The 102,905-nt window shown below is 31.5% G+C and overlaps 9 protein-coding genes, 1 long non-coding RNA gene and 1 pseudogene across 15 annotated transcripts; 3 read left to right on the top strand and 8 right to left on the bottom strand.

Annotated features, from left to right (window-relative positions):
* Positions 1-6,671: 6,671 nt before the first annotated feature.
* LOC111299238 (uncharacterized) lies at positions 6,672-15,316 on the bottom strand. Of its 3 annotated transcripts, none has more exons than XM_089747253.1 (6): positions 12,606-15,316; positions 12,426-12,458; positions 11,425-11,653; positions 10,607-10,739; positions 7,699-8,046; positions 6,672-7,581 (listed from the first exon to the last, which is right to left on the bottom strand). In XM_089747253.1, exons 1-6 carry the CDS (start codon positions 12,703-12,705, stop codon positions 6,859-6,861), a joined length of 1,566 nt encoding a protein of 521 aa, XP_089603379.1. In that variant the 5' UTR covers positions 12,706-15,316; the 3' UTR covers positions 6,672-6,858. The 3 variants fall into 3 exon arrangements, with proteins under 3 accessions (XP_089603379.1, XP_089603380.1, XP_089603381.1); XM_089747254.1 differs by having other exon boundaries at positions 11,425-11,619; positions 12,606-12,846; XM_089747255.1 differs by lacking the exon at positions 7,699-8,046.
* LOC111299236 (uncharacterized) lies at positions 13,363-15,247 on the bottom strand. Its single transcript, XM_022894318.2, has one exon. It carries the CDS (start codon positions 15,245-15,247, stop codon positions 13,529-13,531), a length of 1,719 nt encoding a protein of 572 aa, XP_022750053.2. The 3' UTR covers positions 13,363-13,528.
* Positions 15,317-16,351: 1,035 nt separating the features above from the next.
* LOC111299237 (omega-amidase, chloroplastic-like) lies at positions 16,352-21,028 on the top strand. Of its 3 annotated transcripts, none has more exons than XR_016329733.1 (10): positions 16,352-16,640; positions 16,730-16,846; positions 17,318-17,542; positions 18,023-18,116; positions 18,453-18,527; positions 18,958-19,036; positions 19,742-19,757; positions 20,223-20,379; positions 20,455-20,537; positions 20,648-21,028. XR_016329733.1 is itself a non-coding variant. In XM_022894321.2 (10 exons), the coding sequence occupies exons 1-10, from the start codon at positions 16,380-16,382 to the stop codon at positions 20,724-20,726; spliced, it is 1,110 nt and encodes a 369-aa protein (XP_022750056.2). In that variant the 5' UTR covers positions 16,352-16,379; the 3' UTR covers positions 20,727-21,028. The 3 variants fall into 3 exon arrangements, 2 of the variants coding, with proteins under 2 accessions (XP_022750056.2, XP_022750057.2); XM_022894321.2 differs by having other exon boundaries at positions 20,223-20,303; XM_022894322.2 differs by lacking the exons at positions 20,223-20,379; positions 20,455-20,537; positions 20,648-21,028 and adding an exon at positions 20,076-20,138.
* Positions 21,029-23,856: 2,828 nt separating this feature from the next.
* LOC111300408 (protein BIG GRAIN 1-like D) lies at positions 23,857-26,032 on the top strand. The gene has a single exon (XM_022896045.2). It carries the CDS (start codon positions 24,469-24,471, stop codon positions 25,864-25,866), a length of 1,398 nt encoding a protein of 465 aa, XP_022751780.1. The 5' UTR covers positions 23,857-24,468; the 3' UTR covers positions 25,867-26,032.
* Positions 26,033-29,747: 3,715 nt separating this feature from the next.
* LOC111300407 (thermospermine synthase ACL5-like) lies at positions 29,748-32,721 on the bottom strand. The gene is made up of 10 exons (XM_022896044.2): positions 32,205-32,721; positions 31,900-31,966; positions 31,653-31,747; positions 31,114-31,216; positions 30,938-31,026; positions 30,683-30,839; positions 30,509-30,584; positions 30,360-30,418; positions 30,134-30,270; positions 29,748-30,034 (listed from the first exon to the last, which is right to left on the bottom strand). Exons 1-10 carry the CDS (start codon positions 32,489-32,491, stop codon positions 29,956-29,958), a joined length of 1,149 nt encoding a protein of 382 aa, XP_022751779.2. The 5' UTR covers positions 32,492-32,721; the 3' UTR covers positions 29,748-29,955.
* A 3,503-nt stretch (positions 32,722-36,224) lies between these two features.
* Positions 36,225-39,199, bottom strand: LOC111299235 (small ribosomal subunit protein uS3x-like). Its single transcript, XM_022894317.2, has 6 exons — positions 39,042-39,199; positions 38,577-38,724; positions 38,296-38,467; positions 37,059-37,113; positions 36,836-36,967; positions 36,225-36,644 (listed from the first exon to the last, which is right to left on the bottom strand). The coding sequence occupies exons 1-6, from the start codon at positions 39,069-39,071 to the stop codon at positions 36,471-36,473; spliced, it is 711 nt and encodes a 236-aa protein (XP_022750052.1). The 5' UTR covers positions 39,072-39,199; the 3' UTR covers positions 36,225-36,470.
* Positions 39,200-52,650: 13,451 nt separating this feature from the next.
* Positions 52,651-54,031, bottom strand: LOC111299233 (transcription factor MYB123-like). Its single transcript, XM_022894316.2, has 3 exons — positions 53,809-54,031; positions 53,485-53,614; positions 52,651-53,396 (listed from the first exon to the last, which is right to left on the bottom strand). Exons 1-3 carry the CDS (start codon positions 53,939-53,941, stop codon positions 52,766-52,768), a joined length of 894 nt encoding a protein of 297 aa, XP_022750051.2. The 5' UTR covers positions 53,942-54,031; the 3' UTR covers positions 52,651-52,765.
* Positions 54,032-59,487: 5,456 nt separating this feature from the next.
* Positions 59,488-61,335, top strand: LOC111299232 (transcription factor MYB1-like). Its single transcript, XM_022894315.2, has 3 exons — positions 59,488-59,641; positions 59,833-59,962; positions 60,080-61,335. The coding sequence occupies exons 1-3, from the start codon at positions 59,512-59,514 to the stop codon at positions 60,747-60,749; spliced, it is 930 nt and encodes a 309-aa protein (XP_022750050.1). The 5' UTR covers positions 59,488-59,511; the 3' UTR covers positions 60,750-61,335.
* Positions 61,336-63,090: 1,755 nt separating this feature from the next.
* On the bottom strand, positions 63,091-79,056 carry LOC149513677 (uncharacterized). The gene is made up of 2 exons (XR_016329732.1): positions 78,647-79,056; positions 63,091-63,349 (listed from the first exon to the last, which is right to left on the bottom strand). It is a non-coding gene; the product is annotated as an uncharacterized LOC149513677 (long non-coding RNA).
* Position 79,057: 1 nt separating this feature from the next.
* LOC111300406 (uncharacterized) lies at positions 79,058-86,388 on the bottom strand (annotated as a pseudogene). The gene is made up of 4 exons (XR_016330130.1): positions 86,364-86,388; positions 86,062-86,252; positions 80,009-80,490; positions 79,058-79,887 (listed from the first exon to the last, which is right to left on the bottom strand). The product of XR_016330130.1 is annotated as an uncharacterized LOC111300406 (transcript).
* Positions 86,389-91,172: 4,784 nt separating this feature from the next.
* LOC111300405 (transcription factor MYB114-like) lies at positions 91,173-92,832 on the bottom strand. Its single transcript, XM_022896043.2, has 3 exons — positions 92,447-92,832; positions 92,227-92,356; positions 91,173-92,120 (listed from the first exon to the last, which is right to left on the bottom strand). The coding sequence occupies exons 1-3, from the start codon at positions 92,586-92,588 to the stop codon at positions 91,793-91,795; spliced, it is 600 nt and encodes a 199-aa protein (XP_022751778.1). The 5' UTR covers positions 92,589-92,832; the 3' UTR covers positions 91,173-91,792.
* Between the last annotated feature and the right edge of the window lie 10,073 nt (positions 92,833-102,905).

Raw genomic sequence — 102,905 nt, 5'->3', positions numbered from 1 at the left:
ATCTTATACATGTATATATTTAGTAAATAAATTTTTATTAAATAATATAAATTATTATTTTAAATTAATTAAATTTTATAAATTTTATTAAAAATATATATTAATATATATTTATAAAAAAATTACTTAAATATACAAGATAAAAATTAAAAAAATAAATTTTGGTTTTTATTTTGTTAAAAGATTATAAGAATGAGAATTATTTATTTTCATTTTATATCTATAGAAATGAAGATGAGATAAATTTTAAATATTTATTAGATATAAATATGTAAATAAATATAATATAAAAATTCGAAAACGATGATAGAAAATGATTACTTTTTTCATGTCCTACCTATTGAGGACGGAAGTGTTTTATTGCTTTACAAATCATATTAAATATTATTGTTTTCAATATGATATGATCTCATTGTGGCGTTTAAGGGATTATTAGTTCATGTAAAACGTTCCTGTCTCTGTCTTCTTGCCTGTTAGCCTTGTTGTTCTATTTCCATTTGCCAAAGTAAACATAGCTGGGCTGCATCTAATGCTTGCACCATTTGGTTTTGGCCCCTCGTAAACTTGAAAAGACAGAAAAATTTTGGATAGAAAAGGTTATTTATTACTTACAGCTTCCCATTTTCTTTGGGAAAAAAAAAGATCATATTCGACTAAAAAAAAAAAGAATATCAGTGTCATAGATATGAATAATGGATAAAACAAACTCTCCCCAACACTTTTCTACTCCATGTTTCATTGTATCTCATGTAGCTGAACTTTTTCCCTCTACATTTTAAACCATTTTCTCATTTATCCAGCCAAACTGTCTTACCTCTTTCATGAATTATGACCGGTTAGTTTAGTCTTTTTTTTTTTTTTTTTTGTAAGAAACCGAAACTAGATAAAGATCATAAAATAATATGGCACAAAATTTTTCTTGCTCCATCATCGACAAGCAAATTCAAAATAAAATTAGAAAGATCTTAAAATAATATAAAAGAATTCTCACAACATTCATACATGGCAAAGTGATCACTATCAAAATGAGTCAAAGCATCAGCACAAATGTTTCCCTTCTTGAAGGTATGCATGACTTTGCAGTAACTTTCTGCAGTCATCAATTAAAAGTTGCAAACATAGGTTAGGAGTGAATTAATTTTTAATCAAAAAAATGACAGCAATAGCATCAATTTTCACATCGAAATTAGAGATATTAAGCTGTTTAGCTAGCATTAACCCATCCTTAAGAGCCCATAATTCAATTAATATATTTGTTCCATATCCTATACAGCTCGTAGAGCCAACCAACCATTTCCTTGTATGGTCTTTAATGATGGTGCCAGCCCCTGCTCTTCCTAGATTTCCTATAGTTTAGTCTTACTATAAGATAGTATAACACAGTATATGAATTAGTTGGAAAAAGTTTTACCTCCTTCGCTTATCCTAAGAATGCATTAAAAGTAATTACAATTGTCGATCTATCATGTCTAAAAGGTTTTTAATGAAATTGTGTTAACTTTAACAATAATGTGATAAAATACAGGTACTAATATCACAAGTTTCGATCTTAAACCTGAATCGACAATAAATAAGGTTCTATTTGTTGAGAGCAAAACAAAAGCAAAAATCATGAAAGGAAAAAAAGAAAAGGATAAAAGTAAGAAGTAGCTTTTATATTTGTATTCTAATACTTAAATTAGAGATCAATATAATAGATGTCAAAATAAGATAAAAATAAAAATGAAATAATAGTAATTAGATTTCTTTATTTATAAACATAAAATAAAAAATTTTATAAAATAAAATAATGATATAATTGAATTAACATGATATTATATATATTAAATTTAAAATTTAAAATATTTTTAATTATTTATTATAATTTCTAATAAATAAAATGATCAAAAAATCTTTTAATTTTAAAAATATCCCTCACACAATTTTTGGATGACATCATTAAAGTCAGAGGAGGGGTAGATACAGGGGAACATTGCAAAAGTTCAATTCCACCCTAAGAAACCTTAAAGAGACATAAAGATTGAGTTCGACACTAACCTTTCTCCTTTTTTCTTTTATTATAGGGCTCCATCCCTTTGAAATAAAAAAAAAAAAAAATTTCCGCCTCAATTCTCAGGCACAACATTTATTTTTAAAGCATAGACATAGTACATCACTATTCACCTACATGGGGAAAAAATCTACAGCTCAACCCAAAAATTCCCATCTGCATCGATAGATGTGAAAAAAACTGAAGAAGCAGTAGTTGGCGGCAACAGAAAGAAAATTGATTAGCACGAGGCAGGCACCTTTGGTTAAGGGAGATGTATCTCCTTTTTTTTTTTTTTTTCTTAATTTGGGAGTCAGAGTCGAGGAATTGAGGGATGGAAAACCATGGGCTGTAATGAAAACCCATATGCCAATTGGATTTACTATGGATCATCCAACATTTGCCATTATTTAGAATCTGTATGGAGCAGGCAATCAGAAACAACGGGCCATCAGTATACTTTCGGGTCTGATTTTTATCAACAACAGGCACACTTGTTCGACAGACCAAATAATACGGCTGAGATTTGAATCCAATTTGAGGACCACTTCTTCTAAGTTGGTGTTCGTAAAAGAGTAAAAACTCAACAAAATGCCAAAGGAATTGGCAAATTGGGGTGTTTATGGGCAGCAGTTTAGTGTCATTTTGGCTAATAACTCATTCTATAGTTTTAGTTATTCCATTTGAGAGCTACAGGTTTCAGAAACTGGATGATGGCATGCAAATGAAACTAAGTTTCAGCCGTTACATCCTCAAAAAACCTGTCATTGGATTCACTTTTTTCATGCTTTTTTTATTTCGGAGTTGCAGTTACAATTCACAAACTAATAGTACTTCTTTTCTTTTGTATTTTTCTTTTTGAGAGACAAAGGAGTTACGATGTCCAATATTGACAAGCAAAAGCCTCAGACATGCAAGTCATGTGCCTTTGATGGTGGATAAGTCTTCTGTATAAATTCTTGCATTCTCCTTGGTATGGTGATTACACTTAGAAAATAACGTGGCTCTAAGGGTTGTGTCATGTCATGTCAACACCATTAGGCCGCAGATCCATCGCTTTGCAGGCCGTGCCAGGCAAATATTATTTTACTTACCTTCTTAAGCCCCTCCTATTTTTTCTTCTTTCATCTTTTTCTTTGTAGAAGTACGACAAAGCATTACCTTCTTGAGCTTAGAACACAAAAGAAAACGAAAAGCTTATTTATCAAGACAAGTTTCAAACATAAAACAAGTCCTCCTTCCAATGGCAGGGAGAAAATTATTCTTAACCTGATTATAAATATCCTATCTTATAATTAAATTAAACAGGAATTTGGCAATCTACGCATAAAAGACAGACACGACAGATTCCTAGATTAGAAGACACATTGACTAAGAACAAATTTGAGTACATGACCTAATAGAGAGTTAGCAGTCCATGATGCCAGAATTTATACAAGAGCCACTGACCAACCATCATCATCAAGGCCGTGCTCTCGTTGCTGCAAGATGGGCATTTGTACTACTTAATATGCTCTGCCCTTGCTGGTGTAATTTAACGCACTTTCCATGGAACCATTTCTTACATATCTCACAGCAAATCCAGAATTCATCAGCTGCATTATTCTTTCCACAAGCCCCAAACAATGTCTCTCCATGTTCCTCATCGTCTTCCTCTTCCATACCATCATCATCCTCATCCTTTGATGGCATTGCCTTTGAATATTTGGGCTGAGATTCAGAACCTCGCTACATTTTTTTCAAAGGGAAAAGAAAATCTAATTTATAAGATGCCCTTGAATATGTAAGGTTATTTCCCTCTTTTGGTTCTGCTATCAGCACAAGGAAAATGAACTTTGCCGATATATGAATGTAACAAGCCACAACGCTAACAAAAACTTATGTATAATAAATTTATAATATATATTTGATATTTTTAAATTAATAAATAATTAAAAAATTTTAAATTATTTAATATCAAGTAATATTTTTGTTAACAAGTTAAAATTTAATAAAGCTATTTTTATATCAAATAATTAAAATTTGAGAAATATTTTTATGCATATATGTTAATGCTATTTAACATTTAAAATCTAAAAGTTTTATTTAATAAATAGCGAATTTTTTTTAGAATAAATTAGTTTATTAAAGCTAAGAAATATTGAAATTATTATTGAAATTTGCTCTAAATTTATGTATTTATAATAATTTACTTTCATACACTTTCACTATCATATTTATTGTAATTATTTTATTTCTCAAATGTATTACCACAACTAACAAATTTAATTACATTAACATAATTATTTATTAAAATTTGAAATAAATACTAAAATGAAGAAAAAAAATTTAGACATCATCATTTAGAAATTTCAATTTATAAAACAATAGACTTACAATATAATGATTACTCATTTTAAATTTATAAAAGACTTAAATATATAAAAAATTATAAAAAATCTATTTCCTTTTTTCATGTATAAGTGAAAATTTATCTTGAATATTTATGTAATCATGATAAGTCACAAAAAACAAGAAAGATTACTATGAAAGTACAATCATTAAAATATTTTTAAAATTTTACTTGAATAATTTTTTTAACACAATAAAACAAATTAACTTTATAAAACATACAAAGTTTTATTAAAATTATATAATAAATTAAGATGTATAGGAAGACGAATCCATTAGACTAGCCGTTATTGTTTCTCTTCACATTGTAATTTCATGACCACTTTCTCTACAAATAACAAAACTTGATTTATCTTGATCAAAATTGCTTGTAGAAGTTGACATGTTAAACATATTTTTTGAATTCTTTAAAATCTTCATCACTTGATCCGGTACGTGTTTGGATGTAATTATGTAAAACCATTATTGCATTTATGATTAGACTCAAATGAATAACTTGAAATATCTCACAAAATTAGCCATTTTTTCTTCCATACGTGAAATGTTCGCTTAATCATGGAACGGAATGAAAAATGTGCATGATTAAAGATTTTTTTTTTTTTTTATATATGATGATTATTTCAACGAAAATCAGGCAAATGATAACATTTTCCTTTGTATGGTATTGAAAAACCAACTATTTGTGAATATCTTGAATCCATAAAATAATATTTACCTATAAAAAATGTTAATTACAAAAATTATTTATATTTTCAACAAAAATAAATTTGAACGTAAAATTATTTACAAAAATAATATAAATTTATTTTAAGTAATTAGTAAATAGTATAAAACATTTAACCTGAAGGAAGATGTGAAAAATTTAAGTTTTACCTTCTAAAAGCTTGAAAAAAAATTTAACTATCATGTGTTGTGCTTTCTCGATCAGAATATAAAAAAACGAAGCACATATTAAAATCACAAGCTCCCATAATATTTTTTGTCGATTTACCTTTCCTACCAATATAAGATAATTGTTGGGATGGAGAAATACAAGCTTTCATGAGTTTCGACTATAGCTTTAATACAATTTTACAATCAAATAAAAATAATGAGATTAAAATCATTAACAATTTTTATTTCAAATTTATTTCAAATCTCTAAATTTTACTTTAAAATGAGACCAATATTTTGTATCATGTCAAATGTGAGATGATACTTCACAGGGAAGACAAAAATATCCGAAATTGACAAGTTTCGACCCGACTCGACCCCTTATGGTCGATTTTTTTTTTTTTTTTAAATCGGATATTGGATTGAGTAAGATTGGGTGGCATAAAAAAATTTTGGGTTCAAGTCGGGGTCGGGTTTTAGGCAAACCCGATCCGAAATATATAAAAAATTATTTTTTATTAATTATTTAATTTTATATATTTATATATATATAATTTTATATTTATATTTAAAATAATATTTTATTAATTTCATGTCAAATCGAATCGGATTTGATTTTATACAATATCGGATCGAGATCGGGTGTTAAAAATAAAAAAATTTATCGGGTCGAATACATGTACAAATTTTATATATTTAAAATCAGATCGAATTCGAGACGAGCAAAAGCTTACTCCAATCTGACCCGTTATCATCACTAATACTTCAACAAATTAAACTTCAATTTATTTAATCATGTCTATTCCCATTCGCGCTTATATATTCAACATATCACAAAAAATTTGACTAATAATTTCATCAAATCATTGAAATTGCCTTCTCGCGTTAAAATTTGATTACCTATGTCCAAGAATGCACAATGATAATGCTAACTTATCTTGTACAAATACATTCCAACGTTTCAAATCATAACTTATTTGCTAGTCATGCAATAAACGATAAAATATATTCTTTGGCATCTTAAAACTATATAGACAGTGACTATCAGGACGTTTAATATCCCTCACACCCATTTTTCGAGTAAAATTTGAATTCATACATGATTATTTTGTACAATAAATTTCATGATACACCATTATGCTACTAATTGCATTATCTTTCACATCATAATAATTATTTTACTTAACTTGTGTAACAATTATAACTATTCTTTGTTGATCATCTTCATTTAATTCAATATTATCACGATTCATCACAAAATTCTAATACAAATTATTAAAGTCATCCATAACCTGAAAAAAAAAAAAAAAACATATTTACATTTTATGACATTGCATTGTAAATAACCCATAACATTACATATATAATATAGGATACCTTAACAAAAGCATATTGCAATGTTTCATTTGGGTTCAAGTTAAAGTGATCATACATCAAAAGAAACATTCAACATACTTATACATGCATATATTCACAACAACTCAAAATATTATAACACCATAAATATCATCATATCATATTTTGACAGTTCCTAAACCAAAAAAATATAATCACTTGCTTTAATTTCACTTCAATGACCCATGAGGATCGGATGAAGGTGGTGGTGGTGATGGTGGCGGAGGTGTTTGTTGGAATGGTTGAAAGCCAAAGGATGGTGTTGCTACCAAGGGAGAAAAACGTGCAGTGTCATTTTGTTCATCATACTCACACTGGAGCCACCAAGCCCTAAGATCCAGATCTAAATTCAAGAACACCTCCCGCTTTACCGGAACTTGGAATATTTTGGTGGCAAAAAAATATAGAGAACTCTTTCTTGGAATTTCATTTTCCATAGCCCGTAATGCATCCATTGCATCTGAAACAGAATATGAGGAACGAGAAAAGACAATTCCATTTACTGATTTCATTTGGTTACTCATACCATCACACAAATTTTCAATTTCAGTAGTCAATGTCTTTCCAACAGATCTTTTCATTGGAGCTGATTTTTTGCCTTTATTTTGTACTATTCCATGAACTTGTTTGCCTCGATTAGAAGTTTCAAGAGAGGCATTTTCATCTATGTCATCATCGGGTGCAACCTCATTCTCAATATCATGTTCATCTGAATCCCCAGACCCCTCAATTGGCGTAGCATCCTCCCCAAAAGCTCCACCTGGAAGAACACTTGACGAAGGTGCCCGTGCATGCTCTCCAGTGGCCACAACGTCACCAAACATTTGCCACATCAACTCATTCAACCGTGGCTCAATTCCTCTCATCTTAAATACTTTATAATCGTTATTTTCCTATATAATTTTCAAATGACTGAATGTTATCTTCAAAATTCCAAAGATGACTATCAATATGAATTTTAACTAACTTAACACATTACACATTATAATACTAATATAAGTAGCACTAACCTGTATTTTTTCAGCCCACCATTCCTCAGTTGCATCAATTGTCTTCTTATAAGGACACCACTCTAAACCTGTAGAATTCCTAAGTAACTCATTCCACAATCTCCACTCTTTTTTTAATGTGTCCCACTTATTTTTCAATTGAGATTTTTCATAACTTTTTTGTGTCCTAGATCTAAAAAGGGTAATAACATTTTCCCACCCATTTGAATTTAAATGAGTTGTCGGTCTATTACCGGCATTTACTTCATTCACACAAAGTTCACAAAATATCATTGTGAGCTCGTTATCCCAAGTAGCTTTAGTTGCTAAGATAGTATCATCATCGATAGTATTTCTTGTCTTCACCATCTATTATTATTTCAAATTTAATAAATTATTCATCAAATTAGTTCAAACATAACATATTAGTAGGAAATAAACTAATATCAAGTTCAACAAAGAAAGACAGAACCAACATATAGGGAAAGTAGTTTATATTCATCAAGTAAAGAGAACACTCTTTTTAATGCATTCATAGAAACAAAGGCAACACAAGGAGAACCTTGAACTGTGAAACATGATAGAGAAAATAAGGTGGCCTATCTTTATGTTAGATTTGCTTCAATGATGGAACATGGTTAGTGTTTCCAAATTTCTAGTCTCCCTATAAGCACTAGAGAAACAGTATCCTAAAATGACAAGGAGAAACAGTATCCGGATGTGGGATATTGCTTTATCATAAACTACCCAAAGTTGTAATTTCAAAAGCTGTGCTCAGAGCCCTTAAACTAACGTTTAACTCTTGCAGGAGCAAATTCTACTAGAACAGCTTAAAACATCCAGACTACAGGTAAGTTGTAATTTCTTTTAGCAGTTTGGGACTTTTGACATAAAGGCTAATGACTACAAAAAAAGCAATTAAAACTTTAAAAGCTTGCTCTTATATAAGGGTCATATTTTTGGCAATTAAATAATTGTAACTAACACTATCTTCTCTGGTTTAATATTTTATTTTCAAGAGCAGGAGGCTATTCTAAAGAATGAGACTCTACCACTCTAGTGATACTAATCTAGGTTTAACCATCAGCATAAAGAAGAAAGTTATTGGAAATTGAAATAGAATAGAAAAGAACATCATAACTGTAGCTTTTGCTCTATTTGATATCTAATGGTTCTTTCTCTATAGATTTTTTTTTTTTTTTAATAATTAAGTATTATTCTTCTGAGCAGCTCAATAAATCAGAGGCAAGTAGGTTCACCTTATCCAATCAATAAAACAATTCCAAAATCGAAAGAATACATTATTGTAATGAGAATAATTAACAACACAAAATTAGCATAGCAAATGTTCAATTTTCTGATTATCAATAAGGTAGATGTATATTCTCAATGTGTTCAATTTATTTTGAAACCGCAACTAAGATTCAAGAGACCATTTCAGATATTCAGAGGCAGAGAACTCATTAGGTCTAAGATGGTAGGCTTTTCCCATTTCCTTTTCTTTTCTTCTCTATCTTTTTCTTGTATGAAGAAGTAAATACTTCTAAAGGGATCCAATCATATACAACCAAATTTATTGCATCAAAACTATAGAACAAATACATGAGACAGGAATCTCTAGCTAGGGATCAATGAACTAAAGCCTCATTAGACTAAATATTCCTATTTCTTAAAGAGTATAAAACTCTTTTGCACTAACAAACAACAACAAACTAAGCTGCCATACAGAGCATATTATTCTACTATCACCCTTTTTAAGACCAAATAAACAGGTAGGCATTAGAATCAACAATAGTAAAAAGGCAATTTTGTATTAAGGATTTCAAATATGTAATATTATATTTTCCCTAATTTTTTATTTGCTCCTCTAAGGTTGAGGAACTGTGACAAAAAAACAAGCTCAAATTTGCTTGAATTCAACCCACTGCAAATAAGATTTTCCCCCAATAATTCAAAGACTGATTATAGCTGTGATTCAGAGGATGAGGATGATGACAGCAGGGGCAATGATCACTCAGACACTTCATCACACTTAAGGTTAAACACCCAAATGGAAAAAATTGAAACAAAGTTTCGGGTTGAGTCATAGTTCTCTCTTGCTCGCTTAAGACAATTTGTTGGCTAAAAGATTGAAGAGGTATCAAGTTGCTGCTAGTATTTTGCATTTAAAATTTAACTTTTGAACAAATCAAATAAGAATAAAACAGAAAAATCCAAAGCAATCTTGATTTTGGGTAAAAAAATAAAAGAATAATACCTTTCAATGCTTACAACCCCATTCATCAAACAGCTTCAAACCAGTGACAGCTTCGATGGAAGTTGAAAGAGGCAAGGAAATGGAACAGGTGACAAGAGGAAGGGGTGGCAACATGGAGGAGGAGGCAATTTAGGGCTAGGAATTTGGGATGGTGATAGAAAACAGGAAGAGAGAAAAATAAGTGAAAAAAAAAATCAGATTTTAAGTTTTTTTGTAAACAAAAGCTCATTTAAGGGCATTATAGGAATGCAAAAAAAAAAAAAAAAACAATGTGGATAAAAAAAACTTGTTGGGATACCAGTTATCCACTGAACCCCAAAAGGTCCAGTCTTCAACTAGTGTATCAGTGCGATTCAAGCGGGCAAACTCACCATCACTGATGTTATCCAAATATGAATCATGGTGAGATTGGAGGGGAAAAGTGAAGAAAACGCAACACACTGGAGGTTCAGTTAAAACCAAATGAGGCCTTAATGCGGGCAGCTTTATGTCTAAGTGAATTATACTTCCACAAGTTCCACTATGGGAGTTTTTACTATGTCATAAAGCCTTGTCAAATTGTGAGAATAATGCAATATTACGTTTTAGCTCCAACCTCAACCCACCTTAACCCTAAAAAATTCACACAGATTAACATTTAATGAAATAGCTGTGCAAGAAAAAATTTCCTACCTTAGAGTTTGATTTAGATTTGTTGTTGCTATGATTTGAAACTGATGATTTCTCCTTTGTTTGTTTCTTAGCTGCTCCTGTCACAACTTCAAATATTGTTGGAAGATCATTTGTCATATTGAAAAGATGTTTCCTGCATCACATTGACCAGCATGGTACTATTGAGGAAAATATGTCTCTCAAATTATAGCAGCTGTTACAGCCACATGTAAATCCAGCACACAGCATCCCAATTTAAGCAAGCACACATATGCTATGCCTAGTATTACTGTTTAGCCATTCGCTGTAGGCCCATCATGCTGAAGCCTAAATTTATGGAGCAGACCAATCATACTTTGGATGACAACTAGAAGGTCTTAAGAACTACTTTAACACCTGGCTTTAGCATTTTTTTTTTTTGGAAAAATTAAACTAGTCAATGAATAAATTTTCAACGCAAACCTTACAAATAGGTATTTAAATCAAATTATTCAATGGGACTTCCCAAACCAAGTAGCAAATTCCAGCCAAATTAAACAAGTTATGATAATGTACTAAATTTTACCATAAAAAAGAGGATCCATTTACAAAAAACGTTTGTCAACTGAGTCAAAAAGATACCGTAAAAATTTTTATGATAGTCACATAGTGAGTAGTATGAAATAATAATAATAATAATAATAATAAAACATTAAAACGGAAAGAGACACAAATCAATTATTTGGATGAACTGAGGCTGGGTTGGTGCACATGGCTACCTAGTAATGATGCTTATTTGCACCTAGAACATGTATATAAAGCCAAATCAGGAGATGAAACTTTGGCAAGGAGAAAAATACCTATCAGCTTTATCAAATCCAAACCTAGCACCAAAATAGAAAGCCACAGAAAGTAACCACACATCACTGTGTACAGCAACCAAAGATAACCAGTCCATTTCGTGCATCGCATCTCTGGCAAGGTTAATACCAAGTGTGGGCTCCGGAAGATCTGGAGGCACCTCTCCAGCAGGTAAAATCAGCTCCCATTGTTCGCTGGGAAATCCATAAAGGCAAAGATTCTTCTTTTCTGCAATCAAAATTTTAGAATTTTAATTAACTCATTCCATTTCAATTTTCATGCATCTAGAACCTAACAAGGTAGAATGAGTAAAAGCATGACAAGGCAACCGCAATGAGTTTATTGCATTTCAATTCATGGATTTGCATCAAAGTTAAATGAATATGTTTTTTGTCCAAATCGCAGCCATGTAACAAACAAACCAATAAGCATCAAATAATGAGCACGCTCTTAAACTTGCCGGTCAATCAAAAAATTGCCAAATAAAGAAAGAGTTTTTTTGCACCAACTTTTAAAATGCATAGTTGCTTAAATAAAGAAAAAGAGTCTACATTTGAAATAGAACACCCAAGTAACAATAACAATAATGTTGAAATTATTAAATCTACCTTACCTGAACAAACAAAACTCTTACTCAGCTCAAACCATTGATTTTTATTTTAAAAGGGAAAGTTCCATTTAAGCAGAAAATGGCAGCCCAATAATTGAATAGTTTTTCTTCAGGGCATCATAAAGTTAAACAACAATAGAGTTATAACCACAAATACCATTGCATGCATTAAAATTCACTTCATTTATACTAAACTTTAAACTACTTCAATTACTGGGTTTGAATAGCCTGGTTACTTTAAGCAAAAAAAAAAAGGCCTCGAAAATTAAAAAAATAAATTGTAACTTCAATTCTCCAGCTAAACCATATCCCCTATGAAACAAAGATGGGTATAAAAATCCAACAATTAATTCTTCAAAAATAAAAAAGAAAAAGACAAAATCCCAGTACCTGGATCGCATTGCTGGTAAAACTCTTGCACATCTGCAACCACCACCACCACACCAGAAAATTAAATTAAATTAAATTTAAATAACTTCAAAAGGATAAGAAAAAAGGTGGTTAAGAAGATGACAACCAAATAAGAGAAAAGAGTGGTGATTTAAAAACAAAAAATGTGAAAACTTTTACCAGTAGTAAGGGCTTTAATCATGCCAGCTTGACGACCCTTGAAATCTCGAAACACTTCTTCGACTGTACGTGGGTTGTACGGAGCTCCGCCATCCATCATCTAAACTGATTCTTTTCTTCCTTTCTCCTCCTTCTCGTTCAAAGAGAGTTCTTTTGTTTTTGAGAGTGAGAGACAGAGGAAAAGGAGAGAAATGACAGATTTGCAAAAACAAGAAAGAAGACTTCGTAAAGAAGGAAAGACAAGGAGATGGGGAGATTGAATTTTTTTTTAATAATGCGGATTTGATAAGAGATGGATGAGTCCGTGACTCGGGATTTTGGCCCATAAGTAGAAAAAGAAAATTAGGAAAAAAAAGTAACAAAAACCCTGAATAGAAAAGCCCCTTTCAATAAAATGAAATCAAACCCACAATGCTACAATAAGGGACGGTTCCTGTTAACCCATTTAGATTTTAACACGTTATCAAAGATGGCCCCAAGTTTAAACCAGGTTGATGGTCTCGGTGGGCCAATAAGATGGTGTTTTCGTCTGGTAACTGGTTGTGGACTGCATGGCCCAATGGAGCTTCAGCTGCCTGATAAATAAAAAGGGCTGAAGTTGCTTTTGGACTGCGCATAAACTTTTGAAACCGAAAGGAACAAGAAAAGGATGAATTTTAGATGAATTCGACACAACGCCAAACCACCAATTGGAATGGCAAATACAAGTTAAAGGGCTGGAGACGGTTCTCCATCTCGGCTAGGGTGGACAAGCAAATTAAGCAAAACTGCTGCTTAAGCTATCTCTTTCATTGCTGCAAGAATTTAGCGATTGTAAAAATAACTCTCTTCAAATTCAGCTAACAGGGTGCTGAGTGGGTTCCAACAGAAACCAGAGTTGCATTCCAATTCTGAACAAAACAAACCGCTGGTGTTTTCCACCCTCAAGAACTCTCTCCTCCTCCATGTTCCTTGCTTGAGCCTTGGGTAATTTCCAGATGCTCATCTAAGACTCTTCTATAACTACCCCTTTCAACTACAGGGCATGTCCTACAAATGTCCTCAAAAAATTTTTCAGCCTTAACAGTCATCCCTCTTCCGCACAACATTTTGACAAAAATTGAGAAGCTCTCCAAACTGATGACATAACTGTTGCCAATCATTTCATTAAAAACTTGTACTGCCATTTCTTCATTTCCATCCCTACTATATCCCTCAAGTATGCAACCGTACATAGTGGCATCGATAAGAATACCATTTCGAAGCATGTTGTTGACAAGGTATTCAACCCCTCGCATCCGACCTTCAGCCCTACAAAGACTGCATATCACGGTTCTATATGACAAGAAATTTGGTGAGGAACCAATTTGTGGCATCTGTTTTAGAAGCAAAACAGCTCTATCAAGCTCTCTTAACTCCACGAGAACCCTAAACACTGAATTGAAACTAGAAACATTCGGATTAATGCCTCTTCCACGCATTCCCTTCAGAAGCAAAATTGCTTCATCAAGTTTCCTCAATTTGCAATATTCATTCACAACAACTATATATGCTTTAACATCCAAATCCATAATACAACTGACCATCCATCTAAAATATTCAATGGCTTCTTTAGACCTCCCCGCAACAGAAAGCCCTTTCAGTATACTCAAATGAGTTGCAGTATTATCTTTCACTCCATTCAATCTCATCTTGGACATCATCTTCTTTGCCTCATCAACTTCCCCTCTAAGACACAAAGAATATATAATAGCATTATAAGTCAACACACTGGGAAAGCAACCCCCTTTCACCATCTTGTCCATATACTTCATCGCCTCTTCAAATTTTCCTTTTTTGCAATACCCATCAATCAAAGTAGTGTAAGTTACTGTATCTGGCAAGCAATCCATCTCAGCCATCATCTTATAGAAAAGCAAAGTTGCACTCTCCAGATCACCCTTCTTACAAAACCCATTAATCATAGTATTAAAAGTAAGCAAATTTGGCTTGCAACTCATTTCATCAAACACCTTTTTTGCACTTTCAACCATACCCACTTTACACAAACCCCTAATCAATGTAGTATAGGAAGACACATCAGGTTGAACAAAACCTTTCTTCACAACATTATCAAACAAGGTCTTAACTAAATTTATCTTATTATCCTTAACTAAAACACCCAGAACTGCATTAAATGAAAACAGGCAGTTATTTTTCCCAAAGGTTTTTGCCTGGTTAAACCAAAAGATAGCAGCTTTGATATTACCTTTTTCCCCATAGGCCTTGATGATTTTGCCAATGAAGAAATCAGAGAGCTTTTGAGATTCTTTAAGGAGTTGGATGGCAGGGGAGAATAGGGAATGGTAGAGAAGGAGATTTGTGATGGCTTCATAACATTTGTTATTGTGGGTATAGTTTTTGGGATTTGGGTTTGGTTTTGATGCCCAGTTGAAGAAGAAGAGAGCATGGTAAGGGTTAGTTTGTTTGTTGATTACTTGGGTGACGAATTTTGGGTCTAGGAAAGGTGAGAAGCGGTTTAGAGGTGCCGAACTGAGGTTTTTGGCGTTGGGGGTTTGTGGGTTTAGAGTTTGGAGAAGGGAAGTTACGGAGTTGACAAGAGGGGTGATGTCGGCCAGGGCTTGTGAGGAGATGGAAATGGTTCTGGATGACGGCAGTGCCATTGGTGATGAATTGTTAACCGGTTTTACTGATCTTCCGCCCAGTGAAATTGCGGTAAATTCCTTCGAATCAGTATTATAGCGTATACTAATACTATTTATAGTCCTTGGAGATCCTAAAAAAATAGTGCCTTCGGCCTTCGGCCTTTGCCCTTTGGTGGGGGGCCCTCAAAATTATTCATTTTGACTCAACTACGAGCAGAAACAGAAAGGAAAGGAATTTCCTTTGATTTTAATTAAAAAAAATCTGATGGTAGAGTTTTAAGAAACAAGGAAGGCTGTGGTATTGAAAACTTTTTGCAACTTAGGTTACAATTTACATGATTACCAGAGATCAATAAACATTCAAATTAACTTGACCATAGCAGCTGGGGCCAGAAAGAGTCTAGTCTGGTGGAATTATCATTGTTGATTTCATTAATAAGATAGGCACAGGCTAACGATTCTTGCCTTCATGGTAACGCCCGTTGACAGATACAGCGGGAAAAAGGAACACAAATTCATCATAGTACAAGAAACCTTACTTAAACACCAATACTATCAACAACTGATAACATCGATCACCGATGTAACCCCAGAGGTGGTGGAGAGTAGTAGTGAAAAACAGGGTACCCCTGGTGAGGTGGTGGTGGAGGTGACTGATACGTTATGTAGGGATCAGGACTCCATTTATGCTTGTGGTAATGACGGCGATGTTGGTCATGGTGATGTTTTTGTGGGGGAGGAGATACATAATTCTCCTTATATGGTGGTGCGGGCGGCGGAGATTTGTACTTATACACAGGATGAGGTGTTAGGCGGAGGCGGTGACATATATTTATAAAGAGGAGGTGCTTGTGGTGGGGGTGGTGAGTGGAGGAGACTTGTACTTGTTTGGAGGCAACGCGAAGAGAGGCTGGTAGTCGGCACAAGGCAATTTCTTGACACGTTGTTAGCAAGCCTTGGGCAAGTGATCTCATCCTTACCATAAGGAGCCTAAACCACTAAAATCAACCAATCAAGAACCAATCATAACTAACCAATAACATGACATCGCTTGCGAACAAATTGACGAAAAACTCCTTGTACGAACAAAAGAACAGAAACTCCATGACGAAAATCTAAATTGAGTCCCAGAAACAGTAAGTGAAATGAAATGAAGTCAGCGGTGTCATCACTGGTTAGCTCCAAGTATCCCGCAATCTCACGGTCTCTCCTGCAACACGCATCAAAACCCATTTCTCAAAGAACCTTCTTCATTCCAACTATTCCCAGAAACACCCAAAATCTATACAATCAACGTTACCAAAAGCTCCAAATCAGGCCCAACTCAACATCCATAATGGCATCATCTTTCAAGCCGGAACAAGCGAGGGCACCAACCGCCTTCCCTCTTCCCACCCCTCCTATCACCAAGGCAATCTCTTTTTCTTTATTTACTGTCTCTTTTTCCGTTGTTTTAATTATGTGTTTGTTAAAGTGATCTGTTTTGGGTTGTTGTTATAGTTCAAGATTGGGCTTTGCCAGTTGTCGGTGACACCTGATAAAGAGAGGAACATAGGGCATGCTCAGAAGGCCATTGAGGAGGCTGCTCAAAAGGGTGCCCAGCTTGTTCTCTTGCCTGTGAGTTTTTATCTTGTCTGTGCCTCAAGGTTCCACCTGTTCAAATGAGGGGAAATTAAGCTTGGTTTTATCGAATTGGTGGATTGAAAAAGAGAAATTGTGTTGCTTGTGGTCTTAAAAATTCGTGGACACCAAAAAAAGTCAAAATCTTAGACTTCTAAATTTTTGTACATAGTGACATGGATGCTTTATGCATCAACGTTGCTACTCATACAGAGCAAACCATGAATGATGATCACGAGTTTTACCCAAAGCCTAATTTTTCATTGTTTTTGATGAGGAGTTTCACTTTTCAGTTTGACGAGCCAAATGTATGGTGGAATATAAACCACGTTGGTGTTCCATGAAATGGTGGTTTTGGTGTTCACAAATTACATGTAATAGATCTTGCAAGCAAAATTTTTTAACCATAAATGTGATATCATAGCATCAACTTAAGGCTCACCCTTCCTGTCTGTTATTTTGTGTCAGGAAATATGGAACAGCCCATATTCGAATGACAGCTTCCCAGTTTATGCTGAAGATATTGATGCAGGTCATGATGCGTCTCCTTCAACAGCTATGCTGTCTGAAGTTTCTAGTCGCCTGAAGATCACGATAGTTGGTGGCTCTATACCTGAACGCTGTGGGGATAAGTTGTATAATACTTGTTGTGTCTTTGGTACTGATGGAAAGCTGAAAGCCAAGCACCGTAAGGTAGAGGCACTTCCTATCCCATATGGTAGTATACAGAAAATGCCAATTTTGCACATTATTTGTGTGTTGCTGGACTTGGCAAAGAACCGCATTCTGGAGCCACCTGTTATTTGATGTCCATTTGGTAGAATGATTTGACTATTGACAATATCTGCCATCACCTGTATATGAGCTCATACATAGAGACATATTACTATATGACTGAGGCATCTAATATATCTGTTCTTGTTATTATGATGACAAATTTTTGTTTGGTACCCTCAAAATCTAGATTCCTTTTGGAAGAAAATGATAATTTACATTAAGTTTTGTCTATCATCATTGGCCACTAACTTTTTAGTATGCGAACACTGAATTCCTGATCTCAAATACCAAGTTGGCAGCTTCCTTTAGACAATTCTATAGGTTTACTTATATCATTTTGAAGACTCCCTTTGAATCTGGTGTGCATTATATTGATGAATTCCTGTGGAACTACAGATTCACCTTTTTGATATTGATATTCCTGGGAAGATTGCCTTTATGGAATCCAAGACCCTTACTGCTGGGGAGACTCCTACCATTGTGGACACAGGTTTGATGTTTCCTTAGAGTTGCACACATGAACGTGTTACCATGTCCAAAATTTTTGTTAGAAGCATTTTCTAGACCATATATTGTAAATCATCTCTTCTTCTGTCATGGGACACTTCTATGTTTCCTATATCTGCACCATAGCAATAAAGTGCTATTTCATAAATTTTCTACGATCAGATTTCTCTAACAACTCATTCCTTTTAGCAATTATGTATGCTGACTGAGTAATTTTTCTACAGTCAGATTTCTCTAACAACTCATTCCTTTTGGCAATTATGTACACTGGTTGAGTAATTTTATAATTGGGGAAACTAATCATCAATAGTTCACACAGATGTTGGGCGTATTGGTATAGGCATCTGTTATGACATTCGCTTTCAGGAATTGGCAATGATATATGCTGCGAGAGGTTTGTTTACTTCTCCATTGAACCATGATACTTTTAATGTTGGATTTTGTTAGCTGATCAATGCAATTATTGTTTCCTAAATGATAAGTAATTTTGCAGTTGTGGAGAATTTTGTCATGGTCTACTTCTGTTCTTTTCTTTACTCCAAATCCTTATTTTTATATTTGCTATAGATTATTATATGATATTGTTTTTGTTCCTGAATTCTTTAAGCCACATTTCCTACATGTACTGATTCCTTTTATTCCCATAATTGACTAGTATTTATATATTTTATATTGTGGTTTGGATCTTTTCTATTGTTTTCCCTTATTGATATTTACAAGTTTCTGCTGATGTTGTTTATCTTTTCGTTTCTTTTTTTGAAGTTATTGTATTGCCTATCTTATTTAAGAATTTTTTGAACTATGTGTTGTGTTGTTGACATTAGGTGCTCACTTGCTATGCTATCCTGGAGCATTTAACATGACAACTGGACCTTTGCATTGGGAGTTGCTGCAGAGAGCAAGGTGCTAGTTGTTTCCCTGCTTTCGCTTTCCTTGTTAATTCTTTAAATTTCACTGGAAAGGTTGAGAGAAATAAGGTTGGCTAGGGGATGCAGTAACTACTGAGAGCTATATAAAAGTCAGTGTTACAGTTCTTTTGGCCTCGTATCCTTACAGGGATGGTTCCTTGTTTTAGATTTTGGCTGGACATTATAGTGCTGTTAAAATGATCAAAGTATGCAGAAATTTTGTTGCTTTGACAGTTTGGCTATAGCTGAATGCCGAATTACTGGTGTTGAGATGTTAGGTTTGATATTAAGCACATGTTATTTTGCAAAGAACTCTGTACATATCAGTTCTTTTGATATTGAGCCTTACATTACCAGTTGAATTTGCTTTACCAAGACACCAATAAATTTGTTTGATGAAGTTGACTTTATCATGTTTGATCATCTTCCAAAACCATCATTTCATTTAAAGGAAGAACATTATCTTACATATACAACAATGAATTAAAACTTAGATCAAGTCATGCTGGTTTGCCCTCCAGTTTTTACTCTTTTTTGCTTGAACATCCAACCATCCCTCAACGTGAAGTGGACTGCCTTATTGGATGATTTAGTGAGCTAAATGTTGTTTTGCAATGTAGAAGACTGTAATTTATGCTGTTTGTGTCTCTATATGATAGTTGTTCATCTACTAATGTGTTTCTTGTTGTTCCATATGCAGGGCTATGGATAGTCAGGTATACTGGCAAAATTTTCACTTTCTTTAATTGACCAGTGTAAAGGCTTTCATAGGTCTCATAATTAGCATACTGTAATGTTTGGTTTAATAAGAAATGGTGCTAGTACCATTGAAACAGATGGAAACAGATGAAAATTATGTAGATTCTGTCATTGTATGGTTGAAACTAGAATGTAGTCAGTATTTGGTTAGTTTAGCATGTTGCAGTCTGATGCTCTTCTAATTGAGTGGCAGAAATTGGGTGCTTTATTTCCTTCTGTTTTATTAAGCTTTGAAAAATACTTGTTTATGGTATCATGCTCTGATGTCGCCATAGATACTGGATGGTGAAAGTGGAGTGGATTCATCAGAATGGTGGACTTGAGATCATTAAGTGCTCTTTGCTGTCTAGCACATGAATATCTGATTTCTCATAAAATGTTTCTGTTTTGTGTTTCTTTTCTAACAAGATATTAAATGGCAGTTGTATGTCGCAACTTGTTCACCTGCTAGAGATGCTGCCGCCAGTTACGTGGCTTGGGGTCACTCCACCCTTGTAGGACCTGTAAGTAGATGCTTGTTTTTTTGGCTTTGTTGTGGATTAACAGAATACGGCTTTGCTCCTGTAATACATGTAGAAAGTGAGCCTTTCTGAATCTTTTGTGGTTTTAAGTCTTTTAACCGGACAAGTTATACATAAATTTTGCACGTGACAGTTTGGAGAAGTTTTGGCTACCACTGAACATGATGAGGAAATAATCATAGCGGAGATTGATTATTCAATAATTGAGCAACGAAGGTGACATGGCTTCCACCTCGTATTTGTTCTGTGGAATTTGCATGCTTATGGAATTGTTTGTTCAATCATTCTTTCTATTCATTCTAAGTGGGTGCTTGTACGAAATTTAGGGCAAGTCTCCCCTTCGCAAAGCAACGCCGAGGCGATCTTTATCAGTTGGTAGACATCCAGAGACTCAACTCTCATTGATTACAGAAGAGAACCTTGTGAGAGAGCTGTGATTCATGGTGCTTATTTTAATTGAGAAAGGTGGAACTCTATTAAAAATCATGGGACTGTCCTAGTTAACAACCTGATGTTAATCATTGGGATGATTGCTGGAAACTCATATTTACAATAATGGGATGTGTTACTGTTGTCATGTTTATAATTGCTAGTTCAGACGGGGGTCCTTGACAACTCTCTCTAACATGGATGGGATTGAGAGGAGATGACAATAAGCTTGGACAAGGATTGCTGAAGCTTTCTTTTTCCTGGATATCATTTTCATTTTTTTTTTGTTTTATCGTTTATGGTTGAATGGACAGATCAAATCAAATCCTGTGAATTGATACTAAAAAACAGTGGGTCTAACCTAGCAAGTATCATGGATACCCAGAAAATGTATTAACAGCTAGACCTACTAATGATAGGCCCGGAGACATGAAGATGATGTATCGGGTTAATTCACCCTCCCAGAAAATTATTACTAGTATATAGCTGTGATTATGGAAATTTGTTCTTAATGTTTATTCAGAAACTTGACCTAATGTTTATTCAGAATCGATAATAATGAATCTACATAATTTGTCCTCCTAAGCTGTGTATTTATCACCCATTCTGGAATCTGGATGACCATCGTCCATTCTCCTAAGGACACATACAAAGAAATTTTTTTGGCCAAAGCACAAACAAAGAAATTGAAGAGAACAAATAGCAAGCAATGACAGAGGCATGCATGAAGCGCATGTGATGATCGAGACCCCAAACAAAGCATAGAGCCCTCTGGGTGTTGATTGCTTCGTTGGAAAAATAGCACTGTTCCTTTTTCATCTCCAACAGGAAAAAGAAAAAGAAAAATCTCTCTCTCACAACGTACCTTATAATCCAATCCCCACCGTCCGATCTTTCCTTTGATTCTCACCATCATATGGGTGATCAATATTGGACCACATGCAGCAAGGGATTGCGAGATCTTGTCCACGTGAAAAAATCTTCCTGGCCAGGGTGTACCATGAACAGTGTTGTTTGTAGGATTGCAAAGTGAAGAGGTAAAATCAGGTGTGGCATGTCAGATCACGCGGTACTCTGCTGAGGAGGCAAGCTTCCGGTCCTACAAACTCCTTGTCCCCTGGTGATTAGACGCTACATTTCTCGTTTGGATGCACAAATTTCTATCTTCTGCTCAGGTAAGTTATTTAATTTATTGTTCCACTGTATCTCAAATTTTCTGCGCTTTTATTCTACACTTCACAATTAGCAGGAGAGGCTTAGATATTGGCTATGGCTGTCAGGCTAAGCCATTTTGCTTCATATAACTGATTTTGGAATCTAATCCATATTTTCTTATTTCCCTTGTTAATAATCATTTAAAATAGTTTGTTATTGGAAAGTTGACACCATGGTCACTTCAAGCCTTGGGTCATACTCCATTTTTTCTTCATTACCCTAGCAATTTGTGTTCATTACCCAATTAGATTATTGCCCATACTGACTGTAGAGTCAAGAATGAGTCATAAGATGAAATCAAGTTTCGAGAATTAAAAAAATATCAAGTATATATTTTTCTTATAAATATTATTTATTTTTTATATTATATTTAGTAAAATTTTATATAATATAAATAAATCAAATGATGATAATTTATTAATAAAATAAATTAAATGATAATATTTTATTAATAAATAAATTATTTTAATTTATATATATTTATTTTTAAAATTAATATTTATTTATTAATGAGTTGATTCACTCACCGTATATAAAACTTATGATATATAAACTTTTTTTTTCTCAAAGTGTCATAATTAAACTGAAAAGGGAATTAATAAAACGATCAGTTTAAGTAACCCACCCGTGGGAATTGGGATGGAACAACAGGCTCGTTCAAAAACTGAGCTTAGATTGAATATTACACGTGGCACCGTGCAATTGGTGGAACATCTACCAACTTGGGGAAACTAAGCTTTAATGGAAGCCCAGTTTAGTATCCTCAAAAGCGCACAAGTTAGAGGCACTCAGATCAGATGTCTTTGGATAAACAATGAAAACAGTTCATGTGCCTTGGAAATGGTCCCCAAATTCGATCTGAATCACCAAAAATAAAAAAAAGAGTGAAATTCGATCTCATTTTGGAAAGATACCAAAGTACTAAGATGGCTTAAAGACCATTTACACGTCACTTTAAAAAGTTGAGATTTAATGGATTTACAATTATGATGGCCATTGGCCAAAGATAGCAGGGAGGTTGGTTTAATAGTGGGATGGGACAAACGCCCTGAAGCCCTGAGTCTCTCTCCAGGAAATTAAACCTCACGATGGGGTTGTCCAAGATGCCATTCGTGAAGAAATTGGCCTGGGATAGCTTTTTCTTGGTAAGCAGCTGGTGCAATGCCGCACGTACGGGGCATGATCATGCAAAAATGGGCAATTCAAAACTTTGTTGCTACCAGGCCCTACCTTAGTGGTAATGTTTAAATCTTTCAACCGGATCTATTAGCATCAGATGTTGAAAGTACACAACGAGAATTGTTTATTTGCTGGTGGAAGCCACCTTTGCCGTGTACCTTATTATTTAACTCTAATTCAAAGTGACCGAGAGAACACTGCTGAAACCCATTGAAGAGACCAGATCGCTGACCTTTCTGCATCACTCCCATTTTTTCTACCCCAAAGGGCACAGATAGGGTTGTGGATGTTGCATCCATGATAGCTTATGTCCTGGAAATGGATGTCCATGAGCAAACCAGAAACAGGAAAACATGTGATCCTGAAATGGCATTTACCCAGGCAGACGCCCGTGTTCGATCACCCGGTAACCTTAAGCGATCCTTCTCAGCAATTCTATATTAATGTTTTCTCAAGGTTTTGGATCGAAGCAACTAGATCATGTCTACATCGGATTTGTGTCTAGGTTAATATAAAATATTTTTAGCGTATTATTAATTTTCTCATAAAATTTTGTTAATTTATCTATTTAAATTATTTTTAATAAAAAAATTTCACAAACTTTACTTGAATAAATTAGAATAAATTCTTTCCTGCCTTTCAAATCTCCTGCTTTTCTTTCCAAAGAATGTATGATGAATTATTTTCTTTTTTTTTTAGTAACAATCTAATGTATCCTAGACCACCATTACCATCTTTAAATACCCCGAAAAACCAACATCTGGACCCATCAGGACTGCCAAACCCTTCTCTTCCTACATTGACTAACGGCCATAAATTCAATTCTGAAAGCAGAAGAATTCAAAGGATTGGAATGGAAATGGAAGGTTGATTCATGAGAAAAAGAAGGGCTAATCTGGGGATTGAAAAAGACCCAGAAGAGCGACACGTAGACCTGACAATCTGGCATTGGTTCCATTGTAGGAAGATTTGAATACCTTTATATAGTGCCAAGCTTCTGTTCCCCTCCTCTTCATCTTCAAGGCGTGCAAAATTTGCTTTCATAACTTTCTTTCTTTCTCTGTATCTCTCTATCTCTTGAAACAAAGCATCACTTACTCTGTTCATGTTTCCTTTCTTTCATTTCCAACAAAAAGTGCTTGTTTCAAACAGTGACTTGTTTCTTGTTGGGAAAACCTACTGTTTCGTCTCTCTATTTTGCAGCTTTTGAACCCTTCTTCACTGACAAAAAGAACTGCCTGTTCGGTTCTTGATAGTCCCTTTGCTTATCATTTTGTTTGCCGATTTTATCTTTTGCCACACACATTTTCCTAAACGAGAAGCCATGTATAGATTGGAGAAAACACTGATGAGAGAAGAAAGATACAGGCACGAGAGAGATAACCCATCTTTTTCTTCTACTCTACTTGACAAAATCTACCGTTCCATCGATGATGATGGTGACATGAAGCATGAAGACTTGAAATTCTACAGGGAAACAATGGAAAAGAAACAAAGCAAAGGTAACATGAAAAGCAACAGAAGTAGAGGAGGACGAGGAGGAGAAGAAGAAGAGATGTCGAGATTCCAAGGAGATTGTTTGGTCGAGATATGGATGGAAAAGAAGGGTAGCGAAAAGGCAAATGGAGAAAAGAAACAGGTTTTCTCTGAGTTTGAAATAAAATCACCTCATGAACATGATCATGATCATGATGTTCTTTTCTTTAGCTCCACTTGCAGCTCATCTGATTCCAGTTCTGTTGGTTTGTCATCATCTGATACTGAATCTATGTATGGTACAAAAACAAAAGCTTCATGTTTTGTACCACCAAGGCCTAAACCTGTTAGGACCAGCGTGTTGGCTCGACCGGAGAAACCACAGAAAACAGAGAAAACAGGGAGATTAGATAAGACTCTGTTTCATGAACAGAGGGAGTTGCATATGTTTGATGATTATCACTATAATTCTGCCTCTGACCATTCACCAAAGCTTGATGAAAGTCTTTTGAAGTCGAAATCAAGAACCATGAAAATTTATGACAATTTAAAGAAGGTGAAACAACCCATTTCACCTGGTGGACGACTCGCGAGTTTCATCAATTCTCTGTTCACAACAGGTAATACAAAGAAAGCCAAGAGTTCATCTTCAATTGTAAGCGGTGATGATGAAAGAAAATTGAAGTCAGGGCAAGTCTCTACGTGTTCTTCAGCTTCCTCATTTTCGAGATCATGTCTAAGCAAGAACTCGTCTTCTACTCGAGAAAGGTTGCGTAATGGAGTCAAAAGAACAGTCAGATTTTGCCCAGTGAGCGTAATTGTTGATGAAGACAGTAGACCATGTGGGCAAAAATGCTTATATGAAGAAGAAGAAGACTCGAGTTTACTGTCGGTTTCAGTTCCAACTGCATGGAAAATTGGGAAATCGCCATCAAGAAAGTGCGAAGAAGAGCTAAAGTTTCAAAAAATGGAGAAGACAAGACGAGTGGAAGAAATGGCTAGAGAGTTTTTGAAAGAATACCATTTAAATCAGAAGGATTTTATTTCTAGGGAAACTCGCAGTAATTATATAGTGGAAGAGATGGATGAAGATGAAGACGATGCAGCTAGCTATTCAAGTTCGGATTTGTTCGAGTTGGATCACCTTGTTCTTATCGGTAATGATAGGTATCGAGAAGAGCTTCCAGTGTATGAAACTACTCATGTTGAAACAAATCGAGCCATTGCTAATGGTTTGATAGTGTAGCTAATTTTCACAAGATATACAGAACCAAAATTTTCAGCTTTACCTTTCTTTTTTTTCCCTTTTTAATTCCAGTTTTCACAAGGTGAGAACCAATAAGATTTCGCTTTCATTTTTGTCTTACTATTATTTTGTGTTTATGTGAAATGAGATGCTAAAGCTAGCCAGTATGTAAAATGAATAAAGTATTAAAAAAGGAAAGCATGGAATTTTGGTTTTATGAAAAGTAAGAAATGGGGATGCATTAGGTCTTTTGATCATGATTTGAACTGAAGAGATACTGACGGTGCCATTTAATTGAACAAGGAAAAAGAAAGAAAGAAAGAAGGGAAAATAAAAGATTGGAGATAGTAATCACAAGCAAAATGACAGGTTGAGTCTGATGGTAAAGGCAAAGGCAGATCTTCGCCCCATGGGAATAGAGAAAGTTGAGAGGAGCTTTTGCTTTCTTTTCTTTCTCTGGAATTGGATTTGTAATTTGGATTGGACCCTCTTACTTGAACATTGCGTTAGCATATCACCATTCCCCCCAACCCTCCCTTCCCTACTACCAGGACAAAAGAGCATTCTTTTGGCTTACCTATATTTCCCATTCAAGACTACTCTTATTTTTGGATCAACGGAAATATTTAATAACCTTACCTTGGAATGATTTCTTGAATAAACCCTTTTACATTATTCAATTGATAACCTCTGTTCTGACAAAAAACACTGCTGTTACCATTCATTCAGACTTTATATTCTAACCAACTAAAACTACAATAATTTCTAACAACATGAAAGGAGTACATATCCACTGAAGTTTTCAACATTTATTTCTTTTTTGAAACAAAAGTAAAATGTAAAATATGTCAGGATCAGAAACAAGCATTATCTGTTCTTTTTTTTCTTTTTCTCCTAGCCAAAGGTGGTCCACTTAATTCAATGGAATAGAACTATTTCAACAAGAAACAGAGTTATACGCTTTCTCCATTACCATTAATTTACTCTATAGGATTCCTTCTACCCTAACACTGTAAGTCAGCTCATGAATTTTTACTAGACTTTCTACGAGTAGGGTCTTGTCCAAAAGATTGCCAAATATCATTGTAGACTGGTTGCTTACTAATCACAATGGAGTGATGACCCATATCTAGTTGCAGAAATTGTGATAAATGTGAAAAAAAAAAACATTTCTAACCTACACATTATTGTGATAATACCTTGTTATTGCTTTTAATTGTTATACCAGAGATAAATAACACTATGAACACAAGGAAAGACGTAAACAAAATATATACAAGAAATATATCAAATCAACGTTTAGTTTATTCATGAAAACAAAAGTATATACTATACATTGGCAACCATGATTGACAATGGTGATGCACGTTCAATTCTTATAACATAAATTCGAAAAGCAAAAATGGAAAGACAATTTTTTTTTTAATAGATGCCCTACCAAGTTTCATGTTGAACAAACAATGCTCTCTCGAGAATAAAATCATAAAATACATATATAGAGGGTTTCAACTGTCAATTATGCTTACTAATTTTAATTAGTAGACCTAATAATTGCCTATAAAAAAACACCATTAGTACTACGTAACAAGCATGCAAAGAGTTTATAATGTTAAAAACATGGGCGTCACTCTCCCACTCAGCTGCTCTCTTAGTCAAAATCGAACATGAATCAGAGGATTATAAACTACTAAACAAGCTTAAACTACATTTGTTTAATGCGGCAGTGGATTTGTAACTTATTCAAGAATTGTTTTTTTCATGCAGCACTTTATTGTCTGAAAGTGTTGAAAGTAGTTAATTAATTTATATAATAAGATTAGAATCAAGTTATTAATATACAATCCATCAGCTGTGAACTTTGGGATAATCTCTCTCTTTCAGCTTCATTTGTTAGAGATTCCGTACAGTAGGTGAAGTGCAAGTGGGGAAGAGGTTGGCGGCAATGATGAGAGGAATAATGGTTTTGTGGAGAGGATAAAGAAAGAGTTAAAAGATTATATGCTAAACCTAGCTAGCTAGCTAGCTTAGGTCTTTTTTTGGTACATACCCTAAACCAAATTTTGGTTCTTTTCAGCTTCTTAATTCCCTTCACGGGTTTGTCCCAGTTTTTATAAGGACTCATTAGGTCATAATCATCATGTTCTTCCCCTTACAGCTATCTTGATTTGTTTAGCACCACGTGGGATAAATCCAGAATTGTCTCAGGCTTTGGGAAGTTTTAATTTGTTTGATCTCGGATATTATCAAGATTTAAATCTTGACTATTGAAATTAATAGTTCAACACTGTACCACCAAACAATGCAATTGTTGGCCATGCATTCATCTATTTTGGTGTTAAAAAAAATTATTCTTCTTGAAAGAATAGTTTATGTCACTTAATTCTCTTTCAGATGTGGGCGGAGAGAACTGCAGAGAGGGTTTTGGGCCCAAGGTGTGGTAATAAATTGTAATTGATGCACTCGAGTTATGGAATTTGGAGCATTAGCTTCAAGCTTCAAGCTTCAAGTTTCAAGTTTCTTATGTTGTGTAAGGCAGGAAAAGAAGAACAACGAACGAGTTCATAGACAGTAGGGGTTGGGTTTCCTTCCAGGGTGTATTCCATCTGGTAAAGCACTTAGGAATACGAGAGAATTACTTGAGATTTCTGTAGTTAAACCTTTTATTTTGGCAGTCAGTTTCATGATATTGATGTATTCTATGCATCTTCACTATGAAGAAAACGAGAAATCCTTATTGTTTTATCTTCAAATGAAGAGAGAAAATGCTGCCATTGGAAAATAAAACCATTCTGCAATAAAACAATAAATTCTCATTGTTTCCCTCCCTCTGCTTGCAATTAGTAATGAGTTATTACACCATAAACAGCAAGGCAAAAAACCAACAGTAAAAACATAGAATGAACAGGGCTGCAGGCACCCCAGAGCATAAGAAGGCTAGCTTATCGCATTATCAACAAGCACTGGTAACGAGTTCCCTGGTAAAAATAGAAAAGGCTAGGCAATTTTGCTGCGGATTTAATGATTGTTTGGGTATGGGGTCGGTTGTCTCTACAAACCCACAGCAGTTTCTCCAAAAAGGAAAGCTACAGCAATTTTAATTCTCATACTACATTTTTGGAGGCAGAGGCAACGTGTTAATTTTGCAGAGAAGCCCAAAGTTTTTCATGTAACTTGTCGCTATCATCAAAGTGGACTGAGCTTGTCTTCTGCTTCTTGGCAAAAGCTTTAAGAAAGACATTAGAGCTTGGGTTGGAACCAAGTCACCCCTCCCTCTTCTATGTAATAGGACGTTACTCTTTGAAAAAAAAAAAAAAAGGTAGACTGAGCTTGTTTAGCATATACTACACTATACAAGGTCGAATCTGAATATGTGGTCCATTGACCCTTTGAGGGGTAAATTCTTTACTTTTCTCCGGTCTGGCAACTGGCAAGCACTGTTTCATCTCTTGGTTTAACTCAACATTAAAACTATAAACAGATAAAATAAATGGTTGACGTAGATTGTTTTAATGATTCCATTTATCTGTTTTATTTCCTTTTTTGTGTTAATTCCATGGATGCCCGACCACCCCATGGTATACAAATAGCAAGTCGGCCCCAGAAAAACAAGGAAAATGGGTCTTTGAACTTGGGTTAGATGTTTCTGATATATTGAAAAATTATGTCTTTTGGGCTTTGATGAAGGTGACAGACCTTGAAAAGGAAGTCCAGAAACAGAAAGAAATGGGGACCATTCAAACTACTGTCTTCACAAGACCAATGGGCTCTGCCCCGCATGCTACACTGAAGAAGTGCGTATAGAGGATGGGGGAGGTGATCATGCATAACAAGCCAAGATCAAGTACTCAATAATAGATATATGAACGGAGGAATTGATTAGATTTATAGATAAAGCTTTCATGCATCACTTCATTCAAATGAAAACTGTAAACAACCCAAAGCCAACACATAAATGTCTTCATCAAAACCAAGTTCTTTCAAAGATTGATGACTAATTTCTTTCGAGCAAAGTTTTGCTGCTATCTTTTAATTGCAACCCTTCCCTTTTTTTTATTTACAACTTCTTCACCCAGACCAAGGCCTGAAACCTCAAAGACGATGAGCCAACCCATGTCCAGGTATAAATCTTGCATCTTCCTCAGTGTAAACATGAGTTTCATTCAACAGCCTGACACAAGTAATTTAACCATCTCCATTTGCTAAAAGTTTTTAAGCAACAAATTAAAGCAATACAATCCTTTAATTTATCTTAGAACAGTGAACTTACGACAAATAGACAGTCTTATTCATGGTAGCAGAGGAAAGGAATGAAGCGCCATTCAAGTAGAGTAATTCACCATCGACTCTTTCTGCTATCCTCCTGTCAATTTCCTCAGCACCAATGGAGAATGGTTGATCCGAGGCCTATATTAAAGCAAATAAAGTTAAATAAAGCTAAAGACACTAGACATTGGTCCATTTAACTTCATGAATTCGGACATTGATTTCCATACCATAACCCATCCCCAGGTATCCGCAAAAGATGGCACATGGGCTGTGTATGCCAGCACATCTGCATAAACACACAGACAGAAGAAAACCATGATTTGGTTTTATTATTCAATCTGTTGTATAGAAACTTTGAGTTGATTGATAAACTTACACTTGAAAACCTGTCTGATTGTGTTGTATATGGAAGAGAAGACCTCCTTGTGAGTGAAAATACCAGCTGGGCCAGCCTATAGGGCAGGAATTGTCTTAGATTTCATTATATTTTTTTTATTCTGATGTTAAAAAAAAAAAGAAAAGGATGGCTATGGCTTGACAGAAAGCCAACCTGAGTAACAAAAATGCCATTTTCATTGAGCTTAGGCTTAAGAATTTTCTCATAGAATGATTTTGTGTAAAGTTGATAGCAAGGACCGCCCTCAACAGGATCTGCCAAGTCTCCAACTATGATATCATATTTCTCATTCCTTCCCTCCAGTTCAGCCCTTAATGATATACACTCACTTAGATTCCAATGAAAAAACAGTGTAATATTTGGCAAATTCCTTTGAAGCAAATCGCCATCAAATAGCTCAATACTTACTTAGCATCATTAATAACAAGATTAAGCTTTTTGTTGCAAAATGCATCTCGGTTCACAGTCAGGAATCTACGGCAGAAATTGACCACTTCCTGCAAATTAGTAGCATAGAATTGTCAGAAGGTGCCATCCAAATTCAGTGGCAATATGCAGAAAATGAAATCAAGCAAGTTAATTACCTGGTCAATATCACACATGACAACTTCTTCAATTGATTTATGCCTGAGTGCTTCCCTTGCAGCAGACCCTTCCCCTCCTCCCATTATAAACACAGTTTTAGGGCTGCAGAATTGGTAAGAAAATATGTCATCAACTCTTTTTTGTTATGTCATTTTCCTTTGCCAAGCAATTATTAAAAGAATTTGAGCCTCTATTTTCTTTTGTGTCAAACAGCAGAACAAACCGTAATCCCATAAATCCAGCAGATCAAATGCTGGATTTGATTACCAATACCATCATTGACAACTTCTCATTAATTTCTTTCAGTAAACACCTATAAGATAGAATAGTTTATTTCATTGCCTGTTTTTATTAAAGCCTAGCCTTTCCCTTTCAGCTTTAAATTATGCAGTATTTAACAGATAATGTGGCCCATTTTCTAGTCAAGTTGATGACTCGTAACAGTAAACATAACAAGTAAACAAACAAAAGAAAATGCTTGAAAAACACAGGTAATGGCAATGGAGTCATGGGCCCCAGGTAACCAAAAAAAACTTACTTCGAGTGAAATAAAAGAGCCGGGTGAATTAAGCACTCGTGATAGATAAACTCGTCAACTTCGGCACTTTGCATCTTTCCATCAATCACCAACACCTTGACTCCAAATCAACCCACCATAGAACAACATTAGGCCATGGTTCCAAAATCCAAGAAGCAATTCAAACAATTGAAGATAAAGTTAAATGTATTGGTTGAATGAGTTTGCAGGATAAAAAGAAATGAAACAGAACCATGGGTATACGTACCTTTCCGAAACGTTTAGTGTCCAAAAGAGCTATATCCTGGTATTCGCTTGCGCCTTTATACAGCACACTGTTGAGAGAGATCAAGAGATGAGACTTGAGTTTAGATTGAACTATCAAGCAAAAGAAACCCAAAGTTGTTTGCTTTTGTTATGGTTTGGGTAATGTACATAAATATCAATGGTTAAGTAATCTGATTGCATGACCTCAAGCATCAAATTATGGAAACTATGTTCCATTTTTTTTTTTTTTATCTTTCTTTATTTGAGATGATGAATTAGGTAAATGTACAAAAATTTGGCTCAAACCTTTTCAAAGCAAAGGACCATTTGAGATCTTCATCAATGGTTTCTTCGTACCAAGAATCAAAATGGTGACTCTCTTCATCAAGATTTTGGTTAGCTGCTCCATTGCAAATTTTTGAGAAACCATTTGGATAGCAGATCTCCACAGCCTCACCCATGATCAAAAAAGTTAAGTGGAAATCAGTAAAGCAACTCAAACCCCCCAAAAAAGGCCAAAGAAAAGAAAGACAAAGGAAGCAAAGAACAAAAGAAGAGCAAAAGGTGGTATAGTTTGAGGATTGTAACGCCATGGATATGTGCTTTTATAGCACTTAGTAAAGAGAAATAAACACCAAAACGAGTGAAAAAAGCTTTAATCTTTTATAGGATCATTATTGTTTTTCCCTAACACGGGCAATGATTCTGTCACAGACAATCCCATGGATTTCTGTTACATTAGTGCCTCACTCACGCCAATTATCATGGTACATGGTTCATGAAAACAGTAACCTCATCAATGGTGACAACCCACCATGGTTGTTTCTTAGTGATGTTCTAAGCTGGCAGTAATGAGTTGTTTGGTTTCTCCAAGTCCATGTGTTGACATCTGAAGTTAGATTGGATGAAATTTCCAAGAGATTGACTGTCATTCTAGAATTTTGAAAGAAGCATGCGCATGATATCACAATGTTGGTGGATAAGAGGGACAAACAAAGGAAAGGAGGAAAAACAGGGGTATGTGTCCGCGTGGGATAATGGTGGGGCTCATATTGTACATGTGGAAAGATGACACGTGGAAGAAAGTATATGTGGCAGTGTATTATTGGAGGGTTTGGGTTTGGAGGGGGTAAGTGATGGGTCCATAAGGAGGGTTAAAGTGAGATATTTATGGATTAAACTTTACACTTTTTTAGGCAACCTTTTTTTTTTATCTCATTTAATTTAATGCCCGTAAAAAGGACTGTAGTGGCCTTGTGGCTAAGTGGGTATTACTACATCCATCCAACTGACAAGCCTACCAAAGAAGTAGAATGAGGGGCAGCTGGGACCCATGCAATTGAAGGGGATTTGTGGGTCCCCAAACCCAATGAAAGTGTGCTTGTGTTGTGGGAGATGAGTGCCTCGTTGAGCGTGGGGTTACAACACTTTGTAATGGAAAAAAAAAAAGAAAATTTGTGGAAATCCCACTCCTATGTTATGTCCTCTCCCCATTATATCCCCACCCCCAATGCCTTTGAGGAGATATTGTTGCTCTTTGTTAGATTTCAATATGATCCATTTGTCTATCTTCCATGCCAAAATACCAAAAGAGAAGCTTCATTCAATGCTTTTAGTTTTTTTTTTTTTTTTTTTTTAATTTGGTGGCTGGCTTTTCATTAACCATTATTACTACCAAAAACACTATTGCTTTCTTCTATATACACCTAATTCTTTTTATTTTTCTTTTGATATATAGGATATGCTCATAGAGATGTTCTTTTCAAATGCAGGGCATATGAGGCAACTGACAAGTATACAAATTTCATGAATTTGTCACAACTAATTATCTCTTTTTATCTTTGGTAATGCTAAGTTTACATCGTAATTCATAGCTAATTAACATTATTAATAGGACCTACAACAATTTCTAGAGGGCACTAGACTTGTTCCCATAGACATTTGAAACCCTAAAAGTGGCGTATACTCATGATGAACATATCCTAAAGAAATACAAAAGGAAATGCCTAAGTGCTACACTTGGGTTGGGAACTTCGGAAGAAGGAACCTTTTCTTGTAATCGGGAGACCGGACAAGGGCGCAAAGAAACTATTTTATTTATATGAATATGGGCAGTTTTGGATTCATTGTTCATTGCAAGGGCGGCTCACAAGTCACAATCGTTTTGCTACTATTTGAAAAGGTTAAACCTACCTTTGTCTATAAGTCAATGGCTTACTAATCCAAGAGGATCACCTCTCACTCAGTCAAAACGTTAATTTGAAATATATATATATATATATATCTTTTCCTACAATCGTTTTGTTTAGAGAGAAGAGTCAAACTATTGTACATTAGTTGATTGATGATATAAAAGCCTATATTTCATTTTAAAGTTCAAATAAATGATGATTTTATGTCGATTTTGTTGGTGTTGAGCACGAACTAAGGGTCAAAACTTTAAAATCATGAAAAAAAAAGAACAGTTAAGGCAAAGACAGAAATGTTCATTGCATTTACACTTTGATACTTACACTATTTTTGAATTGAGAGAAAGAAAAAAATAAAAGAAAATAAAAGAAAGTAATGGAAACAGAAAAATCTTTTTTTTTTGTTTGGATAAACTTTTAATTTAAAAGAAATGAAATTGGTGAAAATCTAATAATCTTTGATTTCTCTTGTAATCATCACTTTTTTAATACTTCAATTTGGGGGAAAAGATAAGGAAAAAAAAGTTGAAAAAATTTTATTTTTGTGAAAAGATTATTATATCCATATTTTTATTATGATATTAGATTTGATAATGTAACTGACACATTTTACAAAGATAATTTTTTTTTATGAGTATTTTATATAACATTACAGTTTATAAATATTTTATGATTTTTCAAGTCTTAACAATAAAATAAGTCAAATTATTGTCAAAATAAATTAAAAGGTTGAATTAAATACAAAATTAAGAATAAATCAATAACTAATTAATACATCTTACCGTATTAAACATACTCAATTTTATTCAAAAGATTTATTTATACAAGTTAGATAGTGTAAAGATATATTTTATATTATTTGTTATTTTATAAAATAATGTTATAATTGAAAAAAAATATTATAATGAATTATTCTTTTCGTTTTCACTATTTATCTAAATAATAGTTGTTAAAATTTCTTTCTTTTATTAATTTTAACTATCCAAAAAAATGATACATGTATCCTTTTCTTTCTTTTAAAATTTTTTTTTTCTTTATTAATATCTATTGAAACATAGCGTTAAGTCAAAGGTTAAGATTAAGGAGTTTGGAAGGAGAAAAAAAATAAGGATGTGAAGAAGAATGGGATTGGAAAGATAGTAACTAGTGAGCTCTATTTATAGGTGAAAAATGATAGCTCTGTGAAGCAAAATAATAACGTAACCAAACTAATGTGACATTGCAAACGTCAAGTTGGCCCAAAAATAAAAAACAATCCTAATTGTCTGCTGACAATATCTAATTGGAGAGATAACCAATATGTCTTTTGAACTTAAAAATACTCTTAATAATTTTATTCATTATTTTAAGGCAAGTAGATGAATTTGTGTTTTGTTTTTTAACCCATTAGTGCTCTTATCTTTCCCTTTTATATATAGTTGATTTTTTTAATTTTCTTTTCTTGAAATACCTCTTTTGGGTTTTTTTTTTTTTTGGGGGTGGGGGGGTGGGGGGTGGGGAAGGGGAATATATGGAGGTAATGGAGAATGGGGATTACGCATGAAGGCAGGCGGGCGTGCTTGGTGCTGCTGCTGCCCGCTATCATTTCTTCATTCATATGCAAAAATTCCTAATTGAGAGAAACAATGGAAAGGAAAGGAAGAGGGGACCAAATCATGTCAACTTTTTAAACCTTTTTAAGTGCAAAGCCGCCCCCTTGTGTTTTGTCTGCATTGATTGTTGTCCTAAAAAGTGAAGAGATCTTGAGTTGAATCGAATGTGACCCCAAAAATGATGTCCAACGTGAATAATATGCTAGTAAGATCATTTTTGTTTTTTGAAGCTTTAGTTTTCTTAAGACAACCAAGTGGCTCAATGTCTTATGTTGCATGTGCTTTTACCATCTCTCACAAGCACTAAATGGGTAAAAAGTGATCAAACTGGAATAATACCCAATCAACCATTTACGGATAATATTCTTTATTCATTCCATTAGATTAATTTTGTAGGAATTTAGGCACATATATTCATTGAATTGACAATAAACCTAATTAATGGTACTAAATCATAGCTACCTGCTTTTCCTTTAATTTTTTGACTATCCAGATTAAAACCCAAAACTTAAGATTATGTTTTTTAAGGTTAAAAAGGGTAAGCCTTGTGAAAACAAGATATCCAATACATTTAAGCATGAGCTCATTCTTAATCCATACAGATGTAAAAAAATTCATTAATCCATTGAAATATACTAAGAAAACGCACCCAAAATTCACCTGAACAAAGGCCAACTCCGAGAAAACATTAATTCATACATGTATGTCGTAATTGTCCTCATCTAAAGAGTTATAAACTAAAGCGAAATGACGCATTAGACTAGGTCTAGAGCAACCCGATATGGGCGGCTCTAAACCACAGGAACCTCAATATTGGTCGGGGGAAGAGGTGCTTCATACTCTTTATGCTCTACCTCATCCTTGGGAGGGTGGATCGTGACAAGATCAGGCAATGGCGTCATAGGGCCCTGCTTGCCCTTGGGATCCCAATCAAGCATGATTTTAACTTTGATACCCAGCACACCCTGAATGCATTTCAAACAGAACAAGTCCCTCAGATCCAAAATATCGTAAGGCAGAGTGAAACAAGTAGAAAAATATTACAAAAATACACAAACCAAAAATTGAGTACTCTTAAGTTACAAGCCTTAACACCAAACCTCGTAGCTGGATAACAATAGCAGCAAAACGCGACTAGAAAGACACTTTAACTGACCTGCCTAAGAAGGACATGTCTAACAGCAGAATCAATATATTCATTGACAGGATGACCGGAGGATATCATGTAGCCATCCTTGAACTTCATAGACTTAGCACGCTGAGCACGGAGCTTTCCACTTACAATTACCTGAATCCATATTCACAAAATACAACTATAGCGTGAAAATGCTTGGGTGCAAACACTCAGAAATAAGGACAAAAAAAGCTATCGGATTTACCTCACATCCCTTGGCCCCACTCTCCATGATAAATCTGAGTACACCATAGCAAGCCCTATAAACATGACAAAGTAGGATGTTTAACAGCCACAATCCAGAAAGAACAAAGGAGCATCATTTTCCCTTTTTTTTTTTAAGGGGTAGATTGAATGCTAACATACAATTGAGAATACAAAAGCTTCAAATGTCCACATGTATGATAAGTAACATTCTTAAGAGTTTGGTCAATAAAAATTCTACAATTAACTTGTTCTAGATCTAGATGAGGGAAATAAAAGAAAGAATATTTGCTAGGAATACATCAATGTTCTAAAATTAGCACACAATCAACCTAATGGAAATGTGCAGCATGCAGGAGGATATTCCAATCTCCAAGCACCTTAAATTGAGCACAAGAAGCCTGACAAGCTCCAAGAAATCTTTTATTCGGGCACTGATAACACCCCAAGGCTATCATGCAACAAAAGGGGGCTAAACAATACATCAATGACTGGACAGAAAGATGGTTGCTAGACAATTCACACATTTTGTGGAAAATATTAAAATAAACCATCATTGCATCCACAAATGTGGAAAACAGGAGGGATGTGTGAAGATGCTCTACACTACAAGATCCAACCTCTTAAAGGATATTAAGAAGCCAGCCATAGTCCCCATAACCTTTATCTCAACATACACCCTAAGACTTACAAAAATAGATAAAATAGAGAACAAACTTGTTGTTTTTAAACTATGATTCAGCAGGCAAGCACATATTGCACGCTAAGTAAATGATGTTTAAACAAATTTTACAGACTCCTACCTTATAGTGAAAAAGTATATCATCTATGCTTCCAAATAATCTTTCTTCCATAAAAAGACTCACTGTAAATTAAAAACAGAACGCAATATATTCGTTGAAATCTACCATCCAGATTGGTGTTGCAAGGAACATATATAAGTATGTTTCCTTGACCTAAGAGACTTGGACGGAATTAACAAATATAGTCATCCTCAGACACGAGAGGTACTACTTTTGGTGACCAACTCGCTGTAAAGATGACTTAGACCACTAAAAATGCGCACCAGAGTAACAAAGACGGCTTGCCAGGGTACTCAAAACTTGAAAAGAAGATATTTTGACACCCAAAACCCAAATTTTATAAAACTCGCCAATAGTAAATGCATATATGTTTATATAAGATATTAGAGTCAAATATGTAAAATTATGACGTGGCATAACATTTAATTCATTTACCTCCGAACAGCAAGGCCTCCAAGGAGTTTGTAGCGCAGAGACTCAGCCTGAGCAATGGCGCAGAGACCCCTGTTGTTAACTTTCTCAGCATACAGTTCTACACTGTTCTCTGGAAATTTGAACCGTTTCTGAACAACAGAAGTCAGCTCTCTGATCCTTCTACCCTTTTCACCTAACATCAGATCATTAAAACTCAAGTCAGAATCATAATTGAATTTTAAATTACAAGGCACAACAGAGAAGGGGAAATTAAAAACACCTCGAAAAATTGGGAGAATTACCAAGAACATTTTGAGTACGAGTGGCTCGGATGATGATCTCAGTACGCATAGGAGTAACCCTAACTTCAACTCCAGAGTATCCATCCTCAGCAAGCTCCCTTGTCAAAACCTCATTCAGCTCTGCGTAAAACACTCCATCCGCAACAAACTGTCCGTACAATCAAATCATAAATCAAAACTTGAACCATCACATGATAGCCATTCCGCCCAACTAAAGTAAACAAAATCATTTTTAAGTCATTTCAGTTTATATATATAAACATCATATCCAATATCTTCCAAATCAAAGTGAGAAAAATAGTGAGAATTATTTAAGCAATTCTAAATAATTTACAGTATATTAAGGAAAAAAGAGTCAAATTTGTTACTTTCCCTACTTAGCAACGAAACTAGGGTTCCAAGTTTCAACAAATTCTGCTAAATGAAACGAAAAAATGAAAGATAGAAAGAAAAGGGGGAACAAACCTTCCGCTTCTTGCTAATCTGAGTAGCCATGGTTTTCGGGAATCGAGACTAATGATAAGGCGAGGTTACTACTTGCTTCTGCGCCGCTTTGGGATTGATTTCCGAGTGTCTCTAGGGCTTTTAGCACGAGCGGCAAGTGATTTTCTTCCATTTAGGGGTTAGGTTTTGGGCTTTAGAAAAACGAAAGACGAAAAGATTGAATTGTTGCCTGATCCAACCCAAAATCACCTTTTTCCGGCCCAAAATATAATCTTTTCTTACATGAAATTGATAAAAATTTCAATTCAACTTAATCACAAAAACTTGGTTTATCATTGAATTGAAATATTTGTTAATCCAATCTGAAACCCATTGATGCCATATTATTATTTAGGATTTTTTTCATCATTTATCAGATAAAAAAAGAGTTATCTCCCTTTGTATAACCAAAAGAAATTAAAATTTAAAAGTTTAAGGCATTTAAAAACTAACCAACATTAACACAGAATAGATACATCAGACAAGCATCAAATGCAGTCCTCATATGTTCCATGAATCCATCTGTTAAAAAGTGGATGAAGTTATACAGGAATCCCAATTTTGTAAGATCCAATATAAATATTTAAAGATGGCAAATGTATTTGGTTTCATACCATAGTCTTAATTTTCTTACATTTGCACAGTTGGATGCATTTATCCTATGAAAGAAAAGAGAAAACAGCTGTAAATTCCGATGGGTGTTTATGTTACCTTCATATGATTAGAAACATTGGCATTACTTTTAAAGTTTTCTTTTTAATGATGATATCATGAAGAATCTCTGTCATTGTCGAGAAAATCATAGTCCCTGTCTTATTTCCGTGAGAGAAGGAACTCTATAACGTATGGATTGTGGAACTTGTCCGTGTCGTAGCTTTCTTCTTTCTATGATGTGAATTTTCACTTTGCTATAAGGTTAGGTAGCATTGTATTTTGGTCAAACAAATGCACTCAACTTCAATTATTATGTGGAAAAGTAATCAGTTTTAGCCTCCTCGAGCAATGTGTTGCAAATATGTCTTTTCAGATCACCGGTATTTAGATTTGCAGGTCAATAGTTTCCCATTGCTGTTTAAGTTAAAGAAGGATTTGGCTCCACATAGGGCTATTGCAAGAGTTACTTGGTCAACTTAATGATTGCAAAAGTTAAATTTTCCTGTGATATGCATAACGATCGCTGAGTAATTAAGTGGCTAGAAATGTGCTATTTGGCCGATGAGATCAAAGGCCAAATGTCTTTCTTTTGTTGGTTTTCAAGGAAAGATAAACCAAGTAGCATTTGTTTAGTCGTGATATTTGACTCTAATCGTGCAATTGGATGGTGTAGAAAGTAGAAACAAGAAGCATATAATGAAACAAGCATTGAAGAAGAATTGAGATAGCCGCAAAGATGGCAGGAAAGGAGGACACGGATGCGTTGTGCAAATGGAGTTGGTGCTGCTGCCTGAGAAAGGTTTAAAGCTGAGCTTCAAGTACTTAGAGATGCTACCACCTGGATAGAGATTGTCGGGGTTGCAATTTATGGAATTAATGCAGACACGATGTAAAGCTATTCATGATTACCAGTGAGCAGTGAAGCGTCTATCATATATATTGTTTCTATTATCAGTTGTATAACTTTTAATGATGGTGAATTGGTTGTTAATTACATTAGATCCATTTTTTTACCACAGTAACTTAATCAAAAGAAACAATCCAAATTAAGGCGCACCCGATCAGGAGAAAAAAATAGTCGTAATCCAGAGGAGTAAGTTATGATCAATTGTGTTTTCAGTCTGCTCAAAACTGTCAACATTAGCATTAATGACATGTAAGAAAATATGGTTTTATTATTGAAAAGAGTGTGATTTGCTTATATCACGTGTCTCTTTGGTCGCATCTTTTGGCTCTTCCGATTGACATTATCCAATTCTAAGGTCATCCTTAACCTTTGATCTTGCCATCCCAAGGTACTTAAGTAATAATAAGATAAATTTGATGCAGCAAACTGAATTTTTGCTTCTTCTGGTTATCCTTTCCTAATATTTGTGTTATCTGGTCAACAAAGGGGCTTTTCCTTTGGAGTTTTCAGATATATTTCAGAGAAAGAAGAAGTTGAAAAGTGAAGATCGAAGGTTACTTGATCAGGTCACTCACCCAAGAAAAGGGACAAAAGAGTTATTTGCAAAGTCTGAAACTTTGTGCCTCACATATATGACAGCATTGCAGCCGTAACAGTATACATAAGTTTCTTCAAATTTTCGACATAACAACAACCGCAACAATGACATTTGATGTTACTATTAATTATGCAGCCTTTTTTTGTCTTCCCCCCTCTTTCATCCTCGTCATATGATAGGGCCAACGGTGGCAAAAGTCACTAAAATGACAGCATTTATTACCAAATATTACTTATTTGAAACCTTGGGGGCAAACCCAAACTGCAAGCTGAACTTTGTTTCCAAAACTTGGGCAAAGACGCGAAGTGACAAGTTCCAGCTTCACTGCCATCGCCTTAAGAGTTGGGTTTCCACTTTATCATGCCGTTAAAGGAGACAATATCCCATAAAACTTGCTCAAATGACACAAGTTCAACTCCGTTGACAAGTTAACTAGGTATATTTCTCCTTTTTTTATACTTTTAATGAAGGCTTTGCAGGAAGCTTGACGTTTTTTTTCTATTGTAAAAATAATGATCAGATTGAAAGCATGGATTGATTCTCAATTATTAAGTAAAAGTTAATAGGATGATGATGTTAAATGTCTAAGAGTATGCTTGAATTTCTAACAATCAAGATTGAATTAAGACAATAATATGGAAATAATAACATATGCAGGGAGCTTTATTAGGTGCTTGGTGACCTAACAATCTCAGCTTTGAAAACGTATAATAATATGGGTTGAATTGCAGATCAATCCTTTTTAAATGCATTTGGACTATTATGAGATAAGAAATCTATTTATAAAAATGTTGAATTCTTTCATCAAAATTTAAAGTTCAAATCAAGATACATCAACTAGAAAACAATTTAAGAAGTTTTAACTCATTTTGGTGGATTGTTATTAAGGATTTCATCTAATGGTCAATTGCATCGAAAAAAATGCCCTTACGTACCTAACATAGCACTAATCGTCTTGGTGATCACATGCCACAACACTTTATTGTCGAGGTAAAATATTGAAAATCAGACAAGTAGAAGACTATGCGTGCACAGGCAATAACTTATCAGAGCACAAAACCAAATTGGGTTGGACAATGATATTAGTTTTGACGATAATAAAAATAATGGTGGAAGTAAGATTAATAATTATAATAGTAAAATTAAAATTAATTATATGATATGTATTTAGATATAAAAATAGTAATAATAATTAGATAAATTATAGTAAAAATAAAAAATAATTATTGAAGATATTAAATTAAAAATTATATTTAATAAAATTTTTAAATTATTTAATATTTATAAAAATAATAATTTATTAAAAATTATTAATTTAATTTATAATAAAATTTATTAATATATTATTAATAAAAAATATTTATTATTTCATAATTTTTAAATAAAAAATTAAATTATAAGAATATTTTTTATCTTTGCAATTTAACTTGAAGATAAAATAAATAAATAAAACAAATAAAACTGAACCAAATTACTCTAACGAGTAACCGACGAAAATTATATCAAACTGATAATTTATTTGGCTGTCTACGATATAATTAACACGATTCTACGTTGCAAATTGCACCCCCACCACGGCATGATACATTCCAAATGCAGTTTTAATCAATGCCATCTTATCAAAAGCACATCATTGGATCAATTAATTGGAGCAATCGTGGGTAATATTATCGTATGCACAAATTGCTGATGCCTGGGATTGGGAGTGTTTTTACATCGTACCACGCAAGTTTTTTCTGGTCCCATCGGCACACATCATGGGACAAATCAAGTGATTAAACATGGGTTACTTTTGATCGCGTGATATATAGCGTCATCCTTTTAATATCTGTTTTGTCTTTACTAGAAAGAGAAAAAATCATTGTGGAACCCATTTAATTTAATTTCCTTGCCATGACAAAGGCTTTGGAATCGCCCTATTAGTCTAGAATTAATAATTATATTACTTAAGTTAAGATCTCACCGGCAAGTTCAATTGCAGCAAGGAAATCGTGATGTAATTGGTTCTTCTCCTGTTTTTTTTTTCTCGTTTTGGTGTGGACTGAAAGTGTATTTGGTTACTTTGAGAACAAATATGGGAAGAAATTGAATAATGAATTAATTATACAAACATGTTAGCTTATTTGTTACTTTTTTTTCGTAAAAAATTATAATTTGATATAAAAAAATATTTATAAATATTAAAATTTAAATTCTAAAATAATTGATAATCTTTTATTAAAAATGATTATGTTAACTAATTGAATTAAATTTTTTAATCATTGCTTTCAAAGCACTGATGTGTCTTTCATATTGACTATGACATAGTACGGTAATAAAAAGAGAATTCACTAAAATGAACTGTTCATATATATACATATATATGTACTATGAGTTCATGACTACATAAAGAGGAAATTCAATCAAATGAATGAATGTTGCTAAAGACAACAAGGTTAGCAGATTGCAAATGAAGCTATTTCATTTTTTTAGAAGTTATTTATAATAGTTGATTTAAGGATGTCAATAGATAAAATATAGGTAGAGAAAAGCATTATTCATCCTTATTTTTAGATTTTTATATTATATATGTTTTCGTATTCATATTCATATTCAACGGATATTTTAAATTTATTCTAAGTATAAATAATCCTCATACTCGTAGCTTTTGAAAAAAAATAAAACTAAAATTTATTTTTTAAAACTTTTTTTAGTTTTTATTTTGTATATTTAAGTAATTTTTTATAAATATATACTAATATATATATTTTTCAATAAAAATATATTAATTATTATTAATCTAAAATAATAATTTATATTATTTAATAAAAAATATATTTACTAAATATATATAAATATATATATAGGGTACGAATATAGAGCACGTACTGTATTATTGTTCTCATCCCCACATCTAATAAAAATTTAAAATCATATATATCTACATCCCCATACCCATAATATAATACCCATCATCATCCCTATTTGAATAAAAAAAATTAGCTTCTTCATTAAGTATAGGTAAAATTGACATCCTCTAGCTGATTGAGGAGTTACAAGCTATTTAAAATGTTTTTTTTATAGAACTATAGTAGGTATCAATATCTAATGAAGTTCAGGCTACACTGGTAAAGTCAATATCCAAATAAGAGATTAAAGATACTATGTTCTCACTTAATAATGAGAAAGCTCTAGGGTTGGATGGATTTACAACATTTTTTTAAACAAACATAGACCACAAAAGGGGAGGATGTTTATAGGGCCATCACACATTTCTTTCACAATAATAACCTATTATTTGCTTTCAATTCAATGATTATTGCATTGGTTCCTAAATCTTTTAATCTCAGCAACATTAGGGATTATGGGCCTATCTTTTGTCACTTAAAAATAGACAAACGTATTACCAAGATTTTGGTAAATAGGCTTAAAAGACATTTACCTAGGATAATCAACTATAGCTTAAATGCTTTTATAGAAAGAATATGCATTAAAGCTAATTGTTTAATGGCTCAAGAAATGGTTAGAAGGTATGATAGAACTACTTTGTCCTTAATATACATTATCAAGATAGATCTCTAAAAATTCTTTGATTCGCTAGATTAGAGATTTATTCAAGTGATTTTGCATGGCATTAAACTTTCACCGCAATTTAGGTTGAATCAAAATGTGTATAAATACACCATGGTATTATTTATCATTTAATGGTGGATTGGTTAGATATTTCAGAGGAATTCAGGTGTAAGGCAAGGAAACACCCTTTCGCCTTATCTATTTGATTTGGCAATAAATGTGCTTTCAAAGCTTCTTGATCAACCAGTTGTGTTTAAGGTTATAGAGTTTGAGAAATATAATGGTACTAAATGCCCGATCACACATGTCACTATGTATTATAGAAAAATGACTGCCCTACGTCAGTGACGAAAAGCTACTTATGGATATGTTCCAAGACAAGCTTGTTGGGTTTACTACATGATGGTATGTCTAATTGGACAATGTTTATATTCGAATATGAAAGGACTTGATCTACTCATTTATTAATTAGTATCATTACATCATAAACTTGGTGCCTTTCTTTACAAAGCATGAAGAAAAAAGTAACAAAATCTTTCAAAAAAATATGCCTAACAATGGAGGGATATGGTTGCTCAAGTTCAACCTCCTCTTTCTGAAAAGAAATGACCATATTGTTCATTTGCACCTTAAAAGCACTCTTTTATGAGAAGATTATAGGAAATGCAATAAAGAACTTTGCTAACATATTGATTTTAGGAGAGAGTATTGAAAATACCATTAAAAGTGACAAGCTTAAGAAATGAAAGGCCAATAATGCCAAGAAAGGTAAAATGCTTAAGAAAGAAGAAGATGAAGCCTAAGTGATGAGTTTTGAGAGGCAATAATCTAGAAGTTATGCTTTATCCTACTTACTATCCAATAACCAATAATATTGCACAACTTTCTTACCAGCCTCATTGCCCAACCATGAACAATATTGCTCCAAATCTCTATCAATCAACTTTTCAAGCACTCGCATATAGGTCTAGTTTTGTTAATACACCAGTTTCAAGGCTTTACAATCAAGCGAGTAGTTTGAAAAAATCTGGAGGTAATCAAAAGAAAGCTCATATTGATCCTATCAAGAGAGAGCTCATATTGATTCTATTCTCATAACCTATACTGAGTTATTTTCAAAATTGGTCAAGAATGACCTAGTATTTTCAGTTCTTTTAAAACCATAAAAATTATCCTATCTCAAATGGTACAATGTTAATGCCACATATGTCTACAATAATAGGAATATGGGTTACTCCATAAAAACATACCCTGCTTTCAAGCACAAGGTATAAAATTTGATTTGAGCAAACTTGATGAGCTTCAATGAATCAAGAAAACTAAATACTAATAAAGGCCCTTTACCTAATCACCTAAATGATGATTTTGGAGAGGCTGATTGGAACTGCTTATGATCTTAAAATTTTTTTAAAATATGGATCTCTTTTATGTATTTGAATTTCATCTTATTTTTTATCATTTTAATAAAAGTGATAGATTTGATGCATTTTCACGCCATTTTTTCTTTTGTTTGAATTATTGTTACATACTTTTACTTTCTCACATCTTTTTATTATATCCATTCTTTAATTCCAAATAATGAATATTCAGACAGTCATGATAATAATTCAGGATTTGATTTTGAAACTATCATTCATGATGATCCAATTGATAAGTTAAGATTGTTAATTCATTGAAACTAATGAATAAAAAAAGATAAATCTTGTTAAGAATTTTTGAAGTGATGTAACATGTGATCATTGCAATTGTTCATTCACAAGTCTATTCTTAGTCAATAAATATTTTTCATTGAAAGTATTTATGTTTAAGATGAGAAATGACCATTTTTCTTCTATCTTTTATAAAAAAAGGTAAAATTTTTTTTTGAGAAACTTTAACCAAGGATCATCCCTACATTAGGGGCAAAGTTTGAAAAGCTTGTTTATCTTTAGTGATTTTAGGGGCAAAACTCTGCTGTATTCAAATTTTTATTGAAAAATGATGAAAAAAATGAAAAAAATGAAAAAAATGAAAAAAATAAAGAAAAAATTGATGGGACAAAATATTAAGTGCTCTATATGAAGCACTAATCATTGATTTGATAACCCTTTAAATACAATTTGGGTATATTTTATTCATTTCTTTCATAACTCCTCACCCTATGTTTAAGATGAGAAATGATCATCTTTTTTCTATCTTTTATAAAAAAAGGTAAAATTTTCTTTTGAGAAACTTTAACCAAGGATCATCCCTACATTAGAGGCAAAGTTTTGAAAAGCTTGTTTATCTTTAGTGATTTTAGGGGTAAAACTCTGCTGTACTCAAATTTTTATTGAAAAATGATGAAAAAAAAAATGAAAAAAATAAAGAAAAAATTGATGGGGAAAAATATTAGATGCTTTATATGAAGAACTGATCATTGATTTAATAACTCTTGAAATACAATTTGGGCTTATTTTATCCATTTCTTTCATAACTCTTCACCCTAGCTTATGTTACATCTCTTAAAAATCTATTTTAATCGAATGTGAATACTCAAATTGAAAAATAATGAATTGAACTAAGACAAATTTGCATTGGATTATTTGAGATTTTGATCGAAGTATCATTGATGGATCAAATAAATGAGAAAAAAAGATGAGATAGAGGTATGCAAAAAAATGATAATAAAACAAATAAAAGCAAAAAAAGAAAAAAAAAGAGAAAAAAGGAAAACTTAAATTGAAAACTCAAAAAGACGATTTAAGTCAAGTTGAAAACTTAAAAAAATAATTTTATGTGAAGGTCTTAGGAATGATGATGATTGGCTTAAAGATCAAAGATATTGATGGAATGTGTTTTTGAAAAAGGATTGTGAGTTGAAGTTTAAAATTATCTGAACAATCATTATTTTGAATGTTGATATCTTACTTGAACATTCATAATATTTTCTTTTTGTTCACCTATGATTTGTTATTGACCATATTTCTTTTCAATAATAAAGAATTTTTTTCTTATTCTTACCAAATGTACATCTCCTAAATGAATCAAGAAAATGTATCATATTTGTCATGAATTAGAATGACGGTAAATAAATGAATAACAATGTTCATAAAGATTTTTCATTATTTTGAAAATTATCTAAAATGAAAAAAGTGAAAGAAGCCTGAGGAGGTGATTTGAAAAGGACAAATGACGTGACTTAGTGATGAATACAATAAAAGGTTGGTTAACATAACTTGTGAGTTGAGATCAGATGAAAAAAATAACATGGATCAAAAGATGGAATGTGTTTTGAGATCGTTAATGTTGAAAAGTTGAGAAAGAATATATAAGCTAGTGGAGTCTTGAAAACTTTATTATCATAATTGTAATTTCACGATATTGATTTAGTAACATCTGCATTACATGCATTATGTTAAATATATGATAATCGTATTTGTATCATGATTGGGGCATGCATATAGAGCACATTTGAATCATTATATGACATTTGCATTTGCATCATTTAGTGAGAATTTGGATTATTGCATTTTGAAGGCATTTGCATTATTTGCATGACATTTATTTTTGTTAGGAGAAAATATTTGACTTTTGATTTCTCGAATAAGAAAGATCTTTCATATTTGGACAAGAAAAAGTTTCTAAACTTTTAAAGTTTTAGAGCCTTGGTCTAAATGAGCTTTTTTTAATATGAATCTCAAAATTTTTCAAATGAGAATCATTAAATTCTGAAGGTAAGTTTCAAAAATTTTGATATGAATCTATAAATTTGTTTATCTTAAACTTTAAATATTTTGAATGAAAATCTTTAAATACAATTTGAAAATCCTTACAAACTTGAAAGTTCTTATGAAATAGAATTCTTACGAAACATGAAATTCTGGCAAACATTTGTAAATCTTGACTTTTTGTGAATTTTGAAATATTTGCAAATTTTGTACAAAATTTAAAGTATTGGGATCTTTCAACTTATGTTATGAAATCTTACAAATATTTGAAATTTCAAATTATGAATATTTGGATTTTAGGTTAAAAAATTTTTTGAATTTTATTTTTTAGACCACGATTCAATCCTGGTCACTCATCTTCAATCTCGACACAGTCTAAATCATTTTTATTTTTAGACATGCTTTTCAATCCCAGTCACTCATTTCAATCTCCATTCAATCAAGATCATTTTATTTTTTAGACTCGCGGTTCAATCCTGATTTCTCGTTTCGATTTTAACTCAATCCAAATCATTTTATTTTTCAAACCTACGGTTCAATCCCGGTTGCTCACTTTCAATTTCAACTCAATCTAGATCATTTTTTTCAAACATATGGTTCAATCCTGGTCATTCGTTTTGATATTGGTTCAGTCCAGATCATTTTATTTTTCAGACCTGCGGTTCAATTTTGATTGCTTACTTTCGATCTCGGCTCGGTCTAGATCATTTTATTTTTCAAACTTACGTTCAATCCTAGTCTCTCATTTTTTATCTCAGCTTAGTCCAGATCATTTTATTTTTTTTTACTCACAATTCAATCTCGATCACTCGTTTTCGATCTCGACTTGATCTAAATCATTTTATCTTTCAAACCCACGGTTCAATTTCAATCACTTGTTTTGATCTCGGTTTAATCCGGATCATTTTATTTTTCAGACTCGCGGTTCAATCCTGATCGTTCATTTTCGATCTCACCTTAGTCTAGATCATGTTATTTTTTTAACTCGCAGTTTGATATTTCAATCTTGGCTTAGTCCAGATCATGTTATTTTTTTGACTCGCAGTTCGATTGCAGTCATTCATTTTTTATCTCAGCTTGATCTAAATCATTTTAATTTTTTGACACATGACTCAATTTTGATCATCTTTATTTTGGCACACTTCGTTCACTTTCGACTTTGATTCAGTTCAGTCATTTTCATATTCTAATTTGATTTCGTTCGAATCATTTTAACTTTGAATTTTGATTTGATTTTTCAAACCTGAGTAAAATGGATATCTTTTGTCTTTGTGCAATTTCTGTTTCACAGAAACTATGTGAAGAAGGACAACTGTAGACACCTCATTTGGTTTATGATTTTTTTGGGACAAAAAACGAAGCTTCGGGCTCAATAAGAAAATTTTCAATTTTAATTTGATTTGATTTTACTTGTTTTAAAAAAAAATAAAAAAAGAGATAAATTAGAAAATAAGTGATTTTGGCTTGATTAATGCAAATCTTATAAAAAGAGAAACTTAAAATCAAATCACAGATTATAAAATTACAATAAAATCATAATCAAATCAAATCACATGCAATCACAATCCTAAATTTGATTTACTTGCTAGAATAAAAAGGGATTGAATCCTTATAAAATGGTATTCAAGCACATACACAAAGGGAAGGTAATAAATTAAAGCTGTTAAAAAAGTTTTTCCAGGTTTTTAAAAGTTTTTGTGGGATAAAAAAATAAAATTCTATGGATCTTAGGTTTTTTATTTTGAGAAGGAATCATTCTAGTAAATTTTGGAATTTTTTTCTTTGGGTTTTGTGACTTTATTTCATTTTGAGTTTGATTTGATTTTCTTTTAGGTTTTTTGAATTTAGATTTTACTTTTCTTTGTTTGATTTCATATTTTATTGAGTTTTTGAGATTTGTGTTAGGGTTTTCTGTTAGTTTTTTATTTTATGATTTCTGTTGGGTTTTCAAGAATTTAAACACTATTTTAGAATTTTTTTAGGTTTAGGATAAACTTTTCGATTAAAGTTTAAAGTTTTTACATGGAACTGACGATCCAAGTAAAGATCCGCTTTTCAAGCCTGACCTTATCATAGGTTTTCATTTTTTTTTATTTTTTTGTCTTTATTTTTTTTAGATTTTCTTTTTATTATTATTATTATTATTATTATTATTATTATTATTATTATATCTTTAATTGTTATTTTACTTATTTTTTTAAATGCTTTTATGATTTTCATTTTATTTATTTATTTATTAAAAATAACCAAAAAATGTTTCTAAAATAAATTCATGAATCTTACCAAACTATTGGAGGATTCTTCATGAATTTAAATTTTTATAAATTTTATCAAATTATTAGAGAATTTCATAAATCAAATTTTTATAAAAAATAACAATTATTATCAATAAAATATTTTATTTTGATCCTATCAAACTATTGAAGAATTTACAGCTTAAATTAAATCTTACCAAATTATTGAAAGATTTAATGCATTTTTTAAAAAATAATCTTATAATAAAATCTCACTAAACTATTGAAAGATCTGTATCAAAGTAAATCTTAACAAACTATTGAAAGATTTTATTGATTTTTTTAAACTAAAATTTAAATGAATCTAACGACAGAGTCTATTCAGGGTGGGACACTAATCTCTATGAATATTTTTGAGATGAGATAATTACTTTAAAATTGCTACTAAACTATTGAAATAATTTAAAGATTAATTTTTAATATTAAATATTTTGGTAAATTGTAAATATAGTTAATGTTTAGATAATTTGAAATTAAATTAGTATCATTTTTTGGATTAGATGCTGTAAAGGTGTTATAAATTTTCTTATGTGTAACCATTATTTTGAATCTGAAATTTAATTTCGTAGACTAAAATTTATTATTTAAAGATATTTAAATCAATTTTGAAACTCTTCTTTAAATAGTATAAATTTGATCAAGTGATTAATCACACTTTAACAAAAAAAAAATCGATGATAATTTTTTTAATTTATATCTAACAATAAATTTTCAAATATATATATTATAATATTAAAAATTATAAATTTATATGATTCAAATATAATATTCCAAAACACATGTCGATAGCTTAAATGGCAATACATAACACGCTTCGCAAAGCAAATAGACTGAGAGCTTGGGGAACAGAGGTTGAAAGAAAAAGCTATCGTGTCAATTTGTAGAAGAGCTCAGAGATCATGTTTTCTTTGACGTGACATTGCCAAAGAAGTTTAGCAGAAGGTTTTTCAACTATGTGGTATCAACAGGGGAGAAGGGAATTGTGTTACAAAATTAAGTTGGGCAAAGATGCTGAAGGGTAGAGCATTGATTTTTATCGTACTACGTTTAGCATGTAATGCGTAATTGTATATATGATATGGACAGGAAGGAATAGTCGACTGCTTAAGCAAATGGAAAAGACTTCGGCGCAGGTAATAGATTGAATCAAATATGTTATTAGAATTAAGGATATAATTGAGTCAAATAGAGCGGATATAATGAAAAATTCAAGTTCGACTCAAAATTTATTTATTGAAATTAAGTTTGAATTTAATCAAATTTTAATTTTTAAATTTAAATTTAATTTGAGATAAAAATTGAGTTATTCAAATTCACTCAATTAAATTTATTTAATAAAAATAAACTCAATTCTCATTAATAATTTCAAACTTGATTATGTATATAAACTTGAGATCGAGCTTAATTTGATATATATAGGGGTAAAATAATAATTTTTTAATTAAAATAATAAAAATATATAAAATTTAAAAGCCTAATTAAGTTTTTAAGTTACTCAAGTTAAATATTAGGATACTCAGATTCGACTCACTTGATAAGTTGAGTTACTCGAATTTGACTCAATAATAATTAAGTTGAATTCGAATAACTTACAAATATTATATCATTTATACCCTTAAATAGAATTAGTTGCATGGGCTTAATAGAATTGCTAAGGATGTTATTAACGAAGACCTTTGTGATACATGGAGCCTTAATGCTACTATATCAGAATAGGCTGCTATCTTGAATAGATTGAAAGCAGAATATTATTCTTTGATTACTTGTAAATTTGTGAATTGTTTCCTGTAACATATCACTGCTAGCTTAGATGAATGAAATTACAGATTTATCATATAAAAAGGTTAGCATTAAACACAGTCGTTGATGAGTTGTTTTCAACTCCCAGCGTTGTAAATTTGCAACCAGCAAAAGTAGCAGTATTTATGAGAGAAAAGATACAGGCCCTGATTATTTTATACATATGTTCTTTCTTTTTTTTTGAAATGAACGCTGGAGCAGTGATTTCCCTATCAAAGCCATTCGTCAGAGTCAAGTAAAAATGCCAAGGAGTCTAAATCCATGGTGGAATCCTTGAACATTGCTTCATCAAACGGCAGGGGTTGCACAGGATCCTCGAATAGATTCTTGTTGATGTCATTATTCTCCTCAAATTCTCCATTTCTTGGTTGCAGCTGATCATCATCGACTCCAAAGTTCAAGAAATCCTGACCATGACTGTACAACGCATCAAGCACTTCAGTTCCATGGTGACTTTGAACTCTAGCAGTATTATCCATTTCTTGATGATTTGTTAAGTAAGGTAGATAATCTTGAAGCTCGGAAGGGTCCTGAAGTGTTAACTTGTTAATATCAATATCTTGAGTTGGTGGTGGCTGTAATGGAACAAGGACTTTGCTGCAGCACCTAGTGGCTTTAGTCCGGATCACTTGGATTTTGGTTTCTGTAGCCTGTGGTGAATTTGAGGGTTCGCTGACCTGCGACTCATTTGTAAGCTTTTTATGTCTAGATTTGCTTGATGGCGCTTCTGGGGATGTTGGTGAGGATACATTAGCTTTGGCTCTCTTTCCCAAAGTAGTGTTCCAGTAGTTTTTGATTTCATTGTCTGTTCGCCCAGGTAGCCTTCCAGCTATTAAAGACCATCTGCGGAGCACCAAGGAAGCAGGCTGATTACCAACAATAAAAGTAACAATCAAGCAGACAAACATGAAATTGGAAAAGGGTTAGCAACCTGTTGCCAAGAAGATTATGGAGTCTGATTATGAGCTCCTCTTCATCATGGGATATGTTGCCTCTTTTTATATCTGGTCTTAGATAATTTAACCATCTAAGTCTACAACTCTTGCCACATCTCTTCAAACCTGCATGTGGTACCATAAATTGCAACTCAATTTTGATCCATTTTGAGCTCTTATAATCTTACTTTCAGTCTTCTTGAAGGGTCAATGTAAAAAGAGAAAAAAAAAAAAAAAAACAGGGAGGAAACAGGGGAAAATATGCTACTTAAAAGAAGATAAGCAAAGTTTGAAAGTAATTAAAATAAAAATAAAAATACCAGCTCTCTTGGGTAGGTTTCTCCATTTGCCTTCCCCGTGAGCCTTAATATATGCTGAAAGTATTTTATCTTCCAATGCAGTCCAGGCTCCTCTGTTGAGTCCTTCTTTGGAGCAACAAGGACTCCTCCCCATCTCCCTTTCAATCTTTGTCTCCTTCCCTTTCTTTCTCTCTCTCTCTCTTTTTCACTGTCTCCCTCTTTCTAAAAATACGAAATGTAGAGCACTTAATACTTATGGCCTTTTTATAGCCCCATCAAGTCAGAAAAAACAAGATCGCTGTAGTAGGAAAAGTGACTGTTGTCCAAATTAGATTTTGCTTTTGGTTAGGCTTTAAGAAAGCAAATACCAAAGTCTAACAAGAAACTGTTTGCTATTTTTCCATTCAAAGCAAGCAATGTTTGGTAAAAGTTAAATATATGACTTCCAATAACTTTTTGGCTCGAACACCCATTTTTGAGTTGAAGAAGATTATTATTGGCTTAAGTATGTTTTGAAGATTCCTTATTGCTACTAACAAGTATTAGGATTCAATTAATCAATCAAACATTAAGCTGGCAACGTTGGAAGGAAAAGATTTTTTCGATTGAAAAAAAAAAGAATTTAAAATACTTTTCTGATATTGTTTTTGTTGAAAGAAAAATATATAATATCAAGAAATAATAATTGAGCAATTAAAATTTAAGTACCAGACCATGATTGGTGTATACCTTTTCAACTTGGGGAAAGTTAAATAAACGCTAAGTTTGGGGTTATGATGTGTTTGGCTGTGACTGACAGCAGATGATTCACGTGATCCTGGAAAATCTATTCTTTTTTCCTTCTTAATTCGTATATGATTATTGTAAGATCAAGTCTCATTTATTTAGACACAAATGATTTGTCAGTTTAGTTGACTTTACAAGCAGTTTGCATCGGAGAAACTTAAGCAACCTCAATCTCTCAATCTCTTTGTTTTATTACAGTTGATTTCTAGCCCAAGAAACAGAAACAATTTTCTGTTAAAAAGAAAGAAAGATATGTTTTCCTTTGCATCAAACAGGGTATATTTGCCTTTTAGCTTCAAACAGGGTTATTAACTGCAAATTTCTTGCCAGTGGCCTCCAATATTTATGATTTTTGCTTATCTCAGACATAGAGACATAAAAACAATATATACAACAAAGGTTTCTAAGGGTCTAACAGTTTTTTTTTTTAATACTTCAAATTATCATGATTAAATTCTGATTACTAAAATTAAAAATTTTGATGATAATTTTAAAGAATAATAGTTCTAAGATCTTTCCTCCGCTGATTTCTCCCTGACTTTGTGCATCCATATGCTTACCTAACCATCGTAGAAACGACCCAGCTAAATCATTTTAGTATAAAAAAATGTATAAAGGAATTTAATTGATTCGAGCTCGTAAAAGGTTTGATTTCGTCACCTTTCTGGAAAGACAAGGCATTGCATTGGCCTCCTCTAATTTGGTTTTGGTTTTGATTTTGGTTTTTTTGTTTGCTTGGACCACTTTGATATGTTTTTTCTCTGTCAAGCATCTTGATGGAATGGGTTTTGATATTTAACAGCAATTTGTTTTTTTACACAAATATTTATTGACGGACAAAGGACAGATTCAGAATTTTTGTCGTATCAAATAAGGACGTTAATAAAGTTTATTGCTTTCCGCTGTTTATTTCTCTGCTTTTTAGGCCCTCGATTAGACCTTTGTATCACTTCTGCTTAATTATATTCTTCATCTAATGAATGTAATCTCATTTTTGCTTAAAAAATAGAAAGCCCTTCTCTTAATTCTGATCGAAACCAATACTGGAACAGAGAAAACACGTCACCAAATTTGAATAAAGAATAAGATTTATGACCTGGTAGCTCTCCAAGATCCCAGGATTGCCAGACTGAAATCACATGCCGGGGATTCCAGTGCTTGAAGTCGAGGAGCACATGTTCGTCTGAAACGTGTCTGTACCAAAAGCTGAAATTAAGAATGTGAAGTACGTTTATAAAGGAAAAGTTGGAACGATGGCAGTCAATCATGGCACTGAAACATGGAAAGGAACCACTCGACTCTGTAGAACTCCTGTTGACGGAGGGACGATATGTATTACAAGACGTACATTCCTTTTAATGCTTTTCTGGAGAATTTTACTGTGGAAAATGAAAAAATTTTTCGTTCTGTTGTCCAATTGAAATCCCTTCATTAATCTACTTATAAAAAATTGTCTGCTTGCGAGTAATTTCATTTGCCAGGCATTTAGCCAATGTATAATGTGAATCAGAAAGATGGTGACTGATCCCGCAACTAATGAAAAATCCACATTAGATCTCCAATTTCACCGGTTGGTAGGTAAAAGTTAAGTATCACGATTCTAGGATTTAACCAAAAAAAAAAATTAATATAATATAATATAATAATATTAATATATTAATATAAATTTGATACAAAATTTTTTATATTTTATACAAAATAGATATAACATAAATATACGATCGTCAGGTCTTTGTAAGACCGTTAGATGGCAGTTTTTTGCCATCATCTCCTTTAAAAACCAGTAAGTAAACAAGTTCGAGAATACATGATTATCACTAGCAAGCAACAATATTCTAGAACAAATAATTGGTTTTTTTTTTTTCAAAGCAAACACGCAATTGTAAGTATGAAAATGTGGAGAATGAAATAAACAAAGGGCCTGTCTATTCAAGAGGGGCAGCTATGGGTTGTTTTCAAGCCTTAAGGAGGTCTTCTAATTCTTTTTTTGGCTAAGCTTGTTAAAGTTAGGTCTCATCTAACTTTCAATCCTTCAAAAAAAAAAAACAGTCTATTTTCTGAAATTTGTAAGATACTATCTTCTCTAATCACGTTTTGATTTTAGTCAACTTACCAAACTCTTAATCTATATAAATAAATATTATATATGATGGCCAAGTATTATATGTACATTGTTTTTTTCTATTAAATAATGATCATAATGCAGAAAAGATAAGTTTTTTTATTGTAATAAAAAAAATTACTTTTGTTAAATGCGGGTTTAGACTGAAAGCTATGTTAGAATCATGGCATATTCAAGCCTGAAGTCCTGAATAATAAGATCTTACTCCAACAACTCTAATAATTCATAAACCAATTCAAATTAAAACAAACAACAACAAAATTACCAAATAAGCTGGCAGTAAAATATTTTAATTTCATAAACGAAATTAAGATGAGAACACGTACCTTTTATATATTTTAAAAAATAAAATATGTATTATAATTTAACCCCGTTTATTAAATTAAAAAATTACATTATCAGTATACCAAATAATTAAAAAAAATGGTTAACTCTCATAATTCATAAACATGATGTTATGTATCTTAACCATTAGATTAGATTTTTTTTTTTTCTCAACCCTTTCTTTCTTATCAAACGAAGCGTTAAAGGTTTTTTTTTTTTTTTTTTTTAATATGGTTATTCACTCGATTACCTGGTTCTGGGCCGTTCTTGAATGGGCTTGACCCAATGATAAGCCCGAGCAAATGCAATGTGACCACATAAGAGAACTGTTTTTTCATGCGGAGGATATGGTGATTGGATGATTGGAATATCAAATTAATGAATTAATTATTCTAAACTTTTCAACGACCAAAGACTGAACTATAATGAGCCAAAAGGTAGGTCAAAGGAATTTTTAAAGGTGAAAAGAAATTAATAAATCTTGTAGCTCATGATCTCTCTCTCTATATATATGGGCACAAAAATTTCCACAATATATATTACGGTATAAGAGTGTATATTATATAATTGCAGTTATTTTTAAAATTTTTAATCTATTTTTTATCCTTTTTATTTTTTTATTTATCTAATTAAAAAAATATTACATATGTAAAATTTTTGCGAATTTGTAACTTTCAAACATTAATTCCAAGATCATATCAACGTATTCAAAAATTAATCAGCATAATTGCTGTTAAATTAGTATTACATCTTGTTGGATATCCGTCCATTTTTATTTCCAATTAAGTTCTAACATTCTGAGTACTTTCTTTGATAAAATTTATATATGACTTTTATATCAAATTTGAATCTTGATATATTCAATACAATTAAAAACTACGAATTAACATTAAGTTTGAGCCAGTTTTTACGGTTTTAAGATTAGGGATTTTTTTATGAATTAAGTTAACCTAAAATTAAATTTAATAAATTCGTAAAATTACCTTTAAAAAATAATAACTAATAAATTTAAAATTTAAAATTTAATACTTATAATCTTTACCCAATATTAATTAACAAAATTCTAAACAAGTTCTTGGTACGCATACATTTATGTTACTTTAAAGTTAATTAGCTGTTGTTTTAGTTGAAGAATAATTAAAGATTTACTGTATATAGAGATCTATTATAGAATCTCGTGTCATTTTAAACTAACCTTTGTCCGAACCAACCACAAGCTTGCGTACAATCTTTTTTTCCACTGGCTGCCGCAAGTAAAGTTTGATCTGAGACTGTGACAGTTCATACTAGGATTCTTTTAATAAATCAGTCATTTCCAGACCTGTCATCTATCATTTCTCTTCGAATTCTGGCAGCAGAATCGTTAAAGTCTCCATTCAATTCTATTGTTTGACAGACTTATTGGACTTGGCTATATATTTTATTGCTTTAGTCCTTTATTATGGATGAGCTTAGGATCTACAACCAAGAAAGAGGCAAAGAGCTTGCAAGAGAAGTATGGGTCGGAGGCTAGAAATTTATCATGTTTGTTGGGAGGCGGAAAGTTATCGCTTGCAAATAAATTGGCCGCTTCTTTAAGAAGCATATATACATGCAAGCCAAGCATGGCATTTGGCATTTGGCATTTGGCAACTTGTAATAAAATTTTGGTATACTGATGTTCTTTAAATCCAAGTGCAAAACAGGAGTGCAAGTCCTGGAACTTTCCCCTTATATAAACAAGTTGAAGTGATCATGATTCTATTGATGTGATCGATCTTGACTTGTAATTGGTAATATTACAATAATTGGTGCTTGATTCCTTTCCTTTCATGAATTTCAATTCTTTTCGTAAAAAGAGAGAGAAAGCAACAAACTTTCAAGCTTCTAGACCTGGTCGGGAAAGTTAGTTCAGGAGTGCAGAAAATAACTGGGAATGGTAGCTGAAAATCTGTCTTCAACTTGATGGAAACATTACTGCTAACATGATCAAGTCTTGCACTAGGGGAAGAAAAATAGCCAGCAAAGTAATTAGTTATTATGAGGCAAATTATTGAAGGCAAGCATTATCCAATCGCGTGACAAAATGCCTGGACAGAATTGACAGTGTGATCTGCTTCATTCACCTTCAGAGAATCATAATGCATTTAAGAACTTTGAACCGTAAAATCATTGACTACAACTTGGTTACTTGTTTTTTAAAGGCACATGCAACTGAATCACATTGGGATTGTTTTTAATTTCTAAAAATTATTGGTGTTGCCAATTTTAGCTACAGAATCCCAACACATCAGTTTTAGAGTAGATTGTATGTTAAATCTTTATTGGCCATAGCCCATTGACTATGCATTCAAAAATTGGACATGAAAGTTTTTAAATTGAACAGGTGCATCTATACATGAGTCAGTGAAGTGAAGTCCAACATTCACTAGCAAACAACTTGAACATTCTATTGGAACTTTCAATTGCCTCAAACTCTCACACAAGGAGAGAGGAGACAGAGTAGAGCAGCAATGGTTAGAAGCACTTGTTCTAAAGAGGGAATGAACAGAGGTGCCTGGACCGCCTCTGAAGACAAAATTCTCACTGATTATATCAAGGTTCATGGTGAAGGAAAATGGAGGAACATTCCCAAGGAAGCAGGTGAGAGAGAGACCTGATCGTAAATGGTTAGAGATGGAAAATTGGGGTTTATTCATTTTCAATCACACTCCTGCAAATGAATTCATAATCGTCTAAGCCAAAGAAATAGAAATTTTTTTGGACACAAAAGCCTGCATTGGTTTGCCTGTTATTGCCTGAAAATCAAGTTCATTTCTTTTTCTTTCATGCAGGCCTTAAGAGATGTGGGAAAAGCTGTAGGCTTCGGTGGATGAACTATTTGAGACCTGATATCAAAAGAGGGAACATTTCTTCCGATGAAGAAGATCTCATCATCAGACTTCACAAACTCTTAGGCAACAGGTTCTATTCTACTTTCATGAATTACTCCCCTACAACTATAGATACTGGTTCACAAATTTGTATGGCAGCTGAAATGGATGATTCGTTGACTTAATTATATGTAATTTGCTCTTGTAGATGGTCTCTAATAGCAGGGAGACTTCCAGGGCGAACAGACAATGAAATCAAGAACTATTGGAACACCCATTTATCAAAGAGGGGACAAGGGAAGGAGCGAAGACCAAAATCAAACCATTCTACAGTTGAAAAGATACCAATCACCGGTAGAGTGGATGAGGAAGACCCAATCAGCTCACGTGTTATTCGCACCAAGGTATCTCGTTGCAATGAGGTCTTACTCACCCTTAATGATCAGCAACACAGAATTGAAAATCTTGGCAGAAATGTGGTTATTTCACCATCCATGGATGCAAATTTAGTGCAAAATATTGCAGCAGAACCGGAATCCAGCGATGGGTCATTACATACATTAACTACCTGCAATGAAGAAAATTGTCTGAATTTTATGCTGGACTTCAATGCTGAGGAAATAAGTGTTTCAGAAATCTTTGCTTCTGATTTTACAAAGCTTAGTCATGATCTTGGTACTGCCCAAATGAGTAACGTGATGCGAGGAGTTGATGCTGACAATCATACGAGAAAAACCGCTCAATCACATGCATTTATGTTAGCGGAGGAAATGGAGCAGAACTGGAGTGGATGTGACTATAATATTCAAGCTAAATTGGATTCAGATTTTGGATCTTTGATTGCTTTCCTTGAATCGGCTGAAGAATGGATAATCTAATTCCTTTTAGTTGATTTTAAACTGATGAGTGTAGATCTTACATCTGCTAGGCAGTGGCAATGGCATCATGCCTTAATTTGTCCGAGTTTTAGTATTTTTAGCAACAATTAAGTATCAAATATATTAAAGCAGTGTAACCAATTAATGATGAAATAATTGATTAAATAAAGTAGTTTAAATAGTATTCATTCCCATAAACGGCATCCTTATTCGATGGCCTTGATTGTCCTCATATATATTACTCCTGCAACTTATAACCCAAGGCAATGTCCTTGTTCCACTGCCTCGCCCAATATTTAGTCAACTCTTTATCGCTTTGTCTCCTCTTTTAGTAAATTGGAAGGCAAAAAAATAAAAATAAAAATAAAAAAAACCTATCATAACACCAAAATCCAAAAACCTACCATAGAAATTGGGTGCTGACAACAATTATTAATACATAACCGTATCCAAACGTTGGTGAACAACAAACAAGACAACCCCGCAGGATTTTCTGATTTCTTACCCTCTTCTTAGGAAGTTAGTCAATTCCAGGAAAAAGGAAATTTTGATCTTATTCATTTAATTACCTGTAAAAGAATTTCCTTTGTTTTATGCATGACAAGTAAAACATCGTTGTAATAGCTGTCTTACATGAGAATGTGATGATATCACATATTGCAATGCTCTTTTTTCCTTTTTTTTTTCTCCCCAAAAGTGATTTCTCTCTTGTTTTTTTCTATCAAACTTAACTAGAAAAGGTTTCTGTGGATGGAAATGTAGATTCTTCTGATAACATTCGCCTGAGGTGGGGATTCAGATATTTTAGCACCAGCTACTGATAGAAGTTTGACCATCGACCATTTACATACTGACATATCTCATGACTTTCAGGCATAATTTAACAGCTTAATGAGAGTTTCTTTGACCGTGTTGTGATGTTTTATTATGAAAATCTAATCATAAAATATAATTATGATGTGGTGAGAATTCTCCCACGACGCCTCCATGGATTACAAGAATCCTTATAATTTGGAAGCACACTGACACGGATCTGTTATGAATCAACCAGCTTCCCAACATTAAATAATCAAGATTCTGGAGTCTGGGCAAAGCTTTTATTTCAGAACCGAATGAGAGAAAATAATCTGAAATGTAATTACTTAAGAGGTTGAACAATGTATGTTGATAACGGGAATCTGAGTCATTAGAATTTTTAATTTCTATGGAGTGCTAAGTTGGAGAAAAACTTTTAGTTTTCTTGTTTCCTGGAAGATCACTCCAGTGATAAGACGTAGTACATAAGTTAGCATTAGCGATTTAAGATAATATTCTTTTCAAGAAGGTATTAAAATATAAATTAAAAATAAAAAAAATATCTTAATTCTGACCAAAAATGAAAACAAAAGAGAGCAATAATACTAATTGTCCTGTTCCGATTTGCTATGAGTCAATCAAGCTACCTTTAAGGCACGCAGTCCCTCTCTATCCTTGCGTGTGGAGGCAACCGAATTTCTCTGGGACACCTTAATTTAATATCGAAACGTGTGAGAATCTATTATAACGTATAAATAAAGATTTAAATTTAAATTTTTGAAATGTTTATTACGAAATAAAATTATAACATTTATGAATTAAAATAAATAATATTTTATAAATTGAATGTAAATTTTAATAAATAATATCAAAATAATTACTTGTCAAACGAGTATTAAATATTACATTATAAGAGTAATTCTAAAATTTTGTAAGAATTAAGTGCTATATAATATTAATCATCTCTAAAATCTTAACGTCTAATGTGATTTTAATTTTATATATGTGGTTCAATGCTTCTATCTGTATTTTATGTTACGTTTAACATAAACATCAAATTTTACCGAGAAAATTTGTGACCCCTTAATATTATATTGAAAGATTTTAAAAATCTATTATAATATATAAATAAAAGTTTAAATTTAAATTTACAAAATATTTTTTATGAGATAAAATTATAAAATTTTTATATTAAAACGAATAATATATCATAAATTTGATGTGACTCTCTACACAATCATCCTAAATTATTTAAGGAGAAAATTTGCTTAAAATTTAGAGCATTATTAACCATGAAAATACTTGATAAAAGGAAAAAAAAAATTATGATCAAGCCCAATTCTATGATACCTTGCTTGAATTTGTTTCGATTTTATTAAGATATTTAATTAGGCCATATTTTTCTATTAATTTCCAAAATGCTGATTTCATTTTCGTATGAATTAAATAAATTGTTTTCGTTTTCGTGTAACCCAAGTCTAGCAATGGCAGTCATTTGTCTGAATAGAAATAGAAAAAGCTTGTATAAGAGCTTGCACTAAAAATAGAAATCCAACTAGGGGCCAGCACCACGTAACCGATGGATTAGAATTAGCATTAGAATATGTTGAAAAATAAAAAAAATAAAAAAGTGATAGACCCAAGAAGAAATTATTGGTGCAGTCCCTCCAGGGCAGGTGAGGAAGTTAATCGCTGCTGGATGCAAGCAAAGCAATCAAAGACAGTGCGGAGAAACAAGTGGAGTGTTATGCTGAAAATCAGATGCAGCCATGTGAATCGGGTCACCCTGTGTGATGTCATCTCATCTGTTTATCAAAATCAAATGTACTCAGATTTCAGATTTTTCTTTTTTGAACTCTATAAAGGAAGTGGGAAGCGCTATCTACGTCTTGATCTATTGAAAAAATATACGAAAATGATATGATATATATTAAAATTTAAATTTAAATTTATGAGATATTTTTTGTGAAATAAAATTGTAAGATTTTTGAGTAAAAAAATATAATATTTTGCAAATTTGGTGTGAATCTCCACAATGGTATTAAAGCAGTCATCAGTTAGTGAGAATTAAGTGTTACATCGTGAGAATCATTAGATACTACACGGTAGAGAATTATCTCTAGAATCTTAACGTTTGGTGTGACTTTGGTATTATAGTTGGACTCGACTTGATAGGTACATTAAACTTTAAAAGTAGAGAGATTGTGACGTCTTAATTCCCACACCGGAAAAATGTGTGAACATAATATAATATATATATTGAGATCTAAACTTAAACCTATTAAACGTCTTTTGTGGAATAAAATTGTAACACTTTTTGGTCAAAACGAATAATATCTCATAGGTATAGTGCAGATCTCCACACCCTCTCATCTCATTTCATATCTTTGTGTCATCCTATGCCATGCAAGGCAAGCCCCACCCCCACACGTACTCTCCTATTTAATACAGTGTTCCTAGGAGCAATTAAGATATGTTGCTCTTTAAGCCTAAATAGAATCATCATCTACATAAAAAACATTGAGGCATGTATGCTAGCATTTTTATTTTCAATTTTCTTTGGATAATTGTATTTGTATAATATTTTGGCTTATCAATGAATTAAAACAATGTAAAAACTTCATTTTGTAAGTACTCAGTAGTGTTCTTACCTCAAGCCTCTATTATTCTCTACTGTTTCATTATAGCTAGAACTTTCAACAATTTTCAACTTAGCAGTTTGCACTTAAACAAACGACATTGTTATAAAGACAATAGAAACTGAGGAAGTCATAGGTTAAGGTTCAATTTTGAAACTAAAAATGGATTGTTGGACCAAAACTATCTATGGTCTATAGGCAGATGATACAAAGGAAAAACAAATGCCTACTATTGGTGCTGAGCTCCTATTTAAAGGTGTTTTTGTGAATACAAAAAAGAAAGACAGTTAAAAGCAAAGGTAAAGGGTGTTCTTTGTGTTTACACTCTAACACGCAAGTCAGTAAAGATCAAGTAGGCAAAAAAGTAGAAAAATGAGAGAAAAATAAGTGGGATGAAACTACCTTTATGGTGCCTAAGTTTTCATATTTATAGGTAAGCTGAGAGGGATTAAAAGGGGACAATTAAGATAGGGTCGAGCTAAGGTGGCACTGACAATGTTAGTTTAACCTTATATGTCAAGTCAACATAAATGATAAAAATGCCCCTAGTAATTTGGTGAAAGTTTTAAGAAGAAAAAAGATCACTATAACCATCAAATGCCCTTAATAATCTGTCCTTTCATTAAGCAGTTTGAGTATTAGATTGTTAAATTTATTACCGACATCCCCAGTGTGGGACAAATTAGCTAAAGAAATATATTGGCAGCTTGGTTCATTGAAGGTCAATGTTGCAAGAGGAGGTCAATTCTAGACGATAACTAGCTTTAAGCCACATTCTTACCTAGTGATTATCCGATCTTACACATGTGTTCTTGATTGTGTGCATAATTGGTTTAAAGGTTTCTAAAGTGATAATTGTATGGGGTGATTCAAGATTAGTGCAGGAGTTCGTCTTACCATGGTGAGACTTGTATTTTTTTAAAAAAAATTTGGATTTTATCTATTTTGGACCCTAAAGGTGAACTGGGCTCTCAATTTACCCCCGATGGTTGTTCGATTTAAATGGTCTAACTTGGGGTTCATCTAGTTATGCCGATCTAACAGCATTAAATGAAGAGAGAAGTAGTTTAAACAAAAAATTTTAAAGCAAAAAGATGAAAATAAGTCTTTTTGCTTGTGCTCTGACAAGTGGTGCGGAATGTTTCATAAATTTGGTCTATGGCGCATTTACATAAATGGCTGGTAAGGCTTCAATTTTTCATCTTTTACTTTCTTTGCTCTCCATCCAACCTAAAATTTTTTATCTCAATAGCTTTCTAGCCTTCAAAGTTTTTTTTACACCTACTTCAATATGTATTTCTAACAATGTCTTTTAGTATGAGTTTTGGATAGGCTTATGGTTATAGGGTAGAGCTAAAGAGAGGTCAACGAGGGTAACAGAATGACAACCTGATCCCCTTTATTATTGGAGACTATAACTATGCAAAAATGGCTTATTGGTTCAACTCGATGTCCGATGAAGGACAATGATGTAATGAAGAGAATGCTTAGGCAAGAAGCAAGTGACTTTTGGGCATGGAAGAACTATATACTCAGATCAATTTCGAACTTCAACATCTACATGCTTTTGCCATCTCTTAGGTCAATTTATCTTCTATGATCGATTTTCCTTCCTTTTTGATCTTTCCCCTTCTAAGGTTCGATCTCTTCCACTTTTTGCCAATTCTACTCTCCCCCCTCAATCAATTTTTTTGCACATCTTGTCTTCTCCTAAAGGATTTTCACCTCATCCTTCTTTTTATGAGATCGAGCTACTTTCATCCACTACTCTTTTTTTAGATCTGTTTCCCATCCAAAAGTTAAATTCTTCTGAAAAGAGGTTTCAAATAGGAACAAAAAAAAGGGAACACATTGATCAGAGAAAGTGACGGTGAGGGAAAGAGTCTTGTAGTGCAAGACAAACTTGTCGAGGTCCCTGTATATACTCTATGTGACTTCAGTATAATCCTCAATGATATAATGAGCGAGCTAAAGGGTAGGGTAAATCTAAAAGACTATCCTAACATGTGCTCGGCATATCACATATGTGCTTTGGGTACCATTTTTTTCAGAGAGGGATACAGTATAATAACGTCAAACTCCTCAGACCGGGTCACCAATAGACTAGAGCCATATTGGCTCTATGTATATTGGGATTCATTTGTGGCCAATATGAGGTTTTTACTTCATCCTTTATTTATTTTAATTTTTAATTTTTACAATTTAACCATCATTCAGCTTATCTTGAATTCTATTCAGTACATAGTCGCTTTTATTATTCGTTATCAACAACTAAATACTTTTCCTTCTCTTCATCTATTCAGGGAGTTTTTCTCTTTTAAAAAATATCCCAGTGATAGTAGGTGATTTTATATCACAACTCGATCAAATAAAAAACTTCTTACCGATTGTCCTAGTTCAATAAAGAATTAGAAACTACTATTCCTATGCCTTAAGAAGCAAAAGGCAAATAAAAATGGTGAGCCTGAGGTTGAAGCTTGAGAAATATGGAGTACAATCGACTCTTTTATGGATATACCGGTGGCCTTCTTCATCATTGATCTATCAAATCATGATAAAATTTTAAAATTTACACGTAGGGGGAGCTCATCATCGATGTTCATGGGTTGACTTCCTCGGAAGTAATAAACAGGATAAAGTATTAGGGTAGATTTGAAGTGACCTTGTAAGATTTTGTTTTAATTTAATTTTTTATTAAATTGTTAGCTCAAATTTACAGAGATGGCCGGTAATGATGACTTTGATATCTAGTTGTACCAACATGACCCAAGGCCTAAAAGAGGAGATCTAACTTAGGGTCATATCCTGTGGAAGAAACAAGGTGGTCAGCACCTCTATGCCCCGCTCTCTCTCAGGTCAAAAGTCGAAAGCTAGGGTAAGTCAGGACCTATCCTCTACATCGACATCAACACCACCCCTTCTAGTTAAAAGATCATGGGTGGAGACCTCCTTCTCTAGTCCTGAGAACCTCGAAGCTAGGGTGCTAAGGCCTAGCTCAGAGAGAACATCTATAGGGTTAGATTATGCTCTAACGGATGATTCCATCTCCAATCTTGACATAGCTAGGAAGTTTTGCAAGGTCACAATTTCTCTTTTTGATGAGTATCTCTTGACCTCAGCTCAATTTCTTGTTATTATTTTTGTTTTTATTTTTTTAAGTCTAAGATTTTTTTATATAGTCCAAAAGAAGTTCCTACCTCAGTTTTATGGAGAATAGTAGCTAAGCCCTCTATTATGCTTATCTTGTTATGAGACATATGCTAAAGATTGAGAATGATATGGATGCCTTTACTGAGGAGCACAAAAAGAGCTCAGAGGCATTGAGCAACATCAAATTAAGCCTTAGCATATCTCACAAGAATGATGTCGAGCTAAAAAAAATATGGATGAGCTGACAACAAAGCTAGAGGTCGTCTTGATTGACGAGGTCGTCTTGATTGACAAGGCCTCAGTCAAATCTATAAAGGAACAAGCCAAGCTAATGCTTAATGATGCTTAAGCTAAAATCACAAGGTTAAGGTCTGAGCTAAAGGCTCGAGACAAGAAGAAGAATGAGCTAAAGATGAAGGTTGCTGAATAGTACAACCCTCTAATGATTATCTCCAAGTAAAGGTAGAGTTTTCAAGAAAAAATGTACTTGGTGCCTTTCAGCTGGCCAAAGACGAGGTATAGTTCAAATTTTTCTTTCTCAACCTCAACCTCTCTGATATTGACATCAACAATATCAAATAAAAGCTTGTTCAAATTAGCCTGAAGATGATAAAAAAATGGAAGAGGAAGAAGATGATGAAGATGAGGCCCTAGAGGGTGAGCTAAAAGGTCACCTTGCAGACCGAGAAAGAAGTTATGGAGATCATCGAATGTGAGGTCATCTTTCTTGCTCCTGCTGATGAAAGTGTTCCCCTAGCTGTTGCTGCTACTAATGAATAAATTTCATAATTTTTTATTTTTAACTTTGTAATTTTTTTGAATAAGGTCAGCTTTTTGTAATAATCTCACATACTTTAACCGATGTATTTTGTTACAATAAAATAGAAAGAAAAGTTTTTTCAAGTTTCAGCTTGAATTTATTGTCACTTTTTTCTTATTTGCACAAGTTTGAGAATGGTTAACCGATCTAAAGATGAATAATTAGACTAAAGACTTATATAATTGCGTAAATCAAATAAACATACTTACAAGTCCTAGGTTAGATTTCTTCAAATAACTTAAATGTAAGCTTACTGAAGATAATTTAATTCATGTGTTCATGTACAAAATAATACAAGTATGAGCTAAATTTGATCCAATCTATAGGTAATAGACTTGATTGTCATTTCACATCCTTGGAAAAATAGTGCCATTCATAAAATAAAGCAAGTTTGAGCTCAGTTTATACTTAACTACTGATAATAAATCTTTTAGTTGTCTATGTTTTACGTTCTTGGGATGAAGTCGCTATTTAGATCCTGTAATTTGTAGGTCGCATCGTGAATGGCCACGTTAACAATATATTATCCTTTCCACATCGAGACCAATTTGCCACTTCGGTCATCTACCTCTAAAGCTTGAATTTTTTTAAATACCAAGTCACTATTTCTAATGTACTTACATCAGACCCTCTTATTATAATAGTTGGTTACCTTTTGCCAGTAGGCTACAATTTGTGTTAGGACTATGTCTTTTTGTTTTTCAGTGAGATTGAGGTCGACCTTAAATGTTTTTTCATTTTTTTTCTTTTGATGCCAATTCAACTCTTAAACTTGACAGGTCGATCTCAACCGACACTATGACCTTTATTTCAAATTCCAAGTGAAAGAAAGTTTCACTAGTGGGCACTTTCATGATTATCCTTAAAGCTCACAAAACTCACAGTAGCTCGTCGACCCACTTCCCTTTTATCACGTCAAGCCTCTTTTTAAAGCCTTAATATTGTCTTATTTGTAGCTTTGGCTTACTCGTTGAACTGAAAGTAGGCAACTAACGTGAACCTGAAGTTGATGTGAATATTTGAACATCATTCCCTAAACCTTAGATTTTTGAATTGTTTGTCATTGTCTGTTATTATCGACTAAAGTAATCTGAATCTATAAACTATGTTTTTCCAATGAATTTATCGACTCATGCTTACGTGGTGGTGGCTAGGGCTTCAGTTTCCAACCATTTTGTGAAGTAATCTACTACCATTAAGGCAAATCTCCTCTGACTCATAGTCGAGGTGAATGGTTCAAGGACATCCATTTTTCACTACATAAATGGCAACGAACTGATAATAAGATTGACCTCAATTAAGGGGAGATATTGTATGTAGGTAAATTTTTGACACTTGTCGCATCTCTTCACCAGTTTGATTGCATCCCTTCTAATGGTAAGCTAGTAATAGCCATGCCTCAGCATTATAAACCAAAGATCGAGATCCGATGTGACTTTCACATATTTCTTCGTGGATTTCTCGTAGCATGTACTATGCCTCTTCTTGATCAACACATCTTAAGTATGGTAGGTTAAAAGATCTTTTGTATAATTTTTCTTTGATCATTGTGTACTAGAGGGCATTTTTCATCAATGCCCTAGCCCAGACTCTTTCGTTGGTGTAGACATCAAATTTTATTCGGGACATTTTTTTAACATGATTGATCCAGGGCTCATTTACAAACATAGGCCAAGACCATTTATGATGATCATTTACAACCTATAAAGAGCTCACAAATTTACTTACTTAAAAATTCAAAGTCAACTCAGGTCAAATCCGATCAAATCAAGTCAAAATTACACAAAACTTGATCAAAATAGATGAGAGCCCAGATCAATTTTGAAAATTCAAAACCTAATTGAAATCAATATGGTTTAAAATCAAATTTAAGATTTTTTAAAAAATACTAAAATTTTCATGGTGCCCCGAGAAAGATAAAATTAAGGGTAATTTCATAATTTGACCCTCTCGAGCTTGAATTTTTATGAAAATTTTTAGATCTCAATTTCATAATATTTTATGATTTTCAATGCTTGAAAATCCCAAATATGACAATGGGAACATTGATTTCTAAGAAAATGATTATAAATACCAAAAATTTGCATTATGGATAAAATGGTCTTTTTTAAGTTTGAAGGGTATAAAAATTCAACCTTTACAATATTTAATATAGGCCACTGGATCTTTTGCTGCCTCTTGATCTAAGGGCCAAAGGTGGCTCCTTGAAAACATAAAAAAGGAGAAACTTTGGCCTTTTGATGAGATTTCATCCAAGGGCCTTCATTGATCAAGATTAGGATCTTGATCTTGGAAGCTTAGCCAATTATGTATAGGCTGGAATGAAGCTGCTAGAACAAGGGAGAAAAAAAAAAGAGGGAAGCCTCGAGTTAAAAAAAAAAAGAAAAGAAAGCATAAAAAATGAGAAAGTTAAAAATAAAAAATTTAAGAGGTAAGATAGCCCATACCAAGGCTGAGTTTTGTCGATTATATCATGTGTTTTACACTATTTTTGCACATGCTATGATCTTTTCTGCAAGTGTTCTTATTTATTTCTTACATTTTTTGACTTTGGTGTGAATGTTGATAAAGTGAAGCTTTGTATGTTCTATGTTTCTATTTTTTTATATAAAAAGGATAAAGTTTTGGTTTTATTTTTCTGGTTTGGTCGAATGCTTCTTGCCTTTTCCAATGGCAACTACTACAACTGACCTTATCCTACAAAGTTGATAGTCTTTGTCCTTTCATCCTTCATGTTTAACCTCTAGTTAGTAGGCTGAAATGATTAAATGACTTGAAAAGCAACTGAATAACCAAATCGTGTTGCATATATCCCCATAGACAATCACGGTTTGGTTGTTCTTCCACCTAGATTTGGAAATTTGTTTCCTTTGTTGCCTATAGAGGTTCTAGCATCACTTTTATCTATTTTCTTTGTATGAGACTTGGGTGTACTAATGGTAATGAAGGGCTCATAGTCAAAAGCTTTTAGGGAACAATGGTGGTGGTTGTTAAAGGAAAATGGGAAGAGGTGAACGGCCTGTCTGGGGGGTTGAGTCTTTTTTTGACCTTTTCAGCTTGTTGTTCACGTAGGACTTTTGCATAAATTCTCAAGCTTCAATTTTTTCATGTTCTTTTTAGCAATACATGGTCCCACCATGGTCTTTTGCCTAGCTTCCATGTATGATGAAAAGATCAAATGCAAGGCACAGTCCTACTATTATTTCGTTTGCCCATATTTTGATGTAATGGAAACATCAATGCGTTGCACGGTTCCATCATTATTTTGTTACTTAGATTTCTTTTACGCTTCTGTTTCTTCAATCCATACATGAATCACTTCTAGGTGTAAAGAAAGTTTCACTTGTATACGGATTTGGATTTGTTATTATTATTATTACTATTTTTTTCTTCTTACATTCATCAAGAAAATGGCTACTACATGCTGTAAAAATAATACACAATGATGATCATGTTAATAATGCAAAGATGAATAATAAAACAATTAGGGTGTAGGAATATTTAAGCATCTTTTTGCATACTTATTTTAGCTTGATAATCATGCTTATTTTTGGATTATGCCAAGGTTTTGAATGTCTAATTCCTTTGTGCATGTTTTAGCTTTTAAATTAATTTGTTTATGTCCTTTGAATACATTTTATGTATCTTAATTGTTATTTGCATTTTAAAGATTTTTCTTTACTAATAGTAATAATGGTTTTATACTAAAAAATATAATCGGTGGTATATATATATATAAATTTTTAATTAATTTTTTAAAAATTATAAAAAAAATGAGTTTGCCCTAAAAGTCTACTTAGATGTTGGAGACTTTTAGAGAGAGTCGTAAGTTCTTAAAATTCAAATCCCAATTTACCTAAAAACTTAAACTCTTTTAAATTTATAAGGATTTGCATGAAAACTTTTTATAAAGTAATTTGTTCATGAATGCCACCTAAATATTGGGGAATTTAGGAAATTTTATTTCACTAAAAATTTTCATGGCTTAAAAGTATGTTCATTTTGTTGAAATTTTGATTATAAAAATACAATAGTAATAAAAATTATTAAATGAGATTTTAAAATATAAAAATTTACACCCAGACTCTGCCTAAATGTTGGAGAGTTCGAGTGACCTTTTATATTTAAGAACTCGATTCTTAAGTTAGTATTTGATCATTATTTTGCATAAATTTAATTTTTTTTAATTAATGCCTCTATTTATAATGCATACATATATGTTTGCTTTAGTTATAGTTTTTAAAGATTTGCATGAAAACTTTTTATGATATAATCAGTTTTCGAATGCCGCCTAAATATTAGAGTATTCAAAAAATTTTATTTCATTAAGAATTTTCATACATTTTCGCTACTCGAAATAAATTTTTTTTTAAACAGCGGTTATAAAATGCAATAATAATAAAAATAATAGGGCGAGATTTTAAATATAAAAATTCATACCCAAATTCTGCCTAGATATTAGAGAGTTCATGTAGTCTTTCTATATTTAAACCCGATTACTATATTCATACTTAATCATCATTTGCATATGTTTAATTCTTAAATTAATGTTTTCATTTATAATGCTTATATATATATATCAGTGTGTATGTTTGCTTTATTTCTGGATGTTTAATATTAATTATATTATTATGTTTCATTTTTTTACCACATAAAAAGTTTTCTTAGAATTTTTGGTTTGAAACAAATAAAGTTAAAATAGCATTCTATGAAATATAATTGATTGGTACTCTACCTAGATATTAGAGAGTTATCAATAATTATCATTTACAAATAATGTTATTTTATTATTTTTTAGAAAGAATGTTATGATAAATCTTAATTGAAAAGATTATTTTCAAATTATGCTTTTATGTCAAAAACTTTGAAGGTATTTCTTTAATTTGAATATTTTCATAATATTTCTCAAAAAAAAGATTTTTTTAATTAATTTTATTTCGTATAAACAAATGGAATTATAATTAAAGTTCATACAGAAAACCATTTTTGTCCAAAATTATAAATAGCGCATAATTAATTGGTTCCAATTTTATGGACGTTATAGGGGTGCTAATCCTTCCTTACATATAACCAACTCCTAAACTCAATTTGTTTTCGTAAACCAAATGCATCTTTTTAATAAAGCTATAAACTCATTTTATTGTTTTATTAAAAAGATAAATTTTTGGATGGTAAATCATACCCTAAAAAAGATTGATGGTGACTCTTCATGTTTTTACATTATTTTTAAATTCTTATGTCTAGTGATCGAGTCTTTGAACTGATACGTTACGACAGTTAGGTAACACTCCCATGGTCAGGTATGCTTTAATTGGTATCATCTAAGTTTTTTTCTCTATGACCTATCCCATGAACTTGTCCTTGGTGCTTTTTTATATGTTAGTTCTTCTACTAAAACTTGGTCCAAAGTTTTCATTATTGCTCCTAAAGCCAACTTAGACAGAGAGTCTACTATTGAATTTTTTTTATCTCGGTATTTTTTTTACCTTAGCTTTCTTAAAGCCAACTACCAAGGCTAGCACTTAGTCGAGATACATTCAAATTTCATCTTTTCGAGCTTCAAACTCTTTATTTGTATGACCAACAACCAGTTGAAAGTCACTATAAATGGTTATGTGTTGAACATTCAGCTCGGTTGTCAACTTTAGATCAACTATCAACACCTCATATTTCGCTTCACTGTTAAATTGCTTAAACTTGAATCTCAAAGTGTATAGGTAATATAGCCCTTCTAAGCTGATCAGAATGAAGTTAGTTTCTTTATCTTGGCTTGTAGCTAATCCATCAACATAGAGCTTTCAATCATCTTTATCCAAGGTTTTTTTTTTCCTCAATTTGTCCTTTCGGTTGTACCGAGATGTGCTCTATGATGAAGTTTATCAACATCTATGATTTTAATGCCGACTTGAGTGAAATATGTAGATCGAATTCGTTGAGCTTTACTGCCTATTTGATTAACCTTCCTAACATTTTAGGCTTTTGTAAAACTTGTCTCAATGGCTGATTGGTCAAGACATGGATTGTATGGGCTTGAAAATATGACTTGAGTTTTATGACTGAAGTGACAATAGCATAGCCTAATTTTTCTATGCCATTGTAGCTAACTTCAGGCCTTATCAATGCTTTACTTACAAAATAGACAGATTATTATTTCCCTTTTTTTTCTCGAATTAGGATCGAGTTGATAGCTTGATCTATGTTGGTTAAGTATAAATACAGTGTTTCACCAGTCCTCAATTTAAATAGGATAAGCAAAGAGGATAAAAACTCTTTAAGTTCATCAAAAGCTTTTTGGCATTGAGGAGTCCACCTAAAGTCAGAGACATTCATGAAAATTTTAAAAAATGATAGACATCGTTCTATTGATCTGGACATGAATCGACTGGGTGTGGCTATTCTACTAGTTGACTTTTGTACTTTCTTTATCGAAGTCGATGCCTTCATTTCTAAGATCGCCTGAACTTTTTTAGGGTTCACTTTTATTCCCCTTTTGTTAATTATGTTACCAAGAAACTTGTTTGATGTAACCTCAAAAGCACATTTGCTTGGGTTAAGTCTCATATTATACTTTCTCAAAGTGTTAGAAATTTCTTCAAGGTCCTCCGATGCTCAGTCAAACTCTTACTCTTAATTATCATGTCGTCTACATATACCTTCATATTATGGTCGATCTAGTATTTAGATACCTTATTCACCAATCTTTGGTAGGTCACCCCTGTATTATTTAATTCGAATGGCATGACCTTGTAACAGTAAAGGTTTTTCTTAGTAGTAAAAATCATTTTCTCCTCATCCTCTATTAATATTTTGATTTAATTGTAGCCAAAATAGATATCCATGAAGCTAAAAAAACCATAATCGATACTATCATCTACTAACCGATCTATGCTAGGGAAGAAAAAGTTATTTTTCAGATAAATTTTATTTAGGTCGATAAAATCCACACACATTTTTTATTTTTTATTGTACTTTTAACTATGACCATATTAGCTATCTACTTGAGGTAGTAGACCTCTCTAATAAAGTCAACTTGCAATAATTTATCAACTTCTTCCTCAATGACCTGTTGTCTTTTGGAAATAAAAGTTCTTTTCTTTTATCAAACTAGTTTTACCTCATGATTAGTGTGTAATCTGTGAACCATCACTTTCATATCAATTATGAGAATATCAAACAATGTATAAGCAAACAGATTGATATTATCTTTTATGAGTTGAATTAGTTGGTCTTTATGTTAAAGCTTGGCTTTGCATGTATTTTTTAGAAATGCTATTCCAGAATAAGATTGTCATAAGGTCCTCAATCGATTCGGGTCGGTTTGCATCTAAGTTTGGTCTTTTATCAATTATCTCTTTTTGTTCAATTAGGTGGAGATCATTTCTTATGAAAATAGATCCTCACATGATGATTAGTATATTGAAAAACTTGTTGAACATATTAGTAAAAGTGAAGTATATTTTTCATTTGATGCTATGTTTTAGCCAATGTGTTAGCTCGGTCCGAGTAATATCAAATTATTCACATCGACCTAGGAGCTTGGTCGTTTTTAATGTCGTCTCAAAAAATTAAAAAATGAAATAACATTAAACTTTTTCAAAGCTCAAAAGACTTAAGAGCACGCTTCTTCCAGGTCAGTCTTACATTTATGCTTTTGTTAATGATTTTCTGCCTCTTGTCAATTCTCTGTGTTTGTTCTTCTTTGCTTTTACCTTAATATCGATCAAGCTGCCTGTTTGCTTTTTAGTCTTACCATTCATTGTTGTAACATAACATTATTGTGTCATAGACTAACCTCGCTAAACTTCTTCAACCCCTTCAAATGTTGAGAATTTCATTTTCAAATAGAGAGCTAAGCCTATAAGCCGCATAATAGATTACTAGGTTGACCTAATATCATGTTATAGGCAAATGGTATATCCACTACTATGAATTCTACGACTAAGGTAATTGTCTTCAATTTAGTCCTTAAAGAGATTGAAAGCTTGATAATTCCTCTTATGGGCACCTGTTCATTCCCAAATCCCATTAATGTAGTGGTGATAGGCTTCAACTAATCTTCGTCAATCCCTATTTTTTTCAAACAACTATAATACATGACATCGATTGAATTTTTATTATCAAATAAAATTTTTTTAACCACATAGTTATGTACTAAGTTTGTGATCACTATAGCATTGTCGCGTGGGTGTTAGATTCACTCTAGATCTTTCAAGCTAAATGAGATCGACTAGTTTTTCTAGTCTTTTTTCTTTTTTGGCCGAGGTGCCTACTGCTATTACCCGACTCGGGTTAAACTTTTTTTTTGTTAAGGTGAAACTACCTCCTGTGATTATGTTAATCACCTTCATAATTAGCTTACTATTGTCAGCTTGGCTCTCTTCTTGATTTGGCTTTTCTCATTGAGCATTCCTTCTTCCTTATTCTAATTTTTTTTTTGCCTTGGGTAGGCACTATGTGGTCTTATCTATAGCAAGTTCTAAGTTGGTTTTATCTTTTCTACCCCATATATCTCTTGAATTGACCTTGTCTTATTAAAGCTTCAATATCATTTTTTAGGTTGACACAATCTTTGATATTATAGCCAATGTCCTTGTGAAAAGTACATTTTTTTGTCGAATCCTTCCATGTGTTCTGTTTCAGTGGCTTAAGACATCTAAGGATAGAATTTCTTTCAATTTGCATCAAAATTCTCTCGAGGAAGTATTCAATGCAGTGTAGCTTCTTTTTCCACTAGGACTTCTAACTCTATGTTGTCTCACTCTTAGGAAAAGATCGTAGAAATCTTTATTTTTTTATGATAAAGAAGAGGGATGAGCCTCTCTCACCTCGATTAGTTTTCATTGTAGCTTTAGCATTAATGTATTTCTCTATAATTAGCAAGATGTCTACCAGAGTTTTGAGCGATTCTAGTGATAATGTCAACTTTAAATGGTACTCATTATCGTTAAATCCACTTGTCATTGCAGCAACAATGACCATCTATTCCAAGTCTTTAACCTGTAAAGCTTTCATGTTAAAACGCATGACATAACTTTTCAAAGTTTCATTCCACTTTTGGTGAATTGATATTAAGCTTAAGATCATTTTCTTTACTATTCGGCTACTCACAAATCTAGACAGAAACAGGTAGTTGAGCTCCTTAAATGTAATGATTGACCTCTACTCCTGATGTTGTACCAAGATCGAGCTGCACCTTTTAACATAATGGCTAAACTTTTACACATTAGAGCCTCATTGGCCTCCTACATCTTTATGTTAGTTTTATAAAGTTTCAAATGATTAAAGGGTTAGAAGTACCATCGTATGTCTCCAGGTTAGCATTTTAAATTTTTTAGAAGGAATGGTTCTGTCAATTTGTTAAGTAAAGGGTGAGGTTTTCAAGAACTTATGCTCATCCTCAAATGCCACTACCTTCATTTTCAGCTCTTTTTTCATGGCTTGCATCCAAGCTTCCAAATCCCTGTTCAGTTGAAATTCATGGTCAATTTGTTTGGATTTTTGGGTTGTGGCATGTGTGGAATTGTAGCTGGAAAGGTGATGAGTTAGGTTTGTGTGTTTTTCTTCTCTGGAGGCTGAGGAGGCTTTCGCTTCTTCGTAGCTTGGTTGTCTAACAGCGACTTCTCGGCTAGGTGATTAAATCTGACACTTTTGAAACTTGTGATGGGGTTATAGTTTGCCATATCTGTTTGAGAGCTTGTATTTGTTCTATCAGGGCTTGAAATTGTTTCATGGTCGCTGTCATCTGTGGTTGAGCTAGAAAGACAACATGCTAGCTACGGTGAGTTTCTGTTCCAGCCAGGGTGGTTGCCTCTCCTTCCTCTTGGATTTGTTTTCTTAGTGGCATTTTTTTATGTTCAGCTAATATGAGATATCTCTTACCTAAGGCACCAAATGTTGATACCGAGTTTCGACCTAAAGGTGTTCCTGTGAATGCAAAAGAAAATGACGGTTAGAGGCAAAGACAGGGGGTGTTTCCTGCGTTTGCACTCTGATGCACAAGTTAGTAAAGATCAAGTTGGCAAGAAAGTAGGAAGAGGAGAGAGAGAGAAGTGAGTGGGATGAACCTACCTTCATGGTGCCTAGGTCTTTATATTTATACATAAGCTAATAGGGATCATAAGGGGACAGTTAAGACAAAGCCAAGCTAAGGTGGCATTGGCTACATCAATCAGGTCATCTCAAATGACAAAAATACTCCTAGTTTTCTGCTGAAGGCTTTGAGAGGGAAAAAAACTACTATAACCTTTTGACCATCAAATACCTTTAACACCTACCACATCAATAAAAGAGGTCTTATATTATTCATTTAATTTGATCAACTATTTTGAGATGGACTAAAATTATTAATTCATGTCCTAACAAATTTGGTCGAACATATTGCTTATACGCAGTCAGTTGCGAAGAAAATTTAGTTCAAACTCAAAGTTAATAGCAACATTTTGGAACTAAAAACAATTGGCTCTGAAAATCTTTAAGAATGGAAAAAGAATTACCTTGTAGCAGATCGAGTTTTACCATTCTATTCTTTAGATTCACCTCAATTCTCATTCTCCTCCATAACTGCCACTATCATCTTCTCGCTCACCCTCATTCTCCACGTAATTTTCATGGCTTTCATTGTCCTTTCCATTGCTTCCTTGTACTATATTCTCATTAACTGTGCCATTAAAGTCCAATTTTGGGGAGTTGATTTCAGAAACTTTAAGTTTCCCGCTAGCGTTAACTTGTGCAGTCCCAAGGTCTCTCTCGAGCATATAGGCTTCTAAGAAGTCCGAAACACCTTGCTGTTGCATCACAAAATCACTGTTAATCAAAGGCCTAGACGAAGTGGGACAAGTAATGGGTATCCTTGACTAAAGCTGATCCAATTGATCAAAATAAGTGCAGGTTTTAGATTGATGAGAGCGCTTCTTACCATTTTCTTTGCTCTTCCTGAAATACTTGTTTATATTCTCCCATTTTCCTTTTGCACCTTTTGGCACTTCTTGGATAACCAAGGGAAGCCACGAAAGAGGTTACCTCTTCCCAAAGAGACCCCTTTAATCCAGGTTCTAGAAACTTTGATTCTAAGTTACATCGCACTTGAATCAAGGCCTCAACTTTAGCTCTACGCCACCTGCTATTGTTATCAACCTTCGTGTTCTCATTGAAGGGTTCGATTGCACTTTCTGGCTACAGCCACAATATAGCCCTGTCAGGAAGATTGGTACTTTGACCAGTAATTTTCTCCAAATACTAAACAATTAGAACCTCTCTACTTGAAGCTAAAGCTTGTTCAAGTGCTCTTGCAATGGCTTCTCTATTACGCTTTTCAGCCTCTTATCACCTCCATTATTCCTCTTTCACTGACCTTTCTTTATCCATTCTTTCAATCACTTCCAAAAACCTTTGATGGAGATACCCTTGATGATCCTCTTCTTCTTTTGAATCTTCCTTAATGAAGCTTCTTCTCCAATAGAAGTCTCTGATCCATGATCAACCTCAGTTGCAACATTACCAACCCCACGATTGGCACGTACTTTACGCCTTTGAAATTCACTTAAGTGCATGGAAAGACCAACATTTGCAGGTGAATTCTCACCAGTGAGAGCAGACCCAGAACGAGCTTGAGCAGTTTCTCCACCCTTTGCAAGAACATAAATAGCTTCAATCTCACCAAAGAGTCTATATTTGCTACTGATCAAATTCTTGTTTCTAGCTCCATGCCCGCTACATTGCTCTGGTTAGGGGCTTCCTGGTAACATTTATACGAACACATGGGTGACAAAGAGGTCGATTTTGAAAACAAAAATGCGAACTTTGTCATTGAAAAAGTTTATAAGGTACTACTTTAAACATTAATTATAATAAATTACCAAAAGGGTTCTTTCATGGGAGAATCTTCTCGGGGATGCCAACAATGGGGCATCAAGAGGCGATGTTGTTGTGGCCGACAACTTTCTGAAACATGTTGCTCATTTCCATGGAGAAAAGAAGCATCATTTTGTTGATGATTGAAATCTAAAGCATCCTCCTTTTCCCTACTATTTTTAATAAGGCCCAACTTGAAATTGACAACCAAAAGTTGGTGGGCATGGTGATGATGATGATGATGATGATGATGAAGAAGAGGCTCAGCTTGTTGTTGGAATGGTTGAAACTGTTGATGATGATGATGTTGGAAAAGCTCATGGATAACAGGACCCGAATGTTTCTGGAAAAGGTTTTCGTGTTGTTTCTGTCTCTGTCGAGAATACAAAGGGTAATTAGAAGGAAAAACAGATTGTTGTTGTTGATTATGAGGATTGGAAATGGAGAAAACTGACCAAGAACTGCCATCATCCATTAACTGCAGTTGCTGTAGATCATGGCCACTATATTTAATATAATGCATAGATTTTTTTTAAAGGATTTTGTTTTGGTGTAGAATATAATGTTATATAATGCACATGTAATTTGTATCACTAAAAATTCATTTTAATAAATAAATTTTTTGATATTATGATAATTATGTTAAATACTAATAATTTAATTCTAATTTTAATGTAATATAAGTAAATGTTAATAATTTTTATATAATTTTGATTTTGATAAACTTTGATAAAATTTTGATAACGATTGATACAATTTTGATAATTTCTGATAAAATTTTAATAATCCCTCCATATAATTTTAGTAATTTTTATAAATTATAATATATTTTTAGTAATTATTGATAAAATTTATACCATTATATATTTAACAATAGATCTCTATAAGAAAACTCGGGTTTAGTTCTAGTAGTATAAGATAATTTTTTTATACAATAACATTATTAGTTTATTTAAATTTAGAATTTTTGTTCACTAAATATTTTTTATTGAATAGGTATGCCAAATTTATCTACTCTCCCAAAATAAAATTTTTAGCTTTATTTTTGCTAGTAACCAAAATTCAATTCCTGACAACTTTAAGTTTAAAAAAAAATTATCAATGATTAAAAATTAAATTATTATCGATTTACTATTATATTATTAATGATTTACTATTAAACTATCAATATTATACTACTAAATTATTAATAATTTATTACTAAATTAGTATTAATTTACCACTATTTTATAAATGATTTACTATTAAATTATGATTGATTTATTACTAAATTATTAATGATTTACTGCTAAGTTACTGATAATTTATTGTAAAATTATAATTGGTTTACTATTAATTTATTGATAATTTACTACAAAGTTTTTAATGATTCATTATCAAGTTATAATTCATGCATATTAAATTATTCATAATTTACTATTAAGATATTATTTATTAACTATTAAGTTATTGATGATTAACTACTATTAAATTATATTAATTTACTTGTAAGTTTTGAATGATTAACAATTAAATTATCATTTATTTACTATTAAGTTATTTATAATTTATTACTAAATTTATCAATTAATTACTATTAAATTGAAACGATTTGTTATTAAGTTATCACTAATTTATCATTAAGTTATTATTAATCTATTATTAAGTTATCAATTATTAATTACTATGTTGTCACTTATTTTTTGTTAATCTATCATTAATTTATTAATATGTTGTTATGTATTTACGAGATAATCTTTTTTTATATACAAGATAATCTTTTTTTTTATATAATAACATTATTATTTTATTCAAATTTATAATTTTTTCACTAAATTTTTATTAAATATGTTTATGGTAAGTTTATTCTAATGTTTAAAATGAAAGTTTTGACTTCATTTTGGTTAGTACTTAGGGTTCAATCCTTGGTAACTTCAAATATAATAAAAGTTATCAACGATTGACAATTAAGTTATCAATTATTTACTACAAAAGTTATCAATGATGTATTACTAATTTATAAATGATTTGTCATTAAGTTATAAATGATTTATCAATCATTGTTGGTAAATTACCATTATTGATGATTTATTATAAAGTTATAACTAATTTACTATTAATTTATCCATAATTTACTAAAAAGTTATCAATAATTAACTAATTTACTACTAAATATCACTCATTTATAACTAAGTTATTAGTAATTTGTTATTTCGTTATTAGTGATTTATTGCTAAGTTGTCAATTTATTACTAAATTATCAATGATTTACTATTATATTTTTATATATTTATTATTATGTTATTGTTAATTTATTACTTAATTTTTAATTATTTATCACAAAATTATCATTGATTTACCATTAAATTATTTATGATTCACTAATAAGTTATTACTATTTTATATTAAATTATACATGATTTACTATTAAGTTATAAATAATTAACTATTATGTTATCGATGATTTACTATTATGTTATATTGATTTACTTTTAAATTTTCAATGAATAACTACTAAATTATCAATTATTTACTACTAATTTATAATTTATTTATTATTAAATTGTTTATTATTTACTATTGTCATTTGATTACTATTAAACTAAAAATGATTTACTATTATATTATCACTCATTTACTATTAAGTTATCATTGATTTTTTATTAAGTTATCAATAATTAACTACTAAGTTATCACTTATTTTTGTTAAGTTATCTTTAACTTAGTACTACACTGTTAAGCATTTATAATTATATTGTAATTAATGTACCATTAAATATTATGTATTTATTATTGTATTATTCCATATTTGCAAAAAAGTTATCAACTATTAACTATTAAATTATCATTCATTTACTATTAAATTATTACTAACTTACTATTAAGTATCGATAATTACTATTAAGTTATATTGATTATATTTAAGTTTTCAATGATTTATTATTAAGTTATTAATTATCCACTACTATGTTATTATGGATTTATATATATCAAAAAAATAATCATAATATACACTAGATGATGTAATTTGTAAAGTAGAGAAAGATAGAAGAAAAGTTTGAATGTAAATGAATTAAAAACTATGAGTAAATACTTTTAATTTACAATCAATAGCTTAAAACATAATAATAAGTTAAAATAATAAATTTTCATACTATTGCAAAGACTAAAACTAAATTAAATAAATATATACAATATACCTTAAGTCAACATTTCTAAGATATTTTTCAAAAAATTTTAGTTTATAATAAAATAATTCATATTAAGATAAGCTTTATTAATGATTTGATTTAATTATTAGTGTAGATGTTTTCATACTTGCTAGCAAAATACAATTACATATAAAAAAATTAAAAATTTTGAAATGTTCTATTATCATTGGAAGTAATAAATTTTGCCTTATATTTCCATTTTTTAGTATATAATTTTGGGTAAAATTGTGTTATATATGTGATAAAAGCAATAAGAATCATTTTACTAAATAAAATTTATAAAAATTAAACAGACCATAATTTTAAAAATATTAAATTTATAATAATTACCTTTGCATTCTACATAAAAATTTTCTTTTACCAAACAAAAGAATGGTATATTTTTAATTATTATTTTATTGTTATTTCCATCATTTCATAATGATTTTTTGATATTTTGATGCCAATTAACTTCTTTATTTGAAAAAAGTAAAGAATATTGTAAAGGATCATTGTAAAAGATCATTATAAAAGATCATAGCAACTTAATTAATGTTTAATTTTTTACTATCTTCCTATATAAGTATAAATTATTATATTCTTATTAAATAAAATGTTTGAATTGTTTCCCTTAATGTATTTAACAACAACTTGATTAAAAAATGAATAATTATAAACACATTTATCTATATTAATATTTTTGTAATACAAATTTCAAAATTCTCAAAAGAGGATTTATCCTTTAATATTTGTAAGACTTTGATTTTTTTTTAGAATTATTATTAGTATCTTTACCGTTTTTGCACTTAAATTTTTATTGTATTATATTCTCATTCTATTTTAAAATTATTATTTGTGTCATAAAAATATAACTAAACTAATATGAATTAATCAACTCGAACTTAAAATAATTCAAAACTCAAATTGAGTATAAAAAAAAAATTTTACTCATTTTAAATTTTAATTTAATTAACCATAATATAATACACATAATTATAAAAATAAACTAACTTAGACTTAATTTCAATTGATTTTAAAGTAAAGAACTTAGTAGTTATTTAAAACCCGAAATAATTGAATATAATTAAAATCTAAATCGAAATAGTAACCCAATTAAAATTTAATGTTTTTTATTCATTTTCTGTAACAATTTAAAAGTTTATTATTTAAGCTTTTTTTTCCTTCGACTTCAATTTTTTATTTTTCTTGGCTTTATGATTGAATTAGTTCATTTAATTTTTAAAAATATTTTTAAACTGAAATTATAATTATAAGTAATTTAGTATAATTTTTTTATTTGAATTTAAGACAATTTGAATCTAGTTTTTTAAATAAAGAGAAACATGAACTAATTATTGAATCAAATTTGTTCAATTGCATAAGTAAATAATTAAATACACTATGAATAGAAATAGATGATAAAACTTAACTCAACCTAATTGTTCATTAATCATAAGTTTAAAATCTAACTCGAAATTATGAAAAAGTCAAAATTCAAAATGATTAAAATACTAAATATACAATTAAATAAAGATTTATCAAATAAATTTTGTTAATAAATGCCTTTAAATCACTTTTAACTTTAGTTAAATTACAATTTATAGTAATATTTTTATATTAAATGTAATAGTGATAATTAATTCAATAAATTTCAATTCTTTTGAACAAATATTATCTAATTTAGCAACCCTAAAAATTTTGATACAATTGTGAATATTTTTAAACTGACATAAAGGAGAAAATGAAAAAGTATATAATATATTTTCAAATAAAATAGTTTCATATTAATCCTAAAAAAATTTGAAATCAATAGATTTGTATATTTTTAATTGAACATCATATAGTATTAACATTCTTTGTTATATAGAAAAGATGGAGTTATACCTAAACAATCAATTTTTTGTCTCATTTTTCTGCTTAGGATAATCTTTCATTGTTACTTCCATCAATTGAATGTAATTGTACGTTCTATCAATTGAAAACTTAATTTTTACTTTATTTAAAAAATTTTATTATACATAAATTTTTATTATATAAAAATATTTGTCATAACATATAAATTTGAAAATCTATAGCTAGACTTAACAAATGAATGGAGTCGCCATCAATCTTTTTTACTAGGTGTGATTGACCATCTAAAGAATCTATCCTCTTAAGAAACTACTAAGCTTGACTAAAGATCCTTAAAAAAATAGGTTCGGGTCTACTAACCAGAACAGGGTTCGGGAGTTTGGTTACATGTGGAGAAGGTTATAGCACCTCCACATGCCCATCCGAATGATGGTATCATATTATTTTGAATTTATCCTATAGTCTTGAGTCTAATGGTTTCAAATTTTTATGTTGAAATATTGAAAATAATTTATAAGATTCTCCATCAATATAGTAAAACTCTTAAAAAATACTTTTCACCTCAAGAGTATTCAAGAATCTCATTTGATTTTTTGAAGAGGCTCTCCGTCGTCGAAAAAAGTTAATTGTTTATTACTTTTTATTATTATCATTTTTTGTTGAAAATATATCTAATTATTTCACCATTTGAGTCAAATTAGAAATATTTTCTCTTTTGAATTTCTAAAATTTCTATAATTTAGGCCTATTTAAAAATTCTCCCATGCAAAGCCAATAATACCTACTTGCAAGAAGCCTTCATGACTTTGGTCCGAATTGGATATTTCCTCACGTGCTTCTCTTTAAAAGTTATTGTTTTTTAAAGAAAGACAAGTCTTTGTTAAGGAATACCCACGAATTTCGAGTGTGTTTTCTTCAAGCCTGACTTTTGCTGTGGTACTAGAGCCTAAAGTTATGGTTGATGGAAGACAATATTTCTTAACTAATGGTGCTTGTAATGGCAAAGTGCTTAGACGGTGCTATCAAAGCTTAGATACTCGTGTGGTATTGATGATAATGGTGGCAGAAGATCTGTGTTGATGGTGATTATTCTCATATAGTAGTAAAGACTGCAACAATGAAGATGGTGATCCAGCAGAGATGACAGTAGGATAAACGTGTTCTCCAAACTCTATGTACCTCTTTTTTATCTGTATTTCTTCTCTAAATTCTGTGTATGTGGGAGTATCTATTTATAAGGTTCTAATTTAAAGAATCCGAATAGAATTTTACTCCTTTTAAATTTTAATTTCAGTCTTTAAATCCAATTTAAACACCTCACTCACAGTCCTACACTAACTCAACTTGTCAAGTTTTTTTTCCATTTTTTCCATTTATTATTTATTTAATCAACAGACCAAATTAAGTAGAATCTCGGATAGATTAGGGTGTCTATAATATTAAAATATATAATTTTAAAAAATAAAATAAAATAAAATAAAATCTTAACCTTGTACTTGACATGTTTTATTAAGAAAATTTCAATTCTAAAACTAACAAACTTGTTATGTAATACTTATACAATATATAATGATTTTATTTTCAGCATTAACAACATAAATTTTTATAAATGAATGTAACTTTGGCATAAACACATTAAAAAGATAGTTCCAATTAATTTTGTCAAACCTTATAAGAATTTACCAAAAATAATTAATTTTACTTCATTTGATAATTTTTTACTTAAAATAATTCATGTTAAGTTGTTCAACCACATAGATGACAAAGAAAAAAAAACAATTTAATATAATTGAAAAAGATTAAATAATCTTAAGATATAAATTAATCATATATTTAAACATATTAAGATCAAAGTTGAGAGAAAATTAAATCAATTATTATTTCAATCAAAGTGAACAATTCCTATGAGAATTTGATATGACCAATCTTGAGTTGGTGGTAGCTTTACCATCTCCTAAATTATCTAATTCTTTTGGTAGAAAGTATAATTAAAATGTTCAACGAATCACATAATGCTACTTGTTGGTGAAGATGTGCAATTGATTTGTATTTGATTTGATATTAATTTTTGTTTATAAGAAGAATAATTATTAAATTCTAAAGGAAAAAAATATAAAAGGGAAATTAATTATAAACGTCATATTAAAGTGTAAGAATGATATATTAAAAATTATTTCAATGGACTAAAAAGATTTAATTATATTATCAATAATTAAATTATCAACTAATAAAGTATATAGATAGTAAAATCATTATCATACATATATAGTTAATATATTAAAACAAAAAATTGAAAGAAAAAAATTAAAAGATATGCTTAAATGACTTAATTATGATTATTTTGAATAAATTTATTTATCAACATAAATTACTTATACAATTATATTTGCAACAATTAAAGAAACAAATTTTATATAATTATTTTATTCTTAAACACATTAAGCTTTTATATCGTTTTATTTGTATTTTTATTTGATATGAAAAATCATTTTACTTATAGACAAAAGAGTTTAATAATAAAAATAAAATCATTTAAATTAAATTTTATAACAAAATCATTAAAGATCTTTAATCAAACAATTTTAATATTTTTGGAATAAAAATTTTATTAAGGGATTAGTCAATCAATTTTAGCAATTTTTTATTTTAATTATTAAAAAAAGTCTAATAATAAAAAAATTATTTAAATTAAATTTTATAAAAATATTTACTAAAAGTATTTTAGTCAATTACTTTTAAATTTTTAAAATTTTAAAGTTTAAATTTAAAGTACTTTTATTTCTCATAAATTCTATTTTTATTTTTAATTGATTTAAATTAAACTTAAATAAATTAATAAAAATTATATATTTAAGGATAAATGCATTAATTTAAAATTTTATGGGGTATATTAGTAGATTACTATTAATAATTTTGGAGTTCACACTTATATATGTAGACACTCCAATCTATCCAGAGGTCTACTTTTGATTTTTGCTAATAAAAAAAACAAAAAAAATGAAGAAAAAGGTAGTTGAGTTTGTGTGAAATTGTTGAAATTAGTTTGTAAAGTTGAAATTGGGTTTAAGGTTAAAATTCAAAGGAAATTTGGATTCCTTTCTAGATTGGAGTTCTCATATTCAAAACCTTATAAATATATGTTTACACAGATCACACAAACACACACAAAAAGTTAGAAAGAGAGGTAGAAATAAGAGAAAACAGTCAAAAAAAATTTTCAAAGATTTTTTGGGGTTTAAAAAAAAAAGAAGAGAATTTTTTTTGGAAAAATCTAGAAAATTCCTAGATTTTGGTGATTTTTTTCAATCTTTGTCTCAAACCGAGTCAAGCCGAGCTGCTTTTCGAGCCGTTCTAGCTTTTTTTCTTACAGTTGAGCCAAGCTGAGCAGCCTCCTGTTTTGGGTTTTTTTTTCACTTTATTTATTTAAAGTATTTTTGCATGATTAAATTTTAGGAAAAAATAAAAATAAAAAAAGTAAAAAATAAAATAAATTTTGGGAATAAATATTAATTATCCAAAAATTTATAAAAATTTCAAATGATAAATTTCTATAAAATTTTTATGTGAGAAATTTTATCTAAATTTATCCCAAATGAGGGAATAATTTAGATAGAGTTTTAATAATAATAATTAATATTTATTTTCAAAACAAGAATAAAAATAAAAATAAAAAATTTTGATAAAAATTTTGAAATTAAATACAAATTACCCAATGATGAGATTCTTAGAAATTTCAAATGGTAAATTTCTAATAAAATCTCTATATGAGAAATTTTCTCTAAATTTGTCCCAAATGATAAAATAATTTATATGAAATTTCAATAAAAGTAATTGTATTCTTTTTCAAATTTGGTTGAAAATATTTTATAATTATCCAATGATGAGATTCTTAAAAATTTCAAATGATAAATTCTTAAGAAATCTCTACGTGAGAAATTTCTTTAAATTTGTCCTAAATGGTGGATGAATTTAAATAAAATTTCAATAAAAAATAATTGTCATATTATTTTTCTTCCAAAGATAAAAAATAAATGAAGAGAAAATATTTTTAAATTGACCAAAATGATGAAAAATTTAGAAATAAGCCCAAATTGTGAAAAATTTAGAAATCCAACAAAAAAATAGAGAATTTTTAAATAGACCCAAATGGTGAAAAATTTAGAAATTAAAAAAATATTTTTAATTTAGCCCAAATTGTGGAATAATTAAATATATTTTCAACCAAAAAATCAAAAAAATAATTAAACTTTTTTTCTGACGATGGAGCCTCTTAAAAAAATAAATGTGATCCTTAAATACTCTTGATGTGAAGAAATATTTTTAAGAATTCTACCAAATTGAAGGAAGAATCTTATAAATTATTTTCAATATTTCAACATAAAAAAACTTAAAATCATTAGAATCGAGATCCTATGATAAATTTAAAATAAAATGATACCATCTTTCGGATAGGTATATGGGGGTGCTATAACATTCTGCACACGTAATCAAACTCCCGAATCATGTTTTGATTAGTAAACTCGAACCTATTCTTTTAAGAATCTTTAGTCAAGCTTAGGAGTTTCTTAAGATGATAAATTCTTTAGGTGATCAATCACACCTAACTAAAAAAGATTGGTGGCAACTCCATCCGTTATATATATATACAAATCAAATAATCATAATCACATTGTTTGCAATTTCATTATATTATAACTGTAAAAGTGATGCTTTTTGTGCGTGTATCAGGGATTCAGGTCTGTTCAAAATGTGTTTTCTTTTTTCTGCCCTCCACAACTATCCCACAAAATTTGGTCCTATAATGGTGATCAAGTTGATATATGTACATGCAAATATAGTTTTTCTTCTAAAGGGAAATTAATCAAATGCATATATTCTTAATCAATCCCTGCCATAGATTGTAATGGAACCATGAGAGCATCTTCAATTTCCCATGTCGATGGGATATGGGAACTATTGCTATTTACTAAATATGATTGATTTTGTTAGATTAAATGTTTTTCTTGTCTTACTTCTATGTTGGAGGAGAAGGGCTAACGGTAGATTTTAAGGTAAATTTAAAGGAGACAAGATCAAGGTTTTTTTATGTTAGATTTTAATGGTAGATGTTAGTAAACCAGCTTGTATGCTATCATAGAATTCAACATGTTTCTTCAAATTTCTGCTGTGTTTGCAAATTCAAATAGTATTAAACCAGAGATTTAAGCAAACGTTCACTTAAACTCATTAGAGCCCAAATGGCCCAAAGTCTATAACAAAGGTTAAAAGGTGATAATCCTAATCGACCCAAATTCACCACAGTAACTTTGTTTTGTTTTAGATAACTTTTATTTTCTCAAAGTACTATATATTTTCCAGAATGAGTAACTTTAAAAAGTCTTAAAAGTTTGAGGGGGACTGATGATTGTAGGGAGGGCCATGCAGTTGGGGTGCAAGGCATTAGGCAGTGCAGTGGTGCTTACTTTTCCTCTTTTGTTTTTCCAATTCTTTCTCAACATAATTCGCTTTTGGAATGCAATGTAACACAGAAGGGGACAAAACTCCCCCTTGGTCTGCCTTGATCCACAAAAGCACTTCAGGTTCTGTTCATGGACTAACATTTGAGACTCAAGAATAAAATGTTTCCCACTTGAAATTTGGATTTGAGACTCAAGAATTGGCAGTGTTGATATTATTGTCATTTTTTCTTACCCTATAACCATAGGACATTTTATTTGTTTTCTGTCATAATTAAATGAAAGTGACATTTGTTTATGTGAAGTAATTATTTTTATCCAAGCTTCTCTGTGTCTGGACTTGAAACAGGAAAAATGTGTCTGAGTTGGATGAAAACAAGACCAATTGGCTAATAGGGGCAGACCCAGAGCAGATGAAAATGATGTTAAGGGATAATTAAGAAAGGTCATTTTGTAAAGCCACCAGTGGAAAACCCTCTGGCGAATCTTCTACAGCTGCGAGTCTCAACCTTGGAAGGAGAGAAATGGGCCATCTGCGGAAGGCTGATAAAACCAGCTTTTCATCTTGAGAAGTTAATGGTTTCCAATTACTCTCCTTTTCCGCCAAACATTTTTCAGTGTCAATCTGCATTTTAAGTAAACAATGAAATCAAACTAATCTAATTTCATCATACATGACAGAAAGAACTATATATATAGACAAATCTACGTTGTGTTATGTTTTTTGGTTTATTTTGGATCTTAATGAATCGCCATGGAGTTGTGGCGCCATTGTTATACCTTGAGAGCATGTAGATACACACTAGTGCCAAAGGCAGAAGGAAAAAGATATCAAAAGAGTTGCAAGTATAATGATGTCGTTTAAGCATTAAACTCATTTTAGTGTGAGCCCCTACCAAGTCTTGTTGCTTTTCTCTTTAGTTTATGTCTGAAATAATAAAACACAACTTCACTTTTCCAACTTTAATGATCAGCGTTTGATCTTTTCATCGTTTTTTAATGGCAGACTTTCACTTCTGGACAGTTCCAAGGTCGAAATTGGAGATGAACAAGACAATTGCAGATTTCTTGTTGGGAGTAGCCAAGCCTACCCTTTGAAATAGAACAATCCGAATTATACTTGGATGGGGAAAAAAAAAAGGAAAGATGATATTCCAATTGTTAATCCAAGGAAAAACCTTAGTCACCATTAGGACAGAGAACTGAAACTGGAGGATTTTCCTTGGATTACCAAAGACTCTTTGGCCATAGCAGCTGAAGAACAAATGTGCATAACTACAACAACTTGATGTAAAAAGACAAGGCATCAATGTCATGGAAAGCTACACCAGCTCTCATCCATTTCAAGAAATTGACTCATCCACTCCAAACTAAAAGGCTCCTTGCTATAAAAATCGAAGAAGGTATCACCAATGAAGCAGGATGTGGGGTCATCATCTCTCTTGGACGTGCCTTCTTCACTTTCCTTCGCTACCAAGTCCACCTCGCTTACCTTAGAATTCTTAATCACTGATTCTTGCATTCTTGAACCTCTGTTTTGCTTCTCATTCTGCTTTATTTTCTTGCTCAAACGGGAATTCCAATAGTTCTTGATTTCATTATCAGTTCGACCTGGTAGTCTTCCAGCAATCAAAGACCACCTAATTGATAACTAATGTGATTCAGTCGTTGATCAATTAATTCCACAAGTCAAAATGTACTATTGTTATAGGGAGAGGAAAAAGTAACCAGATATGTATAAGTTACCTGTTTCCAAGTAGTTTATGCAGCCTTAGTATCAAGTCTTCTTCTTGGTCTGATATGTTGCCTCTCTTTATATTGGGCCTAAGATAATTCATCCATCTCAGTCTGCAACTCTTTCCACATCTGTTCAGTCCTGAAACCAAATGGAAATCATTTTTTAAGTTAAAAAGATTGTCTGATATGTGGCTCTAAGAATGAGCTCAACAAATCATTCTCAATGAACCTGCTTTTGCTGCCACTGATTTCCACCTTCTTGGACCATGAATTTCAATGACTTGAGCAAGCTTTTGGTCTTCTTCAACTGTCCATGCTCCTCTATTGACTTCTTTCCTGGTGCATTTATTGCCTATAGGAGCCATTGACATCTTCTTTCCCTTTCTTCCAATGTTTGCAAGCAAATCTGAATTCTTTGGGCAAAACACCACAAATTATTAGAGAAAGAGAAAGAGAGGGGTAGTTATTTTATTATTTATGGTTCAGAAGCTGGTATATTGTATCAGCTCTATATATGTAGCTTTTCTAGCTACCTTTCCTTGGAAAGAATATGAACCCCAACTAACCATTTATAAATGAGAGCAAGGATTTGGAGTCTGAAAGTTTTCCAAAGGTATTGGCTGATTCGAGAATGAAAGAGAATCTAGCATGTTTATGTTCATTCACAAGATTAGTACTGTTCATGCTATATCCACATATCCAATGGCTGTTATTCTCCAATCAAACTAAAGACCCTACTTTATACAATATTATGCCACTGAGTAACAAATAAACAAAAACTGGGAAATGAATTTGCTTTTGCATGTGATGTCTTAAAATTTAGTAGAAAAATGGATTTGAGGTATGATGAGAACATGGAATAAGCTGTTTGAGGACAAAAAGTTAGTCAAATTAGAGATAAAAACGACAGTGAAAATCATCATCATTAACTTACGTGGCCTCTCTGTCATGCCGGAATATCAAAGTACACACAAAAAAGTGAGAAACATAAATAATTGTGGTAATTGGCCGAGATTCTTCTTTATCCTGACAGGGAAATATTGCTCTTATAAGCACATGATCCTTTTTTTTTTGTCACCAAAATTTCTGTTTCCCTCATTATGCTATTTTATGCTGTGCTCTCTTGTCTTCAGAACATCTTTGCTTACTGCAGGCAAGGATGCCCCCCTGGTCCTACTTTTAGCTTGGCAGAATATTATGAAATTTTTGTAAAATTTAAGAATATTTCAGAATCAAGACGGTGGTGCTCAATTCCAAAAACCAAATTCAAATCCAGATTTTTCCTGTTTAGCTTCCAGAGATACACGAAATTTTTGTCAAATTTTTAGTCTACTGACCAGGGTTCTCATGTCTCCAAGATAACTCGAACTTGATCTTTATATACATAAATTAAAGCATGGTAAAATGGTAGAAGAAAGAGTAGAAAAAGATGCGAGTCAGTCTAATCAGCTAATCCTCGAAAAATGTTATGGTTTAGATGGAAAATTGAACAGATGAGTAATATTAAGAGATGACAGTAGTGGTTTTAGCAGATGATGATTCAGGAATCGAATATCTTAGTGGATGCATATGCTTTGGCAGAGCCTGGCCTGATGTACGTGTCTTCATCTACGGCATATATGCGCATACCAAAGCTAACAATGCCGGCATATAGGACAAACGCCAGTAAAACGCACTAGCTAGCTAAACACATTAAAGCATTCAACTAAATATTTCCATCTCAGAAGGTTAAAAGTGGGAGAGGTGGGATTCCAACTTCCAACCCAGATTTCGATCCAATTTTATAAAATAAATATCTAATTTTGATTCGACCTTATTTAATATTAAAATATTATTTTTATATTTGATTTGACTTAATTCGTATTTATATAAATTTATGATTGACCTAATTTGATTCAAAATTAATTTAATAATTTAAATTTAAAATAATATTTATAAAATATTATTTTTTAATATAAATTATATTTTAATTATACATAAATGTAGTATTTTTATTAAATTAATATTTTAAATTAAAGTATTATATAATAATTGTATTAATATAATATATAAATATAAAATTAAATAAATAATAAAAATATTTTAATATATATTACTAGGCCAATTTACTTAAAATTCAATTCAAACTTTAAAATAAAAAAAATCGATTCAATCCAAAACTTAATTTTTTAAAAAAATTAATTCTATAAGATCGAAATTCGATGAATTTGAATACGTTTGTAATCCTTGAGAAATAGAGCCAACTATTAAACTTGCACCTTAATGATTAAAAAAAAAGAATTATAAATTAAATATCACTTTTTAAAATGATAATTTAAATCAATCATATTAAAATGTTAATTTTCCATCTTTATTTTCATATGCCCTTTTTTTTTTTCTTGAAAAAGGTTTAATGTTAATTGTGCACTCTTGAACACTAATTTTTTTTTTTGAAGTTAACACTAATTAGTTTTGAATTTATTACTCGTGCGAGGAGATAATGGTGTCTTAATGTTTTGCTTAGTTCAACAAATTAAGTCGTCCCCATCAATCATAGCTGCTGATCAGCACGTGAGGCAATGATACTAAGATTTCTATGCTTTGAGCATATGTTATATATTATGTTAATTTTAAATTATTAGAACATATATAATATATCTAACTTTAAATTTGAAAATTATTAAAGGAAACAGAGATAACTGAGCCTTGGTTCCCAATTCCCTACCATCATTACTTATGTATGTATTGGGGGTCATGCGTATAGTAAATTAGTAAATAATTACGGTAAAAACCGGTTTATTCAGTAAAAAAACCTGTGGGGATGAGTTACAGTAATCATGACAAATTGACAATTATCTACCTTGTAGTTTGGAAATTGAATTCTTAATCATTTGCAGAAAACTCAGATCCTATAATAAATCACACCCACTTTTAATCCATGGTTTGCTGTAAAGTTAATAATTTTTTTTAATATTTGAGATTATCAATAATTAAATTTTAATATTTTATTAACAAAATGAACGATAAATATGAAAAAAAAAAAAAAACCCAAGTAAAACTAAATAATCACTCAATGGTTTGGGAAGTATATTCTATTGATTGCCATTTTACATTTTATATCAGTGATATAAAAAAAGGTATTCAGCCGAATAGTTTAAAGAGGCCTTTCTGCTTAAGGCAATTATGTTAACTTCGGTTCCCTAAATTAAGTTTGTTAGGCAGATCTGTGGGATATCTAACTCAATTATAATCAAAACCACCATTCAAAGACAGCTTAATTGAGAATCACTGAACTCTTTTTTTTTTTTTTTTTTAATGTAAGCTTCAAAATCAGGGTTTAAACTTGTAAAAGCACATTTTTTTTTCTATTATCATTTATGAATTCTAAGCAATTGACTATCTGGATTAACGTTAATAATCCAGTCCATACCCAGTAAGTTTTAACTCAACTCAATTTTATAAGATAGATTTTTTTTAAATCAAAATTTAAATCGAATATTTAAAAAAAAAATCAAGATTAGATTTTATGTAAATCTATCCAACCAATTATATATATTTATTATTTATTTAATTTTATATTTATATTTATATTTAAAAATAATATTTTATATTAAAATATTAATATTTTATTAATTTCATTTGAATTGATTATAAATTTAAATATATATAAATCGAATCAAATTTTTATATAAAAATAATATTTTAATATTAAATTTATAAAATTAAATCAAATTTAAAACGAACAAAAATTCTTCTCGACTAATTCCGTTGCCGTCCATAATTCAGGCATGTTACTTCACAAGGGAATTCGTATTCTAAAATCTAACCCCATTCATTTTACGTCGCTGTCCACTGTCGTTGGATATTCTCTTGCAAAGCAGAGAGGAAGATGATTCACATAATTGAGTGGAAATTTTCGTCATTTACCACCAAATTTTGTCTTACCCTGAAGATTTTCTCGGGTTTGGTAACATTATATTACGCCATACCCAAGAGAAAAAAAAAAAAAAAAAAAACATAGCTGGCTAGTCGAATTCTATGCACCTAAGTGGAAAAGAATATAGTTCTGCATTTTCGCTGCTTTCAATGTCTTTAAGAAGCAAGAAAATATATTTTGTTGATGACAAATTCCATCATTATAAAAATATATCTCGGTTCTCCAATATTTGGAATTAACAACAAATTGCCTGGGAGAATATGGGTTTAATTTTCATGATGAAGGGCTGCTAGAGACATGAGAAGATACAATATAACTGCTACTTAAACCACTTACAATATCAATCTTGTCGATGGTATTTCCGGGTTTAATGATTAGATGCTTTGGGAAAGTTGATTGGATGGTTGACTTGAAAAAAGCTAGAGTGATGTGTAATAAAAAGAATGGTCAGGCAAGCTCCGGAGTTAGGATTCCAAGACGCATTCCAATGTTTAAGTTAACAAAAGATAATGAATGAAAGCAAATAAAATGAGAGTGAAGGGTCCGAATAAGATATTTATGATCGGATTTTATCTTGCACTGATATAAACAGTTAATTTGTTTATATTAATCAAATATTGGATTAATTAAGATAATTACTAACATAACGATGATCTATAGATGTTGACTTGACGGTTAATATATTCATCCGCAAGAAATGCGTAACAAATCTTACGACCACTTCAGCTTAGTGAACGAAAATCTTGCTTGTAATTCCAAGGCCAATAAAACTGCTACTAGTTTTAATTTCTGAAATCTGCAGGTTGATCTTGATTATGATACTTGTTCATGAAACCCAAATTTGAAGCAACAAGCCTATGCATTATTGATTGTTATTTTTCACAGATAGGTTTACAGGACAGAACCAGCTCAACCTCAAAACTACATAATTGTCCTTTGAAAATTCATGCTTATGAAATTCAAGAACTATCATATTTGAACAGGGAAAAATGGCATACAAGTTGAAGGTTATCATATACCAAAATGAGAGATCATTGGACGGTTCTAATTCATCATAACTTGAGTTTAATTAAATCTCTTGGTGGGAATGCTTGAAACTTGACAGGTTCAACATGTTGGCATTACTGGAGATTTCTCTTTTATGACTTGATTGCAAGGAGAAGATGATGGGTTGTTTCAAATCAAATAAAGCCATTCCATTTCTGGGAATATGCTGTTTTTTCATAAATAACAGAGAAAAAGCACGCCATAAACTGAAGATGAGCCATCATTGCAATTGTTCCAAAGACTGAATAATGATATTGTAAAGTTCAAACTCTAAATCATTGTTATGAAACACTGCTGTCATAGGCTTTGTCATTGGCCGATGGTGGAATTTTCAAGGCATAGGACAAAATCTTATTAATTTCCAGACTTGAATAAAAATTACCCCTTTGAATGCTAGCAAAAGTGCACCAACTGTTACCCATCCATCTCAAATGAAGGCTTTCATATCAAATTGATGGATGGATTTAGACTGCTCTATTTGAGACCAACTTGAAGTGGAAACAATAATTGGCAGTGGGAATACCTCAAATTAACCACACAAGATACTACATATCATCTAAAGGGAAATTATTGTATTATATATATATATATATATATAAATTAGTACTACTTTTCAATCATTCCTACTCCTATCTTTAGCATCTGGAGCCAGATTAAATGGGTTCTTACCCCTTTTTTTGTTGATTGTTAAATTGCCAATCCAGTTACTACTTTTTCTCCTATATATGTTAGGAATTCCAAGGACATGGAATAGAATGTTTGCCTAAAGATGAACCAGGACATTTTTTTATCTGTTTGAATGATCTTAAATAAAGTTGATCATTTGGATTTGTTTCTAATTTAGATATAATTGAATTCATTCTCAGCGATTTACCAAATAGGGGGCACAGTTTGTCGTAATAATCTGCATCACAGACAACTCTGAACATGAACCTTGGATATAAGCTGATTATTGACTGAGAAGAAGAGAATCAAATTTCCATTATGCGGCACAGATTGGCGATTAGAATTTCAGGTAAGAAGATACTACTTCATTTAGACAAATGCAGGCAATATGGAATCAAATAGTGTTGTTGTGACTTAATCAAATGGCAATATGCAGGCAACTAAGTTAATTGGATGTCCAGATAAAAGTCTAAACCACGCCAATGACTTAATTATAATGCTGATTTTGTTCCATCTAGTGCGTTTTCTGCACATTTCTTGGATAAGATTCATGACATGAGGCAATCAGATTTAGTTTCCAAAAGAAATCACAAAGTCGTATAGTATATGGTACCCCAATTTCAATATTACAAACTTCATAGTTATCCAGCACTTGCTACAGCAAGGATGCACACGGTTTCCAAGCACCCCTTTTTTCTGTCAAAACCAACATTGAATTCCAAGATCCAATTAGCATCAATGCAAAACAAATCTGCATAAATGACAGAAGACTATTAAGACTTACCTGATCATTACATGATACAAAAGGATTTGGATTTTTTTTTTTTTTTTGTGTTAGAGAAACCATAATATGAGAATAAAGGAAAAGATAATAAGTAAATCTTATATCTGCATGTTATTTTTTGAGAGTGACGACATAAATCAATTAAATTAAGCTTCGGATTCAATGATTTGGAATTATTAAATAATTGTTTATCTAAGAAAATCAAATCATGTCAAGACAGGATTGTTAAAGCTCCATTTTTTTCCCTTTCAAGCAATTACCTTTGGACATTTGCTAAAGCTGGTAGGCTAGCAAGTTCTGACCCATAATAGATAAGAGTAATGCAAGTAAGATTGGTAATTCCAATCCCAAGTAGCAAAAGATATCTTGTTTACGTTATTACAAGAAAACATTTTTGTTCATGAAATCAAATTATGTCTTTGCCTTGTGTCTTATTGTGTTTGTTCTCATCAAGAAAATTGGAAGGAAAAAAATGATGTCACAAGATTCTCAGCTCCAATATTCAACTGCAAGATTCATTGCGGCTATTCAACCTTAACTATGATGTCTATTATCTAACTTTGAAAAGATTATATCTTAACGAAGAAATCCTACAAGATTAATATCCCACGAAATCTATCAGCAATGGTCAAAATATCAACATATTTACAATTTTTTAGGCGTGACGACGCCCAACTTCAATTAGCATCAAACATTAATCATATCCATTTATGAGATAGTAAAACTTGAGTTCATCTTCTTTTGATGACAATGAAATCATCTCGTTTTCAAACTGATTCGTGTGGCCATCGGATCAATATCAGACTAAGCACCGAAGAATATCTTTGAAAGTTGAAACAAGTGAATGATCCAAAAACATGTACCTAAAACAATCTAAAATAACCCTTTTTTTCAATAAGAAACCAAATTTCTTCACAAAATCATATAGGGCGGTAAAAGATAAGTATAAAATCATCTTGTTTTTAAATTGGTCTGCATGGCATCAAGCTTAATCTTTGTTAGCATCAGGATGGTCAGACCCCAAATCCAAGTTGATTTGATCAATATATTTTGACGAAAGAGAAGGATAGAACAAAATCCTCATTAACCCAGTTGTTAAAAACAACATAGTTTCTTGTAATAATCTGATGATAAGAACAGGTAAGCTGCAGATAACCCTTGTTGGAGTAAGTCCACATCAAAACCAAGGAATTTTGGTCCCAGACAAAGCATGATAATAAGCAAATAAAAAAGTACCGCCTTTGAGCAAGTCTTAATCAGAAGACGCAGTTACTAGTATAATGTGCAAGACAGGGCAAAGGCACTAAACATGATCTCGTTGAATGCAAGTGACAGCACTGTCAATTGAAATCATACGAAATCCATTGCAAAAAGGGGGCACCCGAAGAAAATGAATTAGGCAAAGGAAGCAGACAAGTTTGGCATCATTGGTGGGCTCTCAAAGCAAATCAAGAGTTAAGATTACCTTTGAATTTAATAATGGGTTTGTTCAGTGACTGTCACCTGTTAAGGATGTAGATGGTCAGAATAGTGAATGAAAAATGAAAAAGTGCAAAAGTGCTAAGCATTTGCTTTTCCTAAGATAAAACGCAAAGATAGTTTCAAAGGGGAAAAGTATTGTTATAGTAGAGGCTACCATTGAGAGTAACTGAGGTGGTGTATGTTGGATTTAATGTGCACAAAATGCATGATTAATCAATCAATCCGTTTGAATAGAAGGTGAGATTGAAAATAGTAAAAAAAGTTACAATAGTTGTGATTAAAAAAAATCATTATAATTATAATTGAAAAAATTTTATATTGAATGAATTTTACTAAAATTTATATTTATATTTAACTGATGGTACAATAAGCTTAATTGCAATAAAATACAAACCCATACTCAAATTCTATTTATATAACTTGAAGTTCATCATAAATATATACCACTCCGTTAAAAAGGGTGATAATTTACTAGATTTAAGATTAATTCAATTTGAAAAAAAAAAAGAAGTTGTGGCCCTATGGACCTAAATTAATACCTTTTGGATTTTTCTTTTAAGTTTACAAGTTATATATCTACAATTCTTTTTAGACCGTGTCCTCCTTTGCACCAAAAAAATTATTTATAAAATTTTTTAAGTAAAAGCCTTTTTATTTTTTCCTTTCAAAAATTACAATATCGCAATTAAAAAATTAATTAATATATGAAAACTAACTTATAAATAATGCAATTATAGTGTTTTACTTAATTAATTAAGGTATAAGTTGGATTAATGCAAAAAAAGGGAGGGAGGCTTGTTGACATATATACAAAAGAATGATAGATAACAAAGGGACTTTAACAATTCTAGTTTTCTTATAAACTACAAATATAGTTAGTATGAACCAGAGTAAATAATTTAAACTTTCTATGTTTATGAAATATATTTGAGAGAGGAGAAATTATTTATGTGAAGAAAAGGTTGTTTATAATATTTGAGCAAAAGATTTTTTAGGTAAAAAGACTTGGTATTGCGCCCATTTGCATTTATTTAAAATTAATAGTAGATAACATTAGAAATTAATTTGCATACAAAACTAAACCATAGCCATCTTAGAATTCGTAACCTTAACTAAGACTTTTGGTTATATATGCCACAAATGAAGACCAAAGAAAGGGAAATTTTTGTGTGATCGAGGAAATCAAAAGGAATTTGTGTGGAAAAGTGTTAGGAACATGAAAGATCAAGAAAACCATGTACTTTACACATTTTTAATTTTGTAAGATTGAAAAGTATATAGCTACGGATCTTGATTTTTAATTTTGAAGGATTTAATTAAAATTATATATTTTCATTTATTATATTATTAAGATTCAAAATGGAGTATCAAATATGATGTGTGTCAAATATGGATATGTTCATTTTTTTAAGTTTGTATTTATTTTGACTTATCTAATTCTTTATTCATTCCCTTAAATGACATTCAACAGATCGAGAGTTCAAATACTTTTTTTTTATGTTGTGACCTTTTTTATATATATAACCTTAATAATTTTTCGACTAGAAAAAAAGGCATTCCCATGGCCATCTTGTGCATTTGTTCCAGCCTCCGTCACCTAAAATAAAAAATGAACTGAATTTAATTTAGGCATGCCAAGATGACAGCATATTCTTGTTTTTATAAGGGAAGAAATGTGAAAAAAAAATTAGTAAAAGCCATTAAAGACGAAGCAAACAAGTAATGGAAACAAATTTTGTCATCCTTCACCCTAGTTGCCAAATACTTTAATAAAAAAAATTATGGATGCTATCTGAATTAACGAAGCAATCACCAAATATGATTTAAACTAAAATACCCCTTATCTTCACATAAGGCATATACGAGTATGACTGGCTAGTATAAGCTAACTTTACCCCAAAAGAAAAAAAAATTTTAAAGAAAGAAAAAGAAAAAGAAAAAGATAGCTTTTTAACTAAATTAATTAAATTAACATGCAAGGAAAAGCTAATAGTTTTAGCTTTAAACAAAAATTAATTCTCTCATACCCCCCCCCCCCCCCAAAAAAAAAAAAGAAAGCTATCCAAATCTTGGAATTTTGTGGGTATTTTTGTTTGCTTTTAGGGAAGTAATGGCATACCTCGGATTCTCATATCTCTTTGCCTTTTATTTTATCTTATGAGTAAGATAAAGTAGCCATTCAAATATTACAAGTTGATGGATGACCTTTGGTTGTTTCTATCATCATAAAAGAAAAAACCCATTACGTGTTGGGTGAATTAAATGATATGCTTAGTCGTTTGCATTCAGAGATTTCCCTCACTCCCAATCCTAAGAATATCTTCATAGGGGAGAGAGATATCTAACTAGCTACACACAAAAAAAAAAAAAAAAAAGTATTCGTATGCTTGAATTGGCTCACCATAAAGTTTTGTTTTTGATTAATGGGTCTTTATAAATATTTATTAAAATAAATTAATTTATTCTTTTAAAAATATATATTATATAAATATTCAATTTTGATTATTGAAATTAAAATTTTAATATTTTATTATCAAACCATACCACTATTGGTCAATATTGTTGTATGATCTAAGAATTAAGATTAATTTTTGTAGCCGGCTTAAAATAAAATATTCAGAACAAAGAGAGATGCTCTAGGCGGCTTTCAATTAAAATTGAAGAAAATTTTTTGTAAGGCCATAATAAATTCATTTGACTTCCATTACTTCAACACCCCCCAAATAAATTTAAAAAATTAATTATCTATTTATAGACTAAAGGTTACCTAATAACTGATTCATCAAATTTTAG

The sequence above is a fragment of the Durio zibethinus genome, chromosome 18, assembly GCF_047325235.1.
Source record: "Durio zibethinus cultivar Kanyao isolate XHJ-2024 chromosome 18, ASM4732523v1, whole genome shotgun sequence".
In the NCBI taxonomy this organism is placed as follows: Eukaryota; Viridiplantae; Streptophyta; class Magnoliopsida; order Malvales; family Malvaceae; genus Durio; species Durio zibethinus.
Note: the sequence above shows the minus strand (reverse complement) of the source record. Positions and strands in the feature narration are given on the sequence as shown.

What these genes read in the sequence shown, in the direction of transcription:
- LOC111299238 (XM_089747253.1), bottom strand. Translation starts at nt 12,705, where the DNA reads ATGATGGATGGCGGAGCTCCGTACAACCCACGTACAGTCGAAGAAGTG. An exon ending in GATTAAAGCCCTTACTACTG is followed by an intron (nt 12,459 to 12,605) that starts GTAAAAGTTTTC and finishes TGGTGGTTGCAG; the next exon opens with ATGTGCAAGAGTTTTACCAG. An exon ending in TTACCAGCAATGCGATCCAG is followed by an intron (nt 11,654 to 12,425) that starts GTACTGGGATTT and finishes TTTTGATTGCAG; the next exon opens with AAAAGAAGAATCTTTGCCTT.
- LOC111299236 (XM_022894318.2), bottom strand. Translation starts at nt 15,247, where the DNA reads ATGGCACTGCCGTCATCCAGAACCATTTCCATCTCCTCACAAGCCCTG.
- LOC111299237 (XM_022894321.2), top strand. Translation starts at nt 16,380, where the DNA reads ATGAAGTCAGCGGTGTCATCACTGGTTAGCTCCAAGTATCCCGCAATC. An exon ending in CCACCCCTCCTATCACCAAG is followed by an intron (nt 16,641 to 16,729) that starts GCAATCTCTTTT and finishes TTGTTGTTATAG; the next exon opens with TTCAAGATTGGGCTTTGCCA. An exon ending in AATGATATATGCTGCGAGAG is followed by an intron (nt 18,528 to 18,957) that starts GTTTGTTTACTT and finishes TGTTGACATTAG; the next exon opens with GTGCTCACTTGCTATGCTAT.
- LOC111300408 (XM_022896045.2), top strand. Translation starts at nt 24,469, where the DNA reads ATGTATAGATTGGAGAAAACACTGATGAGAGAAGAAAGATACAGGCAC.
- LOC111300407 (XM_022896044.2), bottom strand. Translation starts at nt 32,491, where the DNA reads ATGGCGTTACAATCCTCAAACTATACCACCTTTTGCTCTTCTTTTGTT. An exon ending in GCTCTTTTATTTCACTCGAA is followed by an intron (nt 31,217 to 31,652) that starts GTAAGTTTTTTT and finishes CCAATTCTGCAG; the next exon opens with CCCTAAAACTGTGTTTATAA. An exon ending in AATAAGACTGTCTATTTGTC is followed by an intron (nt 30,035 to 30,133) that starts GTAAGTTCACTG and finishes TACTTGTGTCAG; the next exon opens with GCTGTTGAATGAAACTCATG.
- LOC111299235 (XM_022894317.2), bottom strand. Translation starts at nt 39,071, where the DNA reads ATGGCTACTCAGATTAGCAAGAAGCGGAAG. An exon ending in GGAGGCCTTGCTGTTCGGAG is followed by an intron (nt 37,114 to 38,295) that starts GTAAATGAATTA and finishes TCATGTTTATAG; the next exon opens with GGCTTGCTATGGTGTACTCA. An exon ending in GACATGTCCTTCTTAGGCAG is followed by an intron (nt 36,645 to 36,835) that starts GTCAGTTAAAGT and finishes AAATGCATTCAG; the next exon opens with GGTGTGCTGGGTATCAAAGT.
- LOC111299233 (XM_022894316.2), bottom strand. Translation starts at nt 53,941, where the DNA reads ATGGGGAGGAGTCCTTGTTGCTCCAAAGAAGGACTCAACAGAGGAGCC. An exon ending in AAACCTACCCAAGAGAGCTG is followed by an intron (nt 53,615 to 53,808) that starts GTATTTTTATTT and finishes TACCACATGCAG; the next exon opens with GTTTGAAGAGATGTGGCAAG. An exon ending in CATAATCTTCTTGGCAACAG is followed by an intron (nt 53,397 to 53,484) that starts GTTGCTAACCCT and finishes GGTGCTCCGCAG; the next exon opens with ATGGTCTTTAATAGCTGGAA.
- LOC111299232 (XM_022894315.2), top strand. Translation starts at nt 59,512, where the DNA reads ATGGTTAGAAGCACTTGTTCTAAAGAGGGAATGAACAGAGGTGCCTGG. An exon ending in GAACATTCCCAAGGAAGCAG is followed by an intron (nt 59,642 to 59,832) that starts GTGAGAGAGAGA and finishes TCTTTCATGCAG; the next exon opens with GCCTTAAGAGATGTGGGAAA. An exon ending in CACAAACTCTTAGGCAACAG is followed by an intron (nt 59,963 to 60,079) that starts GTTCTATTCTAC and finishes TTGCTCTTGTAG; the next exon opens with ATGGTCTCTAATAGCAGGGA.
- LOC111300405 (XM_022896043.2), bottom strand. Translation starts at nt 92,588, where the DNA reads ATGTCAATGGCTCCTATAGGCAATAAATGCACCAGGAAAGAAGTCAAT. An exon ending in ATCAGTGGCAGCAAAAGCAG is followed by an intron (nt 92,357 to 92,446) that starts GTTCATTGAGAA and finishes ATTTGGTTTCAG; the next exon opens with GACTGAACAGATGTGGAAAG. An exon ending in CATAAACTACTTGGAAACAG is followed by an intron (nt 92,121 to 92,226) that starts GTAACTTATACA and finishes GTTATCAATTAG; the next exon opens with GTGGTCTTTGATTGCTGGAA.